The following is a 144,179-nucleotide window of genomic DNA, read 5'->3' on the forward strand; positions in this document are numbered from 1 at the left end:
TGTACCACATAAATAAATCCTCCATCTGTGAGCTTTGTTCCTTAAAAGGCTCAATTACTGGCCACAAAACCTTAGCAGACATGTGGGGAAAAAAAGGAAATGTTTTACTAACTCCCTATAAGGTCCCTGTCTTTAGAGCCTTCCTCCATCCACAATTGGGTCAGCAGACCCCCACCCCATCACTCTCATCTCTTCCCATATGTCCATCCCTGCCTCAGCCCCTGGAATGTCTCTTTCCAGTAATCAGGGAGAATTTAAGGACCATAACACAATGTCAAGTTTAGTCAGCCCTGATATTCATCTGCCTTTCTCTGAACCCTCACAAACTTCCTTTCTTCAGTAAGTCCTAATGAGCCAGGCATAAGGCCTTGCTACTAATGGTAAAAATTATGAGCTTTGGAGTCAAACAAATATGGGTTCAAAATATAGATGACCTTTACTTGCCATCTGTGTAACACTGCACAAATTTCTTTTTTGTTTTTTCTGAATTATAATTACCATAAATATTATATTAGTTTCAGCTGTATAACATAGTGATTCAGTACTCTTATACATTATGAAATGATCACAATAAGTCTAGTTGCCATCTGTCACCATACAAGGTTACTACAATATTATTGACTATATTCCCTATGTGTACATTACCAGCTGGTGACTTATTTATTTTATAACTGGAAGCTTGTACCTCTTAATTCATTTCACCTATTTCTCCCATCCTCCACAACCACCAGTTTGTTCTCTATATCTATGAGCCTGTTTCTCTTTTGTTTGTCCATTTGTTTTGTTTTTTAGATTCCACATATAAGTGAAATCATGCATCATTTGTCTTTCTCTGTCTGACTTACTTCACTTAACATAATATCATTCAGGTCCATCCATGTTTTTGCAAATAACAAGACTGCATTCTTCTTTGTGGCTGAGTAATATTCCACTGTATATATAAACTACATCTTTTTATCCATTCGCCTATTGATGGGCATTTAGGTTGCTTCTATATCTTGGCTATTGTAAATAGTAGTGCAACAAGCACAGGGGTGCATATATCTTTTCGAATTAATGTTTTTGTTTCCTTCAGATAAATACCTAGAAGTGGAATTGCAGAACATATGTTAGTTCTATTTTTTAATTTTTTGAGAAAACTCCATGCTGTTTTTTGTAGTGGTTGCACCAATTTACAATTCCACAAACAGTGCACAGGGTTTTTTCTCCACATTCTTGCCAATATTTGTTATTTCTTGACTTTTTGATAATAACCATCCTGATAGGTGTGAGATGATATCTCATTGTGGTTTTAATTTGAATTTCCTTGATGATAAGTGACGTTGAGTATCTTTTCTTGTGCCTGTTGATCATCTGTACATCTTCTTTGGAAAAATGTCTATTCAGGTCCTATGCCCATTTCTGAATTAGGTTTTGTTGGGTTTTGGGGTTTTTTTTGATGTTGAGTTTTATGAGTTCTTTATATATTTTAGTTATCAACCCCCTATTGAATATATTGTTTGCAAACATCTCCCATTCAGTTGGTTGCCTTTTCCATTTCGTCAGTGGTTTCCTTTGCTGTGGAAAGGTTTATAAGTTTGATGTAGTCCCATTTGTTTCCCTTGACTGAAGAGACATATCCAAAAAAATATTGCTAAGACCAGTGTCAAAATGCTTACTGCCTATGTAAGAGTTTTATGGTTTCAGGTCTTACGTTTAAGTCTTTAACCCATTTTGAGTTTGTTTTTGTATATGGTATAAGAAAGTGGTTCAATTTCACTATCGTGCATATAACTGCTCAGTTTTCCAAACACTATTTATTGAAAAGAGTTTCTTTTCCCCATTTTATATTCTTGCCATTTTGGTCATAGATTAATTGACCATAAAAGCATGAGTTTATTTCTAGGCTCTCTGTTCTGTTCCATTGATCTATGTGTCTGTTTTTGTGCCAATTCCATACTGTTTTGATTACTATAGCTTTGTAGTATAATTTGTATCAAGGTGTTTATACATCCTCCTTTGTTCTTCTTTATCAAGATTGCTTTGGCTCTTTGCAGTCTTTTTTGGTTTGATGCAAATTTTAGGGTTATTTGTTCTAGTTCAGTGAAAAACGCCATTGGTATTTGCATCTAATCAGCAGATTGCTTTAGGTAGTATGGACATTTTAACAAAATTAATCCTTCCAATCCAAGAGCACTGTGTATCTTTCCTTTTATTTGTGTCATCTTCAATTTCTTTTGTCAGCGTCATAGTTTTCAGTGTACAGGTCTTTCGCCTCCTTGATTAAATTTATTTCTAGGTATTTTTTATGCAATTGTAAATGAGATTTTTTTTTCATTTCTCTTTCTGATAGTTTGTTATTAGTGTAGAGAAATGCAACGGATTACTGTATACTAGTCATGTATCCTGCAACTTTATTGAATTCATTTCTTAGTTCTAATAGCTTTTTGGTGGAGTCTTTAGGGTTTTTTATATATTGTATCAAGACACTGAACAAATTTCTTACAATTGGAGATGATAGTATCTCCTCCTGGAATTGTTGTGATAATTAAATAAAATAAAGCAAGTGACATGCTTACCAAAAATTCCTGGCACAAAGGAAGCATTTGATAAAAGTTAGTTTTCATTATCACTTTTTCCAGGAATTTGATTTGTGCTAATAAAATCATCATGCTGTAAATCACAGCAAGATCCTTTTTGACTCACCTCCTAGAGAAATGGAAATAAAAACAAAGATAAACAAATGGGACCTAATGAAACTTCAAAGCTTTTGCACAGCAAAGGAAACCATAAACAAGACCAAAAGACAACCCTCAGAATGGAAGAAAATATTTGCAAATGATGCAACTGACAAAGGATTAATCTCCAAAATTTACAAGCAGCACATGCACCTCAATAACAAAAAAACAAACAACCCAATCCAAAACTGGGCAGAAGACCTAAATAGACGTTTCTCCAAAGAAGATATACAGACTGCCAACAAACACATGAAAGAACGCTCAACATCATTAATCATTAGAGAAATGCAAATCAAAACTACAATGAGATATCATCTCACACCGGTCAGAATGGCCATCATCAAAAAATCTAGAAACAATAAATGCTGGAGAGGGTGTGAAGAAAAGGGAACACTCTTGCCCTGCTGGTGGGAATGTGAATTGGTACAGCCACTATGGACAACAGTATGGAGGTTCCTTAAAAATCTACAAATAGAATTACCATATGACCCAGCAATCCCACTACTAGGCATATACCCATAGTTCAAAAAGAATCATGTACCAAAATGTTCATTGCAGCTCGATTTACAATAGCCAGGAGATGGAAACAACCTAAGTGTCCATCATCGGATAAATGGATAAAGAAGATGTGGCACATATATACAATGGAATATTACTCAGCCATAAAAAGAAACAAAATTGAGTTATATGTAGTGAGGTGGATGGACCTGGAGTCTGTCATACAGAGTGAAGTAAGTCAGAAAGAGAAAGACAAATACCATATGCTAACACATATATATGGAATCTAAGAAAAAAATGTCATGAAGAACCTAGGAGTAAGACAGGAATAAAACACAGACCTACTAGAGAATGGACTTGAGGATATGGGGAGGGGAAAGGTAAGCTGTGACAAAGTGAGAGAGTGGCATGGACATATATACACTACCAAATGTAAAATAGATAGCTAGTGGGAAGCAGCCGCATAGCATAGGGAGATCAGCTCGGTGCTTTTTGACCACCTAGAGGGGTGGGATAGGGAGGGTGGGAGGGAGGGAGATGCAAGAGGGAAGAGATATGGGAACATATGTATAACTGATTCACTTTGTTATAAAGCAAAAACTAACACACAATTGTAAAGCAATTATACTCCAATAAAGATAAAAAAAATCATCATGCTGCTATTTCAAAGTATAACCACCTCTTCACAGATCATTACCTGAACTTCTGGGTTTTTTTTTTTTTACAGTAATAGCAATGATTTAATAATGCATTGGGAATTTTTCTCTTAAATTTGTATTTGTCTATTTATCCATCACTTCCGATCTTAGTTTTATCCATCTATTTTATTTCTTTCCCCCCTAAATCTGTTTATCCCATCTGAAAAATGAATATTTAAATCATAATATACCAAAGATGCAATCCGTTATAGCTTATTGTGTTAAAATAATAAATGATAATTTCATGATCTGAACTGATATTAATGTGGATGAGTTCAAATCTTAATTGTGTATGGCTGACCTTTGCACTAAGATTAAACAAAAGTGAATTTTGAATCATGAACACGTGAACAGAACTGACCCACATAGAAATGCTGGAGTAGAACTCTGTTTGATAATTCTAGCTTGTGCACAACCTGCACAGCTATATGGGCAGCCATGGGTCCAAGATACTTCATTTCTCTCCTGGACCATTTCAGTAGCCTCCTGTCTCCACTCTTGCCTCCCTCGAGTCTATTCAAACAACAGCCAGATAAATCTTTTAAAAACAGCAATTAAAACCCTCAGTGTCTTCCCTTCATGCTTAGAATAGAATTCAATATTCCTACTGGGACCAGCAAGGTCTCCCATGATCTGGTTCTTTCCAACTCTCCCAGACACATGTCCCCTTCTCTCTCCTCTTTCACTTTTTCCCAGATGAATTTATCCTCCAACACACCAACTCTTCCCCTTTACATTGTCTTCACACTTTCTGACCCTTTGTCTAGAATCTTCTTCCCCCAGCTCATCGCATAACTAATTCTTTCCCATCATTCAAATCTCCTCAAATATCACCTGCCCAGACACACTGGGTCTAACCCCTACCTAAAACAGCACCCCCAACCCTAATGTCTTATCTTGCTTTATTTTTCTCCTTTCTATTACAACCTGACCTCGCATTTATTTACTGTCTCCCCTCCTAGAATGTAATCTCCATGAAGGTAAGCATTTTGTTTTGCACGTCTCTACATCCCAACTCCTAGACATGTGTCTGTCACATAGTAGACACTCACTTAATGAATTCATACCACAGTGGTGAAAGCTGGTCACAACACAATCACTGTGACGTTTTGTAGAGAGTTGGGAACCATCCTTATTTACTTATAATGTTTGCAATATAATGTCTGTTATATAGATGATGTTATTATTCTTAAAACCCTTTCAAAAGTACCACTGAAATTTCCAGTGTTCAAAACAAACACAAAGGGTTTCTAAGTCAATCTAAAATATCAAAGAAATTATTGAGCAAAAGAGTTAGACAACCTGATACATTGAAAATAAATACATGTTAGATATACTGTGTTTTACATCAACTTAATCAGTATTAAAAATATACTTTATTTTTTACATTCATGGGAATAGCCTGTGGAAATAAATGATCATTAATGGCCACCAATGAAAATCAGAGAAGCTCTCGTGTTGTAAGATTTATGAATGTTTTCAAGTCATGAAAAGGAAAAACGTCAGCTTTCAGCTCCTAGCTTTCCAGTAAAAGGATATAAAACAGCAGAGTAATTATGTTCTGCAGATGTTGTGCTAATAAGTTTCCCGTTGCATATTAACTCAACTGGGTGCTGGGGGGCAGGGGGCAAGGAGGGAATTGATATATTCCCATATTCAGTGGTATTAGTTCATAAAGAAGGGTAAAACATGTTCTGCTATACTGCATGTACTCCCAGAGTTAATTCCCAATGAAAGCAGAACTGCATGGTCTTTATAGCCAGAAATATAATAAGTGACAAATTCCTTCAAACTGTTCACCATACCTGATTTGAACGTTTTTTCTTCTTTTTCTGTCCATAACTTAAAAGAACACAATCCAAAACATTCCATTACAGATGTCCCATGATGAATTAGTGGCATGTTAATAGTGACTTATAAAAAGAGAGAAAGCCATTATAAGTTATGCTGCTTCTTGAAAACTCTTTTGCAAGTAAATCAGCTTTTTAGAAAGTCGGTCTTTTTTGTGTGTTTAGGCAATAATTTGGCTTTTCAGGCTGGAATTAGCTGCATAAGGTGTCTACGTTCCCCCTGCGATAGGAGCCTTCTACTAGTATTTAGCACAGTATCCTTGTTTCAGTGTTCAAAGAAGACTTTCGTCTTCAAAGTAATAGTTCTCCGCCATGGAAGGGTCACATTCTTGTTTCAATGCTCACTCTCATTGAACTCCTGGTAAAGATCTTTCTTTGAAATGGCTTTCTTGGAGCAACTATAACCCAAAAAGACAGTTAACGCCAGGAAAGAGTAAAACAACATGACAAAGAAAATGAAGAAATAGGCATTGTCATATGGTTTGGATTTTGGATTTTTTTCTCTTCTGTAGCATTTTTTACTTTGCTTTCCAGTTTTCTTTCCAGTAGTTGAAAAACACTGAGAGATGCAAGAATCCAGTTCTCTTGATTCATGCTGTAGCTTTTCTCAAAAATGAAAAATGGTAACATCAACTTGAGATCAAACTAGTATCCTGTACTTTACTCCTTGGAAGATAGCAACTTCCCTACTTGCTGAATTCTGGCTGATTGACTGTGCATGATTTGCCCTAAAACCCTAAGTACACTGAAAAGAAATCTCAGTTTTAAAACTGAAACTAAAATGCACTTACAGACTGAATACAAATGTAAATATTCATTGCAACTTTAATTAAAACAAGTTTTACCGTTAGGGTAACATGCAGACTTGACTTCCCTTTTTTTTCCCAAGAAAAATAAATTGAAGTGGAAAAGGACACATCGGTTTTCTATATAGTTCTTTCAAACAAAAATCTGAGTCATACTTTTTATTTCATACATTTGCCCTTGAAAAAAATAAGAGATAGAAAAAGCAAATTCTAAAATCTTCAAGATAGACCCAAATTTTAATATTTTCACTTCAGTTCCTTTACAAACAAAACCATGTTCTAACTTCACTCCCAAGAAAAGGAAATGCTCTCATAAATTTCTAAGAAAATGAAATCCTTAACTGTCCTGAGCAAGGCAACCCCAGGGGGACGTTTCAGATATCTTTTTGGTGTGGTTTGTCCTAGATGAAGTCCCCTTGCTTGATATTAGTGACCTGGGCTTCTGTGGACACTAACTTCCTATTGTGTTTCACCAGCACAGCCACCTAAAGTAAATTGTTGTTTTACAAAGTAGTGAAACCCAATCTCAGCTACAAACATGCTCAAACACACACAAACCTTCCATCTCTGGACAAACGACAATCCCAGCTGTTTCTGCCTGGGATCTAAATTCTCGTGGCCAAGCACGCCCCCTTTGAAGTGGAGAGCACCTCTGCCGACCTGCATTTTGCAAACTTTGCACTGTTTCTCTAAGCCTGACCCCTGAACTGATTGTCTGATGACTAATTCACATGCTAAGCTCGCGGTATATCAGTATCACTGGCCTGCCTGCGTTTGTCATTAAGGGTTTGTAGTGAAAAGAAAGATGAAAGAGAAAGGTGTAATATTAGACCAGCAGCCAAACATCTTATGAGTGTGTTTTGAAAATGTGACTTATAAGAGAAATAGGCAACTCATTTTAAATAAGTCTTTCAAGTTAGGTGAAAGGCCTGTATACTTTTATTTGTAACTTCCCAAACTTTCATTCCTTTCTTTCCAAACTATTGGCTACTGTTAAAAGTATACCTTATACATGAACAACCTCACTGCTATGTGAGTTTCAAAACTGCATAAGAAAGTAAAGATTAATTCAACAGTGCTCGCATCTGAAACTAAACTGCCTTTCTGCTACCGTCGTTGTCACCAACGTAGTCTAACAGAAATTTAAAATGTATATGGATGCTCCTGATTGAAAAAGCTAAGTGGCTTGTTAAATCAATTACCAATTTTTCTGAGTTGTTAGGATAACCTTTTGTCTTACACGTATATACAGAAGATGAAAAATCTAAAGTATTTTAATTTTTTGTCACAAAAAGTAATTTCACTGAGCATCATTTTGTCCACAAGATTTATGTGCTATTAATACTGTGAAAGATAGTCTGTTGGGACAGCTTGGCAAGTGCTGCAATGAAATTCTTTAGAGAAAGAGTAGGGCCTCTAACTGTGGATAATGGCTCTTTGAACACCCTTTAAAGACCCATTTCCATAGACTGGACCAATTCTTTGAAAGGAATACATAACGAGAAGTCAAATAAAAGGGGTGGGGCAAAATGAGAAGATTAAAAAGAGTAAAAGATTAAAAGAGAGAAAGAATATAAGGAAAATTCAAAAGGAAAAAAGATCAAAAAGAGGATTAACCATGTTACTTGTTGTTTTTCAGAAATTAAAAAAGTATGGAGGATAAGGAATTTGTTTCCTTTTGGCCCAAGAAAAATGCCAATTATGGTAGCTAAACTGCCCGGATCACATATCAGCATGCTTTGGAAATGTGAGAAATGGATGGGAAATATAAACACGGAGCAATAGCTTACAGTTATGTTATGAATTAAGCCAGAAAAATATCAAGATTTAGTCACTGAATAAGCTGCCAAGGTTAATTTTCCCTGATGAACTTGAGCAAGATCAGACTAGAAGCGATAGCACCGTAGCTGCGTGTTTTGTGCAACAGCCCCGCTGCCTCTTCCAGATTCAAACTCTCCATGTTTTCATTTAAAAAAAACAAAAACCTCAGGCTCAGAGAACATAGCCAACAATAATGAAGTCATGAAATCCCTTCTCATTTCTCGATTTTTATTTGATCAGTGTCCTAAGTTCTGAGTTGAAATCTCTGATAGAGTGAAAGCAGCTAGCCAACCCTGCCATGCAGAATCATTTAATAATGGTCTTTGAAAAAAAAAAAAAAAAAAAGGGCTTCCCTGGTGGCGCAGTGGTTGAGAGTCCGCCTGCCGATGCAGCGGACGCGGGTTCGTGCCCCGGTCCGGGAGGATCCCACATGCCGCGGAGCGCCTGGGCCCGTGAGCCATGGCCACTGAGCCTGTGCGTCCGGATCCCATGCTCCGCAACGGGAGAGGCCGCGACAGTGAGAGGCCCGCGTACCGCAAAAAAAAAAATAATAATAATGGTCTTTGTATAGGAGTACCTTTTTGCTTTTTTATGACATCATTTTGGTATCAGGAATTAATCCTTTAAATTCACTTTAAAATATAGAAAGTGTTTCAGGATGTATATATTAATCAACTTGATAAAATTAATTTGAACATCTTAAAATGCAGTATTTACTTTATCATTGAATATGTGTATGTGTCAGACTATTTAGTTTATGTATGTGTCAGACTCTTTAGTTTATTTTAGTCCTGGTGAATTTATAGCACTTTTTTCATTATGTTTTTTCTGGTTCACATATTTCTTTTGGGTTTGGCTTTTTTGGTTGTTGTTGTTGCCTTTACTTCAGTTAACCTAAAAACTAAAGATTTTTTTAACCACAGATTCTTTTAATTGCCAAATATTAATTGCTTGAAAAATACAAAAAAAAAAAAAATAACTTAGAAGCTCTAAAAGATAAAGCAGAGAACTAGGAAATCATGAAAAAGAAGCTAGGATGAAGAGAAAAAAATCAAAAAGCTTTTCTATTACACTAATGCCAAATGAATTCTAATAAAAATACAGATTTAAATTCTAAACCATGTCGTGAATTTATCTAAAAATCTGTTTATTGCATTAGGTACTCTAATGATACAGTTAATATAGTCTTTCTTAAACCCTCAGGGGTGTATAAACCAGCAACACAATTAAATGGGACTTTGAATAGTAGCATCATTATTCCCTCCTCTTTTATGAACTATGTAAAATGTTTCCAAACTCCCCGATGTGTGTAGCTTCATTCAAAGTCCTCTTAAAGGCAGGTAGTACAGAATACAATCCAGAAAAGGGCATGAATTTTACATTAATTACTCCCTTTGTCAGTGGTCAAAAGGAGCAGACTGCCTGCTTCTGAGGTGGGGGTCACTATAAACAAACAACTTAGGTCAGGAGCCACAACAGCTACTTTACCTCCCGTGGTCGCCATCTTGTGTGCACTTTGGTGGGACGGTTGGGGGTGGGAGCCATGAGCGAGCTAAGGCAAGAAGGGTGCTAGGTTGCTGAAGGGCTGGGAAGGTAACTGAAAATGAAGTAGCTTACACAGCAGTCCCACTTCTGGAAATCCATCCTGTAGAAGCAAAAGTGCCAACATGGAAAGAGATACGAATAGAGAGAGAGATAGAGACAGAGACAGGGACAGAGATAGAGATATATAAATAAATTTACCCCAGCATATTTACTAGCAGGAAAAATCTGAATGTTGGTCCTTCCATCAGAAAACGGTGTAATGAATTAAGACAGATCCACCCTCTGCAGCATTATGTAGCAACACAAAAAAAAAAAGCACAGTAATGTGCAAAAAGCAAACTAAAAACAACTCCATGTGTGCAAATATAGGTTTATATATTTGTATAAGCATAAAGAATAAGTGGAGAGATACTGTTAATTTGGGGAGTTGGAGGGAGATACACAGATTCTTAACTTTTTATATATATGCCTCATTCTAGTTTGGTTATGAAAAGTATAGAATTTTATATACATATACTAATAAAGGATCTTAAGGAGAAAAAATACATGGGTTTTGTCCCACATCCATTTTCTTTGGATCCTTTGCCCTAGAATCTGATTTTTTGAACCAACCTTTAGGCCTCTGAAAGTGACAAAGAAAATGGGGAGAGGGTGTCTAAGTAGGTAAAGGAAACTGAAGTTGCAGAATATCTGGATGATCAATGTTTCAGCATGAATAAATATAAAGTGCAAAGGTCCTGAGGTAATGGGTGCTTGGAGTGCTAAGAAACAGCAAGGAAGCCAGTGTGGTTAGAGCTGAATAAACAAGAGGATTACAACAAAGGAAGCTGTAAAGGGATCCAGGAGCCAGATTATCAAATAGGTTTGCAATTTTTTTTGTTGTTGTTTTGCTGCAACTCAAGGTAAGAAAAACACTTTTGCATCACAAACCAGCACATGCTTGCATACATGTACACACACAGAGACAGACAGATCACAAACCACAGTTGAAAAACATTGATTGCATTTTATTCTAGGTGTGAGAAAACATCACTAGAAGATTTGATCTACATTTAAAATAATCACTGTGGCTGCTGCATGGAAAACAGACTTGGTGGGGTGCTAAGAGTGGAAACAAAGATCACATTTGGAGAGTACTGAGGTAGTGGTCTAGGTATTGAGAGAGAGCAATGACTACATTAAATTGTTAGCAACAGAAATACTAAGAGGTGATTGGATGTGAGATATATTTTTAAAGCTACTACAATGTGCTGGTAATTTGGATGTGCAGCATGAAAGAAAAAGAAGAGTCAAAATGACTCCCAATTTGGGGGCATGATCAACTGGGTGAATAGTGATGCAACTTACTGAGATGAGAGGCAGCATGGTTGAATCAGACTGTGATAGAAGGGGAATGAGTGGTTCTACTTGGGATACATTAAGTCTGAAGTGAGAAGGACCATGTGGTTTGCTTTGGCCAATGAAATATGAGCAGAAGTGAAGTGTGTCACTCTGTTGAATATGTAAATTTGGGTGGCATCACAATCTAGATCTAGACGGCTAGCTAGTAAACAAAAGGAAACAAACGGAAGACTTTGAGGGCAGGATTTTTCAAACTGTTAATCTTGGCCATGAAATTAATGTAGGGATCAAGACCAGAATTATTTTCATGAACTGGAATAAAATGAAATTAATAGAATAGGACAGGACAGGATAAAACAAGATAGAGCTGAATCGAACCACATAGGACAGGAGAGGATAGGATAGAATAGATCAAAGGACACCATATGTACACTTGGCAAAAAACTGTAGCTTTTGTGATGAGCCATGTAAGAGAGACAGTCTGTAAGAAAAATGTAATGAATGCTTGTATCAGAAAACAGTGTTTTATCTTTTGCTCACCTGCATCTCATTTAACTTTCCAGTAGGTAATGATTTACCATAACAGGATAGTTAACATTGTACCTATTTTCAGTTAGGACATAGGAAGTCAGTAGAGAAAATCCTGAGGTCATAACCTAATGCTAGACCTTCCCTCACTGACCCTTTTCTGCCTTGTTCTCTTTCTTTATAGCAGTTTATAAATTATATGAGATACATAATATTAAAAGGACTGAAGGGCCCAGTCACGACCACCCCTTCCATGGTTATTTCTGTGTGTAGTCACGGATCTTGATGATGGTGTCATTTTCCGTGTTAATGTCCAAACCTCTATTTGTACTTGTGTGTCTTGGAAATTTAAGATCTTAAAATTAATAAATCGCAGTTTCCTTTCTGCTCTTAAAAATTCAGGTTTTATACACTAGAATAGAGAAAAAATGAGAGAATCTCCATGGCATCTATACATATGAGTGCTTACTAATGGTTACCTACTATTATAGTAAAATTCAGCATGAATAATCCCTTCAATTCAAGTTCAGTGACTTGTAACACTCACCCACCAATTTTTATTGAAAGGCCATTAGGTCACAGGAAAATTACCCCATTTATTTCTCATGAGAGTGCCGTAAGGGATGCGTTAATATCTCCACTTCATAGCTGAGAAAACCAAGACTTATGAGGCTTGGATGAGTTGCCTATTCAGCTAATCAGTGGGATTTAGGATTACAAACCAGATCTTTCCGAAGCCCAGCCAGGTTGGTTCTTACTACCCTACACCACAGCAGCTTCATCGAAGTGTGCTGTTAGCATTGCTGTCAAAGGAGGAGATTGGAAACACCCTACCATCAAAAAGCAAGTGGTTAAGTAAAGTATGGTGCATACAGCAATGGCCACTAATGCAGGAGAGCTATATGATAGATAGAGAAAGGTTTTTTTAAATATATTATGTAGAAATAATCCAACAACCAAGAATAAAAGACAGAAGAGTGTTATTGAATATTCTTATTTGAGTACCAAAAAAGGGATGTATGCATACATCCATATACACACCACATGTATTTTCATATGAAGAGAAAATTTTGAGTATGATATACCAGAGCCTGTTAGTAGTGGAGAGGCTGGAGAGAAGGATTGGGAATCTAGGTTAAGAAACAGAATTACTTTTCATCATTTACCAAGTGTGCTATTAACCCACATAGTCATCACAAGAGCTCTAGTTGGAATAATTCTAGATCTCTTTCTAAGCACAAGGTGGGAACGCATATCCTTCACCTTTTTTGACGTTAGCCTGTGTGGCTTGCTTTGGTCAATAAAATGTGAACAGATATAAAATGTGTCTCATCTGGGCAGAATTTTTTTGTTTGTTTGTTCTGTGGTACGCGGCCTCTCACTGTTGTGGCCTCTCCCAGTTGTGGCCTCTCCCGTTGTGGAGCACAGGCTCCGGACACGCAGTCTCAGCGGCCATGGCTCACGGGACCAGCCGCTCTGCGGCATGTGGGATCATCCTGGACCGGGGCACGAACCCGTATCCCCTGCATCGGCAGGCAGACTCTCAACCACTGCGCCACCAAGGAAGCCCTGAGCAGAAGTTTTAAGAGCCAATGTTCAACTCATCTATTCCCTTCTTCTGTCCCAGTCTTGCTGAAAGCATGTGCAAAAATAAAACCTCCATCAGCCAGGGTTCCTGAGTGACCACGATGAGCAGAGCTCATTGGACATGTAGAGAAAGTTAGAAGTAAATCTTCATTGTCTTAAGCCACTAAGATTTGAGGCTGTTATGGCAGTGTTGCCCAGCTTATCCTGGCTGACACAATATCAAAAGAAATGCTGATGTAAAGAAAAACATAAACCTGGTAATTATGATAGAACTTTTTAGTATTTTTAGATGTTTAAGAGGAAAAAAAAGATGTGTTTTAAAATATAAGCCAGTTCATTCATTAAATTAGGCAAATATTTATTGAGGACCAAATATATCCTAGGCCATTATAGGCGCAGGAGAAGTACCATTAAGTAGGACAGACAAGATCCTTACTGTCACAATTAACACAAATAAGTGAGCAAGAAAATATCAGGTAATGATGTGCCCTCTGATGAAAATAAACTGCATAACGTTATTGACAGGGAACGGGTAACTAGCCTGAGAGGTCGGAGAGACCTCTGGGAAAAAATCACTTCAGCTGATGGCTGCCATTGTGATGATAGTTCTAAATCCACAAGGAAGTTTTCTTTTAAACTTCTTTGTAGTCTCCAAATTTTTTCTATATTTCATTTCAAATCAGAATAACACCATAAAATAAATAAATAGCAGTGAAAAAAAGGATGGGGTGATAGAGCCCTCAGTTAGAAAACCCAGGAAGTCCAGCCTTCCTCGGGAAAGTGAAGGACCATATTCAGTTACACCTGCAGATGGAACTGATAGAGTCCTAAGTGGATGCAGAAGCCAATGTTGGCACCTCTCTAAGTGGAGGAGGCCACCAATTGAAAATTTATCCCATAAAACATCAATCAAGATAGCAGTAAAAGGGATGAAATGTGTACACACGTAAAAACAATTGAAAACATATTTGCCTAATTAGATAGACAAAGATATCAAGATGAGTGCTGAAAGGGGATGAAAACCTAGGAGATGCAGAATCTCTGCTCTGATGGAACCCAATTCCAGGGCCAGTAACATGGCCTCAGGGACAAATGCCACCAATTACAAAAACACTAAAGAGTTAATAAAGCCTGTGAAGTGTTTCCAAAGAAAGGAGGATCTGAAAGAAGGAAGCCACAGTTCCGCTTTTATCAGCAATTACTCTTTCATATTTTTGTATCAAGCTAACTTTATTAAATCATTCTGCAAAGGTCAAGTGGGATGTGTCTTTCTTGAACTATTTTCATATTTCATGACACAGACTGAGTAACTGGATAATATACACTGTATTTCCAAAGACTGAAAGACATTTATGCCCAAGTGCTGATTTCCTGTGGTGTGATATTGGTCACTTAGACAATGGGGATTTATATGATGTTGTGTGTGTGTAGTAACTCAGCCAATGCCTTTTTTGTGCATGAAGATCTTCCAGTTACCAGCTATCAGAAATACAATTTAATTGCTTATCATTAGAATAATGAATTAATTCCAATTCATCTCTTCAGCAATAGGGCATCATATCCTCAGGTTGCCATAGTCAACACGTTTTCTTAAATGAAATAAATTACTTACAAGGCATAAAATCCATTTAGCTGCTAGGATAATAATTTATGAGATACCAAAGTTACCTTCCTCAAGATGTCTTCTTTTCCTTAATATTGGGGAAACGCTTGAGACTGTGAAACGCTAATCAGTCCAAAAGAGGACCCCAATATTTAAATCTTTACAATCATTTTGAAAGTGACAATGAAACAACAGTGCACTATATTTATATAGTATCCTATGTCCAAAATTTTTTAAATTTTCACGAATACCTCATCTTTCTTTCAGCACCGCTAACAAGTAGACATTGTCTGCTGTGTTATCCTCGGTGCAAAGAGGCTAAGAAAACCAAACTATTACCCGTGGTTATGTTTGGGTTGTGTCTCTTTAAATGAGTTTTTGTTTGTTTGTTTTAATCTTTCTAGTTTTCTATGGTTTCTAATTTTTCTTTAATGGACCTTTAGTATTTTTACAATGAAAACAGAATTTTTAATGTTGTGAAGTAAATACTAACAGACATCACTACCCTTATAATAGACCCCATAGGGCAAGGATTAACATCTTTTCTCTGTCTTACTTTCACCAACCCATTGGCCTCTATGTAGCACACACGTCTTCATTAAGAAGTAGAGATCAGGGCTTCCCTGGTGGCGCAGTGGTTAAGAATCCACCTGCCGGGCTTCCCTGGTGGCGCAGTGGTTGAGAGTCCGCCTGCCGATGCAGGGGACACGGGTTCGTGCCCTGGTCCAGGAAGATCCCACATGCCGCGGAGTGGCTGGGCCCGTGAGCCATGGCCGCTGAGCCTGTGCGTCCGGAGCCTGTGCTCCGCAACGGGAGAGGCCACAACAGTGAGAAGCCCGCGTACTGCAAAAAACAAAACAAAACAAAACAAAACAAAAAGAATCCACCTGCCAATTCAGGGGACACGGGTTCGAGCCCTGGCCTGGGAAGATCCCACATGCCGTGCAGCAACTAACCCATTACATGCACCACAGCTACTGAGCCTGCGCTCTAGAGCCCACAAGCCACAGCTACTGAGCCCGTGCACCACAACTACTGAAGCCCGCGCTCCTAGAGCCTGTGCTCCGCAACAAGAGAAGGCACTGCAATGAGAAGCCCGCTCACCGCAACGAAGAGCAGCCCCCGCTTGCGGCAACTAGACAAAGCAAGCGCGCGACAATGAAGACCCAACACAGCCAAAAATAAATAAATAATATTTTTTTAATTTCAAAAAAAGAAAAAAAGAAGGAGAGTATCAGGTCTTTTATCTACTCCCAGTGGGGAGGGAAAGAAAAATTAATGTTTCTTGAAGTTCACAATATGCACCAAACCTGTGTTGACACATAAAATTAACTCAGTTAATCTCACCACCCTATGAATTATTACTCACTTAATTTTGAAAACGGCAGCTCCGAGAAACTACTGCCTGGAAAGCATAAGTAATTAATCATAGGAGATTGAATGAGGATGCAAATCCACATCTGAGTGATTCCACAGCCATCCTCCCTCCAGGAAGACACACGCAGGTCAAGTCTCATCATGTTACTGCCCAGGATTTCCAGTCCTGTCTCCCTCCAACACAACCTTCACGGAGGAAGGAAATTAGATAATGTCCCTCCTCTGCTTGAAAGTCCTCAGTCACTTCTCCTTGCATAGAGAATCAAATCCAAACTCCTTACTGTGGCCTACAGGGGGCCGGGCATGACCCAGCCCAGGCCAGCCTCATGTTATGCCATAGTCCGCCTCTGCAAAACAGATGCAAGGACCTAATTTCAGTACCTCAAACAAGCAAAGCTCTTTCTCAAATCCAGGCCATCACACATTCTATTCCCTCTGCTTAGAAAACTTCTCTGTTCACTTCCCAAGACTCATTTTTTCTCATTCCCTGTCAGACCTTCCCTAAAGACTCCATCTAGGTAGGACCCATTAATCTCCCTTTGCATCTCATTCTGTTCCTTTCCAACATTTAGCACTATTTCTAATTATACGTTTGCTTCTTTACTCCTGTAGATCTATCTTCCCTACATGAGCTTCCAAAGTCAGGAACCAAGTCTATTTGTTGAACAAAACATCAAAGACACTAAAACAATTTCTGGCTAGCAGAAGATTCTCAAAAAGGTGTTTACCAAATAAATGAATAAAAGGCTTGGAGCTCAGTTCTCAATGACTCCCAATTCACGTTCTAATTGTTAGCATAATATTGAGTATGTTGGGGAGGGTGGGAGGGAGGGAGAGGCAAGAGGGAGGGGATATGGGAACAGATGTATGTGTATAACTGATTCACTTTGTTATGAAGCAGAAACTAACCATTGTGAAGCAATTATACTCCAATAAAGTTGCAAAAAAAAAAAAGAAGTGGAAAAAAAAATATTGAGTATGTGCCTCACTCTCATCTTCAAGAGTGTGCTGGAGCACAGTTCTTCCTTCCCTCCCCATCTACACCCTGGATTTCACTGGTTTCAACTGATCCAAGGTCATGACTGCAACAAAACGGAACGAAGTTGGGGCTCTTTCAGCAAAGAAGACATATAGGAATCACCATTTAGGTAGTCAAACACTAGACCACCTCCTGCCCTGGACCATGAGGTTAAAAGCTCCGGACTTGTGCTTGCAAAACTCTACTCACACTTTCTCCTCTCCCCCCACAAATACACATTCCTATAAAATCCAACCCAAAAAGAACTAGAAATGGTCCTCTCCAGCAGTGAGACATTCCTCTGTGTGTCAGCACAGGGGGTGGGGTGTTGGAGACCACTGCCTCAGACTGACCCTTACTGTATTTCCTTTGCATCTTAGCAACAGACCTGTTTCCATGACAAAAGTTGCCTTGATAAATAAGCCATCATCAGTAAGGATTCTTTGGGGCAGAGGTCAGGTTATTATTTTGTTTGTGACTTCAGTCCCATTATTTTGGGAATTCTCAGTGGTAAGAGAGAATCATTTAAAAACTATGACTATGTATGGCAAAGGAAAAAAAGAAACTATGAATACATCTGCTCAATAAGTTATATTCACATAAAAGAGCTATTTTTTGACTTCTCCATTCATGGTCATTAAAAATAATTCCTCCATTATTTTAGTAACTGGGATAGCTTAATGTGCAAGTTTAAAAGCCCAGGAGTAGGTTTTACAGTCTGCATATTATGACCAATGTGATTAAATAATAATATTAATAGCTAAAATTTATTGATTGCCCACCTTTAGCCAGGCATATGCAAGATAACATTTAACCCTCAATAGAGTCCAATAAGGAAACCATCACCATTTTTCTTTCTTTACAGTATTTCAAATTAGTTTAGAGAAATTAGATGACTTATCAGGTAGTACAAATTTTTAAACTGCCCATGGAGAATTTAAAACCTAGGTCTAGAGTCCTTAAAATCTATAGCATTAGGCTACACTGCCTTCAGAAAATTACTTTCAGAGCAATACGTCATTCTTAAGGATGTGACAATGTAAAGGCGTGGGAAGAGGTTTGTCTCAGAAGAATGTCCCCTACACTTTATAACCCTGTCAAGTCCAGGAGCTTGGGGTCCATTTTCAATGTCTCTCTGGAATCCCTAGGCGGAGATGATGTCGTCTCTTCTCTGGTGTGCAGTGAATCCCACCTCAGCTCTTGTCCCCAGCACCAAACAGCAGCTCTCCAAAATGATCTTTCCAACAATGTATGTCAGGTTGTTTCTCCCTCCTTTAAAACCTTAGTCTACCAGCCTCATAGGTACTTAGAAGGAAACTCTTACAATGGCCTTCAAGGCCCTGCAAGACTCAGCCCCTTCCATCCCCTCCAGTAGCCTTTCCACCACTCACACCTAGCTGGCTATGCTGCAAATCTCCCCAAAAGAATCAATCCAGTCTCCAGTCCACTCAATCCCTTTGCGTGAGCCACGAAGCACAGCTAAAAGAAGTCATCCTGCCCTCTCCTGGGTGCTCAAGGCTGCTCCACATCCTCTCTGTGTCCCAAGACAGATCCCTCACTGCTCCCCTGAGGCCATTTTATTTATTTTATTTTTTAAAATCTTTATTGGAATATAATTGCTTTACAATGGTGTGTTAGTTTCTGCTTTATAACAAAGTGAATCAGTTATACATATACATATATTCCCATATCTCTTCCCTCTTGCGTCTCCCTCCCTCCCACCACCCCCCATCCCACTCCTCTAGGTGGTCACAAAGCACCGACCTGATCTCCCTGTGCTATGCGGCTGCTTCCCACTAAGCTATCTATTTTACGTTTGGTATTGTATATATGTTCATGCCTCTCTCTCACTTTGTCACAGCTTACCCTTCCCCCTCCGCATATCCTCAAGTCCATTCTCTAGTAGGTCTGTGTCTTTATTCCTGTTTTACCCCTACGTTCTTCATGACATTTTTCCCCCTAAATTCCATATATATGTGTTAGCATATGGTATTTGTCTTTCTCTTTCTGACTTACTTCACTCTGTATGACAGACTCTAGGTCTATCCACCTCATTACAAATAGCTCAGTTTCTTTTCTTTTTATGGCTGCGTAATAATGGATAAAGAAAATGTGGCACATATATACAATGGAATATTACTAAGCCCTGAGGCCATTTTAAATGCTTGTCTCCTTCCCTTGCACTCAGCTTCAGAGAAAACAGAGGCAGCAGAGGTGGACTCCTGCAACTTCGTGGCCTCCTCACCCACCTGCCAATACATCTGTGTTCTTCCTTACTTCCCTTACTTAAGTAGAAAATGTTTTAAAAGCTGCTCATTTTCCTGGATAAAGCCGGTACCTCCAAATACTTGCTTCATCTTATACCCTTCCAACTACAATTCACACACCCTTCAGGTGGAGATCCTTCTTCAGAAGAGCACATTAGGACAGTCTGAGTCACTCTTCACTCATTTATTTATTCAACAGGCAGGCACTGAGTACTCATTTTGGGTCACACCTGCGACTAGATACTTGGGTTACAATGCTCTACAATACAAAAGAGTAGGTCTACGAAAAAGACAGAACTAACGTATATCACTGGCATTTGGCCACAACCCTAAATTGAGTTCCTTATTCCTATAGTCTTATGTATCATCTAACACTGATTCCAAATCCATGAGGCTCGTCTCTGGATCTCTTTGCATAAGTACTGCCACTTGTCACTTGTTCTGCTTCTTGATGTTTGACACCAGCTCTCCTTACCCATAAGTGATTAAACACCAAAACATCGCTTACTCAGAATGGTTGAGGCCCTAGTCTTCATGCCCCAAATAGATTTCCTCCTATAGAGATCTCGGTTCTGGTTCCATGTGGCAATGATGTAGTTTGAGGAAGGATTCTTCCATGGCATGTCCACACAAAGGGCATTAATTAATCCATCCCTCCCCCATTTAAGTCTCTTTCTTTTTTTTTTTTTTTTTTGCAGTACGCGGGCCTCTCACCGTTGTGGCCTCTCCCGTTGTGGAGCACTGGCTCCGGACGCGCAGGCTCAGCGGCCATGGCTCAACGGGCCCAGCCGCTCCGCGTCATGTGGGATCTTCCCGGCTCCGCGGCATGTGGGATCTTCCCGGACCGAGGCACGAACCCGTGTCCCCTGCATCGGCAGGCGGACTCTCAACCACTGCGCCACCAGGGAAGCCCTTAAGTCTCTTTCTAAACTCACAACCATAAGCCAGTGACCTGGTCCATTACACTGGTTCCATATGCCAAGGTTAATGAAGGTCCCTCCTAACATGGAACGGTTCCCCAAGTATCCAAGTGTGTGTGAAAACGCATTTCCAAACTGGGCTACTTAAAATCCTAAATCAATATGTTTGTTTCCATCACAGATGTAAAATACACCTATTTCTAGGAAAATTGCTGTCAAGGTATGACTCAGCAGCTGACATTCGTACATGCACTATTCAATAATTTTAAGCTCTAATTTTCAGTTTTTACATTTTAAGTTTTCGAATTAAATTCTATAAGTACACGAACAAAAGGGAAGCCCTTCACACACAATCAGGTTTGAACACAGTTGAATGCCAAGAATTCAAAGTCCTGAGGGATGCCTGTTCCAGGGGGTAAGACTAGGGACCCCGACTAGGGTTAGGACTGGGGAAGTCAGATCCCCACTCCCCTGGGGATGGATTAGATACCCAAAAGAAAGTCAGGGGAAAAATGATCTACAGAGAGTTTCAACATAAGAAATATGAGCAGAGCAACAGATCTCAGAGACAGGTAGAAATAAGAGAAGGGTATAAAGAAGTATATCAAAAAGAGGTATGAGCCACACATGGCAAGTTCTGAGATCAGGAGGGGAGGGAAAGTGATATGTAAGATCAGTTTCTACTGAGTAATCCCACATCCTGGTAGCATTTCTCTCATGTGTTGAGAGTGAATGATTTTTCTTTTAAATGCTTGTTTTCAACTTGAGTTTGGCATGAGGACAGCTTGACATAATGAAGTGACACAAGCAGGATTTGCAGAGGTAAAGCAGTGAGTTCCACCATCAGGCTGAACAGAAGTCAAAGCCTGCTTCTGCTATTTCTGACAGGGTGTGACCTTGCCCAAACTAATGAACAACTCTGGACCTCAGTCTGTTTATCTGTAAATTGGGGCTAATAATGTCCAGCTCACAGGATTTTGTGAAGATTAAGCAAGATAACAAGAGTAAAAATTCAGTAAGGATTACCTTCCTTTCCTCTTCTTATTTTTGGAATAGATAATTGTCAGAAAAGGGGCAACATATTTGACTAGAAGGATGAGTGTATTGCTAAAAAGACCTTAAGGCATTTAAAGAATTTGGACATTTTTATCTACTGCACTTCGAGTCCTTGGAGTTTTTAAAAGATGAGCTCAGGTGCTTTAGATCAGCGCTGAACAATAGAACTTTCCACGATGATGGGAATGTTCTTTATCACTGCCCAGTATGGTAGCTTCTGGCCACATGTGACCCTTGCACACTGGGGATGTGGCTAGTGCAACTAGGATCTGACTTTTAAATTTTATTTACTTTCAATAACTTATTTAAGTAGCCATACATGACTAGTTGCTACAAATTAGACAGAACTCCTTTATTATAAGGTTCTCTCATACCAGTCTGGGAAAGCAGAGAGAGTTTAAGCTCACCGGCTCTGAAACTGGACCTCCTGGGTTCAAATCTCAGCTCTGCCCTTGGGTGATCTCTCGTAAAAGAAGTATGCTAATGACATCACCTGCCTCATGTAAGATGTTGAGAGGAATAAACAAGGTAATACAAGTAAGACCTTGAAAGAGCATCATGATCATTTCCCCAATAAAGTGTCCTCATGCTTTACCATAGCCATGTATTTGCTTCTCTGCCTTACCCACTACATTATAATCACCGCTGTAACACCAGGGCCAAGCACCATGCTTGGCACATTTAGACTCTCACTAAATAAGTGTTGAAGGAACAGAGGGAGGGAAAAGAAGAGGAAAGGAAGGAGAGAGGATGGAAGAAAAGGAGGAAGGGAGAGGCGGAAGAAGAATGAATAAAATAGGCAGTAGGGCTTCCCTGGCGCAGTGGTTGAGAGTCGACCTGCCGATGCAGGGGACGCGGGTCCGTGCCCCGGTCCAGGAAGATCCCATATGCCGCAGAGTGGCTGGGCCCGTGAGCCATGGCCGCTGAGCCTGCACGTCTGGAGCCTGTGCTCCGCAATGGGAGAGGCCACAACGGTGAGAGGCCCGTGTACCGCAAAAAAAAAAAAAAAAAAAAAAAAAAAAAAAAAAAAAAGGGCAGTAATGCCTTTTCATGAAGCGTAAAGAAAGCTTCTAAAACAAAATAAATAACAAAATATGAGAGCTTTCAATAAAAACCTCAGTGGATATGACTGTTGGCGCTGAAGATGGAATTAAGTACTCTGAGGGGAAACACACTTCCAGGTGACAATGAAGAGGGTTGACAGCTCTGTGAGAACCAGGGAGACAGGAAGGTGGGCTTGAGGGTCTTTTCTAGATTCCACATCTATGAAAACACAAGCTGCAATCCTTAAATGTATGTTCAGCCAAGCTTCTTCATGAGAACACAAGTGTGGGTTGGGTAACCTTATTCATCCATGTGACAGTCTAATCTAAAAGGCCAATAAAAATTAATTTTAAAAATATGTATCTATAGTTGTGAGGCAAACTTTGTTATATTACTATTACTGAGTTATGCAGATGAACAAGGTGAACATGAGGTTGATTTGGTCATTGGAACATCCTGATAATTGGTGGATGAATTTTGAGATTGTCTTTCCTTCTTATTCCAGAATAACCTTTTGTGATAATGATAAAGTATATACCAATATTTGATGTAGGATTATTTCTAGGTAAAGAAATAAAAGAAATTTAATATTTGAAAAAATAAGTTAAACAAACAGGGCTTCCCTGGTGGCGCAGTGGTTGAGAGTCTACCTGCCGATGCAGGGGACACGGGTTCGTGCCCCGGTCGGTCCGGGAAGATCCCACATGCTGTGGAGCGGCTTGGCCCGTGAGCCACAACTACTGAGCCTGCGCGTCCGGAGCCTGTGCTCCGCAACGCGAGAGGCCACAACAGTGAGAGGCCCGCATACCGCAAAAATAAATAAATAAATAAATAAATAAAAGACATTAGATTAGAAGTGAAGTATATGCTTTGTTGGTTCCCCATTTCCAAGTTTTTATTAATACTGCCTTCACCAGTTCCCCCAAAAAAGCAGTGTTGGGCAAGTTTTCATAACTGTTTATTCATTATAAATAGTAAATATTTACTGCACTTTTTACAGGAAAGACATTTTTACAACACATTGTTGTTGGCTGAGGCTGCAACACGAAGATAGCACTTCTCTTGATCCACCACCCCCTAAGACCAACGTAGGAACTAAACTCAGTACTATGTCTAGTCTCACTAACTCACTATGTCATAGTTCTTAACTCTAAAAGGAATGTACTTGTGCCTACCTCATTCATGGTTCCAAGAATAGAAAGAAATAAATAACACTGCATTCCACCTTCCTGTTCCTCTTAACATCTCAAAAAACAAATTTATTGACATTCTAAAATGTCACCACACAAACGTATGTAAACCTCAGTTCCTATCATCTTTCAATTTCAGGTATTATTGTATAATTTAAAAGTACATGACAGCCACATGGACATTTCTGGTGTTGCCCTGCCTCTCATAGAAAAGAGAAGAATGTAAACGAAGTCATTTTAAAAGCATTATTCTCAAACATGGTCTCTAATCAAAAGGAGCAAGCCGGGTATTGGTTGTCCAGCAAATGGCAAACATCACTGCATTCTACCACAATGAATCATGGGCTGCGAAAATAAAGCACCTGCAAAAATATAGTTCTGATTCTGTTTCTATGGCCCTGGCCAATGCCAAAGCATCCATGAGGTACACAGTATTGCACACTGATAAGCAGCTGTGGGAATGCACATCACTTCTCCACCATGCCCTCCCCCCGCCCAGGTTGGCTTCCAAATGAAACTAAATTGGGCAAATGTCACACACCTCTCCCACACTGAGAAAGAAAACAAGCTTTTCTTCTGGTTCCCCCATATCCTGTTAGCAAGACGTGTCCATCCAGGACATGTATTGACAACTGAATTACAGATGAGGATAAGATAACAAATAATTTATTTGGGAGGTCCTTTACATCTAGTCTAACTTCCTAAAAATGGTGGCATTTATTTTTATATCCATTTCCAGTGTGTAAAAGTCAAGGATTCCTCCGTTCCTGCTTCATGGCGTGAGCAGTTTTAAGGTTGTAGAAGTGTCAGCATTGGACATCAAACTTGTTATACTTTATTCTCCGACTATATTTTCAGAACATTCTACTTGCCCAAACCAGTCAAGATAAATCACACACACACACACACACACGCACACACACACACACATGCACACAAATGGAATGTTTTAGCTCCTTGATCATCAGCACTAGAGAGTTGGGATATTTGATATGTAGCCATGTTAAATCATTGCCTTAAAATGTTGCATTTGTCTTTTATTGTTCCGGATCTTCCTTTTCTCCACTGCTTTTGTCCAACACGTTCAAAAGAATTTGAAACCAACTACTGGAGAAAGAAAAGCAATCATTCTCCTTTGTCTCCTGTCGAGACTGCCCCCCAAGAGGGTGATTTTTTTTTTTCTGAGAAGATTCTTCACGTCTAGGCTGTGGAGACCGGAAACAGGGCCAGTTTAAGCTCCAAGTGGACAGTTCACTTATGCGATATCTGGCTTGAGATAATGAAAGGCACCTGTAAGGAAACACATGCAGCTTTTCAGGTCAGGCTGGGACAATTCACAGCAAGGGGCAAAATCAGCTACAGGCTGACAATGTCATATTTAATACCGAGGTATCAAAGGATCGAGACGAATATTTTTATTCCTAAGACAAGTTTGACAGAACTCTGTGTCCTTGGGATTATACCCCATATGATCCTTGAGCTGACCTCATTAAGAACATGTGTTTCTAATGCCAGAGGTTATTTCATTTTGGCCAACCCTTGTGTTTTACCTAGTGGCAATCAGCTTTCACGTCTCAGCAATTAATAACCGCAAGATGTTGCTGACATTGGTTAAGAAAATAATTATACTGGGAGGCCTTTGCTGGAACAACCAGCTGGCTTTGCCACAAAATTGATACCAGGATGGAAGGCTTAATCATGCTGGCGGCTCCCCTTTCTCAAGGAAGAGTTAAAGTGTTTCACCCTTCCAGGAGTAATTACCCCCTAGAAAGTCCAAGGCTTACTTTGTCCATACTGCCCATATTGGTAGCCTGTGACAGGGTCCATACTGTAGCCCGTGGTGCTATAGGTGGGTGGACAATAAGACTGAGAGGTTGGCAGACTGTCCAAGCTCTTCATATGGTCTAGTCTCTGACTGCAGCTGGCCGACACCGTCGTGGTAGGTTCCAGGCCCCCAGTGAGAGGCGAGAGCGCATAGTCGGTCTGGGGCTGATGGGGTACCCCACCGTGGTTGGTCAGGAGTCCCATTACCTAAAATAAACAGGCAGATTAGGAAGAAGTGAGAATGCAGGGAGGACCAGACCCTAGCCTGTAGCTGAAAGGATAACTGAAAAAGGCCAAGTTTTACTTCTTTGGAAATCTACTGTTAAAGAGCTGTCCCGAAGACGGTGACCTCCATTCAAAGTGGCAGAGATATTACATCATGCCCAGTGATAACACCTGACTGCAGTTTCAGAAAGAAGGAGAGGGGGAAAGGGGAAGGAGGGTGGGGGAAGAAGGGAAAAGAAAAAGAAGGAAGGAGAGAGGGTGGGAGAGAGAGGACACCGTGCCCCTATTGATAAAATCATACTGGAAATTCAAAGGAGGGACACAGGGACAGACGGTTGGAAGGAGGAAGAAATTCTATCTGTTCGTATTGAATAATGTTTAACCATGTATCACAACTGGGAGTTTCACATGTCATTTTAAACAGGCATTTGCTTATATTGTTTTTAAGTTGAATCCAAATCAAATTCTTTTTGTGTATTTTGAGATCTCTGTGTCTTTTTTCATAGAGTTCCCTCTCACAAAATCTCCACTCCCCATCTTGGCCATCCTTCAGTAATTAGAAATTAGTACACCCTCCCTGATACTCCCTTGCGTTTTCCTCATCCCTCTTACTGTGTAATTAGTACTTGGTCACCTACTTTGAATTATGAGAGCTCTGAGGGGAGTCATCTACCGATTTTCATATCATCAGCACCTAACAGAGGGCTGGCACATATTAGGTACTGAATGAATGAATGAATGGTAAATGATTCTCCAAATAACTGCCTCCATTACCTAATCCTTTCACTTCTTCTCTAAACTAACATTTTCATAAGAAGTGTTAAAAAAAAAAAGCCTGAAATGCAAACATGTTATAAAAAGTCTACTCGGTTTTTAAAATAACCCTGGAGAGCAAGCGAACTTTTACAAAAACAAAACTGTGATAACAGAACAACTTTCCGATTAGCGCGGTGACAAGTTTCACAAACACAGGCTCGCTGACCCTTACAACACCTTGTGATGGAAGCAAGTAGATAATTAATTTTGCATCTGGAAAACTGCCACCCAAGAGAGGAAGTGATTTTTCTCAACTTCATGCAAGTCAGTGGCAGGACTCAAAAAGCAATCGCAGAAGAAATCGACTGCTGAGTGAAGAGCTTCCAGAAAACATCACCTGCTTACAAAGTATTTCAATGCAGGGACCCACCACGGCACAATATTTCCATCCTAGTCCTGTTGTATTTTAAGACGTTTGAAGCATATGGAGATTAAAGTGTACAAATAAGAGCAAGATGAGAGGGCAGTCATGAAACTCAACCCTGATTGTAGGTCTTGGGTTATCCACCAAGGTAATTCAGGCCACAGAATCCTGGATGGAGGCGTACCAGCAAGGCAGGAGGGAGGGATGAATCTCGCATTCCAGAAAGCTTCCTAAATTAGATTCCAAAACCAGTGAGGCCACAATCCCCTTTGGGAAGGGTTTGCATAATCCTCATAACTAAACAAAATCTTCTTGAAATAAAGCTTTAAACTGATCCATCTTCAATTAGCCCCAAAAGACCAAAAGAAAAAAGAAAGAGAGAAAACAGAAGAGAATCTGTTCACCACCTTCTATGGATTACCCTTTCTTCCTCCATTTTAACAAGCCATGATTCTCCTCACCATCCCACCCCGGCAAGTCTCTGTTCTCCATCTCCTTGTCTCCCTTTCACTTGAGTTCTTCTCTGTGTGAGCAGATGGGAAGGCGGGCTGGTGTGGGGAAAGCAACACAGTCTTACTCACATTCCAAGGGATCAAAATTTTCTTGAGCTTGAGATTTTTCAAAATCTCTAAAAATTACTTATATTCCCCCCCCCAAAAAAATCGTATGTTTCAGAGCATACTTTTGTTTTATTGGGGATTAGGGGAAAGTGAGGAGTCACAGAGTAAAGTAAGAATAGGAGTCACAGCTAAAGGAGGATGAAAAGTCACCAGAACGTGGGGCTCTCATACGCTGCTGATTACAGTAAGTTAATTACTTCATTTTCTCATTTAAAAAACCTGAACATAGCCCCAAATGCATTTATTTCCTGAATGTTCTTCCATATATATATATTTTTTCTTTTTTGCCTTTCTTTGAGTTCATGTAGATGATTTTGCAGTATATACTTGGAAAATTCATAAATGTCAATTGATATACTAATTTATTAAATATTTTCTTTCAGCCCAAATTACGAATGTCTATTAGAAGAGAAGTCTTTAAAGTAGGGGTTGTTCAGTGCCAAACACAGTCCTTTCAAATCAGGAGTACCTCTCTGTGTACTGGTCTAATGGGCAAGAATGGACAAGGAAAATTAAAATATTAAAAATGTGATATTTTTAATGAAAGGGGTATTATGGCACAGGGCACAAATATTTTACTGTGTAAATAATCTGTGCTAAGTTTTTTTTAAAAGTACTTAGAGGGCTTCCCTGGTGGCGCAGTGGTTGAGAGTCCGCCTGCCGATGCAGGGGACGCAGGTTCGTGCCCCGGTCCGGGAAGATCCCACATGCCGCGGAGCGTCTGGGCCCGTGAGCCATGGCCGCTGAGCCTGTGTGTCCGGAGCCTGTGCTCCGCAATGGGAGAGGCCACAACACTGAGAGGCCCACGTACCGCAAAAAAAAAAAAAAAAAAAAAAAAAAGTACTTAGAAAAAGCAACTTTGTAACTGTATAAATTCAAAGAAAAATATCCAGTGGTACTGGATAAAAAGGAAATATATTTTTAATAGTATCCTTCATGAAGATACTTACTTGAAATTCTGTTAATGGTATACCTCTTTAAGGAAGAAATGGAATACTCTATACACAGTCACAGTTGAAGAGTAATAGTAGAATTCTATTCAAAACATGAGCACTCTCCCATGAGCTATATGTACATTTTTGTGATAAACTTTTTTTAATCCTCTGCCATATATTTCTTGTTTGCATAACTTTGAAGGCTGCAATAATTCTGTCCATGGGAGGAAAAAAACATGAAGATCCTAAAAGAGAAGAAATGAGTCCTTCCTATAAGCAAAATTCAGCTGATGATGTTCACGTAGCAACTTTTTGCAGCTGTTGAATTAGAAAATATCTTAGGACAGGAAGACCTTGAAATATATTTGTTGGAGGATGGAGAACATACAGTACCATCTGCCAAGGCTATATTCTAGGGCAAGAGAAAGATAGCTCCTTAAAGGTGCCAGGACACAGTGTCCTAAAGACATCCCAGCTCATGATCCAGTCAGGAGGGATGGCTGCTGTGTGAATGGAATAAGAGGGATGCTTGATGGATCTTCGTGTCACTATTATGACTGTCACACACCGGAAGCTCATGACAGCTCCTGCTCTAGCAGTTGCCCTTAGCTCAGCAGCCCAATACTTGTGGAAGCTAATGTGAGGAAATAAAGAGGACCAGAGACCCGTTATCTTGCTTAGAGACAGATATTCTCCCACGAGTTTTTCTTTCCACTGTGATGGTCACACATTGTAATCATGACTTCTTTCTCAAGAATTGGATGAGGATGGGAAAAGAGGCACTAATACTTCCCTACATTTGCTCTGAAATGGAAATGAATGAATAATGACAACTAACGCAATTTATTTCAATATTTCACACTGAGAAAACTTGAGAACTGTACATCATTGTAACAGCTTCTTATTTAAAAATTAAAAAGGAAATCTGTGTTGGAAAAGAAAAATAACTATATCAATACAAAATGCATTACTTTCCCCTAACATAATTTAAAACCTCAAATCTCTATGGAAGGGTCCCATTACATTTTTATGTACATTTCTTTAAAAGCAATTTTGCTATTTAATGTGGTTCAAGGGAAGCTATGGAAATTTCTTTCTGCTGCACAAAGTTGGTAAACAGACTTCTTAGAACTCCCCCAATATGGTCATGGAATGTCTTCCAGTCATATTTTCTTTTTAAGAATATTGTCAGGATCTCTTTCATATAAGCTTTTCCTACAGCAATTTGTAATTCAAAGCCTAAAATAAAATCTCCATTGGTTGCAAAGTGGGGGATTTTTCCTCATAAGCCATTAATAAGCTATTTCTATTACAGGGCTGGCATTTTTGCCTGATTTTATTTTATTTTTTAATTTGAGGTAGGAGAAACACAATTGCCTGGTTTTCACAAACAATTTCACAGGAAAAGAAATAGACTCAGGGCTAATCAGTTCTCTCTACTGAACATCAATCACATTCTTATTAAATGTCAGATGAGTCCAGGAACTACAATGAACCAGAGAAGTTTTCCTTTTATAAAGATCTCTGTCCTGTCTCCTTGGGAATGGAGGTGGGAGGAGGATTTTTTTTTTTTTTTTAACTTTTAGTTGAGTACAACTCTTAGGTGAGGCATCTGGAAAAAAATCTATTAAGTATATCAGTAAATTGTTACCTCCAAAACATTTCCCAGACACCGTTTCTAAATTGTTTTATGGCTAACCTTTAAAAACAAATTCAAGCCTTAGTTCTGCTGGTTCCTCAGTCATTCCCTTTATTAGAGACTTGATTGAAGATCTTTTTAAGCTCATTCTCAAGTTTCAGAATTCCAAATAAGTTGTTTATATCTTGATTGGAAGATTATATGGTTCAGGAAAAACTAACTCTTTACAATTGCTTCATGCCATATTTCTCTTGAATTAATTTTCCTATTGTAAGATTAAATATAAAAGATAAAAAACTATGAGTCAAGTTAAGATTTACATTTAAAACAATGTGTCTGGAAAATATCCGTCTTGGCTTAAGTGTTATGATTTTGCCATCAGTTGAAAGTACTCAGAGCTTATCAGAAATCTAAAATGATTTAGCAAATTATGGTGTACGTCTAGGCGCTTCTTTTTTTTCCTTAGCAGGAATCCTGGTTCATGTCTTTATTTACGTTTTTGCTCTTAAATAATCAGATGCTTTTCTGATTTAACATTTAATAATACACATTTAGTTGCATTTTAGAAAACCACTGTGAATTACAGCTTTGTATGACATAAAGGGGGTTTTTTATAGCTTCTACACTTTTCTCAAAAGGCTAATGATTATACACTTTTAAAATTTGGATATAATTTATTCCCACAACCAAACAAAAAATTCAAATGTTTATGCAAGTGTTCTTTTTCCGATACGGGTACTACTGGAGTTACGTTATGCTTAAATATCAGTGACTGTATCTTTGAGGCTGTAACTAACCCTAAACTTGAACAGCAGAGATTTTCCTGAAAATGTTGTCTTCAGATTCAAATGCCTTGGGAATTATCCTGCAGTTGATTAGCATCTAAATAATTAGATTTTTTGGCCCTGTCTGTTTGAAAGCTGTAAGAGGGAAGTTGCCTGAAGGCAGAAGTTTCTAGCAAGGTAAGGATGGTGACCTTCTCACCCACCCAGAGTTACGGGAAGGGCATGGCTGACCTTTACCTAACCAGATAGAAAACCAGTGCATGTAAAATGTCCAGCTTATTTTTTATTTTAAACCTTAGCTAACATTTTAAAGTAGCTATGTTTCACACATGATGAAAAAGTATGCGTGTCAGACAAGTGTGGTTCATATGGTACATATATTTCCAAGTTTTATTTGTAAAGAGCACAGTGAGTACCTTCTCAGTTAAACTCTAAGTGTTATATATGCTTTAATCTCCAGCTCTGTGACAAGTTACAGAATGACTTTTACTTTATTGATTCTTTAGAATACCTATTTCTCAATAGACCTAAGCTGTCAAATGGATAGCAATATTCTTTAGAGACTGATGACTAAAATATAAATCTAGGCAAAAAAATTAGCATAGAAATGGCTTGCAAGAGACATATATACATATACACATACAGAGTTTACTTCTAGACAATGATGAACAATCATACTGTGTCCATCTATTATCAATAAAATAAAGCCCATTAAGAAAAAGCTCATTTCACCTAAATGAAAAAGTATGGTTAATACAGTTTGTATTTGACTATGTTGGACCCACCATGGGCTGTAATAAAATTCTCATATGTTTTAATTCATTTACGCATGCCTGCATTTAATATGCTTTGTGACCATGTCTACAATTAATATGATTTATGAGAAAAGAACATGTGTGATATTGGGGGGGTAGTGTGTAGCATACATATTTTTTCTTCTATGAATGAAAAATACAGCAAAACGGCTCAAGGAAAATTGTTGGCTGTTAGCATATTAAGATGGACTGACAGAGCCCTGAGTAAACTTGGGGGAGTTAATGATATCCTCTTATCTGACCCTGACACATTTGCAGCATGTAATTTACAGAAGCTCTGTCCAGGGAATCTTGACAAATGCTCCTAACGATGTCAGGGCAATGTTCCATTCTAATGTAAAACAGATGTGGGTCAGATACCCTCATTCATCACTTAACACAGAGAGTCTCAAACTCTTTCTGAGAGGAATGACATTACCTGCTGTTAACTCTTCTCATTTCAGGAAACAACAGCAGCCCTCTAAAGAGTAAGCACTCAAACCTATCACCATTTCAAAAACATGACTGTAGAAAATTAAGCATATATCTCGGTTTAATTTTATGACTACTTCTGGACCCGTTTGCTAAATATTAATTGACCTCTTGAGACCTAGGATTCCAAATATAGAAAGGGAAAAGCTCTACACTTGGGCATCCCACAGTACTTCAGTGAGATGGTGTTTAAAACTTTATCTCTAATTGCCCATAAGCTAAGCCTGCATTCAAGAAAATCCAGGGCTGATTCACCTAATAACCATTCATAAATGCACACCTTGCTGAATCTTAACTGCCCAGTTCTGTCTGAGATTCACGCAGAACTTTACCTAGGGGTCCACGTTACCTTTTAGAAAGAAGGACCTCCACACTGCCCCTCTGAAGCATAGGGGTGCTGGGCTACACTGTATCTTCACTCCCCAAAAACTTCCCCTTCCACCCAGTACTACAACTGTGTGGAGGGCAGACATTCCAGGCTACTGAGGGAGGAAAAATTTGCCCGGCTCAACGGTGAAATTTCTTCTTTCTTCCAGATCATGTGTGATGCATGTGTGATTCATGTGCGATGCAGGCAAATATTTCTGTGGCTGCCCGAAGTCCATGGCATAAGACTCCATCTACTAAACGCCTGAAGATTACAGAAGAGAAACTTCCCTACACTTCTCTTCATGTGAAGGAAGATAAGTCCTTAGGACAGAGAAAAGAGCCAACTGAAAAGATCAGGTGGTAGTGATTTAACGAGTAGATATCAGGAAAATTGTTTCTATTAACTATGGGAAAGCAGTGCACGGCCTTGCAAAAGTCTGAGAATGAACTTATCCTTCAGGAAGTGTTTTCTGCCCTGTTTCACAGGTTTTGTGTTAAGGCAGAATAAGCTTTCATTTAAGATGCATGGAAATTTGTAACAACTCTATACATATGGGACAACATCTGAGAATGCAGCCTTCTAAGAACCAGAAGCTACTATTCCAGTAAGCTAAAGTCCTACCTACTTTAATTCCCCACCTTCCCGACTCCAGGGACACTGGACCAATAAAGATGTTGCGGTGCTTTTCCACCTGAAAACTTACTTGTGTTCTTGATCATAAATTGGGCAGTGGCTATGTCTCCTATTCCCAGGCAACTTGAAGTAGCTGGCAACATCCAGGACCCACAGTGAGGCCATATACATAGTTCTTTGACCTACAGAAATTAAATCTGCTCCTACAGATCTTGATAAAATAGAGTCTTTGTAATTTAGTGATAAAAGGAATACTCCCCAATCAGTTAAATCAAAATTACTTAGATTGCCCCTTACTTTCTAAAACCTTGCTGTTGCACCTGTTGTTTTAGCTACCTTTCTCTTTTGCTGGTGAGAGAGAAGTATAGCGTTCATAAGATTCTCCTGCCTTTGAGGTATCTAGTATCATAAAAGCTAGACTGTAGATTTTTTAAAAATGAGTTCATGTCAATATTTTATTTCGAGGGGCTTCCCTGGTGGTACACTGATTAAGAATCTGCCTGCAAATGCAGGGGACATGGGTTCGAGCCCTGGTCTGGGAAGATCCCACATGCCGCGGAGCAACTAAGCCCGTGAGCCACAACTACTGAAGCCTGTGTGCCACACTACTGAAGCCCGTGCGCCTAGAGCCCGTGCTCTGCAACAAGAGAAGCCACTGCAGTGAGAAGCCCACGCACCACAACGAAGAGTAGCCCCCCGCTCACCACAACTAGAGAAAGCCCGCGTACAGCAACGAAGACCCAATGCAGCCAAAAATAAATAAAGAAAGAAATAAAGAAATAAAGAAATAAATTTTTAAAATTACATTTCAATAAATCAAAACAAGAACAAGAATAGGAAACAATAAGACAACCCTGTCCCCTCCCTACTCTTAGCCCCATGGAGTGAAGGATGGTTGCCTCTTCTTTTCGTTGTAGTGGGTTCTCATGTTATTGTGATCTGAATTACTCAAACAAAACCAATTTTTGTACATTGTATTTCTGGGGAGTATCATATCCCAAGAGCATTACAATGACTGCATTCTGAATGGACACCAATATGTGTCCTTAGGTCTTTAAACTGTCTGAGTAGAATACCTTAAAATACTCCAGTCCACCAAGAAACTGCTTTTCCTTTGATGGTATTCAGCTTCCACATTTGTCTTATTCATCAGGGACAAAGAAAAGTATGTTTTTTTGTCAGACGCCTGTGTGATATTTTTCAGCAAACAATAATGAGAGCTCTATTGCAACAAACAGTATTATCACTTTATCAAAATGCGTTTAATCCAAAAAAATGCATTTAATCCTTTTAAGTACTGTGTTTCTCTATAGGGTGACTCTTTTTCAATATCTCCTAAGTTTAACAGGAGGATGAAACAGAAGCTGAGATAGTTGAAGCACCTTGCCTGAAGACACACAGCTAGTGAGTGGCTGTTAAGTACTGGAATCTAGTGCTTTTGACTTTGGGGATCCTGCTTAGATCAATGAGTTATACCCACATGGCCGTCAGTTCACTAAACAGGAATTCTCTCTGTTTTTACTCCCTTTTTCTGCCTATCTTAACATTATTAAGCAGTTTATAGCTTCTTCTTTAAAATTACTCTTTTTCCTGCTAAGGTCACTTGCAGAGGGTGACAATGTATTGAAGCAGGAGATAACATCAGACATTAAATAGAAGAAACATTCACTAGTGAAAAAAAATTAAAGAACAATTCTAGAAATGGACAAATCATGAGTTGGGTCTCTACCCATTTTTTTCATTCAGCACTTCCTAGGAAATGTTCCTCAAAACTTGGTAGTCTGATACTCAACAAAAGGGATCCCCAGTTAAATTAGAGAACACTGAGTTAAACAAACATGTTTCTATACTGCAAGCCTTGTCAGAGCCTTTAGTAGGCTAATGTGCACTGGGACTCTGAAAGGTAAAGGGATATAATTTGAAATATTTACCAAATCGTTGACTCAAAATCCTTTTTCTCCAAAGCACTATTCCAAAGAGCCCACTTTGGGGAACAAGTCTTTATTATGAGACACTGTTTGGTTTCTGGGTGTTCAAGGCTGATTATGACCTAGTATCATGCCTCTAGAAGCTCATGGTCCAAAGGGGGATGGATATGCTATAATACAGTGTGGTATGTATTTTAACAAGGTATAAACACACTAATGTGGCATCAATAGAGACTAAAACAAGAAATATTGCCTACAAGTGTCATAGAAGGGTTCATACTGAACTAGAAATTTTCCCTTGGCATCTTATATATAGAGGGTCAGCTCTTTAGAGGGTTTTTACACTTGATCTTAGCCAAAAGGCCAAGAAGTGATATAGAGGGTTTTTTTAATCGGCAACTGTTTAATTAGATTTTGTAATGCAAGCTGCCCAAAATGAGACATCAGTATTTTGTGGAGGGGGAAAAGATGGTTATTTCTTTAAATAATGCCTGCATCCTTCATTAGTTCAGTGCTGAGGACAGCCTGCCCAGTCATCTCACAGCTCCAAAATATTCCCTGCAAGGTAGAAACACAACCCTTTGATTCTACAAAATGCACTATCTCAAAGGGTCTCCCAATTTACCGTCTTTTCCATTGATCAGCAAAGACAATACAATCACTAAACTCAGAAACTCTAGTTTACTGAACTCTAGCTAAATGTCAAGAGGAATTTTTAAATATTACACTATACATTGAAAAATATACACCTCTGATGAGACCCAGACTGTTTTGCAGAGACAGATTCTTTAAAAAAAAAAAAAAATAGTGTACAACTAATGACTGAATCCAGTCTTCTGTGTCTGCAGTACAAAGCACACATTCAGCCTCTAATTGAATAAATATGCAAGTATTGAGATTTCTATAGATATTGCCATTTTGCAAATGCAGTAATAAATTAAAAGCTTTACATTGCATTCCAACCACATATAAAGGGTTGATTCAGACCATTGGCCTCACACTAGAATTCAGCACGGCTTTCCTATGTTTTACTGACGAAAAAGAAAAACTTTTTATTCCGGTAGCTTAGTTATGGACCAAGCAATCACACTCAATTTTTTCTCTTCAATGGCTAAAGGAATTCAAATGGGCCTAAATACCTTGGGGTTGTTACATTTTTTGTCCAATGTACAAGAGAAAGTAGCTGATGGAATTTCTACTTAAATCAATTTAATCAATTTAATTCACAAAAAAATTTTAATTCAGCAAGAAAGGTTTTCTTGTGGCTCAATTCAGTGACGTGATGTAAGATTCAGTCACTGGTGGCTGCTGCTCCCTCCTTTTCTTTAAAAAAGAGATTTTGGCCAAGTACTTGTTTCTCTCACAATTCTCCAACTAACCCAAGAGGCTGTGGCTAGAGCTGACATAAACCAGGGCTCTCCTCAAGCTCTTTAAGGGTAGCAACCACAGCCTTCGGAGAAAAACCAAAGGCACCAGGTCAATTACAGCCTGCACTGATTCAACAAATGGATTAGCAGCAATGTTTTCACCACCGAGCAGAATATCTTGAAAACCTAATATGGCGGAATGGAAACATGCAAATGGCCAGTGGTTACTCTGGTGTAGCTGAAATGGGCTTATTTATGATCATAAACATCCTTGAGCCTTCATAAACATGTAAAAGGCTTCTGCAGCCCTGGTTTTGAGCTCATGAATTGCTTTAGAAATGAAACAGAAAGAGGCTGAAGCTTCGGAGAGGCTGCCACTTTTGTACAGAATGTCTCTCTGTCCAAGCTTTGTTTGACACCCAATCAATCTCTTTAATCAAAAGCACTCCTTTTTCTTCCACAGATGAATTTCTGGAAATTGTAAAGAGGTAGTGCCTTTGTTTGGAAAAGAGTTGGTGGCAGGCCACCTGTTTGTCTGGTTCTTCACGATGATAAAGATAGGTTGAGGGCACAGGATCTGCAACCTGTTTGTGAAATGGACAAAACAAATGGCCTGGCATCAAGTAGCTTCTGGATGTGTGCCCAAAATGTCCAGAAAAATAGCCCTCCTGAAACAGGAGCTGGCCCTGCCATCAGGGTAAATCTTACTGCTTTTACATGTATCAACAGTACTAAAGAAGACCAAGGAATTGCTATACCACAGTGAAAAGGATATTCTCTCTATACAAAACAGAAAAGTACCCATCACAACCATTCTTAATGACTATACCCCATTCGCATAACAAACTGATGTGTAGTAAACCGCACACCTTCGATGGACAAAGATCATTCATCTTGCCTTGCAGCTAAGGAATTTGAGATAATTGTGAACACTGTGGTCCAGGAAATGACAAGCAAAATCAAAAGCAGTCTTGAGTTCTGTGTACACATATTAATGCTTAAATGCTTCTCCCTAGTAAGTTTCAGGAGTAACAAATGTTTGTCAAAAGAAACTGTGCTGAGCAATTGAAATCTGATTTGAAATGGAACCACAACAGTCTAATACATATATGCATGAAATGGAGAAGCTGCCTAATAAGCGTAGCTGACACCAAATATGCAATTTACATACATTACACACTGATAATCTCAATTTTAATATTATTCTTTAAAAGTAACTGGATGGGTGATGGAGTTAAAATTTTTCTTTTATAAAATGTGAATAAGAACAAAAGTTTATCCTGACGTCTTCCACCATTAACCACAATCTCCTTAGTGTAAAGATATATCTGCTCTTTCTTGGGTCTGTTTCAGAGGCAGTATCTCATCCCCACAAAGCTGTGATGATTCAACCAGACTTAACAGATGAATGGCTGATAAACTTGATGAGATCTGCAGACCTGCTCTTTGTTCCTGAGGTGCTGAGTGGTGAGCAAACATTCAGGCATGTTTAAGCCTGGTACACAAATCTTTATGAGAATTTTTTCTTTCCTCAGTACATTATCCATGAAATAGGACAGGTGTACTGGTTATTCAATTACATCTTACACAAGACCTGGCCAAAATTTGAAATGAGGCCTCTGAGCATAGATCTTACTGTGGGGATTTATTAATAACAGTTAAAAGTTGTCTATAACAAAACTTTTTTTTGTAATTTAAGCCTATTTTCTTATTTTATCATTGGTTTCACTCATAAACCAGAAACGAAAATCTGCCCATCTGTCCTAAACATAAAATGTGTTCATAATAATCCAGATTTATACCAAATGTATTTTTAAGTATTGCTGAATTGAGAGAGTACTCAAAATTTATAGCCTCTGAGGTTACAAAGAGGACTTCCTCTTTTTAAGGAGGAAAATGCTTAAAATGAACGTAGGAAAGGCTCAGAAAGCTTCTTGGATATCAAATGGCTCCGTAGGAAAAAAATGTCAATGATATAAGAGTAAATGAATCAAAACCATATGGATCAAATTTTCCCTAAAATACACAGTTTGAAAAATTAAGGAGGAAAAGTGCTTGGCAAAATGTGTTTTAGGTTTTACCAAACCCAAAACATTCGAAGAATCATTTGCAATGGCTGATGAACCCTAAATGCAGCCAAGTTGGCCCATTTTTGTATACTACATAATAATAAAAAAAAGCTTCCTAGATAACTTCCTAGTGTAACCCACTGATACTGTATTTCACTCAAAAAATCATTAGAAGCTGTCACCAGAAACCGTGGCGTTTGTAGGAGTAGGGGGGTGTTGAAATGATATAAGTTTGTTCATTTAATTGGCCTTGTTTTGGGGGTTTGGCTCTGCGTGTTTTGGAGGTGGGGGGAGCAGTGAGGGTAATGTTTCTTGCAAAGGAAAGTTAATTAGAAGAACATGGGTCAAACGTTAATTAGTCTCACGTCTTGAGCATGAGCATATGGTAGTATTTCCTTGGCACTCCGTATTCCAAGTCGGCATTCCTTTTTTTCTCCTGCACATGCAGGAAGGTGCTGGGAACACACCAGCTGGGTTTGGAGGGGAAATACGTGGTCTCTATTTCCCTTTGCTCTTTCTGTGGTGTTCCCACACCAAGAAAACACAACTTTTCAAAAGAGGGTGCTACTGCAGGGTAGAGGGAGTTGAATGGTTTTCTTCTCAGATCGTGTTTTGTCATTCATTATAAAAGCCTCATCTCCTGAAAGGGTTATATAGTTCAAATGGTCCTAGAAATTCAGAGACAGTAGAAAAGTTCAAGGGAATTAGCCTATTCCCAACCCACCCATCCCTGAGAATCTCAAGTTCCCTGACAAATCCAGCTTTTGAGGGAGTGTGAAGCCCAGCCCTCCATCTGTGAAGGCTTTTGATGGTTCCTGCAGGAAAATCGAGCTGAATATCACTGCCGGAGCCCATGGAAAACTTTCTGCAACATTAGGCTTCTTCAGCAAGTGAAATGTGTAATTTGGTTTATTAAAGAGAGGCATGGACATATATACACTACCAAACGTCAGGTAGATAGCTAGTGGGAAGCAGCCGCATAGCACAGGGAGATCAGCTTGGTGCTTTGTGACCGCCTGGAGGGGTGGGATGGGGAGGGTGGGAGGGAGGGAGATGCATGAGGGAAGGGATGTGGGAACAGATGTATATGTATGACTGATTCACTTTGTTATAAAGCAGAAACTAATTAAAAAAATAAATAAATAAACTTAAAAAAAAAAAAAAAAAAAAAAAAAAAGAACTAGTAATAACTGCAAGAGAGGTAGACTTGGATTTTAACTCTGCCAGTGACTCTAGCTGTGTTGCGCTGGCCTCAGCTTTTCCATAAATAAAATGGGAATATTCCCCAGATACAGTTATGGATTCCCTCAGAACAAGATACACTTTTCCAACGATTCAGTAACACACAGACGCTTTTAGCAATTTGAGGAAGGATACGACCAAAGCTTCTAAAAGTTTTCATCAGGATTCTGAGATTTAGAATGTCATAGATGCCTGTCAGTCTACTACTACTCTAATCCCACCAGCTGGACAGTGTAACCTTTTCCTAATTCACTGCTTCACACCCATCCCTCCCGAAGCTGAGAATTTCTCTGGGAAAAGCACTGAGGGAATCTAAGAAACACCATTTGACTAATGGCTCTGATTCCAAGCTTTTTTTTTTTTTTTTTTAGGCCGCAGGTCATGAGAGATCTTAGTTTCCCGAACCCACGGCCCGGGCAGTAAAGCACGGAGCCTTGCCCACTGGACCACCAAGGAAGTCCCTGATTCCAAGCTTTAAAAGAATCTTCGCTCAAGGGAGCAGATATGTTAGAGACCCCAAAGGAAAATCAACTACCTCCCTCACACAAACAGAGAAACAATTTGCTTACCATAATGGTGTCTATTAATTCTTTGACAAGAAACTAGAAAGCCGATTTTACAACAGTTCACATACATTCTAACTCATGCAAGTCTGAATGGCAAACAATACATCAATTTCAATGACACTAAGAAAATAATCAAATAAAATGCACAAATAAAATAGCATCCACTAAAGAGATTTACAATGAATTGATCATAATGACTCAAAAAACTTTAGCTCCAATTCAATTTAAATTAATAGGTATGGGGTGTCCCTGGTGGCGCAGTGGTTGAGAGTCCGCCTGCCGTTTCAGGGGACACGGGTTCATGCCCCAGTCCGGGAGGATCCCACATGCCGCGGAGCAGCTGGGCCCGTGAGCCATGGCCGCTGAGCCTGCACGTCCAGAGCCTGTGCTCCACAACAGGAGAGGCCACAACAGTGAGAGGCCCGCGTATCACAAAAAAAAAAAATTAATAGGTAGGTAAAGACCTATGATGAAGGGTAAAGGCAGGGAATACGTAAGATGCAAAGTTCCATATTATATAATATAGAACATGCATACTATCTCAATTATATATATATGTGTGTGTGTGTATATATATATATATATATATATATATATATTTTTAAGCATAAGACCCAAAAAGAGCTCAAAGGCAATATGCAAAAATATTAACAGTGACTCCCCAGGGGAATTCTTTTCCTACTCTAGAGATACCTTTTTAAAATTTTTTCCGTTTTCTACAATAACCATGAAGTACTTTTTATTATTGGGGGAAGTTAAAAGATTGATAAGAAAAATGTGTAAAGCAAAAAAGCACGTAAAGAGTGCATTAGCAAAAAGAGTGTTAATTAACCCAAATCCAAAGTTTAGAAAACTAGTTTCTATAAAATGATTTTAAAATATGAATAAGACCCCCGCCTCTATTTTTTATGAAACCTGTCTCCTCTTCACCCAACTGGGTGCTATCATGAATGAGATTCGAGAGTAGGAGCTGGGAATCCTCTGTCCAGTCCCAGCTCTCTCACTATTAGCGCTGTGACCACAAGCTCTCTGAGCCTCAGTTGATTTGTCTGTATATTAGACATCTAGATAGAGACAGAGGAAGTGGAAAAGTTGGAGAAGAGGAGAAATGGCAGTCGCAGGTTTAGTTCCATTTTTAATATTATATGATCCAGTATATTAATAAGCACTTCTCTATAGCAAGCAAAAAGACTAAGCCATGACCACCCTTTCTTTACTCTCTTCTTTAGTTAACAGGTAAACCAGCTGTTAGATGTGGACTCTTTTCTTCAAACTGTCTTTACAATATTTTTAATAAAGCCAAACAATCAAAACCAGGGTAGTGCACACCTCCCCACCTTGCTTAAATAGAGGCATTCCTGAGAAATGGTAAATCTTAAAGGCTATAGAAATCTGAGTTTTAATTCCCAACTCTCCTAATGTTCCTGTTCCATCTTTTTGTAAATATGTCTGGCAAGATATTGATTCACTCAGCCTTTTTTCCTCCAACTTTGCCTAAGGAAATAAGGAGGAGCTTCATATTATTTGTTTCTTTTCTAACTCACTGGAGATGCTAGAAGAACTAAGACAACATGGGTTCCTAGTGGTAGGTTGAGGAGGAAATATATGGTAGAAATGCAAAATGTCCTGGATATTTGCAATTTAATAAGTGAGGAGTTAACATAATGTGTAAGAGCATAGTAAAGAAATACAGAAGAAGCTGCCTGTGGAATTTTCCATGGCTTGATATTGGAGTGATTCCCACCCTACCGCCAACTCTGGAATCATAGCCAGGCTTCTTGAAATCAAGGATTAACAGTTTCAAGGTCAAGTGCTAGTACCTCCACTTATACAACACTGTATAATACACTTACACTTCCTATAACATACAAGAGCAGACATCTATATAATACAAGAAACTAGGAGCTTCACTTAGAGAATACAGGTTCGTGTCATCATTTGTATTATGCTCGAACACTAAGAAATGCCAAGAGAATCCTGGGTCTCACCTTACAGAAGTGGTTCGAGTTGAAGTTTACTTTTATGCAAACTTTCAACTAAATCATGTTCGTAAAAAGCTCTTCTATGGCCCCAAATGACTTATAAAACTGCAGAGATAACTACTTCTGATGTTACTTCTAAACTGTGGAAGAAGCTTCTATGCTATAGATCCAGACATTTAATGATGAATCTATTAATATAAATCCATGATTTTCATGCAAAATCACATTCATGGATGCCAGCACTTGGAAATTAAATGTATTAAAGTCCTGTAGGAAGCACGTCCATTGTTTTCATGTTGTTATTTTTCAGCTGAGGCTTAAAGCCACCTCTTATTTTTTATCCCAGGATGTGCTATAGGAATCTATGAAACTTAATTACATTCACTGTTACAAAAAAGGATTTATGAACTTTTGCCTTTAGGCAGAAATGTTTATTTCATTGCCTTTGCTATTCATTCTTTTCAACTCCAACGGCTTTGAACTTCTCAGCTGCTCGGAGTTATCACCGTTGTGCAGAGCCCAGGAACTCCACTCCCAAGACGCAGACCACAAGTTGAAGAAAACGAAGCAGGCGAAGATATACGAGTCGTTATTTTGGCCACCCTTTGTGCCATTAAAATCTCATTTTCTGCCTATTAGAATGCCCTCTTGGTGTTTAGGCAGCAGTGATAGTCAGTGATTAGTGTGTAATTGAGTATAATTGTCTTTTCACTTTTCATTTGTGTCATTCTGAGCTTCTCTCTGTTTTTCTAACCACCAAGAGGAAAAAGGGGGTTAAGAAAAGATAAAGCTGTTAAAACTCTCACTCTCAGCCCTGAAGAGATGCTCGATTGCAATTATAGATTGCAACCCCTTCGTGACATTTCTCCAAATTCAGCGGGCAGCTCTCCTCGCCACCTGGGCCAAGTGCTCTCTAATAAAATCAAGTGATCTGTATTTAAACAACTGCTAATAATGTCAACCTCAGACAGATGCCACATGTAGGAAATTTAACCAACCCTCTGACATGCAATTATCAAGGCAATTTATTAATATAATCTCTCAAGAAAAGCTCATAGTCCAATGCAAATTAGAAAAACAATTACAACATTCAAATATCTATATATTCCCAAAGAGCAGTCATTCTCCTAATCTGTGCGTTTATAACTCATTTATCCTAGAGTTCTGTAGTCATCAGCTGGGTCTCTCTCCACACAACTTGTTAAACTCTTCTCCAAATATCGTATAAAAGCTTTGGTGTTTTCTTATTAAGTGTTCTTGCTCACAACCCTATCAGCTGACCAGATACCATTAAAAAAAAGAAATGTGTGTGAACCTCTTACCCAAAACCCTGAACAAGGAATGCAGAAGATGAATGCCTTGACAACTAAGTATAACATAAAATCTCTGTGATTACATGAAAAGTCACTTGGATTTTAAGTCTAAGCTACAACTTTTGATACAGCCCGTAGGAAGGGTGGAGAGAAAGGAAACTAGAAAACTGAAATCATGTGGCTTGTATAAAGAATACATTATGGTTTAAATTTGGCAATTCATTATATGACTGCCTTGGGGAATTGACTATTTGGTTCTGGTATACAGCAAATCGTCTGTCTGGAAACACGGGACTGACCTGAGGTGAAAGGCCATTGCCAATGGCGGGGTTCATGGGGTTGGAGGGCCCGGACGGAGGCACAAAGCTGTCTGTATAGCTGGAAAATCCATGCCTGGTGCTGGAGAGGCAGTAGGCAGAGCTGCTGTCCGGGGTGGAAGGAATAGTGCTTTGGTGTACAGTGCTTGGAGGAAGCGGCTGAGGTCTGTGGACCGTGCTGCTGGGATCCGACACGGCTGCAAGGAAGAAGGTCATCAGCCATAAATCTCCTTTGGAGGCCAGCAGAGAAAGTTCAGTACAAAGGTTCACAGTCACCAAGCCATCAGCAGTATATCCTGGTCAGCCACATGTACATTTCAAGCTGTCCTTCTTGACACTCAGGTCTAGAACCACTCATAACAAATACAGCCACATCTCTGCACATATGTGCAAGTACCTAATTTATCTACATACTTTCAACACACACTCACCCAGAAGAGAAATTCAGAAATCACATCAACAGTGCGAACAAACCTATTTTGGTAGTGAATGTTATTAATCAACGTGAGGATTAACCCATGTAAGAATTGCAAGTCTCAAGATTCTTATCAAATATCCTTCCAAAGCACTTGAACATTCGTGTGATAGTATAGTTTCGAATGCCTGCAATGCTATCTTTCATAACGCAAACTAATTTAGTTTTATCATGTATCCCATTCACCTCTATGCATTAAGACAGGGGGACTTTTTATCAAAGCTTACCTTCCCTCTATTCCTACTGCAGTTAGGAGCCATCACAGAACTTCAGTTAATGGCAGACTGGAGTATAAATGTAAAGTTTTAACAAATGAAAAGCAAATTGCATGCTTATTTAGGGAGGCTGTTGTTTTGTTTTAAAATACTGAAACAGTATTATATTACAACACATTTATCTAGAGAGATTCAGACAGGTCACAGAACAAACTATGTTTCTGAAATGTGACAGGTATCAGTACTTTCAGGACAACCTCATGTAACGTAATGAACATACAAACAGCCACAAGGACACCGCAGAAGATTTCACTGCATAAATTAAGCAGCAAGGAACAAGATTGGGAGTTGCATCTTAACCCCCGACTCCATTCCTCCATACCTTGCGGAATAGCTGTGGGCTGGTAAGAGGTCTCGGACAGCTGGTATGTTGGCAGAGTCGGCATGGCCGTGGGAGGGAATCCCCCCGGAATGAGATGGTTGAAAGCCATCAGTTGATTGGCCCCAGCCTGCTTCCTCCATCTTGCACGGCGGTTGCTAAACCAGACCTATGGATTTAATTTAAAATTTGAGGATTTCACTGATGAAATAATAGTACAGTCTTAATGAATTTTTCATGCTAAAACAGATTAAAGGCCCCTTACTGACAGGGCAAATAGACACAAGAGCCCTCCACCTTCTGGGTTGTATTGTCAGGGAAGAAAGGAGAGTTAGATGTCAGGGGTCAGTAGAGGGACTTCGAGGGCCTTCCATGGTCCTGCAGAGCCCCCACGAGCCTGGGGGTGACCATGGGGAGGGATGGTTAAGCAGGGACGGGAACAACGGAAACTCCCTGCCATCACCATAAGCACCTCCCACCTTCATGTACCGCAGCAAAACGGGGAGGATCCAGGGGTCTGTTTGACCCCCGCGTGACATGTGTCCTAATTTGGTCTTACCTATCACACCAATCCTTGTTTTTTATAGTCTTATCAATGTGTTTGTATTTCTATGGACATTATGTGCACAATTCCTGGAAAGTCATATAAATTAACCAGAAGGATAAATGGAGCTCTTTTACCAACCCTTCCAGAGTGTGAGACATTGTGCTGATCTTCATGGAAATAGATGATGAAGAGGTAAGTATTTCAAGAAATGAAAGCATTTTATCTATGAAGCTCTTTCAGATAGTGGGTTTATTTATTATTTCTTTCAACAGCAGCTATAAGCACCTATCTTTTCAACAGAGGGCTAAAGGGGTGGATAAGATAGGACCCCTGCGCTCAAGTAGCTTACTGTCTCTCCTCTAGGAACTCACAGAGTAATCAAGGTCACCAAAATAACTGCTCACAGGAGGTAGAAACTCCACGTTTGAAAATGCAGAGAAATCAGGAGAAGTTTAGAGTGGAGACGAAGTTTCAACTCCTTTTAAAGCTTGGATATGATTTCGAAAAGTGGTCATGCCAGTTGGAAGAGATACAAGAGACCAGCATGTCTACGAAAAGTTGAGACTTGATTTCCTTATAGAACAAAGTTAACAATTATACAACTTAAATGTAAATTTCAAGTCACAAAATTTTTAAAAGAGTGGAGAGAGGAATGTCTCCCTTCTGTAGCAATAAAGCCCAGTTTAACAGGTACTTTGCCAAGGTATCTGCTTAAACTTATGCCAGTCACCCAAGCATTTGTCTGGAAAAGAGTTTGGTCATCTCTAACCATGATGCAAGACAGTTGTAAGGAAAGCTGTTTGAACTTCCTCAGAACACCAACATTTAATACTCCTTGAGTTTCCAACAGGAAAAGAAGGGAAGTCAATATTTTCCCATGTTGATACATAACTGAATTAGAGTTTTACTTAACTTAATAAATTGCCACCTGGGATAACAGAACCATTGACAGTACTCAATTTCAGGTCTGCATCAATTGTGTTTCCTCAGTGCAAGTCTAAGCGTCTGTTACCAGGACTCCCAAAGGCATCAGGGTAAGAAAACTGTTTTCAGGGAAGTGCTTGGAACAAGCTGGTGAGCCTGAGGAGGCTGGGGGTAAGAAATTAGGGTTGTTTTCATGCCTGAATGCACTGTACTATACCACGCACTGTGTCATATTTTATAGTATAAAACCTCCAGATTAATGAGGCACACCTGGCTCAGGTGATGGGTTGTTTTTTTTGTTTTTTGTTTTTCTCCCCACACTTATCTAGACGAACCCATGTGCAGTGCATCTTCAGCTTTATGTACTAGGCTGGGAGGAGAGTTGAATTTCCAAAAGTTCTGATGTGACTTCACTCATTCAGACTTACTGTCTTCAAATCTACTGGTGAGATCCCTTATGAAGAACTCAGCAGCTTGCCACTTCTGACATTATCAGAGTATGTTGCCAACCTCTCTGTGCCAACTTCCTGCTGTAACTTTTAGATAAGTAAACCAAATTTGATTTATCCAGTGGGTGGGCTCTGCCTGGTTATTCCATCAGTCTTAACCTACTTTTGATTTACATTCATGCTAACACCTCCATAATCCATTTTTTTAAATCAAAAATGTCTTTGCTCAGATAATAACTTAGAAGAAACATCATAACTACAAATCCCTTCAAAACATTAAATCCAAAAGGCTAGGGGTATAAAGTTTTGGGGGGTTATTTCCATTTTTCCAAAATGATACAAGTAAATATTGATGACATGGAATAAACCTACCAGGAGTTGGATAAAAATTCTTATAGTTACAATACAGCATATATTATAACTACAATATAAGATGAAGAGAAATAGTTGGGAAGCAAATCTTTACTGAAAAACAAACCTTCAACAGGACGTTTAAGAGTTTCCCAAAGGAAGGAATTTAAATGTTGTTTAAATTTAGGCTAAATAAATCCAGAGGGCTATTCCTGAGGGAAGCAGGGCTTACTGAAGACTGAGCTGCCTGTCTCTGACCATTTAACCAGATTTTTCTATCATCTTGCCCCTGCCAGCCTCTGCAACTCCTAGAACCAGCTGAAACTGCCAAAAGAAGCACTAAAGGAAAAATATATTGAAGTTGCAAAATGGGAAATGGCCCTTGCCTTCTTTATGCTTTGAAACTCATAAACATCTATTTTTAATAGAAAACAAATGCCCTTGAAATCACCTTCATTTTAAGTACCCAAACTGGCTATACAAAGTGATCCTGGGGTACTGTTATTAGCCCATCTTTGACTGAAAGACATTCCCTTGGTCCTCAGAAGTCCTACCCAACTCTTCCAATATTGTCTCTCTAATTCCTAACAGACAATCAAGGAATAATCTACTGAATGGCATGTGTAAGTGCAGAATACTGAATAAGTTCATCTAAAATGGGTGGAAGGCATCTATGATTCAGTTACTATCACGAGAAACTTTGTTTTGAAAAGGGTAGCAATTGCAACAGAGACAAACTGGCCTTTGATGTTCTGGAGGAGAATATGAGTGTTCCACCAATTTCTTAGCCAGAAGGGCAGAAAGAATAAGTTTTACTAAGCTATCTACCTATTAAATGTCATTCTACGATCTCTAATTCAATGTGATTTCACTCTCCCCACGCAGCATTACCTGGCCTTCCACATCACACTTAGCATGGTAAGAAAGTGGGGCGGGAGACATACATTGGTGGATAACTACTACCAGGCATGGTTAATTGCTTACAATTGCCTGTATAATATCACACTACATCAGAACCTTCCCTCGCACCAAGTTTTTATTTCTTTTGATGAACTGCAGCCTGGTTCATTTTCATCTGCTCCTGGGTCTTTCCCTACTCGTAGGTCTCTCTTCAGAGCCCTTCTACAAAGTCATATTCACGCTTTTGGAAATGATATTTAGACCCATTCTGGAGTAATATAATATCAAATGATTTTTGAAGCAAAATTTAAAATATAACATCATGATAACTAGGGGGAAAAGGTAATGAATCACAAAAGAATAGGTTTTTATAAATTTTTCTCTTCACGAGTAAAAAAAGTACCATTTGTTCTCAACAATGAAAGTTGTAAAAAAACAATATTTTAAGAAATACGGTAATACTTTTCATTCACATGGGAGCAGTGCAGACCAGGCAATAGTTGAATCCCACCTTTCCCCACCCCTCACTACCTCTGTGATCTTGAACAATTTGCATAATATCTGTGGGTCTCTGTTTTCTCATCTGCTAAATGGGAGAAATAAAAAACTCCTTCACAAGATTAAATGAGACAATATAATCAGTTAAATGAGAGTACAATCAAAGCTTGCAAAACACCTAAGAGATACTGTGTTCAGTAAATGTTAGTTATTAAATACAAACGTCACACTGAGAAATCCAAGAATTAGAGACTTGCTTTGTTTTCTAAGCTCTCTGGTCTACAGCCAAAGCCTTTTGTGCCCCTGAGCAAACAGGAAAGTACCCAAATAACACCTCAAATAATTGAACGCTAGTTTGGCTTGAATGGAGACTTAGGTCCAAATTGCTTCCAAGGTTCATGGATTAGTGTTAATTGTCCCATGGTGTAAGCCTAATTTTGCCCGTCAATAAATTACTGGTTCACATTTTTGGCGTGGTCCTCAAAGGCAATCTAACCTACATTGTTCCAGATGGGTTATTTCAAAAAGGCATTTAAAAAATGGGAAGAGAATGTAATCATTAATCCTTAGAAAGAGAACTCACAACAAGATTATAAAATGTTTCATTAAATACTAGAGCTGATACTAAAGTGCCAATTACAGTTACTTTCCAAGTAGGTAAATTCAGGACAAGCTGCTTGTTGCCTGGACCTTCCCACTCACTCCACTCCCCCTCTCCCATATCACAGCCGCCCAGCCCTCTTACCATTGCTGCTACCCCAGCCTTGACCACTGTATGGAGAGCAGGTTGGGGAAAGGATGAGCAAGGCTGAAGAGGAGAAATGCCACGCTCCTGTGAATGTCAGAGGATCACGACACACATGAAAGCGTACTTAACTGCATCTTTAAATACCCCAAGAGCAAACTCCTGCAGAGAATTGTAGGATGACCACATTTTTGCTTTATTATGGAGTTCAGGGCCAATATTCCGTACCTGTCTTAACTTTTAAACTATACAGATCTGGGGCTTCCCTGGTGGCGCAGTGGTTTAGAGTCCACCTACCACTGCGCCACCAAGGAAGCCCTAGGAATATATTTTTAAAAAAACATACTTCAGGGGGCTTCCCTGGTGGCGCAGTGGTTGAGAGTCCGCTTACCACTGCACCACCAAGGAAGCCCTAGGAATATATTTTTTTAAAAAAACGTACTTCAGGGGGCTTCCCTGGTGGCGCAGTGGTTGAGAGTCCGCTTACCACTGCACCACCAGGGAAGCCCTAGAAATATATTTTTAAAAAACATACTTCAGGGCGCTTCCCTGGTGACGCAGTGGTTGAGAGTCCGCATAACACTGCGCCACCAGGGAAGCCCTAGAAATATATTTTTAAAAAACATACTTCAGAGTGTGGTTGGGAGTCCGCCTGCCGGTGCAGGGGATGCGGGTTCGTGCCCCGGTCTGGGAGGATCCCGCGTGCTGCGGAGCGGCTGGGCCCGTGAGTCATGGCCGCTGAGCCTGCGCGTCGGGAGCCTGTGTTCCGCAGCAAAAGAGGCCGCGATAGTGAGAGGCCCGCGTAACGCAAATAATAATAATAATAAAATAAACTATACAGATCTGTTAGATGGCTTTAAACCACCATTGGGCTTCCCTGAGGATCACAAATTACTGATGCTATAAGGGTCCTGAGAGATCATGCATCCTAGGGATTTTTAATTAAAGGAAAGAACGTGGTGGGGGGCGTGGAATTCCCTGGCCGTCCAGTGGTTAGGACTCTGCTCTCTCACTGCTGAGGGCCTGGGTTCAATCCCTGGTCGGGGAACTAAAATCCCATAAGCTGTGTGGTGCTGCCAAAAAAAAAAAAGAAAGAAAGAACAAGAGGTGGCGATTTTGGGGAAAATGATGAGAGCTAGGGGTCCTCTCTCCCTATTTAACACTTGTGCGCGCACACACACACACACACACACACACACAGGCAAAGGCACAACATTTGTGCACAAATCTCAAGTTTCCCAGATCTCCTGAAGTCCATCCATGATTATCCTGGTCATCCATGGACCCAGACTAAGATCATCTGATCTAAACCCCATATTTTCAAATTTATATTTAAATTTTTAAAAACCTGCAGTCCAGCAGGATTACAGCAAAATTGTGACTTGCTCAACAAAACATTTCTGGCAAAGCTGAAACCAAAACCCACATCTTCTGACTCCTAGTTAAATGCTTTTCCACAAGCAGCTTCCTTTCCTGTCTTCCATTACCTGGGTGGTAAGAGAACAATACTTGCCTACTTCTTGGAGTTTTAGGTGGAATATTTACTAAAACGTTTACACATCATAAATGTCTGCAAGTCACCCTTCCTTACAAAACTTTAGTGCTTGCCATTATTTGCATAGTAACAACTACCCAGGAGGTGAATTAGGCAAATTAGTCTTTGCTGTACAATAATTCTTAGATTGTGTACTCAGATTTGACTCTGATAAATATAACATGGCTACTGTCTAAACAAATTTTTATGGAATACTGACATAGGTCTAATTTATTAAAGATTTAGTCTCATTTTTATCCAGAAGGGTTTAGAAGTTTTTTTTTCCCCCTCTCGGAGGGAAAAAAAAAGGAATGTAGACACATTTGGGGTTTTTTTTAGGGGGGGGGGGGCGTTGGTGTTGGGTTTTCCCAGGTGCCCCAAATTAAAATAACTCACACTCTCTGGCTATCACTCAAACTGAGTTGACTTTGCTACTGCTTTCCCAGATCCTTCTAAAAACTAAAGGATTTTGTTCTGGCATTTTAATCAGTGATTAACTACTCCCTTCTTTTTCCTGCTGGGTTAAGTAAAAGATCCATATGCCGGGTGTTGTAGGGAATTTGTTAGGCTGTAGATCATAGCTGTGGTGCAAGACGTGATGTGTCTCAAGGGAACTAATGAAGCCATAAGGAATGTAAAGAGTCACCGGGTTAAAGCCACATTAGGACAGCTGTTAGGTTAATGAGGGCCCCGCTTTGGAGAGGAGGTCACTGTATAGAAAAATATGAACCACTCTTTATTGGTTTGATCCCATGTCCTCTGGAAGTTAATGGGCCATTCTTATTCTCCTTTGACGTTCGCTGAGCCAGATGCGAGTGCCGGGCACTGTACAAGCTGCATGCGGTTGAGATTAACTCTGTGCCCCCATCCTTGTCTTTGGCAAAAGCAACAATGAACGAGGTAGAGCAACACAGCACACTCTTTTCAATTTTCCATCGCTCCCTTTGTTTGATTTCTTTACAGCCAATGTTTATTTTTTGACTCTGAGTTCAGAACTGATCTTCAATCTATCTTAAGGACAGACCCAGTATGTGGGCTTGGCCAGCCAGAGAGGATAAGGACCAGATCCTGGAATATAGTGGGCACTCAATAAAAGTTTGCCAAAACAATGGAAGAATGAATGGACCTCACTTTACATTTAAACCAGGTGATCACAGAACTATAATAAAAGCAAATAGATTTGATATATGTAATATTTGTAGCATTATTATATATATGATAATACATGCACGGTATATATTACCATAAAATAACGTGATATTTACATATACATATATAAATATCATCATGATTTGCGGTTAGCGGTGGTCATTTCTGGGAAGGAGCACTATATCCCAATGTAATAGGCAGAGGGATTGAATAGCTCCAGCTGTAAAACATTTGTGTTGCAAACCCCAGTGTATCTGTGACTCTTCTCTACACTCACCTTTGCACCCACCTCCAGCTCACACAATCAGCTGCCCACATTCCACCTTTCAAGGCAGTTCTATCCTTTCCCTTCTCACTGCCACTGACCTACTTCAGAAACCACTCAAAAGTTTGCTGTTGTCTAGGTACCACCCCTAAACTCCACAGAGTGCCTGGTACATAACAAGGATCCCTGAAATGATGAGTGAATAACATGAATTGACCCACTTCTGTATGTTATATCTGATATAATCATATTCTCCCCATAATGATATCCAATGTTAAGAATGAACATTTTCATAAGTACCAAAAAATAAACACTAAGAATACAAAGAGAGCAAATAGATTTTCAATCAATCATATTCCTTCCTACCACCCTAGCACTCCCTAACCTTAACCAACTTGAACTATTCACTGTGTGCTCAACATGACTAGAGTGAAAAATGAAAGGTCAACTGATATGCAACTCATGTGCTTCCGAGTCTCTGTGCTTTTGCTCATTATTCTGTGTTACTAAAATACTCTCCCAACCTCCCTGTCCAATGACTATCTATCTGAACTCAAAAGGCCATCTGAACCCTCCCTTCTTCATGAGCCCCTCTTGTTTACTCCAATAAAATCTCACCCTTTCCTCTTCTCGACTCTCCCTGCACTTCAGCTCTCTCTAACACACTTACCATCTCGGCTTTGTTTTTAAATTATTCGTGCATTTACTTTACTACCCTTTAAACACTAGTTCCTTGAGAAATGTGTCTTAATTCATCTTAGTGTTCCTTGGCCTTCCTAGCACTGTGATGATCAGAAAGAAAGTCAAGTTGAAGAAAACAATCCCTCTGACTGGGCTCTGCAGGCTACAAGAGGCTATTCCAAAATAGTCTGTGATTGGAGAGGTAGTTCCATGCTTATGGGAAAGTGTTGATCAATCTGGAGACCACATCAACTGCCTAGTTCGCTGCTGAGTCCCCAGGCTCACTCTAACTATGAACATCAAGTATCTGGCAATAACATGACATTTCCAGATAAAGTAACTTCACTCCTGGGGCAGTAAGGGGTTCCAGGATACCCTGAGGCATTTGTAATCTTTCCAACCACGCTTTACTACCTTGAGAAGAAAGTTCATTATTCATAATGAAACATGATTCTATCACTCAATAGAAACATATTACACCAAAGTAGCCTCTCCAGAGGGTTCAGAACACTTCTGAGTTGAAAAGATAATTTAAAATGTTCTTTAAATAATATAGTTACTTGAAATGCTTCTAGACTTAAAGGAAGGGATTTTACCTTATATAACTTTGCACATCTTCATAATTGAAAGGCCATAGGGAGGAAGTGTATGGAATCCAATTACCTCGATCACTTACTAGCTACATGACTTTGGGTAGCTACTTACACAGTCTGAGTCTCAGTTTCCTCATCTATAAATTGGGGATATTAATAGCACCAATCTAGGGTTTTAATGGTGAGTAAATGAATTAATTCTTGTAAAGCATTTAGAACAGTGCCTGGCACAGAGTAACCACTCAAAATTTTGCTATTATCTATGTACCACCCCCAAAGTCTATACAGTGCTTGGTACATAACAAGGATTCCTGAAATGATGAATAAATAATGTGAATTGACACCCTTCTCTGTGATATATCTGATATAATTACATTCTCCTCGTAATGACAACCAAAGTGTAAAATAAGAACGTATACTTTCATAAATACAAAAAAAATACTAAGAATACAAAGAAAGCTAATTAAATGGATCACAGTTTTAAATCTATACATATAAAATACTTGTATCAAATAATATGATAGAAAAGAAGCCAAATATAGCCATCACATCAATAAATTTAATTGGACTTATCAACCTATTAAGAGGAAAAGGAAAACTTTCTGACTGGTTAGCAAAGTAATATGTTGCTATATACCACAGACATACCTCGGGGGAGATGGCGGGGCAGGGGGCGAGGGGGGTGTTGGCAGGAGGTACTTGGACCAAGCACATGCAATAAAACGGAAATGGAGATCATGATGTTATCACGACAAGGCGAAATATGAAGGAAAGAAATGAGAGAGAAAGGAAGAACTTTATAATGTGAGAGGCTGCCGTTCACAATCAAGGTCCATTCCTGATATATTTACTTTCTTGGCCTGAAATATGCTTTAGAGGAGAAGACACTCTTGTTTCCTGTGTGGGTTTAAGCAGGACGGGGATGTTTGGACGTCAGTACCTGTACTCGGGCCTCGGTGAGCTTTGCCCTCTGGGCCAGTTCCTCCCTAGTGTAAATATCAGGATAGTGAGTTCTTTCAAAAGCCCGTTCCAGTTCTTCAAGCTGCTCTGCTGTGAAAGTGGTCCGGCTCCTGCGCTGTTTCCTCTTGAGCGGTAAATCTGGTTCAGAGTCGATGTCAGAGCCTTCATCTGATTGGGGTGCCGAGGCTAAAAGCACAGGAGAAAAAAAGTGATCAAATGTGAATCAGAAAACAAGTCTGGGGAGTTCACTGGTGGCTGAGCGGTGAGGATTCAGCACTGTCACTGCCATGGCCCGGGTTCGATACCTGGTTAAGGAACTGAGATCACGCAAGCTTCTTGGAGCATCCAAAATATGAAAAAAAACAAAAACAGTCTGACCAAGCTATAATGATTCAAATCCTAGTCTAAAGTACATTCCCAATGTCCTCCCACTGACACAAAGCCCCTCCTTGCAGTATTACATTATTAAATGGTATTTAATCTCTTCCCCTATCCCATCTCCAAGGCCCCCAGGCAGAAATAATTGCTCTCTGCATCTGTCATTCTAAGCCCATTATGAGCTCTTAGAAAGCAGAGACAGGCCTTACTCCATTTTTCTGGCCCATGTCCTTAGCCTTTAATGGGTACTCCGTTCTTGTCTAATAAATGAATCACATTTAATTTGGTTCCTGATCAATCTTCACCAGCTTTTAGACCAGGAAAAAATTTGTTAAAAAGTGATTTTTTAAAATTACTATTCCAAAACTGACTTCATATCTAAAAAGGCAATAATCGTAAACTAGTGCAGGATTCCTATAAATTTGTAGACTGTACCGCTCCTATAAGAAACACCGTGTTAAATTTACTATCTCATTGTCAGATATTAGGAAATGCTTTAAGGAGAGTTTAGATATTGTTAAAGCAAATCTCAAGAACAGACTCAGGAAGAAGCGGGCATAGTCTACTGAACTGTTTCTAAACAGAAGTTCAGAATCTGGGTCTGATAGGCAGCTGCTTAGGACCACTGCCTAGTTTGAGGAGTGCAGTGCAAAATAAAAACGCAGGACCCCCGTGTTCACAAGTTATCACGAATTTCAAGATGGCAACTACAGAGCATAAAACTAAGCACAGGTCCTTCTGCACATGGGGCCCTGAGCGACTGCATAGGCCACACGTCCCTGAAGCCAGCCTTGCTACAGGCGCCCTCCTCACCAAAGCTTGAATTTGCCTGTATGAGCACGCATCAAGGAAGGAGACCTTCCAGTTTTAGTTTTTTTTTTTTTGGCCGTGCCACACGGCATGCGGGATCCAAGCTCCCCGACCAGGGATTGAACCCGCGTCCCCTGCAGTGAAAGCGTGGCGTCTTAACCACTGGACCGCCGGGGAAGGCCCGACCTTCCAGTTTTAGTATGCAGGCGCCCAAGAAACTGGAGGAGGAGCTGGGAAATTAAGTAGAAATTTGCATTAATGATGCAATTTGGTGTCTGTGAGTTATGACAGTAGAGGCTACCTGTTGGCCAATAGCAGGTTCTTCAGCTTGAGGATGCACCAGACACAGGGCTCTCCGTAGGAGAGCAGCCCCCTCCCAGAGGCCTGGACCTCAGGACAGTGGCAGAGGTTGGCAGAGGGCTCCCAGGCCACAGACTCTGAGTGTAGCGTGGGAGCCAGAGCAGCCTTGCCCCTGAACACATGCAAATGCTCTCAAAACTTCCAAATAACTGGAGGATCCTCTGGGGAAGAGGCTGAGGTGTGCTGTCAGCGGATGAGGAGAGAAAGCCAGAAAATTGTAGATGACTAATGTCAATGTCAAGGTAACTCATTTGCACCCTCAGGCTGGTAGAACCTGGGGAAATGCAGGAAGTGCTAGAAGCAATCCTAAAATGAAGTATCTCCTATACTACTAATTCTCTTTTCTCTTAAGCTCAAACTTGATTCTGCCCTATAGAAATTTAAAATTTCATTTTACTTCAGTATAAATTCTAAGCTGCCCCAAAAGGTACACATCCAAAATAACCCACAAATATAATTTTAAGTCTTCTAATATTTTAGTACTTCTACATTTTATTCACATTCAAATACTGTGAAATTAAGCGAGTGAATTAATAATATATATGACAAATCAAAGAAAACCAATACTGGCACGTAAAAGCAAAAGGGAATTATAATATGTAATGCTCTACTGTATGTTAGCCATTATGCTTGGCTTTTCAATTATGTTATCTAATTTAATGTAAAATGGTCTAATTTAATATAAATCTTATTTTAGGAAATTTTAGTATTAACTGAAAGAAAGAAAAATAGACTTTAAGTATGCTAACATTTTACAGGAGTATTAACATGCTAAGAAATATGTCATTCATTGCATTATAAACTTCAAAAGCAGCCAATACAACTTACATGTGTATACCTTTAATAAACGTGAACCAAATTAAAAGAACAATAATTTGTGCCTAATTGTAGGGCAGTGGTTCTCAAACCTCTGGAGCATCAGAATCACTGGAAAAACCTGTTAAAAACCAGATGGCTGTCCCCTCTTCTAATTCCATACTACGTCTGGGGTGGGCTCTGAGAATTCGCATTTTTAACACATTCCCTGGTGATTGACGCTGGTGTTACTGATTCTGGACAGACACTTTGAGAACCCTCTCTACAGAATATTTCAGATTAATTATTCACTTCCCCCTCAAAATTCCCAAGTATATAAAATATTTTCTGCCACAATTTATCCAAAAAATTGCTCCCACCTGTATTTTTTTCAGTTATAAATAATGTACTCCCCAAGAAACAGGTTACTCATTCCCCTAAGAAGAAAATAAATTTTTATAAAATGTTTTCCTTCCATGCTTCCAGTTTCTGTTGCCCTGACTTTTTGGTCTAAAGTGAATTCAGGTGAAAAACTCAACAGCATTTAAGAACTGACCAAAATCTCTCCTCTGCCTGTGAGAACCTTAAATCTTTGCTTGCACTTTCTCTTACTATGATCCCATTAGGATAACAGTATGTGGAAATTTTCATGTTCCCTTTGGGAGTCTCTGGGGCTAGTAAATCCTCCCAAGTAAATATGATGTGCCATGCACTGTCAGGTCAATTAATCAAAATCATCGCTGGTTTCTGGAGAAAAAGGGTTGCTTAGATGTACAAGTACCAACCAGAGTTAATTTTGAGGGTCAAGACCACTGTTTCACCTTAACAATTGACATCCCCCAGAATAGAAGCTCTATGAGCTCAAGACCCTTCCTTTGCCTTGTTCAGTGCTAGAATTACTGCTGGAACATAATAGGTGCTCAATAAATACATGCTGAATGAATAGAAGTACAGGAGAAAAATTAAGTTTTGAACCAAAATTCACTTTTCTATCACCATTTTACATCTTTAAAATGGAAATTCTGCGCTTATGAGTCACCCAACTACCATTTATAGATGAGCTTTGGGGCAGGGGTTGTGAATCCTTGAAAATTACTTGGAAATTCTTGCAAGTACTTGCATGCCTGAATTTTTCTAGGGAATAATTACCAATTTTTTCAAAGAGGATTGTGATTTTTAAAAAAAGATGAAGAACCACCAACAGCCAGTGATAAACAAGACTAAGAATATCTGAGTTCAATAGCACAGCCTTTACCACCAAAAATAAATTTTTCTTTAACAAGCTAGGAAATTACTACTTTTATTCCTAGACTGTTTATTCAAAAGCAATCCAAAGGTTCCATCTAACTAGGAAAAACTCCAAATAGCATCATTTTAAAGACACCGAGGAAACGATTTGCCTGATTTTTCTGCTAGAAAATTATCTGAACCAACTGATCGTTTTTGACACGATGAAGCCACAACCTTACAAGTCAATTCTAACTTTTCCCCATCTGTAAACTCCAAAAGGATGTGGGCTTTAAAAAATGTTCAGTCAGCAACCCTAGATTAACCTACCAGCTAGGAAATACTTGCTCTTTCTAAAGATGGAAACACTACCATTTCTTACACTACTCAATAGAATTAAAATATTTTTTGTGGTTTTTTAAAATTTATTTTATTTTTGGCTGCGTTGGGTCTTCATTGCCGCACGCAGGCTTTCTCTAGTTGCAGTGAGCAGGGTCTACTCTTCGTTGCAGTGTCTCAGGCTTCTCATTGCGGTGGCTTCTCTTGTTGCGGAGCACGTGCTCTAGGCAGGCGGGCTTCAGTAGTTATGGCTCACAGGTTCTAGAGCGCAGGCTCAGTAGTTGTGGCGCACGGGCTTAGTTGCTCCGCAGCATGTGGGATCTTCCTGGACCAGGGCTCGAACCCATGTCCCCTGCATTGGCAGGCAGATTCTTAACCACTGCACCACCAGGGAAGCCCTAAAATGTATTATTTACACAGAACATGGTTCACAATAATGTCCTAAATTTGAATCATTCAGTTTTTACCAAAAACAAGTCTAAAACTTAAATCCCATTTTAATGGCACAAATTAAATCAATCTGTTGAAGTTCTATTTTACATATTTAACTTTACTCAAGATACTGGAATAAATTCGATACTAGATACCAAGTATGTAATCTTGCTAAATATTTCAGCAAAGTAAAAACAAGGCCTTTCTTTCAGACAGCTTGACAGAAAGAAATTATTTTTTTTCTGTGAATAATATTTAAGCTATGACTTGAAAACTACAAGCAGTGTTAGCAAGACAGTTATCTAAATGTTAATAAATTGCCAGGACATAGCAACTAGATTAAATATAATTTCTTCAGCCTCTTTATACTGTCTGGCCTTGATATTAAAGGGAGACTTTCATACATTTAAGTTGCTCAGTTACATTCTACACCTGCCTTCACAAAGTTTGCTTTACTGTTCTTTAGAGATATTGTCCCCTAATTTGAAATTCCAGAATAGTTCTCATAAGAAAATCCATATCAGTACATAATACATGGTCCTTTAAGTGGAGATTTTATTGTTTTAATTGCATAAAAATTCTCAGATTTTATCCCAATCCATATTCTTATCAGACTCTGAAAGTTTTGATTCTATTACCAAAACCCCTTCACAATCCATTCTCTGACTTAAACATTTGTTTAACTCAATGTCGCCAATGAACCTGGAGCAAACCTTACCAAGAGGTGGAGAATTTCTCTCCTTTCCTTACATAACTACACAAAAACCCATGAAGTAAATACTCACCCCAGAAAAAGGAAAGAAAGATTCAGAGAGGTTATTCGGGTCACACAACTTGGAAACTGGGATTTGACCCAGGTTTATGGGACTTCAGAGAACTCTCTCTCATCTAGCCTGGAGTGTTCTAAATAGGTGTTGAGTTTCTTTATCACAAACACACACACACACACACACACAAACAGTCCTTTTGAAGAGGAATACAGGAAACACACCAAAACAGGAATCCCAATGTAAATCATTTAGCTGATTGCCACTACTATTCTTATTTGTCCCAAATTTTCAAAACTTCTTAGAACCAAATGAAATTGACAGAAATACAACAGTTTAATCAATAGTATATGCCAAATCAATTTCCCAATTGAATTTAATTCAACAGATATTTATTGAATTCTTTATATATTCAAAGTATAGATGTTTAACAACAATAAAGCACTAAGAAATTGATCAATTTTCCAAGATATTGAATGAATTTAAGAAATTAAAGCAGTCAGTCTGACCATGTGCAGTCTCCATTAATAATCATCACAGACCCTTAGTTCTAAGATCCAGGGTCAATAGGGAAATACTATTGTCCACAAGCAGTAGAACTGATCGCTCTGTTTATATCTTTATTAAAGTCTTCTTTTTTGATATAAAAGGCACCTTAGTGAAAGGATATCAAGAGCTGTAAAGTAACCTCAAATTCTTTTTAGGCAAAAGCGCAGGAATAAAAACTTGAAACCTGTTGGGATATTCACAAGTTATTCAGCAGAAACCTCAGCGTGATCACCGGGAAAATGTCACCTCTCACCCAGGTGCCTGAGTGTTTCGACTCTGTGCTTTATTCCTAACTTTAAAAGAAGTTCATTTCTTCTTTTTCTATGTTAAGCTAATTCTAGGTCTTAGGAGCAAAATTTTTAGTTATCCCAATCATCTCACATTAACTCCCCAAATCAGCCTTGGGAAAATGGACATTTTCTGCTTAAAGAAAAAAAAAAAAGATCAAGCATAGGCAACAATCATACCCCATAGGATTACAAATTCTTCTTTCGGAAACAAATCAAACTGGGAGGAGAAGGCAGAAGTATTACCACCAGCGGACCAACCATGAAGTTTAATTAAAGAAGGAATTACAGAATTAGAGAGTATGTCTTTGTCCGTTAACCCCTTGTGACCTCTTCTATAGCCTCAGGAAATATTTCATCCTAGTTAATGCTATTATACATGAGATCTTACCTCAATTTTATAGGGATTTAGTCACGTGGAATTCTATAATTATTGGTTTCCAGACCAGTATAATTCAGAGATGGGAGACAGGCAAAAAATGGAGAACCCAAATCATTCACAAGCATGCATTTGGCACACTGTCTTTCTTCTCAGCAAGACTTTTCATTTGAATAATTAAAGAATCAAAACATGACAACCATTTAAACTCTATGTTTTCCCCAGATATAACACAATGCAATTTACAGACACGGGAGGAGGTGGGGGGAATCTCTCTCTGCAGGTTTCGAGGCTGAACTTCCTTGGTCAACTGTCATTTATTCTAAGACAGCCTCAGACCAAATCAGATGGTCGTCCCATCTGTACTAACCTTTCCGAGCTAAACCTGTCAGCGTCGGCACTCAAAGCTATGTTCCACCGATGAAAGAACAAGATAAAAATAAAAATCATGCCTAAGAGCCCCACAAGGTGGTTTCACCCTGTGTCAGACAGCTTGAGGGTATTTCAGAAGTATATCCCATGAGGTCTTTAACAGGTCAACTTGAAGTTGGATGTACTTACTTGGCTAATTGTAGAATGTCTCCTGTGTTTGTGAGTTTTACCATTCAACACGAAGGGGACAATGGGACAAATAACTGTTTTCTGATCTGAAATAGCCCTTTTACACTGAGAGAGATGTGAATGACCTCTCTCGTGTTTACTCGGGTGAAAACCAGGAAGAGTCTGATATTCCCTCACAGACCCAGAGTAAATGACAAATGACACTTTCCCTTTGTGATCTTTGGGATTTTTGTTGACTTATTTGGAGGCTTTTGTTGGATCCCAAGAAATGGCCTGTGGCCGAGGCCTATTCTACCGATTTCCACGCTCCATCTGTGGAATCCATCAATGGAGCGTTTACCCTCATTCAGGGCTCTGACACCTGCCTGGCAGGGAGCAGCAGACACAAAGAAAGCCGGAGTGGATGAGAAAGGGGAGGTTGGGTGTTTTTTTTTTTCCAGAGGAGGGAGGAGGGGGAGGTTGAAATGGAAGCACAGTAGGGGTTAATCCAAGCCAGTTGAGAGACTTCAGCACCTGGAAGCTTCTCTGCCACATTAATTCACAAGCTAAGAAGTAATCGGCAACATTATTTTTTTAATGTTTTTAAATTGTATATACGTCAAGAGAAGGAAAAAAGAAGAGACCCCGCTGAAAGGAACAAACCAAAGATTTACAACAAAATCCTAAAGTAGATCTAGAAAGCGTGTGTGACCTAACAAACTCTCGAGCTATCTAATGAACTTTCCAGAATTCCTAACTCAGAACTAGGATTTGAGTAATTGTGACCATGATGGTTGATAAACTAGGAGAGAGAGTTTATAACCTGATCAGTGGCCTCTTGGGTGTGTGTGGTGGGTGGGGGGGACGGTCAGGGGGTCTTGTTTTGCCTTTATTGCCTCTACAACTTCTCCCCCAATTTGCCAGCCCAAAAATCTTTAGCAAGTGCAAAAAAAAAAAAAAAGCAGGACAGTGTATGGCAAGGATATTCTGGGCTCTCTCGGAAAGGTTCTTTTAAGAACTCTAAATCTAATTAAGACCCTCCAGCCATTCACCTACTCTTGTTCCCGCCCAGCAGTCCCCATTTGGGGGCTGCAGAAATGTAACGCCGGTCCCCTCCCCTCTGACCCAAGCCCTTCCCTCGGAAGCTGCCTTCTCACAGCACGGGGTCATTAGAAGGAAAATAAGCTCCTGCCAGGTTGGTGCTAATCAAAATAGCGCAAATAAACCCTGACACTCAACAACTCCCCGAGTCCCTGCTGCCCTGGGAGGAGAGTACAGATTGGTTATGAATATGGCCGGCCGCGGGGGCAGTCCAGGAGGGCCGTGTGTGCTCCAGGGCCCGAGAGTGACTTGAAATGCACAACATGGACCATTGGGTGTTTATTTAAGATAAGGGCTGACAAGCAGAGGCTGGCTGAACGGCCAAGCTGCCTCCGAGGCAATGAGCTGCATGGCCCTAAAGACCCCGGATCCTGAGGTTCCAATAACATTGAATTTCAGGTGCGTGTTGGATCTCTATTCACGTTACACTGAGGAAATGTTACACTGAGGAAATGTAATCCGGTGGAGTTCTCTCCTAACAGCCACTACCTGACCATTAGTCACTTAAAAGGCCTCCTTTGTAACAATACAGCTAGAAAAAAAGGCTATTTCTCCTTATTGCAGCCCCCGCTAGTGATTATTTTTAGTAGCTGTATTCGTTGATGTGTTTAAGTAAAAACATGTTTGTGCCCTTTCTTTTCCCCGACACAAGCAACATGTTGCTTAAAGGAGCCACAAAATCCCAACCAAACTACTGTTTCAGCACCTCCTTCCAAAGGCATAAAGTGAAGAAGGAATCATGACTACTTTGGGGGACCCTGACAGTGACCCAGATTAACCCAGATTTACGTGTGTGTAACAAGAATCCCTTTAACGAAGTGAATCTCTCTCATCAAGCAAAGATGAAGCCACACTTCCCTACCTGACCCCTGCAAATGATTTCTACTCGCAAATATTTGTCTTAAATGGCTTTTTGAAACTTCGTGGTAACCACCACCAGCGTATTTCAAAGAGAAAAAAAGAGGAAAGCCCCAAGAAAATGTGTTGCTATTCAATTAGGAAAACTGATTAGTTAACTAATTAGTCAGCTAACAGCTTTCTAAGAATAGTCTCCCCTGATAAGAACTTTCCTCCCTCAAGAGCTTAAAAGTCAGTCATAATTAAAATTAAGAGCCAGAGCTCTCTCTGTGCTCAAGTCTCCGTGTCTCTAAAAGCAGTAAGCTAGGTTTTGGTTTACTGGGATTGTATTGCAGGGAGCAAAGAAAGGTAATTTGCACACTGAAGGGGAACAGGAAAACAGTAGTTCTTGTGAAAGGAAAAGGGCCAAGTGACTTTTATTTACAATTGCCAAGAGAGAGGCCATTATTGACCATATGTGCCACAATTGCCCTCTTATCACGGGCTGGCCATCATGTCCTTTGGGAGCTGTTAATGAACTGGGTAATTGAGCTGCTGACATGTGTTACCAAAACAAAACAATAGGAAGAAGAGACAAATGAACATTTTATTTGCCAATCAGAGTAGGTTCAGCTTTTCAGGGAGCTGCAGCTAAGTAACTGACTGAATACATAAAACAGTGCATTGAAAGCAAGCAGATGCAGACACAATAATAGTTAACTGACAGCTTATGGCCCATCTGTGCTTAACATTTTGTTAGAGAAATTACTTGACTTGCTAAAGAGACAAGTCATACATCTGCCCCAAGTGCTGCATTATAAGAGATAAATCATTAGCTAAACTGTTTCATGACAATGAAAATGACAATGCTTATTAACAGTTATGCTGGGATATTTTGTCAGCACAGCTTGACACAGTTATTACTTACTAAAAGTGTGACAACTCATAGATATTCAATGGAATTGAGTTAGGAAAGAAAATCAGGACAGCAAACATTTTGAAAGAACAATAGGCATTTTTAATCTCTCAGGATTAAATATGCATTTCTAAGATGTTATGAATGAAAAAAATAAATCCATGAAATAGAACATAAGATCTTGTTCCATATAGTAATTATATATCTTTCTTCCATTTACACCTTATTTATGCACAACTGTAGAATATTGGAAATGCTCTCGTTCTGGGTTGCTTACCATTCATATCACCAATGATATCAGTTTAAGAAATAATTGTGGCTAGCCATTTTACTTTCCCAAACATACCTTCTTTTCCTCCTTTGGGAAAATATTTCTCTAATAGGGAGAGAAAAACCATGTTGCAAAACACCCACTTTATGAGGAGATTTAGCTTATGTTTTTGTTACTGCATCTGAATTGATACCATATTTTTTGGTCCAAGTGTAGAACAGCTTAATTCTGAAATCATTTTTATGTAAACTGGTTAATTAGAGGCAGAACATGGATCTCTCAAAGCCCTTCTTGTGATAGTTCCTTCAACATTCTGGCAAAATCACCTCCATAATAGTAATAATGATATAAGAAAAGCTGCTATTCACTGATTTACTGACAGCTTACTAAAGCCAACCACTGCTTCCAACGTTCTTTATGTGCATTTTCTTTCATCATTACCAAAACCCTATTGGAATATTGTCATCCCCATTTTACAGATGAGAAAAAAATGAGGTCTCAAGAGTAATGTAACCTACCTGATCAATGAGAACTAAGAGAGGCTACCCAAATATAAGATCAATGATTAACACTGTTATTTGAGGAACAGGTCCGTTAAACCATTGATGTGGGTTGAAAAAAAAATGGCCAGTATCGTCACATTTTTCTTCCAAGTCACAGTCAACCCTATAAATCCGTTGTGAAAACATGACCATAAAGGGTGAGTGATATTTTCCATGGTGGTTGGTGTATGTGAAATTATGTTACATACAGTTACTAAGAAAGAATTCTGGCTATGAAACCCAAACCTTAACTATATTTACAGAGCTTTAAATAAGACACAATTGACAGAGAACCATCCTGCCTTTGTTTTCCACTATCGAATATTTTTGCTATTGTGTGCATCGGTCATTTAAAAGTCATTTAAAAGTCATTTAAAAATAAACTAAGGCTGAATATATGAAAGAGGTGACCAGTTACACAAAGAGCCTTTCAGCAGGTAGAAAACAAAAGAATGCTTTTGCCACCCTTATGAGGACAAGATAACCCAAGACACACAAAACCTAAACAACTAAACTTTGTCAGGATTAGCATGACTTGGAGATGTTTGGAAAGGAGAAGAAAGGCAGATTAAAGAAGAAAGTTAAATACTACATTTTTTGTGCCAGAAACCAACCAAAGGAGTTAAGAAGATAAATGACTAAGAGACCTGAAGTACCAAAGCAAAACATTTACAGAATTTCAGAATCAAAGGAAGCAACTTTTGGCCAGTCCCTTCATTTTGCAGTTGAAGCTCAGAAAGAGCAAGTAGGGTTGCCCCAAATCACACATCTTTCAGTAAACATTTACTGAGTGCCTAAGATTTGGCTGATATCGTCCTTGGCACCAGGCATGCGAATATGAATAATGTATGGAGCTTAAACTCAGAAAGTAAAACTCAAATCACCTTACTCCCTCTCCAGTGCTCTTTCCAGTGAGTCAAAGTAAAGTATCAGTATATACGGAAGATAATCCAGCCATGCCCTGCAGCAACAGGAAGATTAAGTGGTCTCTCAAGGCTGAAAAACCTAGATACATTATTTACTAAATAACAGAGCCATAGATTCTGTGAGCCTGTGATCTTTAATACAGAGATCAAATTAATACATAAATGCTTTAACTGACACCTCCCATATGGTATTTCAAGATTGTTTCTTTGCTTTCCGTTTTCTATTGGTTCCAAAAGGAAGAAAAGAGGCAGTACAGGAAGCTTGTTTTGAAAATCCAAATCTTATCTGGGTCAATTATTGCTTGTTGGAAGATAGAAAGAGGTAATAACTGAACATAAATGAAAGAGGAAACTTTTCCTGGAGGCAAAAGAGAAGGCTGAGCTTAATTCTCCCTGGCAAACGCATTAGTAGCAACATCAAGGTCATCATCAGAAATCACTCATGGGAGACCTACGGTGCAAGTAGTACTTTGCTAGAGGCTGGGAGGAAAGGGATAATGAAGAAGAGAGTGGGATTTCTCTCCTTCATCCTGCAAAGGTGTGGTGCTTCCAAATTAGTGTCATATCCCACCAGAGGACCCCAGGAGGAACTGGCAAACCAGTCGAGATGACTAAGCAGATAATGTAAATGATACATCACTGTCCTTGGTTAAATAGGGATGGCTGATTTTTGAAATTTTGTTTTCTTCTCTTTGCAACTAAGCAACAGTCACCGTTGAATTCAGAAGAGATGATACCAAAGGCTGGAGCAAACTAAGCAGTAAGCCATGGTAGAAGACCCCCGGCTCTAGAGACACGCCAATCTACTTCAAATGCCCACCTGGCCACTTCCTCTCTGATGTGGGGCAAGCTGCTTTAACACTCTGACTCAGTTCGTTCATTAGTAAAATGTGGTTTAAAACATATGCTTCAAAGACTGGTTTTAAGGAAAGAAGAGCTTGTGAAGCACAGAACAGCTCCTGATGTGCAATATATCCTCCGAAAATGTAGCCCTCTGCATCCCTTCACCTTCATATTATCCAACCCCACCGGGCATTAAAAAAATATATACCATGATAAAAATGCTCTCTAAGTTCTAAGACTCAGAGAGAAACACAATCACCAAAACTTTGAAGATGTATGTAGCATTTCCTGATTTTGTGAAATAAGAGCATCCTCCTATCTCCCATCTGCTTCCCCTTCTCAAGATCCTGCCCATCATCAACCAGTATATACATATCCACTTAAAAAGGCTATTCAGTTCTTGCTGCATTTCCAATTCCCTTAAAAATCTAAAACGTAGCCCAGGATACTCTACGCCTCCTGGCCCAGGGCACAGGTCTGTGCTGTGGGATCAATGATTACGGTAGCGAGGAAAGTAAATAAATCCTGTGCTCCCAAATACCTCAAGGCTTAAACGAGAAGGCTGAGCTTAACAAAAATCAGGCAAACAGCCTAAAAGAAATTAAGTATACTTGACCCTCTCCTTTATGCCAACATTCATTTCGATTTCCATGGGGAAGAACCTTGAGTATGTCTGCTTGGAGGCAAATTCTCATCTTCAATTGTGTCTACTGATATGAATCTATATAGGCAAAATGAAGCATAGTTTTGACCAATTCACCATCTTCTCATTTTGATCAGTGGCCACAACCAATGTGAATAGGTCAGGTACCCAACTCCAGAAAAGAAAAAAAAAAAATCAAGAACTCCTTCAGAAGCAGGCTTCTGTGTGAATTGTTGGGCAACTGCCTTTCCTCTCCACATTAGCTTTCCAGGAACTATCTTGCAGAGCTGGAAGGAAATGAATAAGGAAGTTTTAGGTAGGAGAGAGTAAGGGAGGGGAGGACAGAAGAGGAAAGAACAGAAAAGATGAGGGTCAACTTTCCTTCCTCATAATGAAGAGTAATAACACAATAAGTGATTTCAGAGTTAGTGGGTTGACCCCAGGCACTCCTTTCTCCAAAAGGCTCTGATGACAAGTCTTGTTGAGTCAGGAAGGCCTGCTCGCCCAGAATGGGGAGGGCAGAGGGTAAGGGTCTGAAAATGCGTCCTGATCTTTGGCAGCTTTGAATAAATTAAGGAGCCTTCTGGATGTGGACCAAATGTAGTCCTACTCACCTTCCCACCCACACCAGCCAGTAACTTTAACTGGAAGTCACCCCATCAATATGTAAGGATAATGCCAGCATTTAAAGACTATGTTGCCAATTTAGTTCAAAGTGAAGCCCTACTCTTCGTCACCCAATTGTAAGTTTATTCCCAGGAAGAGTTTCTTGGACAAAATACATTTTTGTATTTTGTGGTGGATTTTTGACTTTACATTATAAAAGTAAATTACATTATAAAATAAAATTTGAGCAGTGTCTACAATTAGAGATTAGATTGCATAAATGGATGGGTGGACGGATGCATAGTTGGATGGATAGATGGATGCATGAATGTATAGCTGGATCAAGAGAGAGATATACATTGGCCAGTCTCCTTTACGGTATTTCTTTCCATTCTTCTGTTCCATGTATATTATTAACGAAATATAAGTTTTTAATAAAAACCCTCTCTTGATTAGCTACACAATTAAAAAGTAAATACATTTTTTTCCTCCAGCAAGTATGCAAATGAATTTGTTGTTTTAGAATAACAACCAAATTGTTCGGTTGGTAGTATTGTTGATATGTGAAAATTTCACTTGAGTTCTGAGGTTATGTAGGGTGCTTCCAATTTGCTCATCGGACACTTGCAGATACATTTGAATGTACAAATATAAGCATTTGCCCATATGAGGACCGAGATAAATGACGTGTATTCAAACTGCATTCACATGTGAATGCAGTTATACAATTCACTCAAACAAGCACTGAAGCCACTGTCATACATCTCTCTCTCCACTCTCACAGTAAGTAAGCCACAGTTTTAAGAAAGCTTTTCAAAGGCCTGAGTCATCAAAGGTGGTTGTCCTTACTGACCATCCTCCCAAATCCTCATCCCCATTTCCAACCATGATGCAATTATGTAAGAGGGGGCCCTTAAAATGCTTTCTTCCTGGTAGAAGAAACCAGGGCAGGATCAGTGTGTGAAGGTCTGAGCATAAGATGGGTATAAAGAGAGACAGTGGCTAGAGAAGAAAACCAACAGAAGAAAACCAACTGAAACAGGAAGATGATGATCCAGGTAACTAACATGTAAATTGCAGGGGAAAAATGAGGAATATTGTTTAAAATATTTTTTCCACTACTTGCTAGAGATGTTCATGTTTTGTATTAAATGCGCTGCTTAGCACAGAATTTTTAAAGCTGGAAATTACTTTAAAAATCATCACGATTTACCTTACTGATAAAAAAAATAATAACTGAGTTTCAAATGAATGAAATGGTACCTCTATCATCATCTGGCTTGTTAGTGACAGAGTTAAATCTCAAACCTAGGTCTTCAAATTCTAAATTCTGTTTCTTTTCTCTGTATCACACTATCAACTCATAATTTTCTGTGGATCTGTGGGTGAAGCGACTTCTATTTTCTGATCAACTATGGTAGGTAGAAAACTTCTCCCAGATGCACTGAATCCAAAAATTAATGAAATGAGATGAAGCACTTTGGGCTCAAATTGGGCTAAGATGGAAAAAAATATCTAGCAACTCAACCATTATACGTACATTTAATCATTATATGATTCTGTTTTTTTCTGATTATTAAAGTTCTTTACCTCATTATATCTTTGTAACAATTCTGTGAGTTAGAAATTAGTATCCTTGTTTCTCAAATGAAGTTGATACTCAGAGTGTTTAAAAGGACTTGCCCAAAGTCTCAGCAAGCCAATAAGTTTCCAGAATTAAGGAGATAATCACCAATCTTCACTCTAAAATGCATAAGAATGATTTCTAGATCATCTATTTCTTAGTATCATTCACAAATTTCTTTGCTCAAGTAACATGTATATTCAAATACCAAGCACTAATAACCAATTTTTACAAGAAATAATGACTAATATATTCCTGAATAAATCAGCTTCAAAATGTAGAAAACTATTAATTAACATGAAGTTGAACACGTACACGAATATCTACAAAGAGTTCACCGAGTAGAGTTTAAAGTTTTCATTGGACTGAAACAAATCTACTTCCCAGAATCCTCTGTGCTTACCAAAATGGACCAAGGATTGGTCATATCTTGACTTTTCCACCTTAACTCACTGTCTGTTCTACCACCTTTCTGCCCATCTTTACACAATGTCAGGTCTCAAAACCCAGTTCCCTTCCCTGAACCTCCCAATCCTAAATACCCCTCCTTTCTCTGTACTGCAGGAGCACTTCATCTTTTCCATTCCATCGACACTTTTCCTTCCTAATTGAACTATTGACTAAATTTTCAGGTCAACCCTTTTACAACCACACATTTCTCTGACCACTTCCTCGAATGTGTATAAATTTAGTTGTATGTCCCAGTGGTGCTTTTTCATTTAAAGGGTCAAACAGTCAGAGGTCAGCAAACCAACTAATAAGTTTATACAGACAAATCTAACGAATGCAAACACCGCCTTACTAAGAGGTTTTAAGGGAACTTGGTTCTTTGCTTGCCAGTTGAGTAGTTGTGCAAGCGAAAAATTAGAGGCCATTTGAAGAGAAACAGCTATGTGTGTCAAAGTTCAATGGTTATTTAGACTGCCCTGATGCTGAGGAATTCACAAAAGAAGAGAAATTGACAGATGGTGTCATGGCTTTATCACAAAATAAGGAAAGAATAATTAAGAGAAGCATGGAGACCATTCTATCTCAATTTTTCACAGAATTCCAGTTAATTTTGGAGGCATCCAAAGGCCAGAAATAAAGAGACTCTTTCTTGGCTTCAGTGGTTACCAGTGAGAGAAAGTATACGAAAGTGTTTTGTAAACTGTAACATTCATGTAACGTATGTACTTTTGTCTTCATCATTACCACCATATCATCATTATTATTGTAATAGATAATGCAGCACCAAACTTTATGAGCCAATATTAAATTAAAGAGGCAATATATTAAGCCTTTACTTTCTACAGAAAATAAAAAATATGAGTGTATGAGGTTCTTTTCTGATAGCTTATGATATCTGCCCTTCTTTTTCTCAAATATTCTGATTTTTTTTTAATACAGGAATACAACAGCAATGTCATTCCTGTCTCAGCTTCATGCCCCTTTCCCTGAGAAAAATCTTTCTTTTCACAATGTCTTCTTCAGTCTTAGGCCTTAGGGAAGATTTACTCTCAAATCCCAGAATTCTACATATCTCCCAACAAAGGTGTTTTTCTTTTCCCCTTCCAAAAAGGTTTAAGTAAGTCCCAGCCTGCAAATACAGAGCCAGAAACAGATCCAGGCTTCGTGGGGTCTGAAGCTTTTACAATTTGGGGGGACAGGGTTCTTTAAAAATAACCCACAAAACTAGCTTATTTTTGCCTATTTTACAAAATCACATGACCATGTGACACATTTTGAGGGCCCTTTGCAAGGACTTGGAAGGACTCCTTGCCAGTAAGGGCTCTGAAGTTAGCTTCACTGTAAATCCACTTTTGCTCATAAACCTCTGGTAAAAGCAGAGAGTCCCTAAGTGCAGTGCACAAGAGAAGGACACTTTTTCTACATCCATACTTCTTGCCATGAACATAGTGTAAACATCCCTAAACAACAGCAATGAAGCCCAGTTTACCCCCCAAATAGCAGGGACAGACAAGTCAATCAATACTCATGATTGTAACCTTCTTTCATGGGGACATGGGGTTTCTTCCTCAATTCCAGTGAAATCAGCCTTCAGGGGCAGTCAGTTCATCAGCCTGTGAGCAAAGCCCATTCTATAAACTATAACAGAGTCATACAGTCATGGATAATACAGAGAACCTCATGATAAGTACAGAAAGCCATTTTGCTTTGTTTTCAAACCTTAAAGAAATGTCTTGGGAATCTGGGGCATGTCCTGGGTAGGGATCTCATGAGGCTGGTGATACCCTCATGAAATCACCACCATGAGTGTGGTTCTTCCATGTGCTTGTTCCTTACACTCATTAGCCTCAAAGCGAATGCAATTCAAATGACTTGTGAATTATTATTTAAATATTTTTTCTGCAATGAATATGTGTTACTTTTTTTTTTTTTTTTTTTTTTTTTTTTTTTTTGCGTTACATGGGCCTCTCACTGTTGTGGCCTCTCCCGTTGCGGAGCACAGGCTCCGGACGCACAGGCTCAACAGCCATGGCTCACGGGCCCAGCTGCTCCGCGGCATGTGGGATCTTCCCAGACCGGGGCACGAACCCGTGTCCCCTGCATCGGCAGGCGGACTCTCAACCACTGCGCCACCAGGGAAGCCCTGTGTTACTTTTATAGTAATGGAAATAGTTCCAGTATTGAGAGGTAACCACAAAAAACTTGGGTATTTTTATGAGAATTTGCAAACAACTTGAATCAATTCCATATTTTAACCAGGACGTGAAATCTTTTGGCACCTAAAAGATGACACTACTAGCACCCTCTTAAACTTGAAAAAAATCAGAAAAACAATCATAAGCACAACTAAAATTTCTATGCATGTTAATTAATATTGTCACATCTTGCATGGGAAATTTTGGCACCACAGAAACTGGAAAAAATTATTATGAAAAGAAAGAGGGAGGACTTCCCTGCTGGTTCAGTGGTTAAGACTCCACGCTTCCACTGCAGGGGGTGTGGGTTTGATCCCTGGTTGGGGAACTAAAATCCCACATGCTGCACGGTGCGGTCCAAAAATAGAAAAAATTAAAACTGTTTTTAAAAAAAGAAAGAGGTACTTGCACCAGATTTAGGCCAGATATAATACCCTAGAAAATGAAGTGGAAGAAATGGGGCTATTACAAAGTTACAAGGAAAAAAACTGGTTGGCTGTTTCAGGCACAAGTGCCTTATAATTTCACTTAAATATTACCTTGCATTTCTCCTTTAATTGCATCTGAAGATATGGCTTCACTCTCACCTGAGGTTTCTGAATTCTGAATATGTTATAGGACCTCACACAGTTTTACCCCAAATAACTCATTCAAGACTAAATTTCTTTATATTTCTTCACTTTAGATCAAGCACTAATTTTCACTGACCTCAGTAGTTCTAATACATTACCATCTGAGAAAGATTTCTTAAAGATGAAATTTTGCCAGGACTCCACAAAATTGAAAATGCACTTTGCATTTAAAGGACCATCTATCCCATCACTTCAATTGTCTACCAGAAGTGTTCCACTTTGAGGGTATAACCAGTCTCGGATGAATGAGGAAGGACTGTCGACACCCCATCACATGCTTAGCAACAGAACCAGATGTTGCCAACGGAACTCTAATAATGGGAATCTCCACAAACATAGATGTGGCAATAGGAGATAAAATAATACTTCCAAATTGGAGATGTAATGGTCTATAGCAGGGGTCAGCCAAACACGACCTACTACCTGTCTTTGCATGCCCTGTGATCTAAGGATGGTTTTTACATTCTTAAAGAGTTGAAAAAAATTAAAAGAAGAAAAACATCAATGCATGAAAACTAAATGAAATATTAGTGTCCATAAATAAAGTTTATTGGAACATAGCCATGCCTATTCATTTATGTATGGCCACATGTTACAAAGGAGTAGTTGTGACAGAGACCAGTGGTCCACAAAACCAAAAATATTCACTATACAGTCCTTTATAGAAAAAGGTCTATACAATAGTACCTGGTCTATACAATAACCAACATCTTATGGGTACATATTACACACCAGGTACCATGTCAAACATTTTTACTTGCTTTTGTTCATCTAATTTGCAAATTAACACCATTCCCCATTTTATGGATGAAAAAACTGAGGCACAGGAAGAGTTACTTAACTAGTATGAAGTGGAAGTAGATTTGACATAATAACTTTCTCAGGTAGATGCTTGTGTTTATGAATTCTGTGCCAAATTTCATCCTCACATTCCCTGTCACCCCCAAAGCCCACCACCACTAGCATCACCCAGGGGTAGGCAAAATATAAAACACAAACTCTCATTTTTCCCTAGCATGATGCAAGTCCCAATCCCTCTGCAGTATGCATGGAAGGATGCCCTATCCTATCTCCAGGGATGAATGAAGACAGAGTTGTGGGGGATTTTTTCCCATGAGGACCCATGTCCCTGTAATGTTACTCAGCTTTACAGAGCAAGTGCCAAACCTAATTCATGAATTAATCACACCCAAGAACCAAAGCTATTACTCAGTTCACAAGCAGATAGAGAACCAGGAAACTCTTTTAATTGATCAAGTTTCCCAGATGGTTTGAAGTCTTGCACCTATGGTTACTTTAGCTCAATGTTGACCTTGACTTTGACTTCAGACTCTTGGATTGTCTTGGATCTCCACATGAACTCAGTGACCTCTGACACAAGCCACTAGCTATACCCACAGAAATGCTAGAACCATAGTTGTCACCTGACTCCCCACTCCTATGTCCCGATGCCCCATACACAACTGGCAGGCATCCTTTTTAATCTAAGTGGCCACCACCGGGGCAGCAAATTTACCTATTTGGTAAACAAGGAAGCTAGAGGCAGCACACACACACACACAAAAAGAACTGGTATTTTACTCCCAGGATTTATTCTCAACCCAGCCCTTCAGCTGGGCAAACAGTTGCCTAAATTGTATCACCCTCAGATTTACCATCTGTTAAGGGGTAATAAAAATCCATAGGTGGGCTTCCCTGGTGGTGCAGTGGTTGAGAGTCTGCCTGCCGATGCAGGGGACATGGGTTCGTGCCCCGGTCCGGGAAGATCCCACATGCTGCGGAGCGGCTGGGCCCGTGAGCCATGGCTGCTGAGCCTGTGCGTCCGGAGCCTGTGCTCTGCAACGGGAGAGGCCACAACAGTGAGAGGCCTGCGTACCGCAAAAAAAAAAACAGTGACAAAAACTGGTGCTTCTGTCACTTATAAAAAAAAAAAAAAAAAAAAAAATCCATAGGTGATAGTAAGGAACAGATTTATAGGAGCATGAATGGACTTTGAAAAATGTGGAGAACTGAAGAAAGGTAAAATGAAAGTAAGTTATAGTTCTGAAGTATAAAATATGTATCCACATTGGACATTAGTATGCTAACTTTCTCAAACACTGAAGACATTCTAGGGTGTGATTCAGAATCCAAAACTTCATGCTAACCAAGACCCTATTTATACGAGTAACCCTAGATGATGCACCACCAGAAAGAGCAATAAAACAAGTTGTCAAAGATATAACCAGAGTCCAGATAACAGGACAGAACCTACACCATACATATGTTTAGACATACGTTTTCTTTTCCAGGAAAAAAAAAGGGATCAAAGTTTTTAATAACCTCATCACAAAATTTTTCTCTAATTCCTCAATTATTTATTCACCAAATGTTTATTTAGTGCCTACTCTACGTCCAGGTCTGTGCAAAGCAGTACACGCAGAAGGGTGAGCAGAACAGAGCTCACAGTTTAGCAAATATCAAATTAAAAAAATATCTGACATCCAATCTCCAGGAAATGCCAATTGCAAAGGTTTTTTTTCTTAATGCATAGTTTCACTTTAAGTTTTCAGTCAGACATATTAGATGGTTTACCAGATAATAGTTGGACTTCTAATCCCATTTTGTGTTCAGTGGATATATTATTTGCCTGCGGGGTGGGTAGTGATGAGGAGCTGTCACAGTCTTTTTTCACTTTACATGTTGTCAGTCTTTTCTCACCTTACATTTAGATTGTCTTTGTTGTACTGAAATATGTCTGTTCTGACATGCTTCCTCCTGCCATAAGCATTGTCCAATGCTTCAGACATATATGGTTGCTCTGAAGGTCTGAAAGTCAGGGCCTCTTAGATACCCAGAAAAACCTTTGGAAATCTGGGTTTCCCAGAGTCTCTGAGCATTATTTTATCACAAAGTCATCTCTGAGACCCATCTCAGGGTCTGCCCCTAAACTGATGTCTCCATTAAGGCCATGATTATTTAGGATGCAAGAAAGTATCGTCGCTGTCTGAGACCACTTGAAGATCTCTGAGATTTTTTTTCATATTATTTTCATATCACTTTACAGTGTAAGCGTGTCAGACATCTCAGTTAATATCAACATGCATTTATCATAAACCCTCATGTACTTAAGATTTACTATTAAACTTTCTATTCTCAACTCAGTCAGTTGGATGAGTTGCAACTCATCCAACTGAAGAGAAATAGAGATTTTGTTTTGTTCAGTAGCCAAACTCATTTACAGGTTTCATTGGGGAAAGAGGGAATGTGTAGTCTTCGAAAACATGAGTCATGGGATCTGATTTTAATACTGAAAATGAGGGAGGCAGTCCCACTCTTGAGGTTTTGTGATAGGAAATGTCTGCGCTGCCTAAATATGGTCACAGTCTCAAGGAGATGGGGGGAGGAGTATCAGGACCTCCTAGCTGGAGAGTCCTCATTAGGTGCTGAAGTTAGCACCACTATTACATGGGGATATCATGCAAATCATCTACCAGCATCCACATCAGAATCACCTGAGGTGTTTGCTAAAAATGATGATTGCTGAGCTCCACGCCAGATCTGCAAAATCGAAATCACCTGAAGATGATCCCAGAGATATTCTCTTATGCAAGAAGCCCAGAAATTAATTGTAGTAATATCTACACTTATCTAGCACTTACCATATCAGTCAAAGTTCTGAGAATTTTTTTGTATTCTAATTCAGGTTCTCTATGTATGACTCTTAGGTTCTGTGAAGTTGGACCACTGGGCTAGATTTCAGAGAAAGATGCACGTGGAGTCAAATCCCAGATCTGCCATTTTTCCGGCAGTGTGGTTGCCGGCAGGTTATTAAACCACCAGCAACCCCAGGGAACTCATATGTAAAACAGGGATAATAATTCCTATTTTGCATGGTGTTGTGATGATAGCATTTCTTATACACATAAAGTACCCAACAGAAGCGCACTAGAACTCTCCGCCGAGAGCTGACGCAGGACGCACTCTCTTCCAGGGGGCGCTCAAGTGCCCTTAAGCAAAGGTCCGCCCTTGAGCACTAATGACAAACCCGGTAGCATTCTTTACTCGCAGTTGTGAGATCCTCCCTTGAGAATGAGCAGCTCCTTCCCTATGGCTTGTGCCGGAGCCTGTCCTTGGACGCCTCAGAGCCCCTGGACTCTTTTTCTTTCTTCCGGGATCGGGACTGTGCGGTAATCAATCACATTCCAGGGGGGCAAACAGTGGAGACAGAGCTCTTAAGCGTTTTCAGAGTTTCCACGAAGGACTTTCTCTGCTCACAGAAAACCATTCTCTCCCTCCGACCAGCCCCGAGGACCCGAGGACTGGGCTCACCATCGCCTGGAAGATGCCTTGATCCGAGCAGGACCCCCTCTCGGCCGCTAATACCATCCCTCCCTCTCAGAGCCCCCTGCGGTCCCTCCTTGATCCCTCGGGCTCACACCGAGGCAGGCACTTCCTGATCTTTCCCTCCCCCTCTCCACTCCCACAGAGACAATCCCCCAGGTACAAAGACCCCCTAACCTCCTCCAGGCCCTCAGCCCGGGAGACTCGGAAACCGCGCTTTGATTTCTCTACTGCAAGGAATTAGCTTTTCTTTACTAGTAGCCTGGAAGTCTCATTTTCTCATGAATACAAAATTAAATATTGTATGTAACGGCGATGTTTAAACTAATCATCTTTTAAATTTCCTTCTCCAAAAATTCAGAAAGTGAATACCAATACGGTATCCTTATAATGTTATGCTTCAGCTACGCAACTTGTTTCAGGGAACTGACCCCATCTCGCAAAGCAGGCGTCGAATTGGATGGATTGGTTCTCCTCTCCATTTTGAAATTTTACGCTGTCCCTAGACCGACTCTACCTCTAAAGGTATTAAACTTCAGCTCAGCCTGCATCAGGGAAGTGGACCCTGCCACTGTGAGACAGTTTTGCTTAATAAGGCAAATTGGAGACAGTAAGTATAACTATTAATAGTTATAAAATGCTGTAGAGCCTGCTGGTAAAATCAGGAAAATATTCACAGAATGGGCACACACAGACACACCATGTCATAGGCTCTTTTCTTTGTGAGGAAAAACTACTAAATGGGGAAAAAAAAAACCCAAACTGTCTACATTTTGCTTCAATGTCTCCGCGTGCTGTCCCTTAACAAGGACACAAAAAATATTTGTTTACTAAAGGGCTCAGCACTTTTAGGCCTTCAGATAATCTAATTCCTCACACTCTTTGCCTGACTATTGAAGTTATGACGTCATGGTAATTCAAGCTGTATATTGTTTTCCTTTGCTTTTAACTTATACAGCTAAACAGCCGATTAATAATAGACTTTTATGTTTTAAGCATTAGCAATATGCTAGAACAATTATTTTTCCGCAGGTACCAGAAAAATTAAAACCAGCACAGCTTGCGAATTTTTAAAAATTATTATTGGAGATTTTATCACCCTAATTATAGAGACTTCTCAACGACTTCCCCTGGGAAACTGCCTATTTTCCAGACACTGTTTCAAAAACATCCTTCCATTTGTGTAGAAAAAATAATCATATTAACTACCTGTCTCGGTTCATCTTTTTGAATGCTGATCAGAATGCCTGCAGTCACTGGTCCAAATGCCCTCCCGCAATATTTTCCTAAAACAAACAACAACGAGGGATGCTGGAGAGTGGAGGGCCATTTGCATCTGAGAGCAGCGCAGACTTCGGGGCCTGCTGAGGCTTTTGTGTCCACGGGGTCTCCCCGCGTCGCCCGACCGCCGCTGCTGACCGCGTCCCCGTCCGGTCCTGGCTCGGAGTCCCCACACCACCACCACGGCCGGCCGGGCAACGTCCAGGCGGGGGACAGAAGGGGCTTTGTAACGGTATGGACGGCAAACCCTTCCGGGAAAAAGGGAAGAAAAAAAGAACCGCTTCAAGGAAGAGGAATATTCGAGAGACAACCTTCCATCCTAAAACCAACGTGATTTTCTGGAGTGCTCTCAAGAACATTTCTATTTCATGCTGAAGCAAATTAGGACTAATTCATATCACACCATCCAATTTGCGGGGGGACGGGGGCCGGTTGGCGGAGGGGGCGGCGAGGGGAGAACTATAGTGGTGGAAAGAATAGTATATTTATCTGCCCCTTACTCTGAACTTAGAAAAGGCGTCTGTGTATATAAGCTTCAATTATTTCATCTGCAAAGTGGGAATAATAATATATAATATAATAATAATATATATCTCACAGCATTGTTTTAAGGATTAAATTATATACTGTGAGGCTTTATTATTATTATCATTATTATTTCATAGTAATTATAAGTGAGAACAATTTTCTGATTTCATTATTAAATAATATTTAATAAACCTAATAGGGTAATTTTTTAAAAAAACGGAATACCTTGCCACAAATTTATTTAAATACAAAGCTTATATTCAGAACCTGAATGATGACCCTCCCCCCACCCTTTTCATTGACCTAGAGATAAACTTTGACCTGTTGTTTGATAATCACACTTTTTCTGAAGATGCCTTGTTCCTTTTAGGCACAACAGCTTGACCCCAGAATCTGGAAACTGACATGCATCAATATACCTCTTTCCTCCCTCTTTCACTTGCCAGCAAGAACCTTTAACCTTTGGACTTGATTCCTAACCCTTGCATATTGTTTGCAATTAGTGAATATTTGGGGCAGATGGAGGATTCTTTTTAATCTGAGTTTTATTGGATGCTGACTATATCTTTCTAAAATGTGGATCTGAAATTTAGTTCTTAAAAAAAAGAGGAATTCTTATTGGTAATGCTGAGATTTTTTTTCTCTGAGTCTTATTCTCTTGGGTCACATCTGGGATTGACTGCATGGCACTGATTTTATACACACTATAAAAATCTCAAACCCTGAGGCATACTGTGAAGTGAGCCGCTAAAATGGCCTTGACCAGGGAACTAGAATAAGAAAACTTCTTCCTGCAGATTTCCACCTCTGTGGCTTCCTTTTTAAAAAATAATCATCATCATCATCTTAAAATTTAAATTTTCCTAAACCAAATTTATTTTATCTTTTACCTCATCTACAGCTGCTGAGATCTACCTTCCAAGAGTGGTTTGTTGGGAGAGGAAAAACCTACTCTTACTGCCTTTCAATGAACATGCACACGTGTGCACACACACACACACACTGAATCAACCGAACACAATGTATCCAACAGAACATCACTGCTGAATAAGCCCACTCCTCACTTCCTGATACATTCTGAAATGGAAATTCCTAATTCCTGAAATCGTATTACATTAAAGGCAGGAATCACATTGCTTCTGCCTGTTTTATATCTAGATTAAAAGGTAAGACCAAAAGATTGTACAAAGCAAATAAACACTTGCAGGTACTCTATGATATATCAAATATAAAGACTAGGCGTAGCATTATACCAATCAACATCTATTAAGAACATCAAAATACAAGGGTTTATAACTACTAGTCCAAACAGAGAAATTACTCTGGGAAATAACACTGATTGTGTTTAGAGAAAGAAAAATACAAATGCCTATGTTTTTTGAAATATTTCAAAGCCAGAGCTGGTGCTACAGAATTCAGCATTTTTGTCTTTTTTCTTTTTGTTTTAATGGAAAAAATCAAAAAATATCAAATAACTTTTGCCATAGAATCTGAAATTCAGTACTTTGGAGTCATCCTTTACCTTATTTCACAGATATATGGTAGGAATTTATTTTATCTAAAAGTAAAATGCTCTCAGGAGAATGAGGTTCTCATGCTGATTCTGCTATTTACTACCAGCTCAGTGGCCTTGGATCAGCCACTTAACTGCCTTGAGGCTTGCTTTCATCTCTGAGGTGAGGAAAGCCATGCCAATCTGCAGCACATCACAACATGAAGTAGCAAATAAAAACTACATATAAAAGAACCACAGAAAAATAAAGCATTATAATTATCATTTACTGAATTGTGTTAGTTTTACTGGACTATATTTGTATCCGTTCTTTAACTAAGAAATCAAAGAACTTACTTTCATTTACATGTGGCTATGTTTCAACACCATAAGGTCTTGGTTGAGGAATGAAAAAAGTATTTCTGAAAACACAAAATTTTAAAAATAATGCTCTCCTTGTAACCAAAGAACCTAGAGCCACCTAGACTTCGTATAATTAAAATGAACTCAAGTAGCCACAACCGTTCAGCATCACACCCTTCAATGCAGTGCAGTCTCAATGCAAAATTCCTAAAATTACTTAACTGACAAACTTTAACCTTGGATATTCATCTCAATATACAGTTTTTAAAGAGTAACCTGAGACAAGCAGACTTTATCTAACCCAAAGTCTCCAAAATTTAGATCAACAAACTGAACTATTCTGGCAGACCTGGTATGCACATAACAAGGTGCCAAGAGGTCCAAAATGACCGATTTTAACAGCATCCTTCAAAAAACCAAGAGTTTCATAGGCAACCTCTGCCAAATTTGAGATTTACTTGTTGCATCCTTAATTATAGTTTCAGCTCATGTTCATAATGCTCACGTTGACTTTGTAAGTGTTAAATGTTCATTCTGTTCTAAATGTTAGAAAATGGGTAGGAAAAACATGCTAAATACCTGGCATACATGTCAATTTGTATAAAACATTAGGACATGGCAGTCAAAGTTCACTGGAACTTTGAAATAAAATTTTAGGCTCAGAGGAGAAGGTACCAAGAAGATTGTAACATCTTTCTAAGTATTCTCTTCTGAAGCAGAGCAGGGGATGAATTTCTTTCTTCCCTCAAAGCAGAAAAAGAGAGCAAAACTTCCTACTTTCTATTTTCCTCCCTGAGTTCCTGATGTTCTAGTTTTTAATTCATGGGACAGAACATTGGTCTGGAAACCCTATAATACTGCACATTTGCAAATGTTTCTGAAAGGACCCAAAGGCCTAAATCTGTATAAATTAAATAAATTATACACAAGTCAAGGACAGGTTGACCTGTTTTTCATGAATATACATTAAATGTTTTATGTATGCCTTCCTTGTTCTCTGAGACTGATTTTGAGTGTTGTGTGACCAATTCAGAAAGCAGGTTAAACGTGTGGTGATTCAAAGTTTATCTCTGGTGTAGACATGACTTTGCTCAATCTCTCTGACTTATAGCCAACCATTTCACTAAAACTGAGCACTTACATAGAGGAAGAATTTGTAATAGAATGGCATCCCCAATTTGGTAGATGATTTCATTAATTTTGCATGTAATAGAAATAGATTCATCTTATTATCACGCTCTGATTTCCAAAACTCTTCAAAACCAAAACAAAACATCTTTCAGAAAATAAACTGTTCCCAGCAGGAATTTTTGTAGATATAGGCTGATTCTAAAACGTATGTGGAAAACCATTAGAATAGCCAAAAACAATTTTGAAAAAGAAGAAGTTTGGAGGAATCACATTACTGGATTTTAAGAATTACCACAAAACTATGGTGATGAAGATGTGGTATTGGCAAAGGAATTGGCTTATAAATCAATGAAACAGAATAGGGAGTTCAGAAACAGACCCACACAAACACCACCAGTTGATTTTGACAAAAGTGCAAATGTGATTCAACAGAGAAAGGATAACCTTTTCAACAAATGGTGTTGAAACAACTGGACACCCATATGCAAAAATAAATAAACCTTGCCCTAAACGTAAAACTAGGTATAAAAATTAACTGAAAACAGACCACAGACCTAAATGTAAAATCTTTTATAGGAGAAAATACTCATGACTGGGGCTATGCACAAAGTTCTTAGACATGATACTAAAAAGCACAACCATAAAATAAAAAATCAATAAATTGGACTTCATTGAAATCAAAATTTTTTTTTCTGCAAGAGACACTGTTAGAAGAATGAAAAGACAAGCTAATGACTGAGAGCAAATATTTGCAAATCACATATTTGACAAAGGAGTTGAATCCAGAATATAAAAAGAACTCTCAAAATTCAACAATAAGAAAACAATATAAACAATTTTAAAATGAGCAAAACAACTGAACAGATATCTCAGTTATATATGGATATATGAAGGATATATGGATGATAAATAAACACATAAAAAGATGTTCAATATCATTAGTCATTAGGGAAATGTGAATTAAACCATGATTAGATATCTCTACACATCTATTAAGGATAGGAAAAAATTTAAAATACTGACACTATCAAGGCTCGCACCAATGCAGAGCAACCAGAGCTCTCATCCATTGCTGGTGGAATGCAGAATGGTATAGCCATTATGGAAAATAGTTTGGCAGTTTCTTATAAAGTTAAACATACATTTAACATATGACCTAGCAATCCCACTCCCAGGCATTTACTCTAGAGAAATGAAATTTTGTGTTCGAACAAACATTTTACACAAATGTCTATGCCAGCTCTATTCATAATGAACAAAAACTAGATATAACCTAAATGTTCCTCAGCAGGTGAATGAATATACAAACTGTAGCACATCCATTTGATAGAACAGTATTCATCAATATGGCTTGAAATGATACACACAACCCAATGTTCACTGAAGCGCTGTTTATGATAGCCAACAATTGGAAGCAACCTAAATGTCCATTGACAGATGAACGTATAAAGAAGATGTGGTACATCTATACAGTGTAATACTACTCAGCCATAAAAGAAGAATGAAATAATGCCATTTGCAGCAACATGGATGAAACTGGAGATTATCACACTAAGTGAAGTAAGCCACACAGAGAAAGACAAATACCATATGATATTGCTTATACACAGAACCTTAAAAAAATGACACAAATGAACTTATTTATAAAACATAAACAGACTCACAGACGAACTTATAGTTACCAGGGGAGAAGTGAGGGGAGGGATAGATTGGGAATTTGGGATTGACGTGTGCACACTACTATATTTAAAATAGATAACCAACAAAGACCCACTGTATAGCACAGGGAACTCTGCTCGGTATTCTGTAATAACCTAAATGGGAAAAGAATTTGAAAAAAATAGATACAGGCATAGGTATAACTGAATCACTTTGCTGTACACCTGAAACTAACACAACATTGTTAATCAACTATGCTCCAATATAAAATTAAAATTAAAATAAATAAATACATCCATTTTTTAAAAAGGAATGAAATATTGACACGTTCAATGGCTTGGACGAATCTCAGAGTAACTATACGGGGTAAATGAAGCCAGTCTCAAAGCGTTACATACTGTATGAATTTATACAATATTCTTTTCTTTTTTTTTTTTTTTTTTTTTTGCGGTATGCGGGCCTCTCACTGTTGTGGCCTCTCCCGTTGCGGAGCACAGGCTCCGGACACGCAGGCTCAGTGGCCATGGCTCACGGGCCCAGCCGCTCCGCGGCATGTGGGATCTTCCCGGACCAGGGCACGAACCCGTGTCCCCTGCATCGGCAGGCGGACTCTCAACCACTGTGCCACCAGGGAAGCCCTATACGATATTCTAAAAAGAACAAAACTGGAGAATGTATCAGTGGCTGCCAGGAGCTGGGAGTGGGAGGAGGGTGTCAGTTCAAAGGGACAGCATGAAGAGATCTGGGGGGTGATGGAACTATACTGTATCCTGATCGTGATGGTCATTACGTGAACCCATACACATGTTAAAATTTCAAGAAAGAACAAATATATGTACACACATGTTCATAGCAGCACTATTCGTAATAGCCAAAAGGTGGAAACAGCCCAAAGGTCCACCAGTGGATGAACAGATAAACAAACGGTGGGTATACAATGGAGTATTATCCAGTTGTAAAAAGGAATGAAGTTCTGATACATGTTACAATGCGAATGAACCTCTAAAACATTATGCTAAGTGACAGAGATTGTCACTTATTGTCACATATTGTATGATTCTATTTATATGAAATAACCAGAATATTTAAATCTATAGAGACAGAACACAGATTGGTGGTTGCTTAATGGGTACAGGGTTTCCTTTCAGGGTAATGAAATAGTTCTTAATACCTTAGAACTAGGTAGAGCTGGTGGTTGCATTACATTGAGAATGTACTAAATGACACTGAATTGTTCACTTTAAAGTGGTTCGTATGAACTGCACCTCAATACAAAAAACAAAAATTAAGTCTATTTTACTATATGATAATTTCAAGATACAAACTTAAGTCACAAAATGAAGGAATCTAGAAAAAAATAGTAAGAGTCTGTAACTTCATGCTCAGATCACCTCCCTGAACACAGCATAAAGGAAGAGTTAGAGTTAGGTTGTTACATTCCCAAGAGCTTCCCACTTCCGTGTATCAGGCTCTGTTCTTCCCCAGAATGCTCCTGCAAAATGGTCACTCATAGTGGGAGAATTTTTGTCCCATTTAAAAAAGAGAACTCAAGTGTATGGAATCCAATTTCTTTTCAAACAACAATTACTTAATAACAAATATTAAAGAGACCTATTTTGACATGGATGGAGGCTTGAAAGGATTATGTTGAGTGAGATAGAGAAAGCAAATACTGTATGATCTGCCTTATATGTGGAATCTAAAAAAGCCAAACTCATACAAACAGAGACCCAAATGGTAGTTACCAGGAGCTGTGGGGGGGCGGCTGGGGAAAGGGGAGATCTTGGTCAAAGGGTACAAACTTCCATTTATAAGAAAAATAAGTTCTGGAGATTTAATGTACAGCACAGTGATTATAGTTAATAATACTGTATTGTATACTTGCAAGTTGCTAAGAGAGTAGATCTTCAATGTTCTCACCACAAAAAAGAAATATTCATCATGTGATGTGATGCAGGTGTTAGCTAACGCTTTGGTGGTAATCATTTTGCAACATACAAGTGTATCAAATCAACACATTGAACACCTTAAACTCACATCATGTTATATGTGAATTATATCTCAGTAAAGCTGGGGGCGGGGGAAAGAAGTCTACCTAGCCTTTTGAAAACAGGATTATGTTGTAGAGTATGTAGCTTGTTCATTTACAACAGAAGAAAGATGAAAAAGGAGTGCTTATTTTTCCTTTTAAGACTGAGGTAACAGGACCCCTGGTTGTCCTCAGCTGCTTGGCAATCCCCACATACAACATGTGTTTGACTGTTCCATGCCTTTGCTGCCCATGCTGTTCCCTCTGCCCGTAATGCCTTTCCTCTAGCCCTTCTTGTGCAGATCAACTCCGAGTCACCCTGTAACGCTTAGCTCTGAGATATTCTCCTCCAGGAAGCACCTCTGAACCTGGAGATGGCCAGACGAATTTCCCTGCATTGCTTCGGTGCCCTAGACTTTAAAAGCACTTCGACATCTTAGATTGGCATGATCTGCTCATGCGACTGTCTTCCCTTCCAGGCTATAGGCTCGTGGAGAGGCAAGGGGCATCTTATTCATCATTATTCTCTCCAGTAACTTAGCCTATAGTAGGCATTTGATGAGTGTAGTTGATTTGTTGGTTGTTGTATGTTTCTCACAAAATTGTCTGAATTGGTTTCTGAGCAAGTGCTGGTCTCTCCTTATTCATACAGGATCTGTCACCCTTGTTTTAAAATGAATTATAATTCCCTACGTTGTATACTTTCCCAGTTGTTCTAAGTTAGCCTCCTGTGGATTCTTAATACTTGGAGCAAGATTTTTCCTCCAACCCTCTCAGGATACTGGCAATTACAGCGTTAAGCAAACCAGATTTCAAACAATACCAGAATAGGACGGTGGTTTTGACTTCTCTAGTTCATGCACATAGAATCTGAAGGAACAGACAGAATTCACAGTTAATGCCTATGAATGAACTGAACTCTCAATTAGCCAATCAGTAAAGCAACCATCTCCTACCTCACACCAGAACCTGGCTCACCAGTGCCTGGAGAGGGTATCTCTCCAAGGTTTTTAAAGCAGAGCCAACCCAGTAGTGTAGCAGCAGCCAGTAGCTGGTCCAGGTGTGGGGGGACCTTCTTAAGAAGAATATAAATTTACAATTACAAAAGCCAGGTACAAAGTGAATATTTGTTTAGAATGGGGAAAAAGTACAGTAAGTTACTGGAGCCACCTTTTGTGTTTATCTCTCAAGGCAATTTAGTAGGAATTAGTACACGGAAACACATCCTGATTTCCTCTGCCCACCCAGAACACTCTACAGCACCCAGCAAACTCCCAAGGTTTCATGCATGCAAGAGTCCTAAAGTTGAAGCTTTATCACCTTCCTGGGAAATCCACCTCTGAGCCACACCCCACAAATAAGATTAATAAAGACAATACTTGATGTTTATTGAGGGGCACTTGTGCCCTGTGTATTCTCTCATATAATTTTTATCACAATTGTATAAGGCAAATACTATTATTGGCCCCATTTCATAGACCTACTAGCTGCAGAGTTGCCTGGCACAGTCACTGAGAACAGACCCCCTTCTCAATACTTTCTTAATGTCACTTGCCTTCCCAGAAGCCACAAGCCAGTTACATAGTGTGGCAGTTACAAGTGCATGTTCTGGAATCCAACAAACCTGGATTCCAAGCCCAGCTCTGCCTTTACAAGCTGTGTTACTCCTGCGTCCTTAGATAGAAAATAGGAAGTACATTATATTGTTGCTTTGTTGTAATCTGTCTGGCCCTTGAAGGACTGATTGTTGACCCAAGGATACATTCTGATTTGGGGGAATCACTTAAAACCATAAGATCCCAAAGATCATACAGATTCCAGGAATTCTTTGTGTACCTCTAAGAAGCAGCTGAGGGGATGACAGAATGGGGTCCATTGCATTGTAAGCCTATGAAAGGATATGGCATTGAACCTGAATATAGCAGGAGCTACAAGTGTAATAATTGTAACACTGCACTAGAGTCAGCCATTTGGATTCAAATTCTCCAAGGTACAGGCAGAGCAAATGACAAAATGTATCTTGACTTCAGAACCAGTCTCACCTAGAGATTGTACATGATTCTGAGTTCAGGAAGGGGGGCAAAGTTAACACAGGAGACAAAAGGGAACCCAAATTGCTCTTCCCCTCCACTGTTCCACAGCCTTCATTTCTGGCAACAGAACTCAGGGGTTTGTGTGGGGAAAAAGAGGCTAAAAAGGTAAAAGTTGGTGGAAATTTGCAAGTCACCCAGGATTAGGAAAAACTCAAATAATGAAAATGCTCCCAGTCTTTCTTTCGACTTCGAGCTGATTTTGATCAGAAAGTTATGTCAATGTTTCCGTATTCTAAGACCATGGACATTTCCTAATATTTCCAGATACTATGATTTTTAGTCATCCTGAAAAAGAACATAAAAATGAGCTCTGTAATTTTAAAACGAAAATAAAACAAGTTTTCAAAATTAGTCTGAAAAAAAGTCGTCTTTCTAAAAGTGGAAAAGTTCCCATAGTTATTATTGATGAAAATGTCCTAGATTTTTCTATTTCTATTCCCAGAGTTTCCCCTTATTTGACAATTACTATTTAAGTATGTTTTTATTATTATTTAGGCTATTTCTCGGTACTTTTCTCCCAGGACACCTAAGGACATTTGTAAATTTCACTGAATTCCAGTTCCTTAAGCAGCTACTACTCTCTGCTAACTTTGTTTCCAAGTGGAAATGGCTCCTAGTCCCTCAAACATTCTTCTGTCATATGTAGCATTAAACAGGACAGGAGAGAATTTATGCGTTGGCTCTACTAAATAGCTGAAGCGATTTATGTGTTCAAAAATTAACCATATAATTTGTTTTCCTAGCTTTGTATACAATTCACCCTGGGTGACCCACAAATCAGGTTTGTTTTTTTTTTAAAGAAGGAAGATTTCAAGTGCCAGTGCATGATTGGTGTGTTAAAATGCAGAGCAATTGAGCACTTAGTTCAATAATGGACTTTTTGCAAAGGCAAAAACTTCTAAGTTAATAGATACATTCTATTCTAACAGTATGTCCAAAAGCTGCATAACAGATCCTTCACATCTATTACTGTCCCTCCAAACAAAACCCATTATGCACAAACCCAACATCAAACAACAATCTGCAACAGCCCATATTGCAAATGATCTATATAGAGTCCTCAGGGGCCCTTTAAAAGGCGGCCACGTTTTGCAATTCAGAGACAAGTTCGACCTATCTGCAGACATTCCAACGGGTGCTTGGGGTTTCCTCCTCTCTTACCCACACACCCCTGAGAGAGTTAGAAATCTTTTTAAAATCAGTTTGCTCAGCGTTCAAAGGAGCGTGTGGTTGACGCTGTTCTTTTGTTTTTTATCATGACCGATAAAAGTGGAATCCAAAACTATCCGTCCTAACCGCAAGAATAAAAACCCATCCAGCCTCCAATCAGTCTCCCAGTCCTTCCTCCTTCCCTCGCTGTTGAGGATTTTCTGGCCACCTCCCCACAAGGGTGTGTCAACAGTCAACAGCCAGGCACGATGGGGAAAGCTAGGATCCGAGTGCCGGCTTCACTCAATTTCCACGGAGGCAGCAAGGACTCTTAGCCCAATCCGTCATATTATTTGAGCACAGCTTTTGCAGGTTAATTTTTTTTTTCCTGAGAAAGAACTTTCTTGGATGGCTAAACGTGTTTATCTTTAAGGGTTGTTACAGGAGAAATCATGCAGATTTCAGCCAGCTCCAGATGAAACGTGTTCAGTGATTCTCCAGCATGCTAATGTTTGAAAATGCTATATTTGTGCCATATTTGGTCCTTTGACCAGGAACAGCAACTTCAATCAGCCTCCGCCCCCATCCAGCTCCCTCCCACCCCTTCCTACTCCTTTATGTATATATGTTGCATAATTATGGAGCAGTGAGTATTTATCACCTTTTTCTGGGCAGTAAGCAGAAAGAAATACAATACCATTACTTCCAGTTACTGCCTTTCCCAAGATAATTAGGTAACACAGTGCAGTGAGCTTCGCAAGCCTAATGCTGTTCAAGTTAAGTGATTGACATGGCTCTGTCTGGCTGCTCTATTAACTGTTTCATTTTGTTGCTATTTGCAGTTTGCTTGGCTAATACTCCGAACAAATACAGACTGTTTCTTTAGCCCTTTTTTTCTCTTTGACCTTCTCCTGCCCATTTTCTTTGACTCACTTCAAACTGTCTTGAAAAGGCCTGTTGAATACACACAGTCCATCAGAGGCCTAGGTTCATCCCTACCCTTGCCCTGAATGCCTTACTTCAAAGATGGGCCGCATTCTTTAATTGCCCTTTGAATTAATATCAAAGGGTCACAATGCGAGTGCCAAAAGAGAAAGGGGCTTTAATGAAGCAAAGAGCTACCATTCATTTGCAGATAAGCACGTTTTTATGCCTGAACGGTCACCTCGGCTACAGGCTTCGGGAAGAGGGGGCTGTCCCGGAGAGGACTTTTCCTTAAGTAGTGATTAGTTCAAACAAACAAGAGTAAACAAATAAAAGAAAAAGTCTACAGACTGCGACAACATACAATAAATAATAAGATGAAAATCGGGAGCTGCACATCCCCATCCCCACATACTTCCCTTTAAAAAAAAAAAAAGGAAAGAAAGAAAAGCTGCACCTAATTAGCAAATTCATTCACCATTTTTAATCCCATATTTCAACACTGAAATTCCAAGGATGGGGGTCAGCAACATGCCTGAGATAAAGTATTTTCAGTCTGAAATTTTCTACCGTGGGTAACACAGAAGGACAATATCATGACTTTAAAATGCAGGAAAGAAATGGAACTTTCAAAATAAATGTCCCAGTGCTCAGGACATAATTACTTTTGATACAAACAGTTGTGCTTCAATTATTGTCTTCACTAACTCTTTCAGTACAGAGAATGTCGTTTGAATCTAAAATAGTAAAACATGTCTGTGTATCTTTTTATTCACCAAAGCCATATTTTCCATTTCTCCCAGAGGAATCACCATTTAGTGCCCAATGTCTTCATGGTAGCTGCAAGTATAGAATGATACACTAACAGCACCAGAGGTCATTGTAAGGTAAAATACAGCTCAAATCATAAATGATTGCAGAGTGAAACAGTAAGCCATACTTCCCCTCTGCATCATTCTCCTTTCCGAGAGGTTGGTGATTAGGGAAGGATTTCAGTCCTGGTGAATTATCATCTTAGCTAAAGCTCAGACAACATTCTTGGTGCACAGCTACAAAGTAGATGGTTGGCTTCTGGTAGACATAATATTTGGACCAGCGCCTGGACATTTCTCTTCAGTGGATGCCTTGGTAAACAGAGTTTATGTTACTCTCAGTGACGTAACAAGGAAAGTCCTTGTTCAAAAGTTTCAATCAGTCGCCAAAAGTGACTTGCCAGTTTTGAATTCGTGCGCAAAAAAATTGCCACTGCTGTGTTAAAAGAAAGAGGGAAAGAAAGCGTTCTCCCTTATCTTTGAAGAAATCAAAAGCATCTTCTCTTCACTGGCCTTATTTCCCATGAGCTTGTCCATCTGGTTCAGAGTTGCCAAAACAGAGTGAGAAAAGGGCAGCAAATAAATGTCAGAGAGGCAGCCAATCTGCATAAACCTCCAACTCCTTCCAGAGAAACTCCTTCCTGGCCTGCTGGGCCTTCCAATTTTGTGACATGAGCCAACAGGCATTGGAACAATGTGGAAATCAAAGGACCTATTTTGCACAAATCCAAACCCTTAAAAGCAGTTTCCCCCAAACCACTTTTCCACTAGATGTGCACCAGTGTGCTGCTCTGCAATAAAGCAATGTTATTCCAGCAACCAAGTCCCATATGTCCTGGATACAGAATTATTTCAGGGTATTCTGAGCTGACCACAGGAAGGCGCACTTAATTCTTGTTAAACTGTACTCAAGGAAAGCATTAAGGCAAACCAGCTACCAAATCTTATTTCATTGAGTACAAAAGCAATGGGCAGATTATAAGTAAATAATACTTTATACTTGTTCAGAACTTCAGATGTGTTCAGAGCCACTAATGCATCACAACAATCCTATGAGATAGTGGAGCATGTTATTGTCACCCCCGCTTTGGAGGAATCCAGCTCAGAACGGCTAGTGAGTTTCCCTTCATCACACAGCTAGCTAGACATTGAACTGGGACCAAAAGCAAAATCTTTTAACCAAAAAACCCTTCATAAGTCCACAGTTACATCTGGTGCAGAGCTAGATCAGCGGTCCAGTGTACTGTGGGGTTTGGTTTTGTTTCTTTGGTTTTTTTTAACCAAAATACTCAAGCGAAATAAACTTCAAGACGCTGCAGATCCAGCTTAATGAGCCACAGGAAAATTGTTCGGACCATATATATTTCAATGCTTCCCCAGGATACTACAGTCATATAAATACAACCATTGATAAGCTCCATTCAAACACAGCAATCATGTTGGTACTGATACTGATGATAATGGTACTGCTGATGATTAACGATTATATCTTGCATTTCTCTAGGGCGTTACTCAGAGTGTTTTTCATAGCCACTAACTGATGGAATTAAATGATTCCTTCAGATGAGAAAACAATTTTTTTCACTTTAATTTCAAGTGCCAAGGAATACAGCAATGTAAGTCTCTAATATGCCTTGATGCCAGGTGAAGTAAAGCAATGTGAATTTTTAAAATCTAAACAGCTAGTCACTGAAGCTACCCAAGTAATAGGTTTCTTACTGCCTGTGTAACTCTCAATGAAACTAAGGGGCACTTGATACCCAAGTAAAATTTGTATTCCCAAGGGACAAATCTTTCATGACAGCCTTCTCTTTTCTAGACACCTTCTCACTTGCAGCTTCTGAAATTCAGGTCCCTGTGAAAAACCCCTATCTGAAGCTTAATTTGCAAGCTGAAAAAATGCAACAGGAAAGGTATTGCAACTTTACAAATAGCTGTTTTATTAAGGGGCTTTCTAGACTTAAAAGAAAGCTTTGTCCAGATGCTGGCTAAATCTCTCTCCTGTAGGTTTTCACTTTCTCTGTGTCACCAAGTCATAACCAACAACGCAGCCGGCGTTGCATGCAACCCTTCAAGCAGACAACATTGACCTGGGATCTGATGATTATTTAGTTTAGGAAACACTGCCTAGTAGCCTCCACTGTTTATCCCCGTTAGGAATCGAAAGCACACTTGCAAGAATCTCTCACCTTCCATGAAGAAAAAAGCAGAACAAGCCGTCCTGAAGTCTGTGGACTTAGAAAAGCGGTGTTAGCTCGACTTCTTCAAAAATGTCAGTCCACCTCTTCTGTTCTTGCTGCCAGTTCTCCCAAAAACCAGCACGGTGCCCAAGCACGGCGTAAGTGTTATGTCAACTAAAGAGGCTTAAAGGGGAAGAAAATGTGATCTAAACAAACCTCCCTGAGCAGACATCCTGCTGTAGGCTTCAATGGGAAACATTTGTTATGAAGTAATAAGAATTTGCATAATTTTGGGGAAGACTTTGTTTTCAAAGTAATTCTATTTTTCACCTGCTTAGCCCTTTGCCGTGTATGGCTTTGGTTAAGTTTTGTTGATGGAGGCTCATGTTTAACCAACTGTTTTTAATTTACAAATTAAACTTGTCAGAAGTAGAAATCCTTCCCTTGGAACTCTTCCAATATGTCAAGAATTAATTCTAATGAAAACGGCATTGCCTAAATGCAGGATGGCCAGTCACTTATTTTATTTACACAAAGTCCCTCTCAGTTTCTTTGATAAAAGCAGCTAAATCTTTTTCCTCTTTCATGTTTTGTCAGCACTTGATTCCTTTTGTCCCTTGGCTATTTGCCTAGCTGTGGACAATAAGGCAGGAAGAATAGAAGCAGATTGTTGGAATGGCCCTCAATAAACCTAATTATGACATGTTGACTGCCCTCACCATGACACAGTCAAGGGACCCAGGCTTATTCAATTACCCTTGCCAGGTTTCTCTTTCAGACCTAAAGTTATCCTTTGACTGTTTGTATTTCTGAACAGTATTCATGTTCATTGTGAAAGAAAATCCCCTGGACTTTGAGGGGTTTTTAAGTTGATGCTGTTATTGTAGCTAATTTTTATTAACTGAATGATAACATGATAAAGAAATAGACTTTTGTTACGTAATAAGAACAAATCAGTGTGTGCTTAAAAGTTACACCTCTCTTTCCTTTCTCTTCCAGCCAGCCTGGCAGGACATGTAACCTGAATTAATAAACAAAATAACTTCTTCAACCTGCATGTCCCTTTCAACATGATACTGAGTCTAGCTCCACAGAACGGGACTGTTGCTTCGATGTGATTCTTCTTAACTTAAAAAATAATAATCACGTGATTGGGGGTATTTTGGAGGTGTTTTTTTTTTTAACCACCAAGAAGGTTCCTTGCCCTATTAACACCAGAGAACATAAGTTCATTGGTACCTTTACGCCAACAGCTATTTCTTCAGCTGTTTGAGATAGACAGGATGCACAGTATTTAATTAAATCCCTGGCTGCTGGTTGGAGGAGCCCTTTCCTACTCCAACAGATTGTTCAGAGATCACGATGCCAGTGGTTCCTGCAAAGCCAGTGTATAAAAGCTGTGTGTCAAGTGAACAAAAGAGTGGAAAAATGAATGAATGCCAAAAATCAGCTACTGATCCATCCTAGCTTTTAAATCAACTAGGTCTGATAGAATTAACATTCAATTGTATTTAAAACTGCACAAGCCTAGCAGGAAAGATTGTTTTGTAAGTTGCAGCATCTCTGGGTAATTTCTTTTTCCTTCTTTTTTTTTTTTTTTTTTTTTTTTTCTGTTGAGAAACTCATTGTTCACTTTAGGTAATTTGACAGCTCTTGGGACTATAATAGAATAAAAATTCAACCACATTATAACAAAGTAGGTGCTGTAATTTCTTGAATTTGTTCCTCAGTTCACTTCCTTCATTAGAAAATTCCCATCATTCTAACAATAGCACGTCTAAATTGTAATGTGCTCTGCAAGTGAATTTGGAGTTTGGTGGGGTGTGGTTTGGTTTGGTTACCAGGGAAATTACCTTTGTAATCTTCATGTGAGAAAGAGACGTCACAAAGGACTTATGAAATAAAATACACAGAATCCTTAGCGTTTGAAGAATGTTTGGAATAAGTACTCTCTAGAACATGTTCTGCTCTGCTGGTCCCTCTCCTGGCAAATAGCAACAGTTTCAATTTCTCCAGATTCTAAAGGGATATTTTTAATCTCAAACATCCGCAAGCTGAATTGTACAACAAAGTCTTTAAGTATTATTAACATAAATACTTCTAGTGGAATGTATATTTACTTTATATTATAGAATATCATTCTACAGTTTAGTTTTAGCATTTGTTGATTTCATTTTCTTTAATTTGTATAAATTTACTTTAACACTGATTTTCAAAAACAATTACAAAACAATTACAAAACTGTTTTGTAATTGAACAATTACAAAAATAATCATAATGGTACTCTACCTATAAATAAAAAAACACTTCTTTTAATAGTAGCATGGAAAACAGTAAATGTCTTACCACTAGAAAGTTAGTGGCCTCCCAAAGTGTTCAAATTACTTTAATCAGCAAATGTAACCTCATGAATAAAGTTCTAAAAAGTCTACTTTTGCTACTTTATAGTGGAAATGTTATTAAAATATCCAAGATGTCTCACTATCTTAACCTGAAGCATACGTATTTTTGCATTCCCTAACATATTTTAATGTTTTTATATAGTTAAACAGAATAACAACTCTTCTTCAAATCTCAACTAGCACTTCCCTAAGAAAACATGAAAAAAAAATAAGTAAAGGAAATCAAATACTCAGATCGACTACTGCTCACCACCCCAAACTTGGCAAAGCGTTATAAATGCCTGTCATTTAAAAAGTTATACTGTTATCTTGCTATTCAAACTATATTAAACAAATGAATGCCATAACTCTCACAAACTCGACTTCTTCATACCTGTTGGAACCCAATTCATGTGGAGTATAAGTCAGACGTCTGCTTATGGGTACGGAGAGGGAGTCAATAACTTAAATTGTTTTGATTTGTATGGAGTTACTCAACAAAAATTCTAACGTTGACCAAAAGTAGCTGAGATCAGATTTCTTCTTTAATCTATAGGTCAAGTAGTGACTTTCTCTCTTATCAAATAAAAATTTTAATTTGCGATTCAAAGTTCAAAATTGCAATACATTTGATCTGAGTACAGGATAATCACTAAAAAAAAATAGAAACAAACTCTTTCATATGGTAAACAGTAGTGCTTATTATTCTGAATGTATAAAGAGGTATAGTTTCTCTTCCTGATGTTCTCATTTTATAATGTTCTGCTTCTATTTTTAAAGATTGGTAGATATTTTTTCAGTATTTGCTTACAAAATCCGTTTGTTTAAGATAAAGAAAACTACAACAAAATTTAAGCCACAGATATCAGATATATAAGAAAAATTATGCATGCATATATTAGATTGGATATTTTACATGCTCTAAAAATTCCTCAAACAAAAAATGACTTTCCACAATACGTTTTACATTGTTAATTTTATCCTTTAGTCTTCGTAATTAAGGGCTGTAGCATTTGAACCATTCTCTATTCTCAGAATATATATTAAAAACTTGATATGTAGTAGATGTTGACTTCTGAAATAATTTTCCGCCACAAAAATAAATAAGCGAGAGGAAAAATTTATTAAAATCTTCCCTTGTTAGGCTACGACATCTTGCTTTGAGTTGTTTTCAATGTAACGAAAAATATTTCTTACATTCTCCTCAAGTTTCTAAAATGCTTCATAGCAAAGTCCTTGAAAACACAAAAAAAGTTTTCAGATTTGAAATTATCTCCCATTTAATCTTTACAAGTTTTCTCACAAACTCGGTTTCAAGTGGAAATTTTTGATCGATTCAAATATGATTTTTTTTATTTGTAAGTGTATATTGCATGTATTTTAACTCAGAGGCAAAAAAAAAAAAAAGCAAATCTTGTTTATCCAATTGAGTTTCTGAGAACTACTAGTGAGGGAGCTAATTTAAGTTTAAAATATGACAGCAGAATCCGACTAAGTGAATGCACCATTGTCTGATTCTCTCCCTCCTCAAGCCCAGACAGTTCCTAGCTTTGACTTCATCGGTTGCCAGAAATCTCGTGTGTTCCTCTCTGGGCACAGGAAAAAATGTCTAGGCACAGATGATTTGAAAGAAGGAATGTTACCGTCCTGCTTAAGCAACTCTAACTTAAGGAGAAGTTCTCTAACCAATACCCCCAGGCCTTTCCAGCCTCATCTGGAAGCCACAGCTACGACAGGAGGTACAAAAAAGCCTGCATTTCCCTGTGTGGATGGGGAAAAGCCAGGGTGTCTACCTGTTCAATGGTGCAGCAAGTCCCCACCCTCATTATTCCGGCACCTAAGGGCATCCTTCCCCCCAGAGATAAGACAAGTAGGAGTTGCTCACCTCCTAAGACATCGAGGGGCCACGAGGGGCCTCTCCATTCTTGCCCCGATTTCCCAACTGCCTGGAGGCCCCACTGTTTCCTCAAACAGCTGCCTGGGGCTTCCCAATGTCTACCAAGAGCTGGACATGGCCGCAGCTGCCACAACCTGCCAGAGCTGGGAGAGACTGTTGCCTTCACCTGGCCAACACTTCCATTTTTCAAAGGAAGAGAGAATGAGGTCCGGAGAGGGAAAGCAAGCTGGTCAAAATCATAGTTTCAGAGACCTACAAGAAACATCTAAAAATTGCCTAATACAACCTTTACAGCTGAGGGGACAAAGGCCCCCCAGAATTAGGGTCTTACCCACCTGCCTGTAACCAGTGAGTGGATGGAGGTTCCTCAGCTTCCTGTGAGGAGTTGGTCCATGATCCCTCTAAGGGGCTCCTTGCAAGGACTGAGGATGCTGTGTAGCCTAAAGGTCACATGGGTAAATTCTCAGCAGCTCTGGATTGCCAGACCCAGACTTTGGCTCCAGAAGTAAACAAGATAAGGCATAAGAAATGAGGAGGGGCTTCCCTGGTGGCGCAGTGGTTGAGAGTCCGCCTGCCAATGCAGGGGACACAGGTTCGTGCCCCAGTCCGGGAAGATCCCACATGCCGCTGAGCAGCTGGGCCCTTGAGCCATGGCCGCTGAGCCTGTGCGTCCGGAGCCTGTGCTCTGCAACGGGAGAGGCCACAACAGTGAGAGGCCCGCGTACCGCAAAAAAAAAAAAAAAAAAGAAATGAGGAGGTATCCTAGAAACTCTAAACTCCAAGATACAAGTGGAGGGGAACTGAGTATCAGTATTATTATTAGAATATCTTTCTGCTGTCACACACAGCTGTGCCAGGCCCATACTCCATGCACAGGGAGCCCATGTGTCTTAGCCTCTACCTTTCCCACCCTAAACTGAATGAGGACAAGGGTAGATGCATTTTTGTGGGACCTGAAGCTTTTATCATTTAGGGGTCCCCTGGAAGGGATACACACAGGTGAGGGGCCCTGGAACTGAAGGTTCCTCAGCTCTATGGTAAACCCACCTCTGCCCAGGACTCCTCTTTCATCCTCCACTTGAGAGGGCCTGGGGGAGATGTGGGCTGTTTCTAGATGCTTGTATCTACTGTCATTACCTAATACTTACAAAACATCAATCGAGTCTAAATGCCAACTATGGGAGCTCAGCAGGAAACCAAGATCATCAGAGTCCACAAACACAGCGGGCTGTTTCTGAACCCCATATATCACAGGTGGAATAAATGCCACCTGTCCCTCTGGGACCCTACTGGCTTACATCCTCCAAAGCAATGTGTTTCTGAGGCTCTCCAGGACCCTAGCACTCAGAGTCCAGGAGGCTCTGCCTTCCAGAAGACTCCTGGAAGTGCTTCAGAGCACTTTCCAGAAGCTCTCCTAGCCAGTAGATCCATCATGGATGCCCCGTGGGCCCTACTCCTTCTGAAGAGGAGAACCTCACTTCTTCTGACTTCTGACAATGGTCCAGGCACCACTAGAAGCATGAATATTCAGATCAGATATCTGCTCCTTAGAAGGTTTTAGGCTCAGAGGCAAGATGGGCCCCAAAGTGCCCTCCCTGTCTATGGCTCTAAGCCAGAACAGATGCTGTATGTCCTTCCTCTGGCCCTGCTTTTTGCCAAGAAACCCAAAGGACACAAGCCAAGTCCCTTCCCTGGCATTCAGGAAGTGTGGAAAATCCACCTACAGGAGAAATGCTCTTCGTTCCCACCTGCCTCTGCCTACCCCAGATAGCTCAATGGGGTACCACGCCCTGGAAGGCCATGCTCACCAACAAAGAGCTTCCTCGGGCTTCCCTGGTGGCGCAGTGGTTGAGAGTCCGCCTGCCGATGCAGGGGACGCGGGTTCGTGCCCCGGTCCAGGAAGATCCCACGTGCCACAGAGCGGCTGGGCCCGTGAGCCATGGCCGCTGAGCCTGCGCGTCCGGAGCCTGTGCTCCGCAATGGGAGAGGCCACAACAGTGAGAGACCCGCGTACCACAAAAAAAAAAAAAAAGCTTCCTCATAGCAGAACTAGTCCTGCCCATTCACAGTGAAGTTGGGATCTGCTGGAGTGTGATTTGAGGGGCAACAGAAACCTATATACCTTGCCCCAACCAAAAAGCTTTCCAACATGGGTACCTGGAATTCTGCCATTGGGGAGTCATTCCTCCATGCCAGGCAATCTGCTCCCAGGGGCCTTTTGGAAACTGCATCCTTAGGAAGGGCAATTGGTCGAGTCAACGTGAATGGGGTAGAGCTCGGTGGAAGCCATGGTATGTGTGTGTGGAGTTGGAGTGCACAAGGGGAGGGTAAGCAGGACAGGGGTCGGGGAGACAGGAAAGAAGAGAGAACAGCAGCTGAGACTCCCGCCTTTTCACCCAAGGTCAGCCCATAGAGTCCTTGGTGAAGAGAAAGTGAGAGAAACATTTTCACAGGGTTTGGGAACGGAAGATTGGGGGAAGGGAGATTATCAAACATCCCTGTACAAAACCCAAACTTGTTCCGGTAACATCATTTCCTATAAACTACAGTCTGAGTGACCGTCTCCTAAAGTTTTTCCAAAAGGATTTTCCAAGTGCCAGAAATATCAATGTGAGAGATAGTCACTGTCTTTCCTAATGAATTTAATTTGAGCTTTCAATTTAAAAAATAAATAAGTAAAAAGGATCCATTTCAGGGGAAAAATCATTACTTTAAACAAGTAACATTAAATTATAGTAATTCAATAAAACGATGAAAGTTCGCCAGCCAGCAAAGAGTCAGACCAAATTTAGCTCTCTATGTCATTTGTATTTTGTAGTAAGGAAAGTGTTCCTCTCCTTATCTGCCCCAGGTATGTGCTAGTACTCCACTGGGAATGCAAGCCTGTGTAGCGGCCGTTGGCTTCAATTTGTCTAAAAAGGACAAGCCATGTGACACAAAGCTGTGCCAGGGAATGAGTACTTGACCTACAGAAGATCTGTTTTTCTCCACACCCACTTCTTGAGCCTCTGATGAAAACGAGATGAGGTGGCCTTCCCAGCTCCCAAATGACTTTGTACTCAGGATGCCCCGAGAAACCCTAGCTGACACTTTCCACAGGCAGGAAGAAGACAGACAGAAGTTGAGGCCCCAAAAGTTCACTGACAAAAGCCCGGAAGCTAATTCAAAATAAGCCAGGCCTTGAGTTTCCACCCTGGCCTTCTACCTGGAGCTGATTCCCTGTAGAATGGGGGACATTCCCAGGCACCCCTCTTGCCCCTGCACTCTTAAGCCAGGCTCTTTGTAGTTTCTGACCTGTTGCTAAATTCCCAGTGCTCCATTTGCCTTCTTCTTTCAGACAAAAATTCAGCAGTATTCAGAGCTTGGCAGGGCCAGTGACCACAAGCAGACATTGGCTCCTGGTAAGAAGCTATAGAAATTGCCTTTCTATTGCCCTCTGATAAATGTGTCTTGCATGCATACAAGCCCCGGATGTGTCCCATCTGCGTAAAAGTCAAGCAAATCTACCACCTGGAAAGTTTCCACCCTGCAGAGCTTCCCAAATCATATTCTACCCTGGCATATTGCAGGTTCCCTGGATGCTCTGTGAGGAGATCCAATTTATTTGCTCGACCTCCTGAAATGGACTCCCAGCCCCCTTTAGAAATGGTCTGAGAGGATTTTATGTCTTAAAAATTTCCAGAACATAACCAATAATTCCAGACACTGAGATCCCATTCACTTGGGAATCATGCAACGGAAACTTGAAGTGTTTCACCAGATGAGTTCATGGGTCTCTTTTTATTTTAAAAAGTTACAAATCTAAGAATCAGAAGAGAAGGGGCAGTTCTCCCACTGGAACCCCTGCTCCCTGATGCTGAGCCAGTTCCCTAGAGAACGCCTCCGCCCGCTGCCTCCTTCACCTGTGGGATGAGAACGATGTGAGGATGTGGTGAGAATTTAAACAGTGGCTATTCTGCTGAGGTGGACCTGAAAACCACTGATTTTATGTGGTCTAAATTTCTGTTGAGAACCTCACAGCAACCTGACAAACAAATCACAATTTACCTCGTTGGGATTAATCCTCCCAAGACCCTCCTTCCTACATGGAGAGCCGCATACTTTTGCAGGTAGTAATCAGATGTCACAAATTATGGGCCTGATTCAATCCAAATTATGCACAGAGCCAGGAAAGGGGGGAAAAAAAGCTGCTTTTCATTCTTCTCGGATCTTTGCAGATGCTCTAAATGCCAGGCCTGTTTACATCCCCAACTGACTCCTCTGGAGTTCCGTAAGGCAGTCAGAGGGGAAACAGAAAGAGAACCAGGGTTCCCAGCTGGCTGTTTCTATCGAAGCACAGACAAAAGTTCTAGCATTAGGAACATTAGGAAAACACACCTTCCTGCCTTGTGTCTGGCTGAATAGTGCTACATGCTGTGGGGCTGGCTGCAGGAACAGTCAAGAAAGAAGAGTTGTTTTTGTTTTTCTGTTATTTTGAGAAAAACGAATCAAGATTTTGATTTTCAAAAATAAATCCTTAGCCCCTAACTTGTTCTCCTGTTTCCAAAAGGCCCAGTCCTAAGAAGGAATGACTTGAAATACTGACTTTAAAATATGTATTGGTGGGCTTCCCTGGTGGCGCAGTGGCTGAGAGTCTGCCTGCCAATGCAGGGGATACGGGTTCGTGCCCCAGTCTGGGAAGATCCCACATGCCGCAGAGCGGCTGGGCCCGTGAGCCATGGCCGCTGAGCCTGCGCGTCCGGAGCCTGTGCTCCGCAACAGGAGAGGCCACAACAATGAGAGGCCCGCGTACCGCAAAAAAAAAAAAAAATATATATATATATATATGTATATATATATATATGTATATATGTATTGGTGTTCACATCTCCAGTTTTCTCAGGGGGCTTTGGAGAGTGTTGTTTTCTCATATAGTTGGAGCCCAGTTCTTTCTGGTTCATTCCGCAGACTTGAACTTCCAGCTTAGGTAAGCCAGGTACTCAGCAGCATCAACAACTGAATTCCTGAGCATCAGATTTAAGGGAAAATGGCCTGAAATGATTTGAGGGAGGCAAGCTATGTGCAAAAACATAAAAAGTCTTCTGTGCCTAGAAGGGAATGGATACATACTCCTTAAAAGTTCATAAAATTAAAAACTAACCTTTACCAAACTCAAGAAACCCCTAGAGAATCAGGCCAGCATTTTTCAAAAATTAGAAATACAACACCATGTTTTATTAGACATAATCTGCTTTCTTACTAGTTCAAACCTAATTTGGTAACCCTGAAAGACAATTTCTCTTTTGTAACTAAACAATCAGAATAAGTTGTCTCTGAATTGTTCTAAAAACTATCCATAATTTTTCCAGCGCAGAAAGAAAAATAAGAATGTTTAACATAAGTGTACCATTTTTGATGGAGGCGAAGTGAAATAAACAGTAGATAAGAAAAAAAGAATAAAAAGGGGAACCAATAAGTCAAAGCAAAAAGCTTTCCTTGGATTTAGAGAATGTTAAATTTGGAGAAATACCAAAATATTGGAGGAATTTCCTAAGCAGAAATTTCAAAACCTATGCTCCTACCTATATACAGTGGTAGAAGGAAGTGTCTCTTTTTTCTTGTACAAGTGGCCACAGGCAAACACGCACACACTCCATGTTTAGTGAGCATTCCTTCACCATTTGTTCTCAATGCAGAACCCAAATTCCACCAAAGCTATCAAAATCACAAATGTCATTCCCTTTGTCTCTACCACAGAGGAATTATTTTACAAATAAAGTCACACATGTGCCAAATGGTACTGTTGGATTGGAAACACTCTAAATGCTGTTAAATAAATCATCACTTGCCAATAGGATGGAATACTATGCAGCTATACAAACAGGCTGAGGAGACCCTCAGCCTCTGATGAGGAGTGATTGCAGAGATATATTCTAAGGTGGGAAAAAAAAAAGCAAAACACAGAACAGTTTCTACAGTGGGCTACCATTTGTGCAAACAAAGAGGAGAGAATATTTTTAAGAGAGAAATACAACTGCTTGTTTATGCAGACTCTCTAGAAAGACAGCCAAGATACTGAGGGTCCTGAGTGGGAAGAAGACTTGTCATTGCACGCCCTCTTCTATATTTTGAATTATGTACAGAGTGTAGGGTTTACCTGGTCAAAAATAAATATGATTTAAACATACAATCTGACAACGCATGTATTTTTCACTTGAGGGGATGGACAAGAGGGCAATCCTCGGAATAAAAGAACGCTTTCGTTTTTTAGGCTGAGAGTTGGCCCCCATAATCCAGGAGTCCCCTTGCCTCTAAAAGCCTTCAGGGGGCTAGCACAGTCCAGAAGGAAGGCCCAGGGCTCACCAGCGAATTTTTATCAATTCACTGGGGGTCGACCGGCCAAGGAGCCGGGCTGCCCGCTGAGACGCCTAAGCCGTGACAGCTGCGTAAACTGGCGGTGCCCCAGCCTGACCTATTTCAGAGACAGGTCAGCCCAGTGCATGCAGGGATAAGAAAACAACCTTCCTTCTCTCCAGTGGCTGCACTGGCAAGCTGCTCCAGCAGGAGAACCACAGGGCAGGAGCTCTCCAGCCCCCCGCAAGTCTTACAAGCCAGGCTACTTTCTTTTTACCCTCGCTTTGCACCTTACTCATACAGAAGTCCCAAGCTTTGGGGGCTGGGTAGAGAGGGAAACTGAATAGAGAGGTCATTGAAATGTATCCTCCAGCTTAACAAACACTATTTTGGAAAGTTTCCTTAATATTTCTGAACTCCAATTTTAAAGGAGAGGGATTAAGAAGAATCATGCAGAAAGAAAGAAGAATGCACACAATCTCACGTGCGGAGCCATAAAGACGTTTAAGAACAAGGAAGCAGGCTGGAGAAGGGACGCAATGAGAAATTATACAAACACAATTCCACAAAATGAAGGACTGCACCAGGATTTCAGGAATAAGAACGTATGTGTGAGATCCATTTTCAAAAAGTAACTTATTTGTCAGTTCAGTGGAGGAAAAAAATCTTGTGCAAATACACAAACAAAACAAAGTTTGATTTGGAAGAGTTTTAAACAGCCAAGTTAGTCTAAGAGAGAAAAGTAAACTACAGAACAGGAGAAAAAGTAATTAAGAAATATCTTTTGACATCTCAGCAAATGGTTTCCAAATTTTATTATTTTTCAAACTATTAAATCAATATAGTCTATTACATTAAAGAGTTTCTTATAAACTCAATTTTCTGGAATCAGTGAAAGTGAATTTTTTGGTGAGTGTGTGCATGCTTGTGTGCATGTATGTGTGTTGGTCTTCATTGTTGCTCCTAAGCCTGAATTAAGCTTTTATTTGCCCTTGGGCAGAGCCCATCTGCCAGTAGGCTAGTCACTTTCTGCATGTTCAGGGGGCTTTTTTCCCCACAAGATTTTGAGTTTTCCTGTGAGATAGGTGTAACTTGCACATAACTTGCATCTCTTCATTTTATTCTCATATCACCCTGGGAAGTTGGTATAATGTGCCCCCATCTTACCAGACATCAGAACTCAAGGGGCTCACACCCAAAATGTGTTGTTCTCAATTTTAGAGCAAAATCAGTGATGCAAGACAGACTACTTTTACCTTGGGTGCTATGCTCTTATAAGGCAAGCAAAGACATGAAAAAGGACTTTGGGGTGTGTTTAAGTCAGACAAGAAACATTCATTTGTATTAGTGAACTTCAGTCAGGAAACCAGCCAAGTGGGGATTCAGAAAGAAGGAACCTGTTGCTTTTCTTATAATAAAATGAATTGGGCCAATTAATTTTCTTTAGTTCAGGTTAAGCTCAACCATGATAATTGGGAGACACACACACACACACACACACACACACACACACACACATACCCTGTGGCCAAGATTTTCTTAATCATGATAATATGTTTGAATACTGGAAGAATTTTAAAATATGTGTTTGAAGACAGACTCTATGAGTCTATAATTGTTTAAAAACAAGATTTTTTTCAAAAAGAAGATAGACCCTATAAAGGAAACAAAAATGATGTTAATACCCTCAGACAATGCTGAAGTAAGTTAATGCCTATATTAGGGTTTGCCAAAAGAAAAAAAAAAAAAGATAAAAGACATGAGGGGTATGGTGGCTGTACTCTTAGTTTATCTGTGTACCTATAAAAATTACAAGCCTACAAATGTAGGCTTTCTGTTAAAAATGTAAATTTGTATGTGACCATACAAGCATTGACTATGAAAGTATACAAAAACCAATTCCATGTTGCTAGATAAATTGCACACAGCCATTAACTTTCCTTTCTTAGCTATTCTACCCTAACTTACTTATTGTTTGCATGTAATGACATAAAGCCAAGTACATTTAATTCTGTAGTTGTTTCCATAAATATGCCTACCATCTGATTATAAAATTTTTTTTAATTTACATTTAAGCCTCCTTAAAACTATACTATTTGAATTCTCAATATGATCCTGGAAATTTTTAATGCTGAAAAATCAGTGGTATTTCCTCTCCTTCAATCCTATGTTAGTCAGCCAAGAAGAGTCTCCCATCCTTGTCACAAAGCATTTTGATCAGCTATTTTAAAATAGAATCCAATGGAATCGGATCCAGAATGAGTGGGAAATTGCTCCTCCAATCAAGAGTTTATATTAATATGCTATTGTAGATACAGTAAAGCTGGCCAAATAAAAGTACATAAGAATCAACTCACTAAATGGGTTTAAGGAGACAAATATATGGCTAGTTTGTTATTGCCTGTCATGAGTTCTAGTTTGTTTTACTGGGGAAGATTCATTTCCCAATCACTGCAGTAAGAAGGAGGACATAAAAACTCAGACTACTTACTTTGATTGAGTTGCTTCACCGCAAAGAGAAGGGGTTCTTTGTTGTTTGGGGTTTTTTCAGCTTAAAATCCTGCAGCTAAAATTTAAATGCTATGAACTTTGTTATATGCAATGTGCAAGGTAAAACTCTTTCTCAGGATTTTTTTTTTTCCAAGAGGAATGTGCACCAAATCAAATTCGAAATGTTACACCACTGTTCTTTATTAAAATACAACTATTTCTTTAAAGAAAAGTGGCCATTTCCAGGGCAGAAATTATCCGTTAGTCTCTTCTCAGTTTTTATCAGGAAGGAAGGAAAACAGACATTGAATATATGAATTCATAAGGCCTTTTATTGCTCAAGTGTCTTCAACAACTATTTTCCATGTTTTTCATAGCTCCCTTTGACAATGGTGAAGCTTCTAACTCATCTCTCTTAAATAAACATTTTATAACATTAACGGCCATTTTGATAACTGCTCATTTTCCAGTTACAAACTGGAAAGTACATATATTCTGTTCCTTTGAGACCATCACAGAAATGTGGGGGAAGCTTTCTAAAAGGAGAGACGTCCCGATTCCAGCAAAAGTTCAACACTGTTGGAGCTCAGTGTATGGCCCAACACTGCAAGACAGAGCTGAAAGCTGAGGTGTGCCACTCTCCACCCGAGACTGTCATGAATGGGGCGAGAAAATCTTTCCTAACAGAGCAGAGGATGGTCCTCTGTTCCCACTTTTGTGTGTATCTTCCCAGAGAGTGGCAACTTCTGAAATTCCCTTTCACTTTCTCTGATCGCAATTCCCCACTGAGGCAGCCAGTGTTTTTTTTTTAAATAATAATATCAAATGTTTATTTTTTCCAGCCTTATTGAGATATAATTGACATAGCCCGTTATTGAGTCAGTAATTCTGCCTTGGTACTGACATCAGGCCCCACTCAGAGTATGACTCTGCTGTCCCCCCTGGCAGTATATGAATAAATAGCCTGATATCCAAGGCGGGAAAGTCACTTCAACTCCACATGTAAATGAAACATGAAATATACATATACATGGAAAATGCAGCAAAGAACTCTCTAGCAGTGCATCTGGACCCAGGACAAGGCAGTCATAATAGATCTGCACTGACTCACACTTCCAGCTTAATCTGTGTCAGGCAGTTGTCCCACACTGCAATGATTGGGACTATTTCAAAGGACATTTGAGCACAGATAGATTATTAATTAATTGGGAGATTATAATACAGAATGTTAGAAAATACCCACTAATGATTCTGACTCTGTATGTCAAGATTCATCTTGCTCAAGAGTGAATAAGGGGACTTGCCTGGTGGCGCAGGGGTTAAGAATCCGCCTGCCAATGCAGGCGACACGGGTTCAAGCCCTGGTCCGGGAAGATCCCACATGCCGCGAAGCAACTAAGCCCGTGCGCCACAACTACTGAGCCTGCGCTCTAGAGCCCGCGAGCCACAACTACTGAGCCCACGTGCCACAACTACTGAAGCCCGCGTGCCTAGAGCCCGTGCTCTGCAACAAGAGAAGCCACGGCAGTGAGAAGCCCGCGCACGGCAACGAAGAGTAGCCCCCGCTCGTCGCAAATAGAGAAAGCCCGTGCACAGCAAAGAAGACCCAATGAAGCCAAAAATAAATACATAAAATAAATAAATTTATTTTAAAAAGAGTGAATAAGAGTAAAATAAAATAAATGAAATAAAAATAAAACCCTAAGCACAGTTATTTAGTAGTGAAATGAACACAGAGAAAGGGATTCAGAAAATCCCGCACATAGGCAGATCTATGATGCTCAGTTGAATATTCAAAACTGAATCTGGCATAAATTTCACAACCTCAGAGTGACTTGTTGGAATTTGCAAATTAAGCACAGAGATGGTATTTCCAAAAGAGACTTTGCATGCATTTTAGCTCTCATAATAAAAGAAAAATCTATCCAAATATATTGAACTCTTAAACAAAACAAAACAAAAAAAGCCTAACAGTTCATCAAAAAATCAACAGCCAAAAAAGTCATAAAATTATTCAAGGAACTATTTTTCCTAGCATTCAACAGCAGTGCTGAATATGAATTGGTAAGCTGTGCTGTTACCTCAAATTCTGATGACTCTAGAAAGTGTAACCTACAAGGAGAAATAAATCTTTGTGTGTGTGTGCGCAACTGGGTATAGTTTACTGCCAACATAACTCATAGTGACCGACTTATAAATAAACTTTAACTCTACACACAAACAAACACATATCTGCTCCTACATTGTAGGAGGTTTAAAAATATACATGGGACTCATCTAACCATCCATAAACACAAAAATTGTGAAAACATATGTAGAGAAATGCAGTCAATCTAACTCCCAGTTTCCTGTGTATTTAATTGTTCTCCAGCTAGTTTTACACAAAACTCTGACATCTTGCCTTTACGTCATTCCAGCTTGGCAGGTAACTTCAGTAAAACTTCCATATTTAGAAATTTAGTGACATTCAGGATCTTAGCTTCCATGCCTCTCGTCACCTCCCCCAAACGAGAAGTTATTTGATGATAAATTCACCATCTTAGCCTAAGTTCTAAACAAGAAATCACCATAGGATAATTAAAAACACCCCATGAATCTCTTCTCTGCAAACTTAGGACACGTAACTGGTTTCGGTTCCTATTTCTTAAAGAGCATTCAGTCAATCCTCCTTAGAGGTTTCAGAGGAAAAGGAGGATTTTCCAAGACAGATAAGTTGAAATGATCCCGCTTTGATCTCAGTGGTTAAGAATCCCTCACAATGGAAGATGGCCACTGAGAGGCCGGGATCCCGGCCTTTTAATGCGTAACAATGGTATCAACAAACAGCTACTTAATCAATATTTGGCCAGAGCTGCTGAAAACTTCCTTTTCAGATTTTAATTCCTAGTTGTAAAACAACCCCAGAGCAGCCAGTGAGATAAGGCATTAAACTGACTGCTTAATTGCCTTTTACTGTCTTGTTAGTTATATATGTACATTCTTAATGGTTCTTTAATCTTTATTTACTCACATAAATAAGTTACCTGCCATAGGACTCCACCGAACTCAATCAACCTTCTCTGCCCCAGCCCTGGCCAAACTCTCTCACCGTTTATTGCTGTTGTTGAGGCTTTTAATATTCATTGGCTATTTATTTACGTACAATGTGAGCATTTAACCTCATAGTTAGGAAGGAATTTTTTTTCCCTTAAAATATATGTATTCATGAATGTTGAACCTGAGTTCGGTGGCAACGCTCGTATTCACCTGATTAATTTCCGCATATTCTACTCCCTGAACTGACGCGCCCTTGCTGGTTCCACCTCACCGCGCCGATGGCTTTTACTGCACAGCCCTGGGGACTCTTAAATGACCCTTCAGTAATTATTACCCACGTGAAGCCCCTACGTCCCCGCTCCGATGCTATCAACAAGCAAATCAAACTTCAAAATAAACGTACAATTTCAAGCATTAGTTAGAAAATCTGCATGTTTTCAATAAGACTAGAAAGTGAGCCTACAGCCGTCAACCAAACAAAACAAACCCTCGAAAAATAAAACTACGATCCGAACTCGGGTGTTTCCTTTCAAATCGGTCCAACAGGAAAATCGTTACCGTTATCTCCTTGAAAAGAACACAGCGAGGTTTTTTAATTTAATGCAAGTTTTGATATTTCCAATACATTTTTAAACGGGTGATATTTCCTTGTTGAGTATTGTAAGGGCTTCAGAAAACATGAAATTTAACCCCAAAGACCAGAGACGACATTGGGGTCAAATTCGTGATTCTGACAAATGGACTCGGAGAGTGGGCCGTCCACTTTAATAAAGGTTCCGATGCCACAAACCTAAGATCCTATAGTCCGTGATTTTAATCTGTGGGAAAGTTCCTCCCTCCCCCGCCCCCGCCTGTTCCCCGCCCTTTGCCTCGCGCCAAAATGTCCTTCCCTGCTAACTTGAAGGCTTGGGGGGGAGGGGGGTGTCCGGGGGGGCGGGTGAGGGAAGAAACGGCCTTCCGCTCCCCTCGATGTCAGTAGCACTCCCGTTAATGATAAAATGTTCTTTTCATGATTCCACTGGAAACGAAATAGTTCCAGGACTTTTAAAACGTCTGTACGTTTTTAATTGCTTAATCTTACGTCCCGCTGAAAAGTTGATGCCGTCCTCGTTAATTTTAGAAAAGCTCCTAAGTTTACAAACTCAAGCAAAACTTTTGTCACCTTTACTTTCTCAAATTAAAAAAAGAAAAAAAGCACTGTTTTTCGTAAACATCAAATTGAAAGGGAGCGTTCAAAAAAAAAGGAGGGTAAGCTCCAACCTACCTATGCTTGGGGTCTCTTGACTCAATCTTTGAAATTGTTGCAAACCTCCCACGCTCACTGGTGATTCTTAAAAGGGGTAAAGTCCTATGAAAGTGTATCTCCAGCCCCAATCAAAACATCAATTTGGCAATCTGGCCTCTCTCCCCCTGCACTCCCGAGCTGCCACTTCAAAGCCGCAGCAACAAGTCAGTAATTGTAACTTTGCATCTAAATATTTAAGCGAGAGTCTTGCAGTCGCGTGTCCATTTACAGTCCTCATCTGTGCTCTAATTCCATTACGGCACAAAGCAAAAATGTTTCCCAAAACTCACAAACAGGAAAAGCGTCACCCTGCTGCTGCTGCCGCTGGAGGAGGAGGAGTTGATGAAGGAGCAGTTTCTATTGATTAGTCACTGCTTTTGTGTTAAGGGCTTTCTTTAAAATAAGAAAAAAATGGGGGGAGGCTGCAGAAATTTCACTAATGTGAGCCTCAGGCAAGGAAGGGGGAAAAAAGAGGAGAAGAAGAGGGCGGGGGAGGCGGGCTGTGTCTAGATGAAAGTGAGAAGGACATAAAGGAGGCAATTGAGTCGGCTGCAGCCCGGCGAGCTAAGCTTCGAGCCGGCCGGAGCGCAGGGGAGGGGGCGGCGCGGCGCTTTGGCGCAGGGCGCAGGAGTGGGGGCCGGCCCATTGTGGCGGCGCCCGCGGGCCAGCTCCGCAACGCCGGGGGAGGAACAGGGACGCCTATTGAGTGGCCGCAGCGCGGGCCGTGCCCACAGCCCCGGTTGCCGCGACCGGGGCTAGGTTCCTACCGCTGCGCCTGCTCGGCTCTTGGGGAGAGGAAGGGTGTGTGGGGAGGGGGGAGGGGGAGAGATGAGGAGGGTGCTGGGGAGGGGGGTGTTCCTGGTTGCCCTACCCTCTCCTTCCATCCTGGCAAAAGAGCTGGAAGCAAAGATCCAGGAGGGGCGCACAGCATCTATTGCGCGCCTAGGGCGCACGGGCCTGAGCGCCCCGCGTCGGCCCGAAGCGAGGGACACGGCAAAGTTCGGAAGGTGAAAGAGGCCATCCAGAAGAAAGGACAAGACCCTGGAGAGGAAAACGAGGGCCGTTCTGACCTCTTTCGGGGTACCTCTCTCCCTGCGTCCCAGTCTCTGACAAGTAGAGAGAGGTACTCGGGAAAGCCAGTCTCAGAAACATCCGGCAGGCCGGAAAGGAAGCTGGAACCTCCAGAGAGAGCGCGCCGCCCTGATCATGACACCTAAACGTCCCTCCTCAGCCAGGCTCCTCCTGCCCGGCCTGGGAGCTCAGAGCCCTTTATCAACTTTCAGTCTATTTTCCAAGCGGGGCAGCCTGGGACTTTTGCAGCCCAAAGGATAGAGGGAATTTTTTTTATTTTTTGAGGTTTCTAAACTTCCCTTCAAACTACACTCCACTCTGTCCTTTCTCTGGGCCCCTCTTGTCCTCCAGGGCTCATCTGGAAAGGGAGCTAGAGGCACTGAAGAGACTGACGCTGCATCTTCCCTGACAACCCCAAATTAAATTAGACTTCAGCCTCCGAGTTGTGTGTATGTGTGTGTTTTCAACGGTTCAGCCCCTCTGGGGAGAATACTCTGATTTTAAAAATGGTAGCAATTGCCCTTGAATGGCAGCGGGCCCAGCTAGACGGCCCAAAAGACTAGAAACATTTTGTAGGTGAAATGGCCACTTTTTCCACGCTGGAAAGTCCATAAAACTTCCTGGCGCAGCAGCTATTGGGGCTCATTGAATAATTCATCCCTCATTGCAAGCCCATAATGTCTATTCTCGGCCCTTTGTGGGGCTGTTTTCTCTTCTTTTCTCCTTGAATTATAAAAAGGTTGCCTTCCTTTGTTCACATCAAGCTGCTGCGAGCCGGAGCTTTGTCTGGGCCGAGCTAAAGTGTGAGTTTCAATGGACTCTCCAGGCTTTGTCTCCCAAGTTCATCTCCAAGTGTAGATTGTGTAGAGAAGGCCTTCTTTGTAAAAGCTGGAAAAGTTGTACAAATGTTTGACCAGCTCATTTGGGGTGTTTTGTCTCCTGGGCCTCGGTTGCCGGTGCTGAGAGGGAGCTGTCGAGCTGCGGAGCAGGCGCCTCCAGCAACAAGTAGCAAAGCCTTGCCACCCTTCACCCCCGCTTCCCAAGCCTCTCCTACCCTCTGGGCTCATTGCCCCGCTGCCTGCAGGGCCCCGTTAGGTTTGGGGTTGGCTGGTTTCTTGCCTTCCTCCCTCCCCAGCACCTCCATGATGCATCTAGACCTAGAATAAAAGCTGGGTGTCTTCTCAGAGACCAGGGCAGAAACGCACCCCTCCAAAAGGAAGGGCTTAAACTGAGTCCATGTGAGGCCCCTGCTTTAGAAGGAGAGAAGCAACAGCACATGTATCTCCCCTGCCCAGCCTGCCGTGGGTTTTGGTGTCTTTTCTTGATTGCCTGTGTGTGCCGGGGCTTCTAGGCACCTGTTTATCGCTGAAATCTGTGGTTCGGATTTATAACATTGAAATCTGGGTCCCTTCGAGGTTGTGTACAGAGTTTGCATTGATTTGTAAAGCTGCCGCTCCGGAGGGCCAGCGGTCCGCCCCGGAGCTGAGCAATGAAGGTAGAAGAAGCGACCACTTTCCCGACCCACAGTCCTACCCTGGATGCCACCGGCTGAGGGCTCAGGCCCAGCTGGTTGAAGTGGGTGACCGCTCCAAGCCCACCTGGAGAGCCGCCTGCCCTTCTAGGGCAACTCAAAAGTCAACTCAGCCCAACGAAGTCCCGGCCCCGGGCAAGGGAACGCCACGCATGGGGGAGGGGGTCACCTGGCAACTCCCGGCCCTTTGCGCTTTGGAGGAGGCGCAACCATCCCCAAGGCCAAAAGTGCTCAGACGCAAAACGGCTGAGACTCTCCTGCTGCCGTGAACCCTTCCAGGTTCAACTCCCACGGGGTTGGCTTTCTTTTGTGGGAGTGGGCGTACCTTTAGAGTCTGAAGACAACCCGCCGGCTGCACTTATGACTCCGCGGGGGAGATTTCCTCTTGAGGCTGACAGATCGCAGCCAACAAGAAGACAATGGTCCGCACCCCTGGGCGGAGAAAGGGTGCCGGCATTGCGAGCCCAAGAACCCAGAGCCCCTCGGTTTGTAACCCAGAGCTTAGGCTTGTTTTACTTCCCAGACACGCACAGCTCAAACCCTACCGCATTTGAAAACCAATTTAAAACAGACAAAAAAAACAGCCAACTTACAGATATACATTTATAAGGCAATCAATGTGCTGCAACCTTGGGACCTCACTACCTTAAAGAGTTTTGAGTCTCTCTCTCTCTTGTCCTCGTTCCCGTCCCTCTCCCTCTCTCCCTCTCTGCGCCCCCCTCCTCTGATGTGGAAACCCCTTTGGAGACCCGGGCCTTTCCTAAGGGCGGAAAAAGTTCCTTTAACCTCCGGAGGCTCACGGACTGCCCCCAGCCTCACAACCGCTCAGAGACGCCCAGTCCCGTACCCCAGAGGGCAGCAGGGTGGCCCCGCACCCAGACTGCAATTTGCAGGTCTGCCTTCCGTGGGGCTGCGAGTGGTGTGGAGGAAAGGTTTAAAAATAGAAGGAAAAAAGAAAAGAAAAGATTTTTGTGTTCACTGTAAGTGCGTCGTCTCTGGTCTTTCACTTGAACGCTCTTACCCGGGTGCAGGGGACATGAGCGAGAAGGGACCTTGACACGAGCGGCGCCGCGCCGCCCTCAGGACCCCAACGTCAGATCCCGGAGTCCGGGGAGGCGCCGGTCCCCAGGGCGCCGCCCAGCGCGCCGCCGCTTACCTCGTTCGCTCAGGATGCCGTCGATGCTGTGTTTCGCCTTCTTCTCACTCTCCTCCGCCTCCTTCCTTTCCAGGTCGGCCTCCTCCTCCTCGCCTTTCCCGAATTTACTCCTCAGGATGCGGCTGATGGAACTCACTGGGGGCGGAAGGAGGAAGGGGGCGCTTACGACTGAGACGTGCAGGGCCGCGCTGCAACGGGCCCCCCGGCCCCCGGTCGGGGTACGGGTGGGGGGCCTAGAAGGCCCGCCCTGCACAGCTTGCTTCTGCCTCCTCCGGCGTCTTTGGGCATCCTCGTCCTTCTGCACCCACCCCTCACCCTCCCACGCATACCCCCCATCGCATAATCGGCCTCTAGGGACAGCGAGCCGGGAGCCTGGAAAGCTCGCACCTCCAGGTTAGGGCCGGGAACCGCGGTCTCGGTCCGCTCTCCCCAGTAGGAAGTTTCCCTCCTAGACTCCACAGACGGGTCTCTAGGTCTCCAATCTAAGAGATTTCTCGCGCCAGCCACACTGCACCGCCTCAACCTGAAGGCATTGCGCCCCGCGGTTCGCGGTAAAGGCAGGAAGAACCAGAGAGGACCCGTCCCCTGCAATTCAACGTTTTTCTTTTTTCTTTCTTTCTTTCTTTCTTTTTTTTTTTTTTTTGAGGCCATAAAGGGTTTAAATTTCAACTGCAGGATCGTTTCCTATTGTAAAAGTCAAAAGAAAATGCACTCTCCCCCATTTATTTTTTCCAGATTCCAGTCTGGTAAACAAATCCATGCTCCGAAACATCTCGTTCTCGCAGGGGGGAAAAGGGAGTTTCCTTTTAATTAAAAACAAACCCGCGCGCCCTCGCCCTCGCCTGCACTCGCCCCTCTTCTCCCTCCGCCTCCCCTTGGCCGCCGGGGGCGCCGGATGGGCCCTGGGACTCTCGGGAAAAAATCCCGGCCGTTGCCGAAGCCTCCCCTCCTTGGCGCGCACGGTGAAGTCTCGGTTGGCGCGGCCCCATCTCCCTTCGGTTAGGATTACCAAAACATTTGTTTCTCTTTAAGAGGGAACATCAATATTAATAAACGCTTGGCCTCCGCCTCGCGCTTCCTGCCCTGCCTCTTCGACAGAAATCCTCTTTGGGGAGCCCTCAGCGGCGGTCTCTCACCCCCAGGACAAGCAGCTCATCACTCCCTCCATAAAACGCCAAAAACGTCTAGCTCGTAAATATTTCAGAGCCCTGGGAGGGGCCGTCTTCCGATCGCCCAGATCGATCATTGGGGTGATGATGGTTCAGATGGCCCGCCCGGATAATAGCGACTCACGCCTTGCCCCAGGAAGACGTTAATGAGCCTGGTACCTGAGGGTACGGTGTTTCGGTCACAGACCGCGTCCTTGAGTAATTTGTCTCGAATTTCCCAGCTGAACATGCCCGGGTTCTCTCTTTTGTATTCCTCAATTTTCTTCTCCACGTCAGGCGTTGTCACCTGCTTTAAGAGAACAGGCAGGCAGGCGTTGGTACCCAGTCCTCTGGGCCAGATGTGGCGGCCGCACCACCTCGGGCCTGGAGGGACGCTCCTTCTTGCGCCCCCTGGGAAGGTCCCTCTGCTTAGCAAAAGGACCCCTGCTCTCTGGGGCAGTGTACTTTAGAAAGGGGCAGAGAGGAAACCATCCCACCCGGAAGCAGCCTGGGAACTCTTCTCCCCAGATCAGCCCCTCAATCGGCTTAAAATAAGAAGAGGTATGACATATTGGAAGGGGTGTACTTTCTGATCCATGGAAATAAAGAAAGGCAACCCCTTACACTGAATCAACACGAAAACGAAACTAAAAAAGGAATGCTTGAAAGAGGAGCAGAAAAATCAAGTTAGATCTGCAACTTGGGCCTTTCCAAAGAAGCACAAGATTTTAGCTAAGGTGAAGACCAAAATGAAACGCAAAAGGTGAGTGTCCAGGTTTTTTAAAAATTAGAGAGGATAGCAAATATGGATAATTTTAGAGACTGGCTCTTTTTTTCCCAATAAAAAGAGTTTCCAGAGATTCTTAGAGAGGTTGCAAAGGGGGCTGGCATGGCAGGAGGAGAGGCGGTTGTCTGGAAGTCTTCAGTTTACCAGAACCCTCCTTTTGGTTTTGCCCTGTGGCAACTAGAAAATTATATTGGATTTTCCCCACATCCAGAAGAAAAGGCAGACCGTATACAATCCCCTCCCACTCAGCCGTAGCCAGTGTGATTCTCTTTCCTTTTTTAAGGAGAACCAAAATAATTTGAGGATAGCGCCAAAGTACCTTTTAAAAGCCAAGTCATTGGCTCATTACAAAGAAAACAAATCACCCTGGCTTTTGACTCCTTGAAGACAATTTGGACTGGAGGAGACTGGGGATGGGAGTTGGGAGAGAAACCATTAAAAACCAAAAGTGGCTCCTTGGATTAGTTTTGGAAAAGGCAGTGCAGTGGCTGGGAGCTGGGATGATGCTTGGGGAAGAAAGCAGCAACAGGTGGCCACATACAGCTTGCACACTTTGGGTGTTTGCCTATTAAAATAATTTGATGGGGATTCCAGGACTCTGAGGCATAAAAAACAAATGCTTTATCACCTTTGCAAAAAGGCTGGAGTTTTTCCTTAGCATTTATCAAGGAGCGCCAGCTAAGACAGCACTCTAGCCACTTCCCTTCAACCCCCAATACACACACACACACACACACACACACACACACTCACACACACACCTTCTCAGATTTAGAAAAACTCCTCAGAAAGCCCCAGATGGCCATCCTTGCCCCCTGCCCATTCTTCCCTAACTCGGGACACTGCAGGCAGGAGGCCTCCAGGGCCAGGACCACGCGCTCACCTTGGGCTTGCTGCCACCGATGGCGCCGGGACGGATGGAGCCTGTCTCCTGATATCTACACAGGATCTTAGAGACACAGCCGTGGGACACACGCAGCTGGCGGGAGATGACACAGGGCCGGATGCCATGGTGGGCCATCTCCACGATCTTGTGACGGATGTGGTTGGGTAGTGGCCTGCCGTTGATAAATACACCGCCAAGTTGGTTGACCCGGCCCTGGCCGAGGGGGGTGGACACTGAGAGCAGAAGGCGAAGAGAGAGACGCACAGAACGTCATTTCGGGAGAGCAGAGAGCAGCCCAAAAGATGAACCCACCTAATTTCTCACTCCTCTGGCCAATCGCCATGTTACAGCCTCAACACCGAAACTGCTCCATTCAGGCTCCCAGCCCCAGACCCTGTTTCAACTACACTTGTTCAAATTATTAAGCAATTCAGGGGCACATAATCTTGTGTGAAGGGAACAACCGGGGCAAAATAACTCGCTCCAGTGAAATTGTCTTCCCTTTGGGCCCAGGAAAGGGGACAACTTGTGCGGGAAGACTCTGAGGCTGGAACAGCCTCCTGGCAGAAGGATGTTCACCCAGGCCTTCTCGAAGTCGCACTAAACCCTGTCTAATTGGGGCAGCTTTCTTTCTAGGGCACTTGGAGGAGCTGACAACCCTTCGGGTTTCTGGCTAAGAGGCCCGCAGCCAAAGGTCAAAGAGGGTCCTGAAAGCAAGCCGCAGGTGTCAGTACGTGTCACCTGTTACACCTCGGGACAGAGGCGACAGTTGGGTCTGCTCGCAGGTCCCCTCGCCTCCGCTGGTGCCCTGGATATTACATCCTACTCTGGACCGAGGGCCAAGGCTAGGCGCCACCCGGTCAGCATCCCGGCTCGGGCGCCTCAACCTCGCCAATTGCCTAGAAAGTTTCGGGCTTGCAAATCCTCTTGCCTCCCTGGGATTCTAGAACCTTCAGGCTAACTGAAAGGCAGTTCCCCAAACAGGTGGTGGAAACTTCGAGATGCCGCTGGAGATGAATGGAATTCTAATTAATGAATCAATTAATACTACATTTTCCAAACTCCACCACAACTTTGCCGCGGCAAGAAATTCCTTCCGGAATTAACAAAAGTTTAGCAAACATGGGAGCAACCGAGACAGTTCTGAGATGCCTTCGGGTGGACAAAATGCTGAGGAGTCGCTTTCTGGTGCTCAGAAGCCGCCTGATCCTCTCCCCACCACAGCATTTCCAAAACAACAGAGGAAAGCGGAACGGCCCAGGAGCAGGCCTGACGGCCAAGCTCCGCGTGAAGTTGAGAGAAGGGCGCTTCGTTTGCCCAGAGAAAATCGAGTCGGGATCTCGCCCAACCGTTCCCTCCTGGGGCGGGGGTACCCCGGGAATGGGCTCCTGGACGCGCCAAAGGAGCCTGTGGAGACCTGGGGCTGGGTGGAGCAGCCCCGCCGCGGCCCCGGGATCTGGGCGGCGCTGAGGCCCTTTCTTACCTTCCAGCGGGAACCCGCTGCGCGGGTAGTTCTGCCCCGGGCCCGGCCGCATCATCCTGGGCACAGCTCCGGCCAGTGTGGTCATCCTGGGGACAGCGCCGCTTGGAAATTATATCCAGGTGAAGGCGAAATAGAAAGACGAGAGAGGCGCTGGTGACCCTCGGCAACTCCCCCGAGCGTGGAGAGCCCCTCCCCAAAAAGACTGGAGCGAGAGGAGGGACACGGGGAGGGGGTTGCTCGCTCCTAGTCCAAAGAGAGGCTCGAGGTGGAACCGGGGAAAGGGGCGGGCAGGGAGGGCCCAGAGTCCAGGATCCCGAGCCCAGGGCGGAAAAGTTTGGTGAGAAGCTGGGCGAGCGGCCCCGCGGCTGGGAGCGCTGGGGAGGGGGCTCGGAGCGCCGCGACGAGCCGAGGCGGGGGGGCCGGGGGCGGTGCGCGGCCGGCCTGAGTCTCCTCCCGTCGTGACACCGAGTGCGGGGATCCGGGCTCGGGAGCATTTATTAGTTCTTTCACCCAAAGCTTGGTCAGGAGCCCTGAGCTGCGATTGGCCGACGGGGAGACCGTCCCGGGTGGCGGAGACACGCGCTGATTGGGCGACAGCGGCCACTTTCTCTTCCCATCCCCGGCGGCGCCGAAGCCTCGGCAGGCCCGGAGAGGAACCTGCGCTGCGCCTCTTCCCCGGGAAGAGAAGGGTACACCCACGGAAACAGGGAGAGACAGTCCGAGGGAGATGGCAGCTGCTGAGACTGGAGAGGGGTCCGCGTCTGTCTGTCTGTCACTCTATGTGTGTCTCTCTCCTTGACTTCCTATTTCTCCGTCTCCTTATCTCTCGGTGTGCATCTCTGTGTGTCTTTCTCTGTCTCTGACTCTTCCTCTCATTCTATCTCTCTGTGTGTCTCTATGTCTCTGTTCTTCTCCCTGCGGCTCTGCCTCGCGCCCATTTTTCTTGGCTTACTTGCCAATGAAGGGGGTGCAATTACAATAAGAAGGCATTGGAGCCCCCAGACATCTTTAGTCTTCCTTCCTCTGGTCCATGCCCCTTGGCATAGGCTTATTATGAGGGTCTTCCCTATGGGGTTCCTCTCAGGAAGAGTCCAGAGTGTGCTGATAAGTTCTTTTGTCTTCACAGTCTGGGGGCAGGGATGGTGTGAAGCTTAGGTAGTGGCTGGAGGCCCCAGTACTGGTTGGTTGAAGGCTGGGGAAGGGAGGAGAAAGAAAAAGGTCTCCTCTTATTGATTAAAAAACCCTCTCTAGGAGGCCCCAGCTCTAAATCTGGAGGTATAGATTTCCCAATGCTTTGGCATTGGGGAATGCATCTATATGTTAAAGTTTTGCCCGGCTGCAGCATTTGTTCTCAGGAATTTATTATGGTATTCAGACTAAACTGCTGGAAAAATAAAAGGAGCAAAGTCTTGGCTAGGAGCTGAAGTGTCCCCAGCAGGATATGACGCCAGGAGTGTTGTAAAGACTGTCTGTCCTTAGAGAAGGTGCTATTGTGCATAGCCTTTTATTTATAACTTGGTAAGTGCCAGCGAACTCGCCTCCTTTACACCCCCGAGTGCCAGCCCCGCGCTCAGCACTGCGCTTTATTCGCTCGAGTCTATTCAAGGACTGTCACTCGGGGCCTGCGAGGTATTCAGGGCCTTAATCAATCAAAAGGATGAGAATCAGGCAGGTTTTTCCCTTTGAAATAAAGGAAACAATGACTTCTGGGCTTCAAGTTCCCCCTTTTCCTTTTACGATTTTTGAATTTTTTCTGCACTGGAGTTCTCCACCCTCTCTCCTTCCCCTTTCCCTTAACTCACTTGACAGTTTTTACATGAACTCGGGCCCCCAAACCCAACTCCCCACCCCCTAATTAAGGCAAACTAAGAAGGCAAGATGGAGGGGGGAGTATAGCTGCTCAACCGACTGCGAGTTGGCTCTTCAAAAATCCACTCGCAAGTGGGAAAAGCAGGCAGCTTTCAGCTCTGCCCAAAGTAAAAAGGTTTGGTTGACCCTCTGAGCAAGGGGAGACCAGCCTCTGGAGACACCAGAAAAAGTCTGGACATACCCTCACCCACCCAAGTGGGGAGGGCCCCACGTGCATTCATAGTACACAGGAGGGACACTGCTTAGAATGCAGCCCTGTTTAACCTGGTTTTACATAAAATGATTCAATTTGTCAAGGGGACAACTTTCTCAGTTCCTTTTTGCACACTTGAGAGCCACAAAAGCCTGTGTCCTGTTTCCTAAGCTACTTCTCGAGCTAGACTTTTTCCAAGTTTTCTGTCTCCAAAGATTGAGTGGAGCGGCCAGAGCACTTTCTAGGGTCACCCGTCCTTGTTGAAGGAGGGAGACCCCAAAGTGTGTTTCAAGAGGGCAAATACAGACTCAACTCACAGTTCAAAGGAACCCTGGGACCCGCGGCAACGAGGGCTTAAAGAACGTCCAGGACTGAGTCTCATTTGTTTGGGAGCCGAGGGCTACGTCTTCAAGCCCTCCCCACGGACCCAGTGCTCTCCCGCGGGGCGTTCTCTCTCTCGAGAGCCCGCGTATGCGGGAAGGGATGCGCTTGCCGCAGACTCGCTCTCCCGGGTTTCGCATCCTCCCAATTGTAGAGCCGGGAGGACCTTTGAATGGAGGTGCTGCAGGTTGAAATGGATTTCTTCCGAGGGCCCATAGGTGCCCATCCAGTAGGCGCATCCATAAACCGACCACCACTTGCTATAAAAATGTACAAATGGAGACGGGGGCGCGGGGGGGCGGGGAGGGGAGGCTGGCGGCCTGCAGCCCGGGAGTCTCTTTGCTGGCCTCTCCCCTGCCAGACCTCTCTGAGGTATATATGTAGCCAGAAGATTAACTCGGCTCTTCCTCGGCCTGGCAGCAGCCAGAGGACCCTGGAGACCCAGAGACGGGTGGGTGGGCATCCTCAGGCTCCTGGCAGCTGGGCCGGTCGGGCTGCGGGGTCACTTCCGAATTCCCCAAATTCCCTGAGGTTGGTATCCCCGAGGTCTGACTTGGGAGGGCCAGGACAGCGATGCTGGCTGAGACTCCCTGGCCGGTGGTGCCCACTCGTAGTCAGGCCAGACCAGGCGGGGCGGGGAGGGGGAGGCGGGGCGGGGAGGGGAGGCGGGGTGACCAACAGGTCACTGGAGGGCGGGGTAGTTCCCGATTTCCCAGACTGGTTTCTAAAGAAAGCACCCGATTCTACACTCCAGCCACTCCTTCCCTATCTCGGAAGCTTGGGCCTCCCCTCACTTCTTTCCAAAGTCTCTCTGGAAGCCGAAGCTACACCCACACCTGACTCCCCGGAGCAGGAAGGGGATCTCCACCAGGGCACCTCCCCTGCCGGGAACCTGTGGGCCCCGGAGTCCCCATTCCACTCGCGGGCAAAGGAGTAACCCTGCAGTGGGGTTTGGAAGGCGGGCGCCTGGCCCTGCAGCCCTGAGCCCAGGTTTGGGGGACAGTATCATTTCCTCAGACTGACAAATTACCCAGAGAGCAGCCAGGAGAGTCTCCAGCACAGTTCTGTGAAGGAACTGTGGTGTCCACCCGCACGTGCACTTGCAAAATGAAACTGGAGCCCTGAGGACAACAGTAGGATAATTCGACCCCAAAAGGAAAATAACTTGCAGCTGCTTCCTCTGCCCCCAGTTTCAGAGGCACCTCAGGTGAAATAGATAGCGGCTGCCCCTCCAAGCCTGTGGGGAGAATGCCCGGTTCAGTAGAAGTCCCTCCCTCCCCGCCAGCTTGGATGCGTGGATCTGCAGTCCAGTCAGGTTGAGTGGAATCTGCTTTGGGCCAAGTGACACCCTTCAGCCCACAGCCCCGCACTTGTGGACCCCAGGCCACAAGCGTTTCATAGCCCACGGACTTCTTGGGCCTCCGAGAGGAGAGAGACCACTTCATTCTAGCCAGACACAGGCCTTAGGAGGAAATTATGAGCTGTGTTAAAATAATGTCCCTGAACTGGAGGTGGGGGTGCCTTATCTGGAGGGTGTAGCCTCGCGGGGATGCGTCCCAGGGTCGCAGGCATCACTCAGGACACAGTCCGAGGTTCGAGCAAACGCGACGGGAAACCCTCAATTCCGCAGAAAGGTTTTCCCGCATTCGCCGGGAGGAAATCAAAACGCCAGATCCTGACCACGCGCTTCTTGGCCGGATACCAGATTGGTGATTGCTGGGGTTAAACCCGTGGCCCATCGCAGCGCCTGGCTTAGCGACCGTGATCAGGCCCCCAGCTGTTGTTTGTCAAAAGCTTTGGCGCCGCTATTCTCCCCCACTGGAAAATTAGTCGGGATGGGGTCGGATTTAGGGACTGGACAGGGATCTGCGCATCGCACTGAAATGTGGTGTGGGCCAGCCGCAGTGGTTTTGTCCCCGAGGTGCCCCTGTAGCTAGGGAAGCGGCCCCAGAACGTGTGACCGGGTTCTCAATAAAGAACATATGGTTTGTGAGAAAAGAAGGAAGAAGGAAAAAGAGGAAAGGAAACAGAAGGGAGAGGAAGAAGTGAGGTGTAAAAAAAATATTTTTTGAAAGGCAGTGAGGGAGGGAGAGAATGAATCTCACAGCAGCTTGTCTCCTACAAGATGTTCATTTGGTTCTGCAAAAATTATTTTTATGCAAATAAGGAAGACAAGATGCCAGAGTCTGGGAGAGGGGGGAGAGGTGTCTCATAAAAAATAGAATACATACTCTCTAACCTTTCAAAAAGTGTTTTGCCCAACTCGGAAAGGGTGTGTGTGTGTGTGTGTGTGTGTGTGTGTGTGTGTGTGTGTGTGTGTGTGTGTGTGTGTGTGTGTGTGTGTGTGTGTGTGTGTGTGTGTGTGTGTGTGTGTGTGTGTGTGTGTGTGTGTGTGTTGGGGGGTGGGTGTTGAAGTTTACCAAGAGAAATTCGGTAACTGCTCTGCTGGTTTGTGTATAAGATGCCAGCACACAGAGCCGCGTTTGAAGGGATCCTGGGGTGAGAGGGGGGAGGTAAAGATTTAGGGGTCTTGGAAAGGGGGTGCTGGCTGGCATTGGGGGCAGTCTGGGCCTTGAGGAGGAGAGGAAGTGCACAGGCCAGATCTGAAGTGGGGTGGGAGCCGAGCTGGGGACGTGGACGTGAGGGCTGGGGGAAGCGGGAGGTCTTCTGGGTTTCCTTGACGTCTGGAGCAGAACGAAGAGCAAGTGACCACGCCAGGAACTCCTGCCCCAGGGTGCCTGGGGGCGCTTCTGGACACGAAGTGCCCGGACTGTGTGTTCCGCTGGTGTGGGGCGGGAGAGGCGTGGAGGGGACGGAAGGGGAAGCAGTGGAGGGGGTGGACTGACAGGCCTTTCGCTTTGATCAGGCCAGGTCTCCCTCGGACTCCGCCGCGGCCCCGGTGACTGCGCCAGCGCCATGAGCCGCCATCGCCTCTCGGCCTGAATCCCTTCAACCCCCGCAGCAAGTTTCTCTGCCAGGTGGATTTCAGAGGGAGAAACGGGGGGCGGGTGACACAAGGAGCAAGAAAGATCTGGGAGGCTGTTCAAACTCAGGGTATCGAGCTGAGCCACAGTGAGGTCCCGGGGGCCTAAGGCGGCAGAGCTGTGAGTGAGTCCCTGACCTGCGGTTCCCAGTCTTTAAAAGCGGGTCGGGAGCGGGGACTGCACAGCCAACTCGGAGGAGTAAACGCAACAGGTGCGCGGAGCTGGAAGACACCAGGTTTCCGTGAGCGGGAGACCGGGCGCGACTTGGCTAAAGCCCGAGGAGGGCTGGCAGGGACGGAAGAAGATGATTAGGAAGTGTTGTGCGCAGTCCGCCTCCCGGCCACGCCCCCCCACTTCGGAGCGGCCCCCGGGAGCTCACCTGGTACGAGGAGAGGAGGGGTCCCTTGCCCTGGGATACGTCATTTCCTGACCCCCTCCACCCTTTCAAAGGTGGAGGGGAGGAGGAAAAGAGGAGGGAGAAAGAAAGAAAAGAAAGAAAGAAAGAAAGAAAGAAAGAAAGAGAGAGAGAGAAAGAAAAAAGGAAGGAAAGAAAGAGGGAGGGAGGGAGAGAAAGGAAAGAAGAAAAGAAAAGAAGTCACCACAACCAAAATAGGCTGCCTCAGCCCTTCCAGTCTCTAGATAGGACTTACACCAGGTTCCTTCCTAGGTCTTAAACTTTTTCTCCATCTCCCTTCCCCCAGGAAAACACCTATTTCCTCATCTAAACAAAGTTTCTCTTTTGGGGGATGAACCTTTCATCTAACCTTGGGTTTGCGGACAAGGAGTGGAAGAAAACTTTTGATTTAGAAGTTTAGAGTAAGGAGAACCCTAAGGGAAACCCCTGAAAGGATGAAAACTGACCATCTCGAACTCAAAGTGATGGGAAGGGGCGGCCAGGAGAAGTCTGAGCTGGAGCGAGCGCTGGACAGAATTGCAGACCCGGCCCTAACCAGCTGCCCAGAGCCCTGCCACAGAAAGCTGTCCCGGGTCCCCTCGGTGGTCCCAGGTGCAGGTCACCCTCGTGGCCTTTCTTTTTTTTTTCCCCAAGAAAGCCCCGCGAGAGGCATCCTGGTCCCCAGACCCCCCAACGCCCAGCCCCGGCCAGGAGTTAAGACAAGTAGCCCCGAGAGGCATGAGCTTCAGAAAGCCTTTCTTCTTCTTTTCATTTCTAAACGAAATCTAATACTATCTGGCTGCAAAAATATATGTCACTGGACCAGAGTCTGAAAGGTTAACATTTGGATGTGTAGGAAATGTAATCTGCATGGCTAATTGATTCCCAGTATATCAGTTTAAAGGATAAAGATCAATATCTACATGATGGATATTGTATTAATAGGGGCATAAATAAAGGCCGAAGAGTCGTTACGAAAACCTTTGAAGCCGCTTCCCGGCTCCTGGGCCCTCCACGCTGCCGGCCACTCGCGGCGTCCCCCACCCGCCCGCCCCCAGCCCCTGCTGGGTGGGAAGCACTCGGTCCCCACACCCGGAGGAAATGTTTCCGGCTAAAGCGGGAGTGTTTTAATGCAGCGAAGCTCAAGAGAGAGACGGCCCTTTTCTCCTAGGCTGTAGCAGGTGGACAGTAAGGCGGGAGAGAGGGAGGTATTTTAGCAAAACGCACCGCTAAGATGCTTAGAAACAGACACAGAAGACCCACACAGGGACATACACAGTCACACGTTCGCACACGCACAGGCACATAGAAATCCACGCACAGGGATACATAGCCACGCAGACACACAAACATCCATCCCGAGATGGGTTCACACACGCACATGCCCACGCGCGGGGTGGCTTCCCAGCCTTTCCTGAGCGCCTTTGGCCTTAGGGATGCGGAGCTGGCCTCTTCTTCCCGCAGGCCCCTCCCTGAGAGCACCGAAGGGAGCCCCGGCCGAGCCCCGGATCAGTGATCCCCGCCTCTGGAAGCCCCCTCTGGACGGGAGGGGGAGCGGTAAGGAGGTGCAGCGGGGAGCGAGCCGGAAGGAGCAAGAGAGGGGAGTGCCCGCCAGGTCCCCAACGTCCTTTGAGGAAAGGGAGGGCCACCCCGAGCTAGAGTGATGGCAGACTGTGGGAGGGGGTGTTGAGTGCCAGGGAGTAGGTCCCCGAGACCGCGAGGCGAGGGGAACAGGATGGGGGACACCTCGATCCGGAACGAGAACGCCTCAGTCCGGTGGTGGCCTGGGTCCCAGCGGCCGCCTCCACAGGGCAAAGCCCGCACCGCCGAGCGAATTTTCCACATGCAAATAAATCACCCTTCGCGTCCTCCTCTCCATTAATTAAGAGGGACGTTTCGACAAAACGGGCGTAATCTTTATTAATTACGCAGCCCTCAGTGCGCGGGGCGCATCAATCAGGCCCAAAGCGAAAGTACAGCGGGCGCCTAATCCCTTCCCGGAGCGCTTTTGGGGAAGGAGCCGAGAAGCAAGCGAGCGGTGTCCTCATCGTGTCCACCCTTCCCGGCTGGCGCTGCAGTGGCGGCCGGGGGAGACGCGGCCCTCCGGGCCACGCCAGGCCTCTCCCCGAGCCCACAGCCTGCTGCGCGCGCGCCCGACGGTTCCCGGAGCCCCGACAGAGCCCGGTGTCCCCCACTCAGGTCCCTCCCGCATCTGGGCACTCGCTCGTTTACTCACACAGCAACTCACAAGCAGACTCGTTCGAACACACCCCACGGCCAGTTTCTTCGGCCCCCTGCCCCCCAGCCAGCTCCCCACCCTCCTCTTCCCTCGGATGCTCGCAGAAGGAGCCGGACCAAACTCGATTCTGCGGGGCCCGAATCCGGGCTGAGCAGCGTTTCTGGGAGGGACTCATTTACTCCTGGGGCGAGGAGACAGGGGTGGAGAGAAGAAAACCCAGTCCTGTCGCCCCGAGGACGCCCCTGAGAGCTGCCCTGGGGGGCGGGGCGGGGAAGACCTTAGAAGCTGTCCAGGAGGCCAAACCCTCCCAGGCGCTGGAGGGTGCAAGAGGACGCCTGCATTGGGCAGGAGAGCGTGGGAGGGGTGGGGCTCTAGTTCTTGGCAGAGAAACCCAGGAAAGCTCGAAGCCTCCAGATCCCGCGTGGGAAAGCTGGCTGGAGATGGGGACCGCCAAATTCAGCTTCCTTCCAGGCAGCCCCACTGCACTCTGTCCGCTGAGGGCAGGGACCCTTGAGCTCACTCCGGAAAGCGTCCTGCGGTGGGGTGACTGTGAGACCACCCCTCTCAACCTGGCCAGCATTATTCCCTCGGTCTGAGCTCCTTCTCACCCTCCCCCCCCACCCCTCTTACACCATCCTAGCAGGTCCCTTCCTCTCTGTACCTTGAACCTGGAACATCGGAGCTGAGATGCTTCCGCTGGAGCCCCATAAAGAGATTCTGCCGTATTTAAAAGGGGGGGGGCAATTCAGGGCACAAACCTAATAGGGTAATTATTTCCGAGGCCATAGCAGAAGAGGTGGGTGCTGCGCAAGCCCTCTTCGTGGCCTCTCTCAGATCGGACAGCGAGGATCCGACCCCGAAGGATGTAGGGTGCGCTCCTAGGTGCCTCTCTTGGTTTTGCAACCTCCAGCCTGGCGTCGGAGGTTGGGCCTTCAGCCTACTCTACCCTAAAGGACTGGTCTGCCCGCCCTTGCATCCTTCCGCGTCCTTGGCGGGCGGGCTTTTCGTAGCCTTCCCAGGAGGCGGAAAGTCTCAACACGCAATCTGAGCTTCTCTCATGAGCGAGGTGCCCGGAGCAGCCTGCTTTGGCGCACGCCCTGGGGACCCGATGGCCCGAGGAGAAGCGGGACCTGCTGTCCTGCTTTGGGCCGTGCTGGCGGAGCCCAGAGGTGAGCGAGGCGGTGGCCGGCTAGCACCCCCCTCCTGGCTTTAGCAGCACCTGGAGCGTCGCCCTCTTTCCTGCGGCTTCCTCCGTGCGGGCGCTGGGCGTGCTCCGTGTCCGACACTCTCTCAACCATTCATTCCCCCTCCGAAAATTTTCATTAAATGTTCAGGCTCCTTTACTCACTGGTCACCTCCAGGGCCTGAGACACTTGCAAGCCTGGCCTTTGAAGCCTTTCCCTGGGGCAGTTTTGATTACCTTACTCTCCCCCTGCTCCCCCCACCACCATGGTCGGCCTGGTCTTCTGGCTGTGTTCCCAGAGCTGTCTCAGAGCTTCGCATTTATCCCACATATACTTCTTGAGCGTCTACTACGTGCTTTTCCGAGGGCTGGGGCTACACTTGTGATGAAAACAAACCACAGTCCTCATCCTGGCAGAGCCTATGTTCCAGAAAATAACCAAAGAGAATATAAATGTAGCTTGTCAGGAGATTGACTGTAAGGGTGCAGCTCAGCTCTGGCGAAGCTCGCAGGACTTAGGGGGAGAAGGGGTATTCAACCTTGGAGTGGGGTGGAGTGGGGCGGGGGCATTGCTATTTCAGCAGAAAAGGCCTGGGCAGGTTCAGTAGAGGTAGATTCCTGCAGAGAAGGGAGGTAGGAGGGAGTGATTGCTGAAGGAAGGAAAAGGGTGAAGGGAGAAAGTGAAAAACACGTGTAAACAGAAAACACCTTATGGAGTTATTACTGCCAGTGGGTGGAGCATCCTGAAGTCCTGGCATTCTCGGCGCCGAGCCTGGGCAGCCAAACCTGCAGAGGTGCTCTGCCTGGAAAGAGGTAGCTGTTGGGTCCTCTTGGGGCTTGAAGTCTCTCCAGATGTTTCCCACTGTCCTCTTTCTGAAGACACTTCATTCAGGCTCCTAAAGGGGTGACAGGGGACTGAATCTTCCCAGCAACAGACGGAGGCTTCCTTGAAGCCATCCCTCACCCCACCTCTGGGAGTAAGGCAGATGTCACCGTTGAGGGTCAGGAGATCGAGATTTCCCTGTTCCCTCCCTTCCCACGTCTGTGGCTCAAAAATCCAGCAGGAGCTTGGGAGTCTTCCTCTCAGAGTCCATTGTCTGAAAATTGCATTATTATTTGAAAGAAAAGGAAGGCCCAACTTCTTGGTATCCAACCCCCCAGTCACTGGGACCTGTCATTCCCATTCCCCAAACTGGAGAAAAGTCCTTGCAGGCAGGAGAAAAGTTGGGCCGACTAGAAATGCCCTGCTCCACAGGGCGGGGCTGATGTGCGTGTCCCTCCTGAATGATTCCCAGCAGCTGCCACCACTCTGAGGGGAAGGGGAAAGGAAGGCCTCCTCCAGAGGAGCCCTAGACCCTAGTGAATCCAGTCCTCCTTCCCCAGCTAATGGCCTTGTGAGGTAAACGTGAAAGAAACAAGCAGGACCATTCAGGAGAGAATGTCTTCACAAGGCTTCACACGTTATTAATGGGAAGGCTTTGAAAACACCTTGCCCTGTGAAAGTCTGGGATCAAGGGAACCAGCAGATAAAGTAGAGACTACAGCATGCAGCCCTGCGGTGGGGGCTTGAAAGGAGGCTGTGGCTTTCTCAGAATGGTAGCAGAAATACTACTCAGCAAAAGGGAGCAGTTCTTACTTGTCAGAAAACTACTGATAAAAGTCTTACTAGATTTTGGAGCTACTTAGTAAGGGAGAAAAAGAGAAACAGTGTGTACCTGCAGCAGAGGTAAGAAGGCCCACGTGGAAAGGGAATCCCTCTAGCACCTCAGACCTATGTTTTCTATCTCCAAAGCAGGCTGAGGAGGTTCTCCGAAAACCCAGGCTGTCCTGTTACAATGAGATCATAAGAGTCATCCCTGTAATAGAAACAATAATCAAAGGTCCCCCCAAACAAGGTCACATTTCCAAGTAGGGGAGGAGGCATGCACTCTCCTCCTCTGATTGGTGAGGTAGTCCCACTTTCAGAAAGGAGCAAATGGTGTGGTTTCATGTGGGCAGGATGACCCAGGAAGGCAGGAGCTAGATCCTGGAGCATTGTGAACTCTGTGGAGAGATTGGCAAGTCACTCCAGGAGGGAGAAATCAAAGAAGATTCCTGAGCTCAAAAAGCAGGAAAGTACCCTAAAAATAGAAGTTTTCAGAGACAGACAAAAAGAGAAGAAAATGAAAAGTCCTGGAAGAAAAGAGGATTGCTTGAAGACTGAAAAGGGGAGGGGGAGAGAGAATAACAAAATACTGAAGAAACATTATGACTAAGATATTGCTGATTAAAAAAATCCTAATTGATGTTAGTCAGGGTCAGTTCATTGTAGACAACAAGGAATGACTGTTTCTAATTTGAAGGACACATTTGCACTGGGAAAGGACACAATTTCACTGTTCCAGAATATGTGATCATGGGGGAGATACTTGTATACTAGGGGCTACCAGGATACAGAGAGTTGACTTAAGAATAAGTCATTTAGTTTGTTCCCAAGGTTTTAGAATTCATTTATGTTAAAAACAAGAAATAGAGATAGGACTTTGCCCACTCACACATTACAGAAGTGCACGGTGATGGGAGAAAGGATGGATAAAATCAGCACTTGGAAGAAACACTTTTAAGGTACCAGTTATCAAAGTACCAGTGTAGGGAGGTCAGGCTTTTCTGGTGCCACCAACCTCTCCCCACCACTACAGGCTGCTAAGCCATCTCTCCATCACCTGTCCCAGGCTCCCTCCCAGGAATCAGACCACACTTTCCAGGAGACTTCTCAGAACATTCCCAGTGTCCTGGGGTTGGCAGCATGAGTGCTCAGAAAGCCTGGCACTCCTTGGTCTAGAGGCTTGGGCTCCCCATCTTGGAAGAACTGGGGAAATTGTGTGGCGACAACAGCACTTAATCATACTGGCACATTATCATTGTATAATAATAGTAATAAAACATTATATAAGAGTAATAGCATATATGTATTGAGCACTTCATAGGTACTGGCATTATCCTCAGCCATTTACAAAGATTAATATACTTACTGCTTAAAAAAACTTAGATTGTACCCAATTAAAATGAGAAAAAAGAAAGGACCAGAAAAAGAAAAGAATAGAAAAGAAAGGACCAGAGACATTACTTAACTTGCTCTAGGTCACACAGCTAAGAAGCAACAAAACTAAGATTTAAACCCCCCACAATGTGGTGTTGCCACTCCTGTTCAGTTAGAAAGCCCTACAGGTTTCTAATGCTGGCATCGAACCCCAAAGGGATGGAATCTGGGAGCTGGTTAAATACTTTACCTCTCATTGTTTGCCCTGTTCTGGTTGTAAATGTAAATACATGTCAACAAAAGTTACCTTTAATGCCTCTGGGAGGTACTGATCTACCTTATCTCGATTGAAAATAATTTGGAAATTTACTCCCTTTCAGTTCCCTTTTTAAAACCTTCCAATGAAACCATCCCACTTTAAAATTTTTGCTTATTTTAAACAACCCTTTTTCTTACTCCCAGAGTTTATTAGCCTATATTTCCGTGAGGAGAAGAACCTGAGACACTTAGCATCATCCAGCCGCGCCTGCTTCGGGCCGGGCACGTGGCAGGCAGCTGGTGAGTGTTGGCAGAAAGAATCCAAATCTTCCTGCCCCCTGCGGATCAGCGCTATATTTGGAACGTGGCGTGGGCCGGGCTTCTTGAAGTCCTCCTAGGCCCCTAGCCGTGTGGCGAACCACTCCTCCTTGCGGACCGCCTCATGGTGGTGGAAGGTCTGGGGTCCGATGCCAGCGCCCCCCACCCCGCGGGGAACTGCGAGGAATTTCCAAGAGGAAACCCGAAGATGCCCAAGGTATTTCCAAGCCCCCAACCCTTCGCGTCCACGTCCCGCTGACCCGCCCCCCGCGACAATGGGAAGGTTTGTCAGGACACCTTTTGCGTCTTTGAAAGCCGTGGGGACAATGCGGACGGCGGCGGGAGGAGGGAGAGGGTTTCGGAGCCCCGTGGGGCTGGGATTCGGGGAGAAGCCAGGTTGCGGACCAAAAAGCAGCAGAGAAATGACGGGACAGACAAGCGACTCCGCGCCCCGCGACCACCGCACTCGGCGTCTCTTTCTTCTTAACCTACGTATTTGGGGCTTCTCTGCTCTTTTTAAGAATAGATGCAGGAAACTCCCTGGCGGTCCAGTGGTTAGGACTCCGCGCTTTCACTGCGGAGACGGGTTGAGTCCCCAGTGGGGGAACTAAGATCCTGCAAGCCCCGCAGCCGGGCCAAGAGGAAGGGAGGGGGCTTCCCTGGTGGCGCAGTGGTTGAGGGTCCGCCTGCCGATGCAGGGGACTCGGGTTCGTGCCCCGGTCCGGGAGGATCCCGCATACTGCGGAGCGGCTGGGCCCGTGAGCCATGGCCAATGAGCCTGTGCGTCCGGAGCCTGTGCTCCGCGATGGGAGAGGCCACAGCAGTGAGAGGCCCACGTACCGCAAAAACAAAAAAAGAGGCAGGGAGGCAGGGAGGGAGGGAGCGAGGGAGGGAGCGAGGGAGGGAGGGAAGGAAGGAAAGAAGAAAGGGAGGGAGGGAGGAAGGAAAATAGATGCGATCCGAGAGCTATGGGGCGGGCGCTGGGAGGGCCCGTGGACATCCAAAGATGGTAAGGACACCACTGGATCATAGACCTTCAGACCCTGAAATCGGGACGTCACAGAATCCGGAGAGTTAGGGCGGAAGACCAGTTTCCATACGAAGACAAAACAAATAAACAAGCTAAGCAGCATGTCGAGTGGCTGGGTTTGCAAGGCACCGTGCCAGCTGGTTCCCCCGCGCGCGACGAATGGACTGGTGACGGCGTCCTTGTGTCTCCGACTTCTCCCCGGCCTGCCCTTCGGGATCGCAAGCTTGGGGGCTACTGGGCTGGGGTTTGGGGTCGGGGGCTGCGAAAGGGACACGCTTAAGGCGTTGTCGTTGGCCCAGTTGTGCGGGGACTAGCCTGTCGCCCCGGGCGGCCTCAAGTTTTCTCCAGCCCAGGAGGCTGCGCGGGGGCGGCCACAGGCCAGCCCCAGGATGCGGATTCCACCCCGCCCGCCCAGGAGCCTCCCCGGGGACCTGTCGCGGTGGCTGCCCTCGGTGGTCCCCGCGCCCGCTCTTTTCCCCGGATGGTCCTTGAGCTCAGTTACGAGCCACCTCGGGCGTCCGCGTTCAAACGCACAGAAATCGAGGTAATCCCCCTCATCCCACCGCTGGCCGCTGGGTCTCAGCGCAAATGCCTTTTACACCTGGATCCAAGAGTGTGGAATTAATTTGTACGCTGAACGGCTACTCGGAGGTCTTTTGAAAGAATGTAGTAACTCTCTCAGCGAATATCTTAAAACACTACTCTCTGCTCTGGATCTGCTCGCACGTCCACACCTGTTGGTGACCAGCAGCTTCCCCTTCAGCTGTCACGGGCGATGACACCCACAACTGTCAACTGGCGAGGTTTTGTTAATTTAACCTCTAGAATTTCCTGGTTATCCATATAATCCACCCTCAAATCCCCACGTTGTCACTGAATTTTGACTTGGAAAGCACACCCCTATTTTGAGGGACCAAGGGGAGCCCACGGAAAAGCCCTGTAATGTGCGGAGACGCAGGCGTCATCCCCGCCACATTAGGAAAGATCACGAGCGCGCGCAATTAGGAGGCAAATATTTACCTAAATTTCCTGGGAATACAAAGTTAACAGTGTGAGAGTGTGTGTGTGTGTGTGTGTGTGTGTGTGTGTGTGTGTGTGTGTGTGTGTGTGTGTGTGTGTGTGGAGAGACAGAGGGAACAGTCAGAGCAACAAATAGTTATCCAAATTATGGCCGTTTCAAAAATCCAAGCATTAGTCCACAATCTCCTATTTTCTAAGAAACCTGGCGGCGCTCAGTTCGTTAAAGTGGGATTGGGGCGAACGTCGCATTTCAATAAACAACGTTGTGAAGTATAATGGCTTTCAAATCTGCTGCTCAGTAGAATCACCTGGGGCGCCTTTTAAAAACTGCTGCGCCTCCCCTCCCCACCCCCGCCCCTACTCCCAGACCAATTAAATAAATGTCTCGACCCGGGGGTGCTTCCGCGTTTTGTTTTGTTTTGTTTTGTTTTGTTTCTTAAGCGCTCCAGGTAATTCTAAACTGCAGCCAGAGTTGAGAACCTCTGCTAAGGCTCCAATCAGGAAATAAGTTTGCTGTGTGTGAATTGAATAAGAAATTGACTCTAGGGACAAATCTTTTCCTTGCAGAGTTCAGTCCCAAATTTTCTTCCAAGCAAAAACTGTCTGCTTGACAACTTGAAGTTAATCCTTCCCCTCCCCACCCCACCCACCGCCCCCGCCCCAAGCTGCAAGTCAGGTGCAATTGCTCTCCACCTCCCAAGTTTGACTAGAAACTATTTTTAAATGCACACACAGGACACGTATAAATCCTATCAAAGTATCATTTCCATATGATAGAGAGTACTGTCATTGTGGTAAGAGATAGCTGAGCCACTCAATTATTACCATGGTTCTTGAAATAACTGCTGAAATAAAAGTGTTCTCTTCTTGCAGCGATTAAACACTTTCTCTCCCGTTTATTTCGGAATGTGTGTTTGTAATACTAGGGGTTAGAAGAATTTTTTTGCACATCTTCTCTACCTTCTTTCTTCCTACTTCAGCACTACCCCCTCTTCCACCCCATGGAGATGTGGTATTTCTAAGCCAAAGATAATCCAATTTTACATGCAAAGACCATTTTTTCTAAAGGAAGTGTGCACATTCTTCCTGAGCTCCTAGGAATATTCTTGGAAATTGAACACTCTTACTTCCCTGAATGTATTTTATAATCAGGCATGATGGTGAATTTATCACAGAAGCAAACTTGCCTCTCTTTGGCATGTTTTAGTTTTGTGTAAGAGAAGGGAAGCTGCAAGTTTGATCAATGGATAGAAACAATGCTAATGGTATGTATTACAAAGCTTTTCTTAAATGCACGATGAAAAGAGATCTGGCAAAAGATAGATAAAATCTCATAATTTCTTCATTCACATAACTTGGAACCAAGATCCGGCTACGGTCATTTCTGATACTCATTTCATAAATATTTACTGTAGTAAATATTTGATATTCCACAAACTTACGCTATAATATATACAATGAAAATGTATTGTTTCAATGGAAGAAGTATGCTATTTACCTTTAACAGGGATGCAGTTCAATGCCCACGGCATGAAGGTAATCATCTTTGTATCATAATAGAAATTTAAAATACAAATATTAGCTAATGGGAATTAAATGATTAAAGAGGATGAGTTGGATCACAGATTAATAGGGGATTACTCAGCTACTGAGATGATAAATTTAGCAAGTCTATGAAGGATAATTTATTTAAAGTGGCAAAGATTGAAGAATTAGTAAAACGGGGAGTAACACATAATGAGAAATTTAATAGCTCTTGCTCTCAATGTTGTGGGGAAATTTCACTGCATTGTAAGCTTATCCCAACTATGTAGGTGCTGCTAGCTTTGGAGGGGATGGGGCAGACGTTTTTATAAAGAAGGTAGCCAAAAGGATTCATACCTTGAAATCTTAAAATGCAGAAAATGATCGGAAATGGAGGTCAAATGTCTTTTAGTCTCTCCACTGTCTCCTGTCACTGACTATATTGCAGTTAGAGTTTTGCTGTAATAGAACTGATTTTTCTCATAACTCCAGGTGCTTTTTGGTATGTTTTTTCACCTTTCAAAATTCCTTATGAAGTCGGGGGAAAGCAATTGTTTACCTAAGTCCCCCAGGGTCTCAGGAGTTATTGAGGGGAAGTGTGAGAAAAGGGAGCCAAGTCACTTAACATTCAGTCCAGGGTTTCCCATTAAGCCAAGTCAACAGACTAGTTATCTGCCACTTAGCATATGCCAAGAACTGGCTAAGGCTTTGTGGATAGAGTGGGTGACCAGACAAGGTTTCTGCCCTTGTTTTTACATTCTGGTTGCAGGAGATTGAGATAAAGATCCACATAGGGCTTGTTTCCAAAGCATTTTCACCCATATACCCTCCTATGTATACAAATCCTTATGCCAACCCCAAAAGGAAAGCAGGGCTGATTCTTTTTGTTCCCGTTTTGCAGATGAGGAGCCTGAGGCTCAAAGAGGTTAAATAACTTGCCAAGGTCCTTCCAAGAAAGGAGAGAGCCATTACTCAGACTCATATCTCCTGGGTGAGATTACTGGTCTTTAGAACCCAAACCAAGGTTCTTTATGGATGTGGACACTGTTCACCAAAACATATTACATTTAGATGCCAAGTATTTAATCTATCAAGAACTGACAAGATGAGTTTCTTTCACTGGAAATTTAGATTCTATAAAAGCCTCAAGATAATTCTAACCAGCAGCCTCAGAACCCAAGCAGAATCTGGGCCATGGAAACCACGAGTTCTTGAGCAGGTATTCAGGCCAGACAAGGTCGGGCTTTTTGCAGTGATTTTACTAGTAGTTCATACTCATGAGCTGGAGATGTGCCCAGGGTTGAGTCAAGCTCTTCCCAGAAGATGAGAATTTCCATGAGAAGAGAGAAAATACTCCACTGTCACAGGAGCTCTCCAGACAATTCACTGGTCATTTAAACAATTTCTGCTAAATTCATGCTCTAAGATGCTTGTACACCAGGACTTTCCATGTGATGCAGGAACGGTGAAATCACATCTGCAAAATGGGGGAACAGCTGAATGCCAGAAAACCACTAGAAATTGGAAAAATGTTTTCCATCGCCTCATCCTGCCACTCAATTCCTGATAAAGAAGTCAGAAATTAGCAATAAAACAAAGTTAGCCAAGAAAAAATAATCTCTCCATGTTCAGGTACTAAGCTACTAATTATATTATTTGATTTTAGACCCTTGCAAATTTCTCATTACAAGAGATTTACATCTGCAACCTACGAAAGAAACAAAATGTGGCTTGTGTTGTGACTCAGGCAATTCAAAGATCTCTTTCTCATTTATGAGGAATAATTCAGTTTATGTCATTGTTGTACCTTCCTCTGTGGAACATAAATAAACTCTATAAGAAGCAAGCTGGTCCCCAGGTAACTTTAGACAAACTTCTAGGTTGCCAATTTAAGGGAATGAAATAACAAACACATGTGTGTGCCCACATGTACATGTGGTTACATCCACAAAGCCAAGTTCTGTTACTAGCATGTACATTCTAGTAACTACACATATATGTGTAATTGCACTTGTACAACTAAACAGTTGTGAATACTAGCACAACCTCGGCACTGGAGGTAAACAAAGGATACAAGATTAAAATGAATACAGAAATAAAAATAACACAAGTTATTTGTTGGAGGTAAAAGTAAATTAAAACCAATCCCTGAAGTGTGATTCTTAGTATTAGGAAACTGAAAACATTTTGCAGAAACTGAGAACAAAATCTGACAACAGAGTTTGGTTTTAGGGGAATGTTATAGTAGTGGATTGGGTAAGTCTTTAAAATACAACAGATCTCACTTGGCCTTCAGGAATTCCGTTAAACCCTAGAAGTAATTCCATGAAATGCCTTTGCAGTGTACTCCCACATGTGAGTTATTTCTCTCTCAGCCCTATTCAAAATGTGAAATTATTGATAGAATTTGGATGAGGATGTGTATTTCAGGAAAAGAAGTGCCACCAAAATAACTTGGAGCAATTTCCCCATGAAATAAGTTTCATGAAAACAGGGTTTTCTATAAATGCTTCTTGTTTTTATTGACAGTGCAGACACAAAACATACCATATTGCAATTCCTAAATTGCAGCCATACCACTTATCAATGGCCCATAAATTACTTCACTCTATGATAGATACAAATGCTCCATTCAAGTTCGGTTAATAGTGTCAAGATATCATGCAGACAGCTTGCATAAATACATGAGGAATAACAGCATACCCTCAGTAGCTTCTGTGATTTTTAGGCATGAAAACTTTGTCTTATTCCATATTTCAAAAGATGGAATAAAGAATGTTTTCATATAAAATACATTTGGAACAATTCAGGGTTTTTTTCTTTAAAAAACATCTAATCCACTTGCAACATACACTCCCAATTCATCTTTTTAGTTACAGAATCGGATAGGTACGTATTCTTTTTCATCTAATGTGATCAGATGTGAACATTTCAGTGATTTCTAATAATATCAAACAGCTGAATTCAAAATAATATTTTTCTGATAAGTATAATATATATTTGTAATCAAAGGAAGAAAGACCTGTCAGTTGATTTGTCAGTTTCGTTTTTTGAGCAGTATTTTCTATTTGATCAGATAATTGAAAGTCAGTTGTTTCACAGTATAAAATCTTCAATCAATTACCAACACGCCTTTACTGTCGCCCCTACTTTTGAAATGTATTTGGACTAGAGGTACGGGAGAAATATTACTGCTTATCAAACAAGTTTTCCAGAAATCTTAATGCACAAAATTTCCAGATTTATATATTCTAAAATAAATTATTTAAAAAATGAAATTAAGAAAAAAGGCAGGGGAAGCCTACAATTTCTATTCCGCGTGAATAGCTTTCAATATCTTCCAGGTGGGGGCAACAGTAAGTCAGCTTTGAGAAGAAAGGAGAGAACGGGCTCGTTAAGCTCCCTGAGCCCAGTTACAGAAGATGAAATGACTTCCTGGTAGCAACACCGTGAGTAAAACAATCACAAGTTTCCAGGAGATGGAACTTCTGGGCTCTGTCGGGCCGCTAGCAGACGGATCCACCGCCCTGTGCGCGCCACCCCTGCTGTGCTCCGAAGACTCCAGCTGCAGATGTGAGCGCGCACGCGCGCTGAGCACCTGCCCAATCGCGCACTGATGCGGACTATTGGTCCGTGCAGCCTCCCAACTCAGGCCAGCGCCGTGCCCCCGGGGGTTGAACGTGACTCTCAGCGCTCCGGCTCACTCACTCGCCAGGGCCTCCAGGAAGCAGGGAAACCTTTCACGTTTACATCTCATTCATGCTTCCTCTGGACAATTCAGGTCCATTCACAACTGCTGCAGACGTGAGCTAGCACCTATATACCCTTAAAGAAACTCGCAAGTCACAGCAGCCAGAAAACCAGCTTCCAGGCGGGGCAGCGGGCATCCCACTCCTCCTTCCTCCTCCTTTTGCAAATCCTCGGACCCCAGGGAGGGATGGCTGTGCACTCTGGCGAGGATGAGGGTGGTGCATGAAGCGGAAGTTGACCTTGCACAGTCCAGGGAGAGGGACTGCCACCAGCATCCCCGCCTCCTCGGTCTCCCTCTCTGGCCCAGCGCGGAAGCGTGGACCTGAAAGGCCAGAGACGCGGAAAACCGAAGCTCTGCCGTGACCTGGCGGTGAGGGGGTGAGCGGCCGGGGGCCGCCCTCCGCAGAGGGCGGAGAAGCTCGAGCGCACCGGGCCAGAGGGCCCCTCCTCTCGGACCGCGCTGGAGGTATGGGAGGGAGGCCAGGCGTGCGGCCCCACTACGTGTCGCTCCTCCGCGCGCCGCCCGCCTCCGCCGCTGCCCGCGCCCTCGGGCCGCCGCCGCCGCCCCCAGCCGAGCCTGTGGCCGCGCCCTCGGGCCGGTACTTGAGCCAGCAGATAACCCAAGTGACGACGACCGAGAAGAGCGCCAGGATGCTGGCCACCGACAGGCAGATGGGTCCCACGGGCGAAGGCAAGGGCAAACCGGCTGCCGGGGCCGCATCAGGGGACGTCCCGCCCCCCGGGGGGGGCCCGCCGCCGCCGTAGTGGTTGACGAAGATGAGGCCGGTGAAGAGCAGCACCACCATGGAGAGGAAGGAGAAGACGACGCACACGCAGCCCGCGGTGAGCGCGGCGCGCTTGCAGTTCTGGCAGCTCTCGTAGGAGCCCGGGGCGCGCAGGCCGGCGCTGGCGCTTGGTCCTCGGGCAGCGCCCTCGGCGGACGCCGGCGGACGCGGCGGGGCCGGGGCGGGCGACGGGGCCGCGGCGGGCGCTGGGTGGCGCGCGGGCAGCGGCAGGAGGCGGTCCTGGGGCAGCGGGTCATGCGCGGCGCGTAGGGCCAGCGGGAAGGCCTCGGCGAGCTTGGTGTTATTGGGAAGGCCGTACACGCGGCTGTCGGGCAGCGGCGTGCGGTGGCGGCACACGGGGCAAGCGATGGCGCTGGGCGGCCCGTGCCAGGGCGGCGGGCGCAGCGGGCGCTCGGGCGCGGCGGTGGCGGCGGCGGCGGCGGCGCGGAGCTGCAGCTGGCTCAGGCACTCCTGGCAGAAGGTGTGCAGGCACGCCAGCAGCTTGGGCGCGCGCCGGTCTGCGTCGAAGTAGTTGTAGCAGATTTTGCACTCGTAGTCCTCAAGCGGAGGGAGGCCGGAGACCGTCACCGATGCGTTCCTGGCTCCCACGTCCCGGCCGTCCCGGGCTCCCGCCGCGGCGTCCCCGTCCCCTGTCGAGCTCCGGGGGCTGCTGGTTGGGCTCCGCTCGCCGCCGCCGCCGCCGCCGCTGTGGCTCGCCGGCGCTGCCATGGCATGACTCGCCCCTCATCGGGGGTAAGGAGAAGCGCCTTCCTCCCAATGCGCCGCCGTCTCGGCTCCTGGCACGGAGGAGGCGCTTCTGCCTCCCCCTCTGGCCGCTGTTGCCTGGCGGGGGAGGCACCACTGGCTGGGCCGGGCGGGGGCGCAGCGGCGACCGCCTTCCCCCCACCCCCCCCAAGGAGGCGCGGGCGTCGTGGTCCCTCCCAGTCCCCGGGAGCCTCTCTGCCGTCCCCCTTGGGCCTCTCAAGGCGAATTCCCAGGCCGCTTTGGACGTCGGTTTTTGTTGGACTTGGAATTGGGAGTTGAAGGAGGGTGGGGTGTGCGATGCAGGAACGGAATTTGGGGTGCGGCTGCTTTAAGGAGTCGGTGCCCGTGCAACACCCCACCCCATACACACGTTCAGGGTCGTGGTAGGAAACCTGGTCCTGCTTTTTCCTTCTCCTTCTCCCCCCCACCCGCCCCGTATCCTTGTTATTCCGTGTTTATCCTCCTTGGGCTGGGGCTGAGTCCCTGGCAAAGACTTCTCTCCCCCCACCCGCAGGAGCTCACCGGTGATGTAATGCGGGACCCGTGCAGGAAGGGGAAGCAGCAGCCTCAGCAGTGGCGGCAGCGGCGGTTCATGTCCTTTGTGAAAATCGTGATCTCATTTCTCCGGCCAAGGGCGAAAGCCAGTCACCACCAAGCCATTTACACTTTCCGCTTTTATTAGCAAAGCCCAGGCAGCCCTGCCTCGTTCTTCTCGGGGTGGAAGCCGAGGGATGGCATTTTCCTTTCATCATCTAGAGGAAATTTTCGATCTGAACAGTGTGTTTCCCCCCACCCCACTAAATATTGCTTCCTGAGCTTTAAGGAGGCATGAAAACGCAAACTCATAGCCAGATCTTGCTGATTTCCTGACGCTGACTGTAGGGGATGGTGGTAGCTATCAGTACTTCGTGGGTGAGCATGCGGTTCCAGAGCCAGAGAGGGGACATGCAATTGTCAAAGCGGTTCACAGAATTTCAGTCCAGCTTAAATCTAGTCCCTGGCATCACTCACCCCCTTGGTCCACTTAAACTTTTAATACACAAATGTAGAGAGCTGGAAGCTCCGTGAGTAACATGAGACAGGTCTTCTTGATTTTATTAAAACCAAGAGAAGCCATGTGAGCAGGTTAGCAAGAAGTAGCACTTCTTGAAGGAACACTCAGTAGGGTACAGGAGTGGTGTGTTTGGGGACTATCTGAGAGGTGATGTTTAGATACTCCTAGTAAGAAAGTTCTGTTCCCCTGTTTCTCCAGGTTGGTCCTCACCCTATGAAGAGAGAGCCTCCCCAGCCCCAAAAAGGAAGAGAAAGAGGATGGCTCTCTGGGTTCCCATGAGATGGGAATGTTCCCACTTTCTATCTGGATTCTCTGCAGAAGACAGCAAGATAACCCAGGGGATATTTGTGGAAAGGGTGAATGAATGGGAATCAAGCTGAAGGAAGAGAAAGAAGGAAAGAAAGATGCCAGTACCACCCATGTACAGACCAGAGGAGGGATTGTCATAAATAACGATTAGGTTTCTATGACATTTGAAAATAAATGTACTTTTTACTGTATGTGAACAGTGAAAGTGATTGATATCTTAAGTTTGAGAGACCTTAGGTGAAGCTCATTCAGAACCACGAGCTTTCCATTTCCTTGTTTCACATTTTATAAATGTGGTTTAGGGTGATACTTTTTTTAAAAAAGTATATCATTTTGTGATGGAGACTGTGATGAGCAGAGGGCAGGGTGATGGGACATCAGAAGAAGGCCCCAGTCTGGCCTTGGAGTATTACAAAGTTTCACAAACCAAACTAACCTGGAGGGAGTTAAGTTCCTGTCCTTCTCTCCCTGTCCTCCCTTCTCTTTCCCTCCTTTAGCTGTTAGATTGTGAAGAGCCTGGAACTGCATTTTAGGCAAAATTGGAAACTGGTTCTTCTACTTTAAGTCCTGAGTAACTCTGTGCTGAGAAGAGAAATAATGCTGATATAGGAAAAAAATTTAAGCAGGGCATGGAAAGGAGAGAAGTTCAGAGACAGGAATGGCTGGTGTGCATTTATGTCCCACCCACCCAGGTCCTAGGACATGTGCAACCTCCATGCCAAAGAGGACTGAAAGTGTTCTGAAGGTCTGCGTATTTGCATGTGGGGTGCGTTTGGGCAAAACATTTAAGATTTTGAAATTTCACTCTAGTATGCATTCTCACCATTGAATGGAAGAATTGAGAGATGGAGCACTGGGCCACACCAGGGTTTCTCAAAACCTCAGCCCTGTTGACCTTTTTTTTTTTTTTTTTTTTTTTTTTGCTGTACGCGGGCCTCTCACTGCTGTGGCCTCTCCCGTTGCGGAGCACAGGCTCCGGACACACAGGCTCCGCGGCCATGGCTCGCGGGCCCAGCCGCTCCGCGGCATGTGGGATCTTCCGGGATAGGGGCACGAACCCGTGTCCCCTGCATCGGCAGGCGGACTCTCAACCACTGCGCCACCAGGGAAGCCCCCTGTTGACCTTTTGAGGTGGAGAATTCTTTGCTGGAGGTGCTGTCATGTGCATCGTCAGATGTTTTGCAGCAACCCTTGCCTCCACGAACTTGATGTTAGTTGCAGCCCTCCCTAGCGGTGACAGCCAGAAATGTCCCCTCGGGGCACAATCACCCCTGGTTGAGGATCTACACCAAAGTCACTGGTTTGGCTAACATGAAACCAACAGCAGAAACATCTCCCAACTCTTAGTGGCACAAAGTGAGCATTACCAGTCAAAGTAATTATTTAGTAGTTATGGGCATTTCTTCCATGGCTCACGGTCACTTAGATACCATGGACCCTTTGAGAGGTCCAGGTTTGGTTTCTGTTGATAATACAATACATTCTGTTGATGGGGTCATAAACAATTGCCAGAATTTGGTTAACAATGCTGGAATTTACTCTGTGTCTGGCTAGTACGTTAGCCAGCATCTCCAATTATTTTATATCCTAGGACCAGTCCCTCACTTTTAGGACTCACAAGGTGTCATGTGGCGTTTCCATCAGTGGAAGGAAGGGCCGTTCGTGAAGAGTGTGAGTTTGCGTGACGCAGGCCACAGGCATCAACCTTAACAGGCTGTAAGGCCCAGTGCTCATAGTGTTGCCCTTAGCAGTGTGTAGTGAGGTTTGGTCATTCAAGTAGGAATTAGGTTTCTACTGTGGTGAAGGGTGTGTTGAAAGAGATCTTAAGTCAGTTACAAGGAACTCAGTATTTATGTTAGGATTTGAATTGGCTTTGCAAGAATCCTGCTCGTGCCTTGAATATATTAGACACTCAATATTTGCTGAATCGTTTTCTTTTTGAGGACCTGAGTAAATGGGAGACAGCAGAGGTTTCGGGTAATCTCTTGTATACATTCCCTCCATCTACCATCTAAAAAAAACGAATGTTTAAGTTTTTGGGACAGCTGTTTGACAAAGGACTTAGCGGGGAACAGATGTTCACAGAGAGTGTGGATTGACTGCCCTGAGTCTGAGTTCAAGATCTGCTCCTTACCCTCTCTGCAGCATTGGATTGCTAGTTAGCTTCTCTGTGCCTCAGTTTCCCAAACTGTAAAATGGGGATAAGAATAGTTACCTCGTAAGTCTGTTGTGAAGAGTGAACATGCTATACATATAACACACACAGAAGAGTCCCCAGCCCCTGTTAACACTCATTACTGTTTATGTTAAGATTTTCTATTTCTGATCTCAATAATCCTCTCTAACACCAGGTGAGAGAGGCCCAGAGGGTTCTTTAACCAGCCCAAGGTGACAC

At 42.6% G+C, this 144,179-nt stretch overlaps 2 protein-coding genes across 4 annotated transcripts; both read right to left on the bottom strand.

Moving 5' to 3' along the window:
* Positions 1-24,903: 24,903 nt before the first annotated feature.
* On the bottom strand, positions 24,904-118,794 carry PAX3 (paired box 3; the record flags this gene model as incomplete). 3 transcript variants are annotated; one of them, XM_081242269.1, is made up of 10 exons in its annotated part: positions 24,904-24,970; positions 25,126-25,156; positions 25,651-25,897; positions 44,130-44,344; positions 45,220-45,385; positions 54,793-54,998; positions 114,406-114,540; positions 115,734-115,863; positions 117,224-117,459; positions 118,710-118,794. In XM_081242269.1, the coding sequence occupies 10 exons, from the start codon at positions 118,792-118,794 to the stop codon at positions 24,904-24,906; spliced, it is 1,518 nt and encodes a 505-aa protein (XP_081098395.1). The 3 variants fall into 3 exon arrangements, with proteins under 3 accessions (XP_081098395.1, XP_081098397.1, XP_081098396.1); XM_081242270.1 differs by lacking the exon at positions 24,904-24,970 and having other exon boundaries at positions 25,122-25,156; positions 115,734-115,860; XM_081242271.1 differs by lacking the exons at positions 24,904-24,970; positions 25,651-25,897 and having other exon boundaries at positions 25,118-25,156.
* Positions 118,795-139,368: 20,574 nt separating this feature from the next.
* On the bottom strand, positions 139,369-140,385 carry RNF228 (ring finger protein 228; the record flags this gene model as incomplete). The annotated part of the gene is made up of 1 exon (XM_081242155.1): positions 139,369-140,385. One exon carries the CDS (start codon positions 140,383-140,385, stop codon positions 139,369-139,371), a length of 1,017 nt encoding a protein of 338 aa, XP_081098281.1.
* Between the last annotated feature and the right edge of the window lie 3,794 nt (positions 140,386-144,179).

This window comes from Mesoplodon bidens (genome assembly GCF_964165515.1).
Source record: "Mesoplodon bidens genome assembly, chromosome: 8".
In the NCBI taxonomy this organism is placed as follows: domain Eukaryota; kingdom Metazoa; phylum Chordata; class Mammalia; order Artiodactyla; family Ziphiidae; genus Mesoplodon; species Mesoplodon bidens.